Source organism: Thamnophis sirtalis, unplaced genomic scaffold (assembly GCF_051295495.1).
Source record: "Thamnophis sirtalis isolate CommonGarterSnake01/CBP01778 unplaced genomic scaffold, rThaSir2_p1.2 scaffold_2, whole genome shotgun sequence".
NCBI classification, from domain to species: Eukaryota; Metazoa; Chordata; class Lepidosauria; order Squamata; family Natricidae; genus Thamnophis; species Thamnophis sirtalis.
Genome location: NW_028261382.1, coordinates 85,192,568 through 85,318,576, shown reverse-complemented (window position 1 = coordinate 85,318,576; position 126,009 = coordinate 85,192,568). Strand labels below are relative to the sequence as shown.

At 39.6% G+C, this 126,009-nt stretch overlaps 4 protein-coding genes across 12 annotated transcripts; 3 read left to right on the top strand and 1 right to left on the bottom strand.

The window, feature by feature from the left end:
• Positions 1–4,440: 4,440 nt before the first annotated feature.
• OGDH (oxoglutarate dehydrogenase) lies at positions 4,441–52,156 on the bottom strand. Of its 3 annotated transcripts, none has more exons than XM_014076536.2 (24): positions 52,079–52,156; positions 46,435–46,686; positions 39,042–39,224; positions 35,821–35,911; positions 31,177–31,221; positions 28,207–28,322; positions 25,115–25,269; positions 23,919–24,065; positions 23,497–23,587; positions 22,441–22,620; positions 22,146–22,274; positions 20,122–20,301; positions 18,301–18,453; positions 17,235–17,337; positions 16,706–16,834; positions 15,948–16,098; positions 14,544–14,671; positions 14,245–14,423; positions 13,343–13,414; positions 12,698–12,820; positions 9,987–10,059; positions 9,143–9,306; positions 8,314–8,468; positions 4,441–7,599 (listed from the first exon to the last, which is right to left on the bottom strand). In XM_014076536.2, the coding sequence occupies exons 2-24, from the start codon at positions 46,657–46,659 to the stop codon at positions 7,479–7,481; spliced, it is 3,093 nt and encodes a 1,030-aa protein (XP_013932011.1). In that variant the 5' UTR covers positions 46,660–46,686; positions 52,079–52,156; the 3' UTR covers positions 4,441–7,478. The 3 variants fall into 3 exon arrangements, with proteins under 3 accessions (XP_013932011.1, XP_013932010.1, XP_013932012.1); XM_014076535.2 differs by lacking the exon at positions 35,821–35,911 and adding an exon at positions 35,590–35,692; XM_014076537.2 differs by lacking the exons at positions 31,177–31,221; positions 35,821–35,911 and adding an exon at positions 35,590–35,692.
• A 128-nt stretch (positions 52,157–52,284) lies between these two features.
• LOC106557323 (interleukin-36 receptor antagonist protein) lies at positions 52,285–72,683 on the top strand. 3 transcript variants are annotated; one of them, XM_014076540.2, is made up of 5 exons: positions 52,285–52,721; positions 59,965–60,131; positions 61,308–61,424; positions 64,987–65,120; positions 71,016–72,683. In XM_014076540.2, exons 2-5 carry the CDS (start codon positions 60,071–60,073, stop codon positions 71,238–71,240), a joined length of 537 nt encoding a protein of 178 aa, XP_013932015.2. In that variant the 5' UTR covers positions 52,285–52,721; positions 59,965–60,070; the 3' UTR covers positions 71,241–72,683. The 3 variants fall into 3 exon arrangements, with proteins under 3 accessions (XP_013932015.2, XP_013932017.2, XP_087562377.1); XM_014076542.2 differs by lacking the exon at positions 52,285–52,721 and adding an exon at positions 54,780–55,085 and having other exon boundaries at positions 59,978–60,131; XM_087706251.1 differs by lacking the exon at positions 52,285–52,721 and adding an exon at positions 57,034–57,283 and having other exon boundaries at positions 59,978–60,131.
• Positions 72,684–94,451: 21,768 nt separating this feature from the next.
• Positions 94,452–111,547, top strand: LOC148048973 (interleukin-36 alpha-like). 5 transcript variants are annotated; one of them, XM_087706246.1, is made up of 8 exons: positions 94,452–95,010; positions 96,582–96,720; positions 98,492–98,605; positions 101,651–101,765; positions 107,219–107,326; positions 109,227–109,340; positions 110,333–110,466; positions 111,156–111,547. In XM_087706246.1, exons 5-8 carry the CDS (start codon positions 107,257–107,259, stop codon positions 111,369–111,371), a joined length of 534 nt encoding a protein of 177 aa, XP_087562372.1. In that variant the 5' UTR covers positions 94,452–95,010; positions 96,582–96,720; positions 98,492–98,605; positions 101,651–101,765; positions 107,219–107,256; the 3' UTR covers positions 111,372–111,547. The 5 variants fall into 5 exon arrangements, 4 of the variants coding, with proteins under 4 accessions (XP_087562372.1, XP_087562375.1, XP_087562374.1 ...); XM_087706249.1 differs by lacking the exons at positions 94,452–95,010; positions 96,582–96,720; positions 98,492–98,605 and adding an exon at positions 100,957–100,978; XM_087706248.1 differs by lacking the exons at positions 94,452–95,010; positions 96,582–96,720; positions 98,492–98,605; positions 101,651–101,765 and adding an exon at positions 105,262–105,297.
• A 4,600-nt stretch (positions 111,548–116,147) lies between these two features.
• LOC148048972 (interleukin-36 alpha-like) lies at positions 116,148–119,496 on the top strand. The gene is made up of 4 exons (XM_087703506.1): positions 116,148–116,217; positions 116,928–117,047; positions 118,478–118,611; positions 119,280–119,496. The coding sequence occupies exons 1-4, from the start codon at positions 116,148–116,150 to the stop codon at positions 119,493–119,495; spliced, it is 540 nt and encodes a 179-aa protein (XP_087559632.1). The 3' UTR covers position 119,496.
• The last annotated feature ends 6,513 nt before the right edge of the window (positions 119,497–126,009 follow it).

Sequence of the window (126,009 nt, the reverse complement as noted above, 5' to 3'; positions counted from 1 at the left end):
AAGTCCTGGGATTGTCCTTTAAAAGAATGTAATGCTTCATATCTACTTAACTCAGACTACCTGTGTTACCTTTCAGAACAAACATAAGAGCACACATATTTTCAAGACTAGACTTGTTCCTTGTACTATCTGTCATTTTTAAAGTTTCTTCATCAAAAAAACAGTAATTGGTTTCTTATAGGTAGTTAATAGCCAGCAGCTATAATTTATAAAAATCCCATTTTTTTTCTGCAGTTAGCATTTGGTAGTTAAATTGTCCCCCTGTTCATAATAAATAGAAAAGTTATGTAATTTCTCCCATAGCAAATTAGTGAGAGAAATGTCAGAGTTAGCTGCAGCCTTTTCTGTCCTAGAACATTTTGATTTTTTCCATGAGAGGTAACAAGTACAACACTTGCTGCGCTCTGAGCATTTGTTTTGGTTGAAGTCCCCTGTAGAACTAAAAGTATTTGCTGCAGTACACTCTAAAGAAATGCTTGGTCTCATAAAATACAGTACATTGTCTTTCAACTGTGCTAAGAATCTGCTGCCATCTAGTGCATCATTAAAACCGAATGCATATAATTATGCGAAGATCTGGTCTGCTTCAATAAAATACTTTAGCACTTTAAATACTTTAGCTCTACATGGGGCTGCCCTTGAAGAGCATTCGGCGACTCCAGCTAGTCCAGAATGCTGCCGCGCGAGCGATTGTGGGTGCACCTCGTTTCACCCACGTAACACCTATCCTCCGCGAGCTGCACTGGCTACCTGTTGATCTCCGGGTGCGCTTCAAGGTGCTACTTATCACCTATAAAGCCCTTCATGGTAGCGGGCCTGGGTACTTGAGAGACCGCCTACTGCCAATTACCTCCACTAGACCGATACGATCGCATCAATTAGGCCTCCTCCGAATTCCATCTTCTAGCCAGTGCAGACTGTCAACTACCCGGAGGAGAGCCTTCTCGGTGGCTGCTCCGACCCTTTGGAACGAACTCCCCGTGGAGATTCGGAGCCTCACCACCCTCCAGTCCTTCCGCGCCGCTTTAAAGATCTGGCTGTCCCGGCTGGCCTGGGGTTAAGATTGTAGCCCCACTCGAATTGTGCGACTGTTGTGTTTTCTTTTTAACATGCTGTATTGTATTGTCTACTGTTTGTCTCCCCCCCCCCCCGCTTTTGAATTGTGAGCCGCCCTGAGTCCCCCCAGGGAAAAGGGCGGCATACAAATAAAGGCAAAACTAAACTAAAACTAAACTAAACTAAAGAGGCTTTGGGGCTGACAACTTGACACAGAGAAAATACCTTCCATTTTCAAAAAGTTAAGTACCCACTCTGTACTGCAACCCAAATTAATGCATTTATTCCTGCAAGGCAGGATCCAGGTTTTCCTTAAACCAAGCTGCCTTCAGAACATTTGAGACAGACTTTTCATTAGTTCCAGCTTTTGGAAAACTTGAGGATGATAGGAGACAGTGGTGGGATTCAGCCAGTTCGCACCCATTCGAGAGAACTGGTTGTTAGCTTTCTAAGCAGTTCGGAGAACCGGTTGCTGGAAGAAATCTAATTTTGTTTTTCCCCACTTTACAGGGCTAATCTTGTAAAGAAGGCAGGAAGGAAACATTCTGGTGTTGCTTCTAGCCTCATCTTTATTGCCCTGCTTACAGAAACAGCCTCTCTGGTTAACCCTTATTACATTGTAACAGCTAAGGTGATGTTGAGTGATGTTGAGTTGGCCGACCTGAGTGATGTTGAGTTGGCCACACTTACCCAGTAACATGACCACCGAGCCATGCCTATCCAGCTGGTCATTAGGGCAGAGAACCGGTTGTTAAATTATTTGGATCCCACCACTGATAGGAGGGAATATATAGCAGTGGTCCCCAACCTTTTCAGCTTTGCAGACTGAGTGGAGGTGGAGGGAGGAAATGGTTCGGTGTGAGTTGCAGGCACATGCAGCTCCATTTGTGTGAGCAGCAGAATTGAGTTTTGCATACACACATACGAGTGCCAGGCACTCACACAAAAGGAGCTGCATGCTCACCTGTTGCTTGGTTCGCTTGGCTCTGAGCAGGCTGCAGCCCAGTTGGGAACCTCTGATATAGACCTAATCATCCAAAGGTCACCATTTTAGGAAAGGCTGGACTCATGGAAACTGTAAGATGAATGGAACATGCCCACAAGCAGCTCCTTGCAATAAAACACGACTTCTTCAGAGTTAGAGGACCATTATACTGCTTTGATGCCAGATACAAAATACAAAAATGTGGGTACATTGTATTGCATAGTTATCACTAAGTTATTCTTCTTTAATCTGTGAGTTCTCCAGATGTTGATCTACAAGCTTCCAGAATTCTTAGTTGCTGACCATGCTGGCTGTCAATTCCTACATTTCCTTGAAGGCCACTGGTAGAGGAAAAATCAGAAATAATTTGGTAGCATCTTTCCAGAATAAAGGTTTGGGTTTTCCTGAATTGTAGCTTACTTCAGCAGATAGCAAACTATTTTGTTAGTCTGAAAAGTTGCTACCAGACATATGATTTTGGGGTACCATGATTCTCCTTCTGCAACAGTAAGTTGCTCCAGATCTACACTTCAAAACAGTTGTTCCAGACAAAGGAACACTGATAAAATCCATGGGGAGCTGAATGCAGTGCTTTATTCTAACCGTTACATAAGAGAACCTACTGAGATGTCATTTTAGGTCTCATCACTTACAAAGTACATACTATTTCATGGTGTGATAACCATGGCACTTCTCAAATTCTGTTCTCATAAACTATCCTGCATGCACACATCTCAGTTTGACACTGTTGTTTTGTTCTCTGTTAGGGATTAACAAGACTTAAAAATGCATTTGTAATCTTCGCAAACTCACTTGGCAGGTTGGTAGAGATGCCTTCAAATGGAGAAGGGGAAAAAAAGATGCTAAGAAAGTGACCCATATAGGAAATCTCCAAGTGAGACAAGACTTAAAAGTCCAGATTTTCCAAGCTCACTCTCAGAGAACCCAGTAGTGCAGATGCAGTATTAAATCTGGACCGGACTTAACATGAACATATTGGGATAATTAAGGGGATCATATGAAGGCAAATCCAAAGACCTTCATACAAATAAAAGGTCAAAAAACCTTTGAAGACCAATAAACAACTTACTAGTGTCTCTGCATCCGCCAAGGACAAACTGAACCATTCACTATTTGCAAAGGGAACACATTTTCAATTTTTTTCAATCTGCAAACCCTACTGGAGGCTCAAGCCCACACATTTGGTTAAACACATTTTTGTTTTAGTTAGCGCTTGTGCTGTCTCCTGAGTATCAAAACACAGATAAAGCATGCATCTTCTTCCTATGCTGCAGTCTAAACAAAAATAATCTTGCTGGAACTATCCAAGCCTTTTACCTAAGCAGTTGCAGAAATCTTTTCTCCAGCAATTTTCATCTTAACAGATTACAGTAGTGTGTTTTTCCAAAAGATTAAACAAGCTTCTGGTTTCCAGAAGCTGCAGATTATGATCTGTTTGCCGATACTTGCATATGATCACAAGAAGCACCACCTTAAATTTCCCGACATTGGAAAGGGAGAAAATGCCAATTAAACTAGTTTTGTTGTCAAAACTAGCATATTTATAAACTCTTGTTAAAATATTTCTCAATGCTGAGAGCAAGTTATCAACGGTAGCATCAATTGTTGTAGTCTTAATTTGCATCAAACTGTGTCATAATGTATTAGCGCCAATTTACACAATTATAGATGAAATTTATGCGTATTATGAGTTTTCTTTCTTAAGAAAATTTCTGTTCTTGATAGCTAGAGAGCATTACAGAAAGGCAGAATATTGGATTTGCAGTTCTATGGCAGAAACTTGAAACTCATCCCATCAAAGGCTCTGACACCTTTAAGCCTCTTTTGCAATACAAGTCTTCCCTTGATGAAATAGCTGCCTTTAAATAGTTCCTTTGCTTTATAGATACAGCTAACTACAATTCTTTTGATGACAATTCATAGGATAATTTATTGTACACTTGCTTCTATTGTTTTGGCCAATTTTTTTACAGTAGTTCTGATTAAGGATTACAGACTCTTGAGTGACACTTCTGGACTTTAAAAGAGGCACACTAGCTTTAAGGGAAGTGCAACTCAACATCCATATTGAATGGGTAACTCTGCTTCTGTGAGCAATTAAGATACAGCCCTTATGTGCAAGGACAACTTCAGAGTGCCGCGAGTGCTTTCAGTCACATTGTTTGGAGATGAGTGATTTCCGAATGTGGAGTCAAGAGGGCTCTTTACACACCAGCTGGGACATGTCACTAATCTACAATACTGCCTTTCCATGCTCGCAGCACTGAGTCTGCAAAGTTATGGCCTGAAGAGTCCCTTACCCAAGTTCATTCTACATGGCCAGAAATGTAGATCAGGCTGTCCCGATCTGAATAAATCAGACAACTAAGCCAGCTGGACACACTTTAAACCAGAAGATCAGGCTTTATTGTATAAGCCAAACACATCTCAGTTTGATTTTGTTTTAAAACCAAAATAAATAAATCAGGCTGGGAGGTTAACGTGGAGATCCAGAATGGAACTGGCCCGGAACAGACAAAACCTCCTCCCTCACCAGTCTCTTAAGTTTTGGCAAAGGTTAGGCACACCAGCATTTTTATTTTCTTTCTCCTTTTGCACAGCTAAAAGAGCACACACTGCATCATCGCTTAGGGCGATACAACCAGAGTTTTGAAAGCCTAAGTGTCTCAATAGTAGGACTTGCTTGGAATTTGCTGTTTGGGCTAGCAAAGCAACAGAGATACATATAGAGTCTTTATTAGGTAGCTCACTCTCTTAGTGTGGCTGACAGCCCACACCAGAGGTGGCATGACAGAAATTGCCCTTTTGGGCCGTGCCCGGAATTTAGCCAGATGGAACCCATGTTGGATATATAGCGCTAAAGGCAGCAACCAGGAAACTCCTGTTTTTTCTGCACTCTGCATGGTCTGAAAATGATTCAGAAGTGCCCTGGAGCTGACAAGAACACAGCTCTTCTCTGCTATTCCTTATCCTTGTCTATCTTTCTTTCAAGGATCTATGCAAGCTTGAAAAAAGAGCACTCAACTCCCTGAGGATAATCTTCCTCATAAAGAAGACACATCTTTCTCTCAAGCTGGTATGTGGAAGCGTGAAAAAGACAGGAAGATTTAACAAACAGCAGCAAGATACCGGGCTTGTGGAAGATCTGAAGCATTTCTTGCAAATGATTTTTAAGACGATCTTTGAGTATGCATGGATTGATGGAAGAATGGAACGCTGATGTAGCAGAGGACCATGTCATTTAGAAGCTCAGGAGGTCAAAACAGAACACAGATATAATGAAAAAGCAAAACTACATGTCAAGTCTGGAGGGGGCACTACTGGATACAGGAGAACATCTTTAGCCCAGAATGTTTTCTGCTGTTGCCCTGAGCCAAAGCAGTGAGGTACATTTTATTGTAGGCAGACAACAACAGTTACTCGAAAGCTACCATCAGTTACTAAATGGGTAAAAGGAGCACAACAGCAGCAGCAGTCCCTGCCACAAAGGGTATGTGTGTGTGCCTGTGTTGCCCAGGGATGCTTCTTGAGCTCTGGACTTTAGGTGGATGAGAGGGAATACTAGTACAAGTAAAGCCAATCTAAATTTCCACTGTGTGCTTCAATTAAGTAGAAATTTTCAGGTTCAAGTGGAATCTCTTCAGTGCTCTTAGAAGGCCACTACCTTAAGAAACTTGTTTTAAATAGAAAAGTACTGTATTTTTCAGAGTATAAGATGCACCTTTTTTCCTCAAAAAAGAGGCTGAAAATATGGGTGTGTCTTATACATTGCATGCATTTTTTTTGCGTCCAGAAGACCCGCCCCCTTCCCCAAAATGACCTTGCATACCCTTATGGAGGCTTTCAGAGAGCTCCTGGGGGCTGGGGAGGGCAGAAATGAGCAAAAAACGGGCCGTTTTTTACCCTCCCAGCCCCCAACAGCACTCTATAAGCCTCCATAAGGCTATGCATGCAATTTTTTTTTGACAAAAAATGGACTCGTTTTCGTGAATCAGAAATGTAAGACCATGAGGTGTTTCCCCATTCAGAAGGGCACACTATCTAACCCCTGCTTACAGTTTATGCCCATAATACTTAAAGTATCTTAAGTAAAAATATTTCAGCAAATAACATCTGTGCATGTATGTGTATTGACCCATGTATCCACATGCACAGAAAACCTTGTGCATAATAGAAACCATGGCTGAAAAATTGTTTGTCACTATATGCCAATGGCATGACACAAGTTATGATCCAACTTTGTTCAAATTAAAGAATTATACAGGCCAAAAATGGATTTTCAGACTTTTAAAATTTGTCACTCCCATATACACAGTTAAACCCCTAAATAAAAGATGTGAAAGAATTGTATCTTCTAAATTAAATGAGTGTAAAACAAAGGTTACACACTTTTGCCTAAAATTCAGGGGGAAATGGGTGCTATGAATATAAAGGGGTGGGGAGGTTTAAGAGATTTCTGCTCAAGAGACAGAACAGAATCTCTAACGAAGCAACTTTTACTGGGGTATAGAATGACAAAGCAAAGAGAGTGTTTCTTAGGAGGGACATGAGAACCCAATGAATTATCAGAATTTTTAGGTGTGTTCTTTTCTAGATACAGCCAGAGCCAAAAGCTAGGTGAAGCTGAAGGTTCATATAGCTATGGTTATGGTGACCATGTAAAAAAAGATGTGTTAGATGCCAAGATTCAAACAGGCCCTCATCCAGGATGCGATTTGAATTAGTAAATGTTAGTTTGATAAAACAAGCACCTGAGTCCATGCCTTGCCGATTATCCTGCTCCCTTCATGAAAAGAAACAAGATTTCCATAAAATATCCTCAAAGAGGTACATCTAGTGAAGACAGTGCTAATTGTTAAACAACAGCAGTAAAACAGCGTGAGCCCAGGTTTTCAGTGTCAGAGATGTGTAATATTGTTGAAAGGTGATATTGTCACTGAAATCAAGTGCAATACCAGATCACATGCACCTGGAGTAGTGCAATGGGGGATTGTGACATAATTTGTCACAAAGCAGTGCCGGCTCCATATTAATTTTGGGATTAAAGTCAAGAATCAAGCATTTAACCAGAAACCACCATACCATCCACTAGAGAGGTTCCTTTGGAAGGCCAATATTAGTCCCTTAGAAGCTCTCACCCTGGAGCAGTGGAGCAAGGTATGCCCCAGGGGTTTGTGCAGGCGTGAACCCACACTGCTCCAGAAGATCTGAGCTGCAGCAACCCTCAGAAACCTTAACACAAATATTCAGACAGGGATTGTTTTGATGGGGCACTTCTTTTAACAGCAGGAAGAGGTTAATAACAGGCTCCTTAAGTTAGTTTACAAAGTCTATAGTTAAAAGACACAGAAAGGAAATGATAGATAGAAACACCACAAACACAGGGTGTCGGGACAGAACTAAGGTCCAGATGTATCTAAGACAAGCCCTTGAAAGAGTCGAGGTTAAAGGCCGTGTCCAGCAAGCGTTGCAGTTCGGTCAAGTGATTCTTTTTGTTGCCTGTTGCTGGGGCAGCAGCAGGTTCTCGGCCAGCATACCTACAGGGAGAAAAGCAGACACACAATTGCTTATTTGCTGCTTTATTCCCCCACCCTCTCTCCCTCTCTCACATGGCATATCATACAGCAACATATTAACATTTCACCTAGATTAGTAAAACGTAATAAAACCTACATGTTAAAAAGATCTGGGTTCAAAGGCCAGTGTCTGGGCCATCTAACCATTGAAGCGTAGCATCGTTTATATTAAAAAAAAAAGATCCATGGATTGGTATATGTCTTCAGCTTACAGCTGGTCACAAATCTACAATTTGAAGCGGGACCCCGCAGTCACAGTTAGGGGAGGATGCTAGGCTTCATTTATACAGAGAGTCATGGCAGACGCCACGTGAGTTGTGAATCGTGTTTAGGACTATCACTGCTGACGTGGTAGTTCAAAGCCTGGCATCTTTTTTGTGGGATCATTTGTCTTCCTATGTCTGGGTGTTCAGAGACCCATTTGGTTTTCCATTGGGAAACAATGTTAAATCGTGCTTAAATTGTTAAATTTTACTGGCACGTATAGGATTTGAGGGACTGTTGGAGCCCAAAAATGAAGCCTGTGCTACTGAAACCTTATGTATCAGCATGTTTCTTCTTCTCCTCTTTTCCTAGAACAGACCACTCCTGAGCTCTCACTGGGATCGGACTGATACTGCCGGAGCAACTGTACAAACCTATCCCTCTATCAGAGTCGCCGAAGAAGCCCCTTACCACACTGGCTTTGCACGGTCAATGGTTGTGCGGAGTCTAGGCTTCACGTAATCATAATATCCTTGGTTTTTGTGCTCTTCTTGACACCAAGCTAGGTCTGCATTGGGGTATTTATGGAATTCCTTCAGCAGGAGGTCAAAAGGGAATGGCGACAGCTAGAAAGAAAAGGCCTTGAGTTTATTATGAATGATTTTTAGCCTTCTACCTTCATAAACAAGTTGCAGTAGGAAATTTTTTAAAAAAGGTCAGTCTATTTCACAAACTCCAGGGAAAATGGAAAAACAAGCATTTAATCTATAAGATACTTACACAGTTAAAAAGAAAAAAAAAGAGACTGAGCAATATATCAGAAATTTAAGAAGTTGTTAAGGCCAATAAAGGACTTTCATTTAGTTATAAATTGGGCCTAATCCAAATATTCTGCAGGCAAAGTCAGATCACTCATACTTTAACCTCCATCTTGGCTCACTTGCCAGGAGGAATGAAGAGAAAATTCATAAGGTCTGTTTAGCTATTTGCTGCAGAAACCTTTTAGGATTCTTTTCAGAACCAGACGTCTGTAAGAAACCTGCAAAGTGTTGCAGAAAACCTGACTCTACTTCAGAACTGTAGTCCACCAAACAAAGCTAGAGGATTAGAACATGCCTGATAGTTAAATCTTACTTTTGCCAGCGGAAGACCTATTCGTTTGGAGTACCAGTGTGGAATTCTTTAGCTTCCTGTTCATAAAATTCTATCGAGCTTCAAAATACTTATTTCTCAAAGCTCAAAAAGCACGCAGGAGTCCTACTTTTGTAAATCAACAATGCCATTCCCACAAAAGCCCTACCTGCTCTACCCTTGTGATGGCCACATCTGCTTCCATATTCCGTGTCTTCCGCTCTCGGATGAGTTCATAATAAAGTTTACCAGTGCAGAAGAGAACCCGTTTGACTTGTTCTGGATTCTGCGCTGCCAGACTAGTGTCTGGGATGACACGCTGGAAACGGGTGCCTGGAAAGCAGCGGAGGTTATTACTTTTTGTTATATATCGGTGTACATAGTAAAATCTGCTCCAAGGAGTTTATAAAATAGTTTATAAAAAAAGAGGAAGGGGACAAATATGAGGTTACAAAAGGGCAGAATTAACAGCAGGGTATCTTTTCCATAAAGACCTGCTTTTGTTGACAGAAATCACCCTATTCTTTGATGCCATGCAGTTTTTAAAAAATATCAAGATTGATTGCAATTGTTGGGGTACTACAGCTCCTACTTCAAAGCTTTTGTCAAATACAAGTAGCAACGGAGCACTATTCCCCGCTCATGTCTTTCTTCACAGGAAACTCCAAGTCAAAGCAAAGTGCTGGAAGAACAACTTCATGACCTTAAACCAATATCTCAAGGCCTGAATCCGAGACAAACGACACAGCTCCAACTATTTTGCTACATATGAGCTCTTTCCCTGGGTATAATTTAGTAAAGGTGATGATTTTTCCTAGCACAGAAGACCCAGACATCCAAAACTGACTCTGCTCCTATGAAGGTTAATAGAACTTTTGGAAGGCTGGCAGGCAGAGTTGTCTTTCTGGCCTTGTGTTGAACTTCAAGAGTTTCCTTGTCTAATTGTTCAGTCACATCTTCCCTTCTACCGAATAAGACATTCCTCCATAGCCCTGACCCCAGGTCTACTGTACCTGCCAGCATTTCATCAAAGCTGGACCGAGCTTCAGGGTGACGCAACAAGGACTTTGGAGTGAAGACTATCAGCTAAAAAAAGAGAGGGAGAGGGAGGGACAGGGGAACACAACCCAAATTAGTATTGAAGTGTAAGTACAAAAGTGTTTAGAATTTAATGAAACAACAATAATCCAAAGTTAATTGTTCAAAGGTTCTGTTTCTGAACTTCATCAGAACTGCACTCAGTGTTTCTAGGAGAACATTGACCAAAGAAAAATGCCAGACACACAACCAGATGATACCAGGATAAAGTAATTTTTCACACTTGTCAGTAAGGTATTTAGCAGGAATGCAAAACAATAAAAGTGCTCTCTTTGGTAACAATATCTTTAGAGACACTCTGAAATATTTGATTTCAATCGTTTCTTGAATATGACTCAAATGGGGGTAAGAGTGAAATCCAATATGCGCACTTGCTGGGATGCTAGAGAGATCCTAAAGTATTCGGATCTGTGGTTTAGTTTTTGGAATAGTAATATATTTGGATTAGCAAAGTAAAGAAATGCTCTGAAGTAAGAAAGCCTCAAGGAGGTAAGAATAGAAAATATGCCAGCAGATTTCATGGATTCAGTGAGTAAAGGAATCAAGCTGAGATGGCTTTAAAATGCAGTCATGGAGGATTCATCTAGTAGCAGCACTGGGGGTCTGCAGGATTCCCATCCTCAGAAGCTGTAAACCTGGAAAGGGGTAGCTATGAGGGAGGGCCATAGTCTTAACTCGGGGTTTCTTGGCTTTCCAAAAGCACTGGGTTAAAGGCTACTGGAAGCAAGATGCTGTATTGGATCCATTCTGCTAACACTGTATAGACCAGCAATGGCGAACCTGTTTTGGCTCGCGTGCCATATGTGGGGGGAGCGCAGGGGGATCATGTGTGGGCGTGCCACACCCATAATGGAATGTGCAAACCCCCAGTGTGCATGCATGCACTACAGGCGCGACCCCCCATTTTTTGCATGCTTTTTTCGCCCTCCCCAGACTCCAGAGGTTTTATAGGAGCCCGGGGAGAGTGAAAACAGCCTCCCCCGCCCCCCCCGGACGCCCTCTGGAGGCTCCAGGGACCTTCAGGAGGCTTCCCTGAAGCCTCCGGAACAGTCAAAACAACCCTCCGAGCAAACCGGAAGTCTGTTCCCGAACTTCCAGTTTGCCCATAGGGCTGGTTTTTTGGGCTCCCTGGGGGGGGGGGGGAGGCTCTTTTCGCCCTCCCCAGGCTCCTATAAAGCCTCTGGAGCCTGGGGAGGGCAAAAAATGGTTTTAAAAAGGGTGAACTCAGCTGACAGGGGAGCGCCTCGCGTGCTCTGACAAATGGCTCTGTGTGCCACCTGTGGCACGCGTGCCATAGGTTCACCATCCCTGGTATAGATCGTCCTTGTCTAACGACTATTCATTCAGTGACATTTCAAAGTTATGACAGTTCTCACCATTATGACTGTTGCAGTGCCTCTGCAGTCATGTGATCAAAATTCAACCCCTTGGCAGTCTGTCCACATTTACAATTACAAAGTGTACTTCAGCTCCACCCACTTGCTTATCCCTCCTCCAGATCTGCCCTTTTGACTGCCTGTACTTTGCCACCATTGCTGCCCTGTATGCCACCATTGCTGCCCTGTACCCCCCATTGCCCTGCACTCCTACTGCCCTTGCTGCCCACAGCTGATTTCACATCTTCTTCCTCAACGAGATGCACCCAGTTTGGCCCTTCATGAAGCAGCTGTAGGCAGCTGCTGGTACACCTCAGCAGCAGCAGGAAGAAAATGGTGAAAATCAGCTGTGGCAAAGGGAGATGCAAGTCAGGCTGGCAGGAGCAGCAGAGGGAACAGGAGAAGCAGGGCCAGTGGAGTGCAGGGGGGGAAGGACAGCAGGAGTGGTAGATGCAGGGTGGCAGAGGTGAGAAGGTGCAGGAATGGGGGGATAGATAGGTGACTGGGGAGAGTTGAAGTGAAGGTGAGTAGAGCAGGACAGGAGAAGTATGAGCTCTTGGCCTAACAACTGCAACTGGAACTATTAAAATTGTCACCCCTAGGCAAGGAAGTCTTGATGTTTCAGATAAAGACTACATCTCTTAACAACAGAAATTCTGATCCCAATTAGGGTCGTTAAGCAAGGACTACCTGTATTTGATACTTCCTTCATTATCTGCCACTAAGTTAAAGTGCTCCGAAAAAAACGTTATTTTTGTCAGTCGGAAAAACAAGAGCGCCAGGATGTATTTAAATTGTTTAAATACAATTTAAAATGATTTGCCTAAAAACTAAGATATTAATATTCAGTAGAGCATATCAGCTATGACTAACTAATCAACCTTTTCTAGGCATGAATATGTATGTGGCATAAAGTTCAATGAGGAAGTGAAAACATTTGCCCACTGGCTTTTATTGCAAAGAGAACTCCTGGGTGGTGAACAGGGTGCTGTAAAAAATGCCAAGGAACAGAACCAGCTGGATAGTCAGAATCTACCAAGCAAAAACTGGCTCTTTGCAAATTAATCTTAGTTTATAGTTCCCCCATCCACCAGAGTGTTTTTTCTTTCGCTAGTGATAAGTTCAGAATTGTTTCACAATTTGTCATGTGCCACTTTCTACTTGACTTCAGGGTCTAATTAAAGCTAGGAAGGGGGGAAGGGAGAACCCATGTCCCTCTTTGTACTAAGGAAGTCATTCTTCATACTGACTGGTTTCCGGAAGGGAAGAAGTATCTGCCTCCGCATAACATGGAAAAAGTTGGCTGGAGTGGAGCAGTTTACGACAATCCAATTGCAGTCGTACAGCTGGCGCACATCAAAGTCGTCTAGTTTCTGTAGGAAAACAAGGACGGAATTCAGAAAGGTAGAAGAATTGTCAAAGTGGTCAAAGACCCTGTGAATCAACGGCGAAATACATCTCTGGGACTAGGGAAGGGGGTTCCCTTTAAAAGGTGAGAGGAAGCAAGACAGCTGAAACAGGGTGGGGCTGAATTATGGTTAGGCCAGATATTTTGAGGAGGATTTTTTTTTCTTTGAAAGCATTATGTTTTACAATTCTTGCATTGCCCATCTCAAACTGCTAGTAATCTGTGACACTTTTTAAAGAGATTGGACGTTGGATTGGGGCGGCTCTAATTTGCATCCTTGCTATCTCAGGTTGCCTACCCTGAAGTTAAGCACTGAGGTGATTACAGAGTGTTTGGGGACACATGGAGGAGCCACTTCAGTCTACTACAAGCTGATACTGGACTTATTCCCCCCCCCCCCAACTCTTCTTAGCATTCTTAGAAATGTAGCTAAGGGATGTGTGGACAGAAGAAAGGTGTGGCCAATATGCACTCACAGCCAACTCACCGGGAAGACATCTGGATCATCATTGCACATTTGTAAGAATCGTTCTGGTCGAGCAGAAGAATGCTCAGGGCCCTGCAAACAAATACGGGACTTTCTTGAGTAATGACTTTTTCTTGGCTAAAGAGGACATTGAGGCAAAACTGAGCATTTCTTCCAGAAAGAGTGTTGCTATAGAGCAGTGTTTTTCAACCACTGGGCCGTGGCACACTAGTGTGCCGTGACATAGTGTAAGGTGTGCCGTGGGAGAATTACTTTATATATAGTCAATATAGGCACAGAGTTAATTTTTTTTAACATTTTCTAATGGTGGTGTGCCTTGTGATTTTTTTCATGAAAAAAGTGTGCCTTTGCACAAAAAAGGTTGAAAAACACTGCTATAGAGGAATGGTTAAAGTAACTGGATATGAAGCAGGGAGAACCACTTCAAGTCCTCTCTTGATAATGGAATTAGCTGGAGGACTTTGGGCCAGTTATTTTTTTCCCTTAGCTTGCTCTATCTCGCTAGAGGTAAAGGAGGAATCAGACGATGTATGATGGCGCTGAAATGCTGAACAGGTAGATGTAAAAAACAATAAACAAAGCCATAAAGAAAGAAATCTAATTTCCAACCCACAAATTTTAATATGCACTATTAGGCACTTTTCCAATGTGCTATTAGAATATGTTCTAATATCGGAACAAAAGTTAATAAGTTAATATTATTTCTCATTTTCAATTTTGTTATGCTGATACAGGCTTTAATGCTTTTAATTACTTCAACATATGCAAGAATTTTCAATGCAGGGCAAATCTATATGTAGGATCTAATTTAACAGTGTCTAAACATAGATATTAAAGTCTAAATCCACCTATCAGGCAGATAAAAGGAAAGTTATTAAAAAACAACACAAATGTTTCCTTACCATGCCCTCCATGCCATGGGGAAGAAGGAGTACAATGCCATTCTGCCTCACCCATTTGGCCTGCCCAGAGCAGATGAACTGGTCGATGATACACTGAGCAGTATTGTGGAAGTCGCCAAATTGAGCTTCCCAAACCACCAAAGCATTGGGACTGGCCATAGCAAAGCCCAGCTCAAATCCTGCATTGATGGAAATGGAAAGCTTTTTTTGGGGTGGGGAGGAAAATTATCAGGGAGGGATAGATTTAAAATTCAACAGTTTACGTAACTCCTTTAAGTTTTAGTAGGGAAAAGACATACCTAGGACTCCATATTCTGAGAGAGAACTATTGCAGACAGTGTAAGGAGCTTGATTTGGCCATAGATGATTCATGGGAATACAGGTTCGCTTGTCAACATTCTGATCATGCAAGACATGGTGCCGATGGCTGGAGAAAAATACGAGTGGAAATTTTATTTAAATCCTTGGCAGAAAAGACTCCTCCAAACCACGGACCTCACGCTATACAGCTGTCACAGACCTCAAAGCAGCTTTGAATCTGATTTCTAGGCCCAACCTGTAGTGCAGATTGTAAAACTCTTCTGCAGACAGAAGGCTGTGACTACTAACCTATACTGCAATCTCTATAATCAAAGTTAAATAAACTCCAAAGAATAACATACCAGTGAGACAGAGGAAGTAGACAAGGCAGTACTCTTACCCCATTGTTGTTTAATTATTATATTAACACACTGGTTGCCATGATCAATTACTTCTCTCATCGTTCACCAAAAAGAGTCAAGAAACATATTTCAATTGCATTATATGCAGATAATGTTGCATTAATTTCCCTGACAGGCCTATGACGGGTGCTCTACGTTTTGGCCAATTATTTCCTCTGGGAATGAACTACAATGTGGTCGTCTTTGTGAAATGCCATCATATTTGGACTCTAAGTAATCATTGTATTGAGCGGGCTAAATTGATAAAATATGTAGGCATAGTTTTCCATGCCACAATCTCAAGCACAACGCACAGAGAATACATAGTACAAAATGCCCAGTCAGCCACAGACACTTTGCAATCATTTTCTATACTAAAGGAGCCTGAAGCATCCCAGCTGCATGCCAAGTGTACTCAAGTTAAATATAAAATGCCATTAATCCTCTAAAAAGAGTTATACTCCAATTTCTTAGGAACATATTTCAAGTCCACTCCTGGGTCTCAAACAGGTTGTCTGCAGTGAAGATTGAGATTACTACTTGGTTAAACACCTTCACGTCAAAGGTCAAAGTATACTTTGCCCTTGTAGGTCTTGATATCTTGGATCCTTACTGGCAACCTTTTATCATTCCTAAAGCAATAGGAAAAAATGGTGCTTCTGGATTTTTATTAACCCAATTTTGTACATTTGGATACTGATATCCACTTAGATCCATTATGTCTCTTCAAATATATATTCCTAACCAATTTGTCACTCTCCTTAGATCTGCTGGATACCTAAATCAATGTAGGATAACATTTACATTGACTTAATCTGATGTCCCACTACAGGCCCTAGAAGGGAGATATAAAGTTACATCTCTGACTGCTCATTATTATGGCCTAAGCTGAAGATAATGCTATCTTGACCATTTTGCATTTGCTTCCAAATGTTATGGATTTTCACAAAAGTCCTGGATTGGTTAAAGAAAGACTGCCCATATACAATAAACACACGTTACCTGAATGTTCCTCTTTCAACATCTTGTCCACTCAGCCGAATATGGATTCCTTCTTTAAGAAGAGAGCCAAATGCCATATATTCTGCTAAGGCCCAGTCTACAGTCCTATTGGCAACCAACTCTCCTCGTGTTTTTAAAATCCTGCTTAAACCTTTGGAGAAAAATAATAATCATTAATCTGCTTGAAAACTTTATGATAGCATTTTCAAAAATGTGTAGATGCCTTTACAGATTTGAAAGTCTGTTGCTTTGGGTAGCAAACAGTGAAGAATATTGCATCATAGATTACTTCCATATCTGAGTACCCTTCAGATGTATGTACTACAATTCCAAAATCCTCAACAGTAACCATGCTGGCTGTGGAATTTTAGGAGCTGAAATTCACATGCCTGGAGGGTGCTCAGGTAAGGCTGCTATAAATCAAAGCACAAACTTAACATGTAGAAAGAGAGCAAAGGCTAAGACTGAAAGATTAAGCTCTGAAGCAGAATCTATTTTCATCTTAATTTGCTGACAGCTTGGATTGGCTATGAGGCAGGCCCAAATGTACTAGGATATATAATACATGGAATCTTGTTAGCCATCATTAAAACATGCAAAACAGAAACAAAGTACTGATTGCTTCCTCAATTCCAAACATCTAAGAGAGGTTTCAAGGAAACTTTGCAAAAGACTCCTCTATGCAAATAACACATTCCATTTTCTAATGAAGTCATTAAAAAGTAAAACTCAAGGGGGAAAAATATAGAAAACCATACCCCCATGAATGGTAAAATTTTCAACAGGAACTGAGCTGGCCACCTTTCCTATATGGACCAAATCTTCTTCAGTCAAGCCAGTAGAAGGACAAGTCATGCTTCGAGGTTGGCCATCCAGGGTGAAGAAACCTGGACATTTAAGAAGAGGACATAAAAAGAGGCAAGGAAGACAGTCACAGGAGGAGCAAGCTCTAGCTAGAACAATTCCTTTAAAAAGATGTTCTTCCCTGCCAAATTTCTTTTGTGAAGGTATTTGGCAAATAAACTCTGTCCAATTAAACTACTGGATCATCCTGCCAGAGCATCTGGTAGAAGAACAAAAATTCTTCATCAAGTGCCTTTTAGTTTAATGCAAGCACATTTTGTTTATTAATAATGCTGACTACTTCTTATGATCCTTATACGGAATTTTCAGAACTTGGAGTTCTAGGCAAGGACAACTCATGTTTGTGCCAGAAACTGCAAGTGCAATCTATTGGCCAAGAACTATGTTTTCTCCATGGCAATTAACAAGTAGACAGTAACTTACCAGGCCATGGAGAGTCTAACCAATGCTTGATGTGAAGGATTTTTTCATCCTTGGACCTGGCATGAGCCTCTTCACAAATTTTGTCATACTTGGAAATTTCCTCCTGGAATACAAAAGGAGCATAATGTAGAGGTGTCCCCAAGGACAAATATAATCAACACTTTACTCTTTAAAAAATGCCTTCTTATAATTATAACACATTTCTAACCAAAACTGGTAGTAGCAAAGGTTGGCAGTTTGGCGGTTCAAATCCCTAGTACTGCATAACGGAATGAGCTCCTGTTACTTGTCCCAGCTTCTGCCAATCTAGTAGTTCGAAACTATGTAAAAATACAACTAGAAAAATAGGGACTCTTGTGGTGAGAAGGTAGCAGTGTCCCGTGCGCCTTTGGCGTTTAGTCATGCAGGTCACATGACCACAGAGATGTCTTTGGACAGCGCTGGCTCTTTGGCTTTGAAACGGAGATGAGCACCAGCCCCCAGAGTCAGAAATGGCTAGCACATATGTGTGAGGGGAACCTTTACCGTGTTTGTGCGTGTATGTGTATTCTCTCTCTCTCTCTCTCCCTCCCTCCCCCCCTCTCTCTTTATCTATCTATCTATCTATCTATCTATCTATCTATCTATCTATCTATCTATCTATCTATCTATCTATCTATCTATACACACATACACAGACACAAACACAGACACACACATACATACTATACATATTGTATATACTGTATGTATACATAGATACCTTTCAGAAAGCCAACTTTTGTGTGTGTGTGTGTATAACAAGACAATTAATATACACAATGGCGTATATCAAATTAAATAAGTTTCAATAAGCTACACAATATCAGAGAAATGTTATCAATTGCCATAGGGAAAAAAAGAGGTTATTTTACTAACCTTGGCTGCGTAATGAACGTTCCTGTATGGTGTCATGTATTATAACAATTATAAAATGCCAAAAGTCTATGAAATTATGAAATGCTTGATACCACAATGGGAAGAGGAATACCAAGATATCTAAGCGTGGCTGGGCTACATTAGATTGTTAAGCCATAATTGAAAGTACCTCATATTCTGGTTGATTTACTACTGCTTGTGAAATCAGTGTCTCAGCATACTTCTGTAGCACAGGTTTCTGTTTTCGGATCTGCTTGTACATCAATGGCTGAGTGAACATTGGCTCATCCATCTCATTATGCCCATTTCGTCTGTAGCACACCTAGCATGTTTGAAAGGAATAAAAATCCCATATATTTATTCTTGACTTAAACAATCCATCTTACTAAATTAAAAGAAAGCTTTCCAACTCAGTAATTAGAGAGTAATGCTTGATTGAGAACAAGCATGGGTGTAAAGTGATGGCAAATGAACAGAAATGAACATTTCTGTGTGTGTGTTTGTGTGTGTGTGTGTATGTATAACAAGCCAATTAATACACGCAATGGCATATATCAAATTAACAGAACATCTGTTCTGTTCTTTTCTGTTATCAGAAAAGAAAAAAATGTTCCAGCTTTGGAAAATTTTATATTCTACTTAAACTTCTCTTTCCACCATTCCACAAAACCTTTGAAAATGATCCTCAAAGGACAGATGGATATGGCTGAGTAGGGCAAGCTATTATTTATTTACTAATATAAATATCATTGACTTATGCAGACTTCCAGTTCTAAACTATCCTTGCTTTCAACACGTCTATATACCATTTCAGATTCAGATTCTTGTTTTTTAAACTTAATCTCTTCCTCTTGAGGATCTAATGAATTGCAGTCACAATTTTCTTAGTGTTCCTCTCAACCCATTAATTCTTCCACTGTGTATTTGTTCTTCAGTTCAACCCTCATGAATTCTCTCTATGTGACCAAATAGGTTTAGCATATTTGTTTTTAACTGATCAGTCACTTAGCATTCATTTAGATCAGTGGTGGGTTACGACTGGTGTGCCCCGATATGGGTGTACCAGTGTCTGCTGGGAGCACCAGGTACCGTTCCGTTCCGTGCTCCGGAGGGCCCAGCCGCCCACGCTACTTACTGGTATTTGAGGCTTTCAGGTCTTCCGCGCATGGGGCATACAGCACCTGCACAATGCTCCGCTGAGCAGCTGGAGCGTCGCAGGCGGTAAGTACAGATGTGCGTGCTGCATGTGTGTGTGCGCACTGTGCATGTTCATGTGGTGGACGCCCGGCCCTGTTGCACCGGGATCCGTAATCCACCACTGATTTAGAGGTAATATATTCTAGAGTCCCTCTCTTCTGGCTTTGCCAGAGACATATCTTAGGTCCTACATTTCCACTTTTCTCAACTCACTTTCAATTTTCTCTCGACAGCCCCCATTTCTATATAATAAAGTCCACCAAAGCCCACACACAAGTAGTCCTCGACTTATGACCATAACTGAGCCCAAAAGTTCTGTTGCTAACTGAAATATTTGTTAAGGGAGTTTTGCCCCATTTTACAACCTTTCTTGCCACAGTTGTTAATTGAGTAACTGCATATATTAAGTCAGTAATACGGTTCCTCATTGATTTTGCTTGTCAGAAAGTCTCAAAAGGGAATCACATCACAGGGAGATTGAAACCATCATAAATATGAATCAGTTTCCAATCCTCTGAATTTTGATCACAATCGTGGGAATGACGCAACGGTTGTAAGTATGAAAAACGGTCACATGTCACTTTTTTCAGTGCTGTTATAACTTTGAATGGTCACTAAATGAATTATTGTAAGTTGAGGAGTACCTATATTTTTTCTGCTTTTAGGAAAATAGTACCCAGTATCTTTCTGCTATTATTCAACATCTAAAATCATTTTAAAATATTTCTTAAATAACCAATTATATATCCCCAACTAAATGTATCAGTATGTCAGAAGAATCAGTACTACCTACCAGATCCACAACGACGTCTTTGTGGAAAGTACTTCTCCATTCAGCTGCCACATTGCACACATATACCACAGCCTCTGGATCATCAGCATTGACATGGAAAATGGGTGCATTAACCACACGAGCCACATCTGTTGGGTATGGGGAAGAGCGGGCCATACGAGGATCGGTAGTGAATCCAATCTAAAATGACAACAGAGGCCATTTAAAAAAAAAAAACCATAAAGGTAGTACAGACTGTATGAAGACTTAATACATCATCACTAACTCTCAATTTTTTAGGTGATAAATGGAAAAGTTAGTTAAATATTCAAGGAATATCTTTTGTGGTATATTCTTTCCTGAGAATGATGTGTATATATGGAAATACCGAGACTTTAGTATGAGGCATGGATTTTAAAAGGTAATGTCTCCGATCCTGGTTCTGCCAAGAATAGCCAAAAGATGAAAACAGCACTCAGGGTGAGTCAGGGGAGATAAGAGATATATACTGTGAGAAGTCTAATTTTGCTGACAATTCTAAAACCCATTCTTTCTGGAAAAGGAAAAAATTAAACTAGCTTTAATTACATAATTAACATTAATAATTTCTTTCCTCACGCTATCCAGGATCCTTTTCTTTTCGGTGAGTCAAAGCTAATCCAGCAGTGTTCTATCTTTTGCTTCATTTGTTGCTAGTTCTATACTTGCAGTCTCCTAAGACTTGCAATTTGGCGTTTGCACTTCTGTTTAGACAACTTTTTTTAAAACATTTTTATTAACAAATATGTAAAATACACACACACAAAACTTAGACGAATACCACATTTGCACAATACAATACGAACAGGAGCTTCCTGTTCTTTCTAATAGCAATTATCAATCGATAGCGCTCACCTTATATTATTTCCCCTTCCATTGTGTTTCATTCAGATTTCACCATTCTTAACCCTTTTATTTTACTCATAACTATTATTTTTTTGAATATTGTTATATTTCTTCATTGATTCTTGTTTCTTTCCTCCATGCACCTATACCATTTATCCCATATCTGGTAGAATTCTGATTCTTCTTTTCCCTGGATTTCTTTAGTTAGTTTGTCCATTTCAGCACAATCCATAACCTTTCTTATTATTTCATCTTCGCTTGGAATTAATTTGTTTTTCCATTTCTGGGCAAAGGCAATCCTTGCTGCCATAATTATATGTAGTATTAAATACTGGATTTCTTTTTTGTATTTCGCAGACATTATTCCTAATAAAGTTGTCCATTTAGACAACTTCTTTCTGATTCAAACAGTAGGGAATGTCCTGGAACCCTAAAGCTGTTCTTTCCTACACTCTTCGCAAAAGGTCATAGGTTAAAAGAGAGAAGCCCAAGACCACTGCTGTCCTGTTCCAAAAGGCTTTTCACCTAGAGGAATAAACAGAGCTATCAAGATAGAACTGAAGGAAAATTTCTCAAGGACTACTATGCAAAGGCACATTATAACAATGAGGGTCTCACCAAGGAAAATTAAGAAAAGGAATAATAGCATTTTGCAGTACAAGATGTAAGACCTTTATTTATATGTAAGTCTCAGATAAGGGTGACTGTTAATTGGTACAAACAGCAGTAGTATCTCTATTCCATAAGTTTCATCCCCTCAAATTGAACTGACAACAAATCGTCCCTTTCAAGAGGTTTTTATCACCCATTAATATCATCATGATATTAATATAATTAATATCATCATGAATGTAGCATAACATACAAATCTATCCCTTAGTTTCATGATCATTGGTGTCAAATCAGAAAGCATGAAATGTTCTTGGCTAACCATCAGGAAATCAGACTTCATCTGGCAAGTTTAACATCTGAGTTGAATTTGCTTCAGTTTTTATTCTCGATCAACTCTTTGATCACTTCATAGTAAATAAACCTAACCAAAACACCTCTTCTAAAGTTCAACTAAGAGCTTGCACAATAACACAGTTCCTAATCTGTTGCTTGTTCTTGGTAAAATTTAAGTTAGAGAATCTGATATGATAACAAAAGAACTATTTTACCTGATTGTTCACCACCACATGAACTGTCCCATATGTTGTATAGGAAGGCAGGTCACTCAAATGGAAAGTCTCGTAAACAATCCCTTGGCCAGCAAAAGCAGCATCTCCATGCAGAAGGATTGACATCACCTTTTTAGACCAGAACAAATCAAAGATGTGTTAAATAATTTTGGAGAATTAGGTGTCAAAGTGGCTGAAAAACGAAGCATCCACAACATTGTCACTATAAAAACAAAAGGACAAAACAGCAGAGAAAAGCACAAAGGAGAAGGTACGTCATATATGCCCAGCTTACTTTCTTTCCTTCAGTGTCTCCACAGTAAAATTGTTCTGCCTTTGTTTTGCCCTGAACAACAGGATCAGCAGCCTCCAAATGAGAAGGATTTGCAACCAGTGAAAGAGTGATGGTCCTGTCAGTGACACGGTTAATCCTTCGGTGATACATTCCCAAATGGTACTTTACATCTCCTGAGCCCTGAGAAAAGAGAGTATTATTAGGCAGATACATTCTTTTTTTGTGTATTTTTAGAGCTTCAAAATGGCTACTTTGCAATTTAGAAGAAAATGAACACATATCCAAAATACGTTCACAAATACTTAATCGGAATTAGGACAGTAGTCGTATTTGAATTCCTGATAGAGGTATTCACTTTGTATAATATTGATAGGATTTATCAGACTAAATCTAGCTGAATTAAGATGCAAAGTAGAAGAACTGTTACTCAGTCTATGAATGGCATAGTATTTACTGCCAGGAATCACACATTTTCATATTTTTGCAACCAGCTGATTCTTTAAGTTATCTGAGATGGTTTCAGGATTCACCCCTTAAGCTCAAGCTGACATGAAAACACTTTTCCTGATCCCTGACATTCATCCCTGACCTCATCTCTGACATTCAAGAGCAATCTTGAAAACAACAGGAAAACTGAAGAACTGGAAAAGTGTTAGGGCACATTGTTGAGGTCACACTCGACTTGTTTCAGTGGCGGATACAGATGTTGTCCCTGTGTTTAAAACTAAATACAGTGGTCCCCTGGTACTCAACTGCTTTGAAACTCATCAAATTTGGTACTCAATGCATTTTGATGTGAACATTTTGTCCCAGTACTCATTATTTGTTTGGTACTCAATGCACAAGCTAGAACTTGTCGGTGTCAGCTGCCTTGTGACTCGCTATATTATTTTTTATGGGAATTTTTTTTTCGTACTCATCATTTTTGGTACTCATTGCACCTCCTGGAACCTATTAACGATGAGTACTGAGGTACAACTATACAGTTGTTATTAACTAATACGAAGAAAGTTCCTGTCAAATAAAATATATAACCCCACTAAAAGTTGAACTCACTTCATCTGCAGCTTCTAGCTTAGAATCAAACTGGCAGAAAATTTGCTCCAACTCTTTTCTGATAACATTGGCAAGAACATTCAGGCGCCCTCTAGAAAACCAAAATCATATTTAATCAGATACTACATGGAATACATTGTCTGCTGTAGGAGAAATAATAATTTTGATTAATACATTAAATCAAATTTCACTTAAATAAGGTTTCAATTACTACTTTGTATACCTCTTTATAGTAACCCTATGTCCTATCAACATTTGAAAAAAGTGGGCCTTTGGGACTAAACAAAGAGCAAAATCATAAAAATGAATGACAGGAAGAATATAGCTCAGAATGTTTTGACTGAAGGGCAGGTTGAAATTCAGCATACACTCTCTTGACAGCTTCTCTGTCTTCAAAGAGTTTCCTCCAAGGACAACTTTACCTGTGAGGCATTCCCATGATAACATAATCCACTCCTTTCTCACTTGACTTGTCAATTATTGTCTTTAAAGCAGGAATCAGAACCTCACAGCCTTCCAAACCAAACCGTTTCTCAGAAGACCACTTTCTGTGCAGGAACTCCTCAAACCTGGAAAACAGAGATGTTGTTTAAAGACACCTGTCACGTAATCTGTATGAGTGTCCGGGCTCTTCTGTAAAGCCATAGCCAATGTGCGTCCCTCCTGTCCTTGTGAGGAGAACATGTGGATGTAAATCGTACGGCTCTTATAGTCTATCTTATTGCATCTCAGGAGTGGGGCTGGGAAGTGTTGCTGCCATTACCGAATGAAATGTGTAGTAACTTGAAGACATTGATTAGTGGATACTCTGCTTTCGTTCCTCCTGCCCCTGCCCCAAGTGTCACCTATCAGGAGAAAAACTAATCACCATTTGCTCTCCTGAATGCATGTTGGTCTAGATGACTACTTCAACAAATCCTGTTACTGTCAGGTGCAGATAACTATGGTCTCTCATGAATAGCCAAAGTCAGTAACTTTATTGTTTGTTACACATTACAAGAATCTTACCAGACTGCTTCCCTTATTCTGGAATGACCAAATAGGCTTCATGGATCTTGGAAGAGGTCAAGATTTAGGCACTTGCGCCTGTACAATGACTCCAAGCTAGGCTCTCGCTTGACCCCTCTTTCCATCCTAGATGGCAGTTTCCCAACAGTTTCCCATCTTTGCTCATTATGTAAGAGAAATTTTTTATTGCCAATTGAAAGATTAGCCACTGTTTCAAGAGTGATACAATACAATACAATAGCAGAGTTGGAAGGGACCTTGGAGGTCTTCTAGTCCAACCCCCTGCCTAGGCAGGAAACCCTATACTGTTTCAGACAAATGGCTATCCAACATCTTCTTAAAGACTTCTAGTGATGGAAACTGCAGTCTAAACATATATGGAGAACGTTTTCCATGAGATACAAGCTTTCACAAATGTCACTACTGACACTTTGTGGGGTTATAAATATAGCTAGGGTGGAACATTTACATCTCAATTTACTGAAGTTGTTATGTCCTTGTGTCTATGAAATATGAACTAGGAAAGCTTAAAACTGAATCTAATTCTTCTACTACTGATACCTGTAACTCCAACCAATGGCAGTTATCCAAGTTAATGAAAAAGAAATACCTGGTTGAACGCACAAGTCTGGCCAGCAGGGTGCGCTTCTCCTCACTGGAGAATTGCATGATACCAGGCGTTTCAAATTTCTGCCTTATCCACTGACATTGCTCAAGATCATTAATAAACATAAATTCTACTCCAATGTGCTGACAGTAAGCCATCTGTTAAAGAAAGGAAAGATGCAAGTTGGAGCAGAATATCCAACCATTTCCAAGCACAAATTAAAAGCTTACTTTATATGAGCTATGTCTTAATCTTATTAGTAAGTTTTTCTCTTTCTGAAAACCAAGCTAATACTGTGATGATTAAATCAATACAAAAAGTCTAAGCCAGTTAATGGAGTTTCGGATAAACTAGGATTTCAGTCCAAGTGCTCATAAATCAAATCCAACAAATTATGCACTAGTTAGACAATATATATATATTTTTAAAATGTAAATAATCAAGATCTGGCAACCAAAGACTGTTTGAACAATTCTGTTCAATTATAAACCAGAAAGTTACATTTAGTTATAAAATGAAAAGTTAAGTTATTTCCAAGATCTTCAATTAACAGTGGACATCAGGGGATCCACTAAGTGAAAAGATCAGATGTAGCAGCCAATTTTTCCTGGGAAAATATTGTTAGCTTTGGATTTACGTATGCAAATGGTGGTCAAAAGTCAGCTGGATCCACAGCTGACTTTTGACCACCATCTGATGGCTGTGACCAGGGGGCATTTGTCCAGGTTCGCCTGGTGCGCCAGTTGCGACCCTACCTGAACCGGGAGGCCCTCACAACAGTCACTCGGGCCCTTGTGACCTCTAGGCTGGAATACTGCAATGTGCTCTACATGGGGCTGCCCTTGAAGAGCATCCGGAGACTTCAGCTAGTCCAGAACGCAGCCGCGCGAGTGATTGTGGGTGCACCTCGGTTCACCCACATAACACCTATCCTCCGCGAGCTGCGCTGGCTACCTGTTGATCTCCGGGTGCGCTTCAAGGTGCTACTTGTCACTCATAAAGCCCTTCATGGTAGTGGGTCTGCGTACTTGAGAGACTGCCTCCTGCCAATTACCTCCCTGCGACCAATTAGATCACATAGATTAGGCCTCCTCCGAGTTCCATCTGCCAGTCAGTGCCGACTGGCAACTACACGGAGGAGAGCCTTTTCAGTAGTAGCTCCGACCCTTTGGAACGATCTCCCCGTGGAGATTCGTATCCTCACCACCCTCCAGACCTTCCGCACAGCCCTTAAGACCTGGCTAGCCCGTCAGGCCTGGGGACAAAGATAACTGTCCCCACCCGAATGATGAATGAATGTTGCTTACTATTTTACTTCTATGTATTGTTTGTGTCTATTGTCTGTATACCCCCCCCCTCATTTTATGTAAGCCGCCCTGAGTCCCCTCAGGGAAAAGGGCGGCCTATAAGTATTAATAAATACTCAAATAATACTCAATATGCTGCTGCACAGAAACATTGATATGCTTTGGAAGGGGTCTGGTTTACAAGAGACACTGGCAAAAAGAAATGATTTGAAAAGTGCGGGAGATGGCTGTGGCATTTCTTTAAAAAGAGCTATGTGTTTCTTTTTCTTTAGCCTTCTAGCTAAAAATTGCCTGAAAAGAACTTGGTTGCTTTAAGGGGCTAACGTATTAAAGAAGTTGCACTTTAATGAGAACGGCCTGCTCTGTTTTCAAGCTTATGAGGAATCTGGAAAAAAGTTGTAGTTGCTTTAAAAAGGCGTAATATTTCCATATTTTCCAAAGCACCTCTTTTTAATCATTTTCAAAGCAAGCACGGTTCTGTTGTCCAGTGCACTCTATAATCTGAATACTTGCTAAAATCAAAGAAAGATAAATCTAGGTGCAAAGTGTTTCTTGAAGTCAGGAATTTGAAAACCACTGAATTTACAGTCCAGGTAATGGAAAATACTGTGCCAGGGAGGGGTGTAGTAGAGGGACAACAAACAGAGAAACAGAAAATGTTTGGCAAGAAATGGCATTTAAATAACCTTGCTGGAAATTATTTTTAGCCAGAGTCGTGACGCCAAGAACATGAGCAGGGGACAGAGAAACATTCCCTTCAACAAAAAGTACTGCTACTTAATAAAAGATAGAAATTAGAAGCTGGCTTATCGGGAAGGGGAGAACAAAAACCCAGAATAAATGGGCCAGGGAAAAGGCACTGCGAGTGAGGTAGCTGAAGTTTTGTTTCTACAGAAGGCAATTATAGCAGAATCATTAAAGGAGTTAAAAAGACCTTGAGATACTGGGTTTTCTTTCTTTTTTCTGCTTTCCAATTCCATTTCCTTTTTTTTTCAGTTTTTTTTTTTTAGTCAGCAACAGCTTTGGGTTTTTTTTTAGCAGAGTCACCCATTCTTGTCAAAGGAAATTATGTGACTGCCAGGAAACAAAGGAAGAAAAGTGCTTCCTTTGGAAACGACCATTTTAAACTTTCATATGTGAGCATTTTTCCACAATGCACCCTTTTTTAGAATAGAGAGCTCACTAGAACAGCTTTGTTCTTTCCTGATTGTTTTTGAGGGCATGGGGAAACCACGTTATAGTTTTTATTTTACAGATTTCTAAAATAGTGACTGAGCTTGCACAACATGAGGGCTAAAATGGGTCTTGGCTATTTGTATTTCAGAGCAATAGGAAAGCCAGTTAGTTCAGCCCATTTATAGTTCAGTGTTCAGGAATTCAGGCAATTGCGATCATTTGATAAACCATAGTTAATTATGCAGCAGAATGTTGTACAAACATGGCTACCTAATTTGATAATGGATATCAAGTAGCCTAAAATTTATTTCATGAAAATAGATTCATAGGTTTAAGATTATGCATGACATGATTATACATGTTTCCATAAGCTAAAATATTCTTTTGTTCATCTATCAAACTTTGCAGGTCTTCTCTATGGTAGGTCTGATGATATCCATCCTACAGACCAATCTTCCTCCTATATTATGTGTAAGATTGCAGTGCTGGCATATTCTTTTGATTTTCTAGTTACTAGAAAATTATTCCTTATTATTATTGCCCGATTCCTGGTTATTTTACTGGATGGTTTATATCCACATGATCCCAAAAATGTTTAGCTGGCTTTCTTACCTCCAAACGGCGGATGATTTCCCGAAGTGGAAGAGCGGACTCATTTCCTCCAATGAAAGTCGTAGTTGGCAAGTGAAAGACTTTGTCGAGGTCCGATTCATGTAGGCCATAAAACCCTGCAGGATTTTGTATAGGTAGCAGAAGGCAAAGGAGGATTGGGGAAGGTGTTCAGTTCAAGACAGTCGTTACACAGGAACCAGGTTTTTGGTAGAGACGGGGGAGGGGCAAGAAAAGCAGCACAAAGTAAGCATGAAGGAGGTTTGTATGAACAAAACATAAGCAGGAATTAAAATATTGGACAGGTAAAGTGAGAACAAAAGAAGTATAAAAGTCACGCAGCATATGAACGTAAGAAATATACTTGCCATGAAAAATTGGTAATTAAACCCAGGGAAATGATTAACATGAAATTTAGACCTCCACACATACATTTGTAGAACATAAGGGGTACAAGTACAGCAAACACATAGTGCCACCACATTCCACCACATATTCAAAATTAAAAAAAAAATGAAGCAGGAAATGAAGAGTTAAAGGACCAATTTCCCAGAACCAAAAGTATGAAAAGCCTCAGGATGATACAGGGTTCTGCAGAGGACTCTCCTGAATAGCTCACTACAAGGAACAAGGATTTTATATTGAAATTGTCTCTATGAAGACAAAACTTTCTGCAAGCCTCACAAACACTTCAACTTCTAGAAATCTCGAAAGTATTGAAGAGCTATTACCAAACATTCCTTCCCACACTGGCTACATATGTATTGTGTAGCTAGACCATAACAGGACTAACATTAACATATTTTTGCATCAGCTGCTGATACTTAAAAATTGTTCTGCAATTGATGATCAGAAAGATGACAAAAATGGAAATATTCAGAAGTGCCAATTCTGTATTGCAGCCTAATGAGAACAAGCAACTACCATAGACAAGTTTTAAAATTATCCCTCACCTTCCCTTCAACTAAATGCTAAGCTATGAAAGATAAATAAATCTAACAGAGTAACTAAATTATCACAAAATACAAAAGAAACTAGAAAGAAGATCCTCAGTTGTATAAAAGGCCAAAATCATATAAATGCGGAATTCCTGATAGGAGATAATTAACAACCAGAAGAAGGCTAGTAAAGCTACTGGATTGCTGGAAGTGATATATGACTCCTGGACAGCAAATTCCATAACTTGATTGTTATATCAAGAAGACTTTTCCCTCTAGATTTCTACCAACCATGCATCAGATGCAGCAGGACATAATGGACCTCAACGCCTGAGGAAATATTGTGTAGGAGGCAATTCCATTCTTCTCATTTTAACAAGATTACAAACTCTTTGAAACAGATCAAAAAGAAAAATAGGGCTATCACGTAGAAAAGACACTCCATTCTTGTTTTAATATTGTTTGACACACAATGTTCATTCAGGTATACAAATCATTGGCCATCAATGATGTTGAATGATGGCAAAGAAAATAGGAGACCAATGTAATAGCTATACTGTATAGAAGCAATGTTTGGCTGGTTAATTCAGTACCTTAAGTAGAGAATGGCTTGTTTTTACAATAGACATTTTGGGTCCAAATCTACATTCAGCTACTTAGGACTCTTGAATAAAAGCTGAGATAGATATCTACTGTAATAATTATATTGTAGATAATTGGCCTGAAAAAACCCAAAAGTCGAACAACTGGAATCCTCATGGTGAGACCGGTTGGAAAATAGCGGGCTCCGATGAACTCCGCGAAAGAAGGACCATATTAGTAGATTAAAGGGAATTGTATTAATATTGTTAATGGTATGTATTCAATTAAGACATAAGGGGATTATAGTAACATTGCTAATTGTGGTTAATTAATTAAGGTAAATGTTCTCTATGTAAAAACTGAATTTGAAGATGTATGTTGCTTATAGATGAATCCAACAGATGAAATGTGAAATGATAATTTGGTTTAACCTTGAAGGGGCAGTTAGTGATATTGTCTATGTACTAAGAAGAAAATAAGTTTAAGATAAAAAATATGGAAACACAATAATATGGCTGAAATTGGAAACAGAACTATGATATAAAATGGATTATATATGAGAAGATGTAAAAGAAAAGACCAGGGCAAGACTTTGTTTATAAAATATGTCAAAATTTGTAATAAAAAATAAAAACCTTGAATTGAAAAACAAAGCCAAAAGTCATTCTCATTCTTAAGCTAAAACACAATTATATATCTTGGGAAATGTGATTGGAAGAGTTGTTTATTGTAGGCATCAAATTTGCACAAATGATGGAGAATTTTCTCAAAACCCTTCAGCATGTCAAAACATACCATTGCAATAAGACACTCAGATAAACTGCTGAACTGCCTTTACATTATAAATCGACATTGTTCCTTTCAATCATTAGATTAAAAACTACACATTTTCAGCTAGAAGTTTGCGATTAAAGTGCTCAGCTATTCTGCAAAAAACCAGAGCAAGCTTATGAAAAGATGGCACTTCATTTTTCTTTTAGCAATGCAGATGCAGTTGTGAACAACTCACACCCTAAATTCCACTATTCACAAAGAACTTTCTGCACAAAACAACACAAAAGTCAATGAATATACCTCAACCAATATAATATGTGTTCTGATGAACATCCAATTAACAATTACATTTCAACAGAGGCCAATGTGTTAAAGCACAACAAAGCTTTCTGTACTATTCCAAACAAGCAAACAGAAAGCAAATAAAGAGAAAATAGCTACCAAATTGAACCCAATGGGAGAGAACATAATTGACGAGCGTGACTGATGAAGCGCTTTGATAACACACACGTCTCCGACTGTTAACATTGAAAGCGATTCTGACGGGAAAAGACAAAAGACCAAAAACACTGCTGTAAAATGGGGCAAGTTGTAACTTTACCTACACTGTACATGCCCAGAGTCAACTATTCAGAGAGTCCTAAACTCCAGAAGGGTTAAACGCTCATTATTTGCATACCTCCTACTGTTAGCACTCTCAGCCGCTCCTTGAATGCAGCAAGATCTGGGGAGGGAGGGAAAGGTTGGGTGCAGAAAGGAGAAGACAGAGAAACTGAGTCAAAGTTAGTTTCTTTTTAAATTCCAAAGAATTGAGAAAGTAGTTGCAAAAAGAGAAAGAAAGCTTTTAAAAACAGCATCCGCACATACACAATAAAAAAAATCACCAAAGAAAAGGGAGTTAGATGACTGTATGCCAGGAGAAAATCTGAAGAATCTTTCAGAACCAGCCATATTGACCGCAAAGAGAATAAAATAAGCACAGCAGTTACACCTGACAGATAATGGCAGTTAAGTTACATGTTTTGGACTTCATTGCTTATGCAAATAGGGAAAAAAATCCTAAACATTAAAGTTGTTAAATATCGTTAGGACAAGTTCCCGGTGAAAAATCACAAGTGAACAAGTATGACAGAATCTAATACCCCTTCTACATGAGACTGTTAGGATTTAAGATTTTGTAAATCACTGCACTGACAAGGAAAAAGACAGCATGGGATTCACACACTTTATGCTACCATATCCTGTGCTATAGAATTGAACTGAAAAGTAACAAAGATTAGGAAAAGTTACAATCTTGTTTATGTACCTGAATCTTAAGTCAACAATCTATGCAAGGACAATTCTAGTTTTCCTATTCTTATTTATAATTTGTTTATATAAGTGAGAAACAGTTCAACTGAAAACAAGTTTATACCTTTGACTCTATAAATAGACAGAATTATTACTCTCCAAATTGTTACTGCACAAGAGAGAATTCAATTCTGTCAGACAAGATCTTCAACAATAATTTTATTGCATGTAGCCCGCAAATATAATACACTTGGATGTCTTGATAATACACACAGTAGAATTCTTTTCCCCCCACAAAATGTTTTGAATTCTGCAAATCTGCATTTAAAAATTGCTGGACAAATGAATAGATGAAAAGATTCAACAGCGACTAGGTTTGTAAACTTTAATATCAGATATAGGATATATAAGTTGTTAGGATGAGCTTTTATTTTGCTCTTGGTGTCTAACTGGTCTGCAGATTAGGGCAAAAATCCTATTATATTTTTAAGAAAAGGATATGGTGTTGCATAGAACTTGCTTTTTGTCCAATGCATATCTCATCCTGCCATTGACTTTTCACCACTATGCTGGAGATATGTCATTTCAGTTCCAAATAATTCAGCTAATTATGTGGTTTTTGAATAAGTGTATATGGAATCTTAGAAGTTCTGGATGATTCGCAGTATTATGTGTTCTGCATTGTCTAACAGAACAAACAAAAAAGTTGAAGTCCTGAAACCCCTTTTAAATTAATATTATTGAGATTTTAAAAGATGGGGCAATTAGGAGTTTCCTAAGAATAACTCTCCCAAAGCATGTGTCATGGGAATAGAATAATCTTTATAAAGTGGTAAAAAGACCTGAAATTATGATTCATCAAAATGATTATATGTCACATTTAGAATCTTAGTTTTTGTGGTACGGTCCCAAAGTCTTAAATCCCCCATTTAGAAACAGAAAACTTCAGAGGCCTCTGGGTCTTCCTGCTTCCTTGGCTATGAGATGTCTGTCTTCCTCACATTCTCCCAAGTATCACTTCAATTCTCAATCCATTACATATGGTAAGAGCAGGGACGATTACATTAACCTTGTTTTAAGAGGTTCTGATTTGTTCTGAAGTTACAGACTACTTTATCCTCAGTTTGGCATTCTACATATATGTTGGAATTTGATTCATAGAATCCCGTACAATCACTACACTGCCTGGAGAATTCTGGAAGTGGAAATCCATATATCTGGAAGGTTTTCTGGCTAGACAATGCTCTTTCAGATTAAAATGAAAATAAAGTGTGAAAAGGGGTAAAAGGTGAAACACTTAATATGAACATGATTTTGTCTATTGTTTGTAGATAATACAAACTTAGCTTCATTCTAAAACTGTTGACCAGGATAATAGTTTCAAAGACATTGCGCATCTCTTCAATAAACAATAGCAGCTGTTTGAAAGTTAGAGAGACAAGAGCAACCCTTATCTAAATCTTCCTGAACTAAAGTATATATCTATCAACTACCAATTATGAATGGCATCCACCACTCATGCAGTTTTGCTGGTCTGAATGTGTGCATATGGATTCAAGCAAAGTGTCTATTGGAAACTCTGCTATTGTAAAAGCCTGCAAATTTGACAGGAGCCAAGTGCAAAGCCACGGCTATACAAGACGGCTGCAATACAGTCTAAAAACACGCGAACTCCAGTCTTTCAAAATGGAGCCCAACTGTCATGTTTTTTGCTGACAAGAAGATCAGCTCCTTCAGAAGCTTGAGCTGAAGCTGCCACCTCCAAAGGCAATCCCAGCGACTCTACCTAGGAGAGGGAGTCATCTGGATCAGTTACTCACAAATAAATGATTAATTTGATGTGCATCCAGGAATTCTCGAAGGGAGGTGGTTAGACACAACTGTCCTCGCTGAGAGACTGAGTTAAAAACTGGGAAGCCCTAGCAACAGGGGAGTGTCCTAACAGCTTTGACAGACTCAGTCCAGTCAGCGAGCAGACTTGTTCAATTTATTCTTGGATGCTATCTCCACCTAGATGGAGAATGGCTTTGAAGACAGGATGAAGAATTGCTTTCAAGGCAACAATGATGTGAGCCTGGTCAAGAAATTGAGAAAACGACTAAGAGAAGTCCTTCCCTAGTTCATATGGGGATAAAGAGATGGAGGGGGAACTATATTCAGGTTTGCAAGATTCTGTTATTATAGCTGTTATAACAAAAGCAGTGTTGATCAATATGGTGTTGAATTTATATAATACACAGGTAAAATAAATAAAATATAATCCTTACATTTTTTAAAATCATCTCCTATATTCAATTTTTATTAAGAAAAAAATTATAATTTCTACATTCTAATAAAATATTAAGGTAACAATTTGAACCATTCAGTAGATCTGACAGAAGACAAAGGTAATGCCCAGATGAAACTACTTGAAATGCCCATTACATACACACACGCACACACACACACACACACACACAATTCAGAAGCCACCATCATTCCAGTGCACTCAAAATAGTTATGCCTGCCTAAGGTGAATCTTAAATCGTTGTGAAATGTGGAAGGAATTCCACAGTATACCCCCTTCCCCCAACATTGGGGATCTGTTAAGGCCTGGTAAAACCTTCTGGATTTTGGAGTTCTGCTTAATGTACCGGGGGCAATAACTTCAGAATGGAGATTTAGTAAAGCAAACTGCGCTCAATGTGTTCTTAGATATTCACCAAAGTTATATTGCTATTTTATTTAATTGTATTTATTTAAAATATTTATATAGTACCTCATCTTTCAACCAACTCCAATTTTCTCAGATGCTTTCCATTTCACCGATACACACATACACCATCTAATCAGTACACACTGTCAATTCTGAATGAATCACATCATTTATTTTACATGCACAAATACTCTAATCAAAATTTAGTCTTGAAAGGGGTTAGTTGTCATTATTGTTACTCTATTCTAAGTTAGAAGCATGCTACTCAGAAGCATTTGCAGAGCCAGATTGATTAACCTGTGGAAAGCACCAGCAATCAGTAATGCTCAGCCACCACATCTTGCCCTATACTGAAGGAAAAAATAGTGGCCATAATTAACAAACACAGTGAGCTCCACTGGAAAACCAAATTCCAAGTATTGCTCAGCAAGTGCACCTTCACCTGAGAACCACACATGCACCTCTCCAGCCAAGGATCTGTTTCTTTTCAGTATTTTGATTAGATGTGGGAATGCATTCCAAAGCTTCCTTATCATGATCACTGATGGAGTCATTAGTCAAAGTTGAAATTGTGTCTATGTATTTCCTTAGCTATGCAGCATGCCCTAAATCATGCATTGACCTGAAGTGAGTGAGAACGACATGAGGGAAACTTGTCTCTTTCCCCACTCCTTCCTATAATAGCCATCAGTACCAAGCTCCAAGAAGTCACCAGAGCTCTAAAGAAGAGCTCTGTTGACCTTTAGAATACTTTCAGTTTAAGGGATGCTTATGTGTCCGTCACTCTAATACACTCATTTTCTTGGAGTGGCAGAATATTCACAGTTGCTAGTCACACCTTCTTATAGCTGGACTCCAAATCACAAGGACTGTAAAGAGGAGACTGCAAGCAGTCTCGAACTGGGGATGTAATTATTTGAGGCTACAGTGGTAAGTGACTAGGGACAGATAAACGCTGCCAACATTCCTTTTTTTAAAAAAAGTGATCATTAGAAAGGAAACTTAAGACTTTTCCCTTCAAATTTAGTGAAGCAATCTATCTAGAAGCTGTGAAAGTGAGAGAGGAGCCCAAGCGATGCGGCACTAGCTGCTTTTGGGAGCCCTCACCCAGTTTGTCTGCGGAAGTGATAATATCAGCTGGAACGGAAGAGTCCAGATCAGCATCCAAGATGCCCAATGGATCGAGCTGGGCTACATGATGCCCTCGAATCTATGAAATGGGCCAGAAATGAAGAGGATAGTGGAAACCAAAAGAGGGAATGGGGGAGGGGGGGAGAGATGGAAAGGAAAGGGGTATAAAAGTTAAACGTTGTATTCAACTTGCAGAATAATTCTCACCAATGTTTGGCGAATCAGTTACTGTCGAATCATCAAAATTTACACAACTAATGCCGAGAGGATCAAGCTTGGCAATGTGGTGACCCCTGACCTAGAAACAACAACAAAATTAGTCACGAAATTAGGCAACAATCATCCTCCCCATTGCAGGAATATTGAATTTATCCAAATCCACGCTGTTGTATTTCAACAGAATTATGAATTTATGAAAAACTATCTTACATTTATATACAAAAGTATTTTTTTCTTGAAGTAAGAAAATTTGATGTATTTAGTAAACATCTTGTGACAGTACTTTAAAATTTCCCTTCGTTTATTTAAACTGAAAAAAAAAGAAAAAAACAAAAAAAAAAATAAAAGGATATATACATTTACATGTACATATACAATTTTATACAAAAGTTTCATGAAATTATAACATAAATTATAATTATAACTAAATAATTGACATACAATTTATTGCTAAAAGCAACACATTTCTACGTTGCAAATAGTATCAAGTCTTCAGACCACTAAGTAATTGGGGCCATAAATTTATCTTTCCAGTGTTGAAGACCAATTCCCTTAGAAATAGGAAGGACTTGGGAAATCAATTTCTTTTGTCCAGTGGCTAATTTCTATATATAGATACATAGCCCAAATGGATGTGGACATCTGAATACAGACATGCACACACAAAAAGAGAAAGAGAGATAGACTTCTTCACAGAAAAAAAACTAAAAAGAAACACAAGGGAAAATATGTTTGAGGGAAACATTCTCATTGCATCACCAACAATACAATAAATTCCATTTTAATACAATGCAATTAAGTCCAATAAATCCAAAATATTATTCTTTATTGAATAAGCCTTAGTTTAAGATCTGTTGAAATAAGATGTTTAGACAGTATTGCAAAATGGAGATCTTTGCTCCTTATTTCATTCAATCTACTATTTGAGTATCACATTGATTTGTCCGCAACAAATATTTAAATGTTAATTATAGGGTTATTCACCATCATATTTTGTGAAATGATGCCAATCCTAATCAATATACTTGAGGTTATGAATATTATTGTTAGGCAGCAAAATATTTATTTTTTTAACATAGGAAATAGACTAATAAAAGCTCACCACAATAATGTACATTTATGGCTCATTATAACAACGCTCATTTGGAAAACAGAAAAACAATTTCTGTAGCCAATGATTACAAGTTTATTCTGAGACAGTCGTACAGAGAATGTAATTTACATTAGCTCAATTTAATTCTAATTCTCCTGTTTACTGGGTTTATTGATTCTAATGTTGGAAAATAACAACAGAGATGAAGCCACAAGTGACTGGATTTTTAACACTGTCTGTGTAACTGATAGAAATGTGAAGAAGGTGAATAGATAAAATCTTGGGTGATGTATTGTAATTTCTTCATTTGTGTACATACTTCTTAGTCTAGCAAGGGTAGAACATATCTTATTAAGACATAATGATTTCTCTGGAACTGATTCTGCTAAGGTATTTTTCTCTATATTTATGTACAATATTTTAACTAGAAATCTTTTGTATAAACTAAACTTTAAGAAAATCCTGTCACCTCTCTCTTTGTAATAATAAAAGGTCTCATGTAACTGTTCTCATAAAAACAATTTGGGCAATGCAATTTGAGTGGCAGGACCAGTATGCAGATTCAAAAATCAATGTTATATCTAGAAATATGACTAAGTATGGTAGCTAGCTTACCTGATCCACAATGAACAATTTTAACCACAACAAAATTATTATTTTCCTTTTAGTTTTATAAATAAGAATAATGTTCTTATTATTCATATATTTTTATAGAATTTCACTGAAGGTATATCTTTCAAACTGTGCTACCTCAAAGCAAAACTTAATTTTGTTATAAGGAAAAATTGTTTCTAAAAGATGCTTATGGAACAGGGCTCCATATACCTGATTCTTGACAGCAATGGAATGTCCCATCTGGGATTAAGAGACTATGCCAGATGGTCTCAAGGGCAGAAGATTTACCCAGTCAGATTATCACTACTCTATTAAGTTCCTTTTTTTTTTACTCCTGCCCATTGTAACAAGTCAATTAGGTTAATTACACAGATTAAATGCTGCATAAAGGCACTGCATAAAACTGCATATTGAAAAAGCTGTTTCATCTGACTTTTTTTTTTCTGAAGCACTGTAAGTGATAAGTCTCAAAAGTTCAGGTCCGTTCTTCTAGTCAATGAATCTTTTTATGACTAGTATTACTGTATAAAATAAAACACATATGTGTGAATAAAGCAATTTACCACAGCAGCTATTTGATTTTAAAATGTGAACAATATAATGACAGAAATCATATTCTTAAGTCGGCAATTTTCTGAAATATGAAGCTGTTACACATTTTCAATTAATGCTTTATGATCCATCTCAAGGAGAATAGAGAGTAGGAAAAATGAAGTAACAAAAACCAGTTTTAAATCAAGGGAGGAAAAAAGGCTTTGAAAAAGCTTTGAATACAATAATATGCAATTAAATAACTTTTTCAAATCTGTTCAATTTTTTAAAATATTGTAGGAATCTCCTAAGATCTTAGCAATTTTATTTGCACAACCATACTAAAAAATACCCGAAATGAAGTAAGAAATGTCAATAAGACTAAGAATTAGTCCAATGATCATATTTGACTCAACCTTACTTCCTTCTGAGGTGGGTAAAATGAGGACCCAGATTGTTGGGGACAATATGCTGACTCTAAACCGCTTAGAGAAAGCTGTAAAGCACTGTGAAGTGATATATAAGTCTAAGTGCTATTGTTATTGTTATTTTTTTTTAAAAACCACTCGAATATGAACTAAGACTAAATCCTGCTATACTGCATTTCTATAAGGATGCAAATGCCCTCCTTATTATTCTCTATTTTACAAAACAATCTGAAGCAATTCAGATTATTCTATGTACAGATGCTATTATAAGGACAGTGTGATTCAGTTTCTAGGAGTGTGCAAATTTTGCTCTACTGTTTGTAAAACAAGACACACAACCAAGCATCAGTTATCTTGCTCATGTTTTGGTTTGTTTCATTTGTTATACCTCTGGTTCAGTGATTGGAATAAAAAGTAAAGCAAGTTGACCAAAAATGCTTCATTCTATTTAAGTTTAAATCTTACATCTGAAACAATAATTAGTTACCACACATAAAATTTAAAAATAAACCATTAAAAAAAAAGAAAACCCACACCCTTACCTGATATGCCCTGATAAGTGATTGGACTGCAAGATGATCTTCCACCAGCTTATCTACATTTGGCTGTGCTTGAACCAGAGACTGTGCCAGGGTTGATAGGCTGGTATTTAATAGAGGGGGGCTTTGGTAAGCAGTACCTGGAGCAGCTCCAGCATTGGCATTGCGAAAGAATATGTCCCATGACTAAAGCAAATAAAAATAAAAGTCCATTTTATAGGGAATTACTTCTCCAAACAACTTATATCTATTTTAACAAAATCAAATTTCTATAACTTCTATAGTAGTACTACCCAAAATGTAGTTAAAAGCCAGAGTCTTACTGTCTCCCCTTAATTCATTTCATATAAGATTTGTAGAGCATATCAACGATAGTCTTTGACTTACAACTATTCCTTTAGCGATTGATTGACATTACAACAGTATTGAAAAAAGTGACTTATAACTGGTCCTCCCACTCACAACTACTGCAGCATCCCCACAGTCATGTGAGCAAAATTTAGGCCCTTGGCAATTGGCATGTACAGTATTTATGATGGATGCAGTGTCCTGCTGTCATATGATTGCAATTTGTAACCATCCCAGTCAGATTCCAACAAGCAAAGTCAATGGGGAAGTCAGATTCACTTAACTACTAGAGTTATTCCATTAATAACCATGAAAAAAGGTCATAAAATCAGTCTGAATTACTTAACAACCCCCTTGCAACAGAAATTCTGGTCCCAATAGTGGTTGTTAAGTCCAAGACAACCTGTAGAAGAAAAAAGGATATCTATCTGGAAAATAAAAATAAACAGATTGAAATAGACAAAGATCAAAATCTGAAGAGTTACATCTCTTTCTCTGTTTAGTCCAATTTGAAAGGCAGGAGTTTACAAGAATACACCAAAAACAGTTCAATGCATCTCTAGTGTTGTTGTACTGATCAAACTGTGAAGGCTAATTGAGCACAGCAAGGAAAGTAAGATTCATAGGTTCCAATAGGAACTTTAAAACACCTGCATGATTACTAAAAAAAAATTTCAGGCTTGCTTCTGACATATATATGAACGAAAGTTAAATGGAAAAGCTATGCTTAGGACCAGCATTATGTTCTTGGAAATCAACAAATAACCAAACACAAAGCAGTTACCAAATGTTGCTAATTATGTACATATAAGAAATATATTTTCCATTCTATGATACAGGATTTTGCCCTGGTTAGTGTTGGTTAGGAAACAATAGTAACAACTCATACACAGATTATTTTAATAATCTCACTTCTTTACACTAAGAGACATAGTTTATTCATATTCTCCCCCATTAAAAAAGATTAGGTTCTCAAATGAAATTTAGGTAAGAAAAAAGTTACTTTGCTTCTCAAATTTAAATATTGCCAAGTTCTATTGAATTTTTTTACCTTTAGCTGTTATACAAGTCGTATCCATGTAAAATGGGCAAAAAATAAATATAGGAATCTGATAATCATATGCACTATTGTCCCGAAGGTGCTTTTTATGGAGATCCTCAATCACCCAGGTCAGGGTTATTCCAAAGATGCTTTTTTCAAGAGACAACTGGACTTTCTGGTTTTTCTTTGAAGACGTTTCACTTCTTATCCAAGCTTCTTGGATGAAAAGCGAAAAGTCTTCAAAGAAAAAACAGAAAGTCCAGTTGCCTCTTGAAAAAAGCACCTTTGGAATAACCCTGACCTGGATGACTGAGGATCTCCATAAACATATACACAATTATTAAAAAAAGGTTCATTGGATGTCAAAAGAGAAAAAGATATCTCATGAATTCCTGCTAATTTCATACTGTAGTGGTATCATTCCCCATTTTTTCCTACTGATACTATTTTCAGCTTTATTTTTTTTATGTAAACGGTGTATCACCCAACTACTGTATTCAAGACAAAATCAGGACATACCAACATTAATCTTGGGGGAAAAAACCAGACTCTGGCTATGATTGTGCAGTGCTTCAGATGTGATTCACAAACAATAAAAAAGGTGGCAACAATCTGCAATTTTTTAAAAGAATGCTTCCTGAACTTTTCCTTCATTACCAAAAACATGTTCAGGTTCAGAAAACAGTTTCATGTTATGGTTTTTATGAAGACAAGAGTGGAAGCTCTATTTCATGCACATAGGTGCTTGAACAGGGTAATAATTGCATCAGGGTCTCCTCAGCTACCACACCACAGAATATAAATTGTGAACTGTTAACTAGAAGATCTCTGAATAGTTATTTTTCACAACATTTTGTGCTGAATCATCTACTCTGCTAAACCATTAATAGGTTTGCCTGTTTTTACCTAAAAGAAAATCACCACTATCCAATTTTGTGTAATTTAGCTGGGTTTGAGAAGCATTGGTTTAAAAGCAACTACACCTTTTCTTGGGATCAAAGTTCTCTTCCAAATGATTCCCAAGGGGCTGCATAGCTTTGGACCCAGTTAATGCATTTCTGGTATAGTGGTTAAGGTTCCAGGCTAGAAACCAGGAGACTGTGAGTTCAAGTCCTGCCTTAGGCAAGAAAGCTGGTAGGTGACTTTGGATCAGTCAAGCTCTCAACCCAATTCCCCACCCGGCATTACTGTTGTGAGGAAAATAGGAGGAAGGAATAGTATTAGGTATGTTTGCCAATTTTAGTTAAATTGTAAAGCGGGATTAAAAATAACTAATAAATAATTAGCCCATGCTTTGTCATGACATAAAAGAATTTATCTTTTCAAAACCCCAGACAAAACAGCTCTCAGTACTCCTTGTTTTGATAAGGTTGCCACTTATTGCTTTGCCAGATTCAAAGCAGTGAAACATCAAATGAACTCACAAGTCCTGATATGAAACTTTGACCCCATTGCAATAAATTACTCAATTGACCATCATAAAATGTGACAACATATGACAGGGCATTGTGCTAACCAAACATTGGTTAGGACAAAGAATACTATTTCTTCATAGCCTCTCCACTATGGTCTCTATTTAATCAATACTTCATTAACAATTTAATTTAAAAGAAAATCTTTAGGAAACATAAAATGCAGCAATATGAAAGCTTATAATTATTCTTACAATACTAGGACTAGTGGCTATAAACAGGGCAAAGGAGAGGAAGCGCACAAAATGCTTAATTATATTTTTTATTAATACTCAGCTACTATAAATAAACCATGTTTATACTGCAAACATGTAAGCGCTTCAACTGTTGGTACCTAACATGATGCAAGATATGGCATGATGAAATTCATAATATTCAGCATCACAGAATAAAGAAAACCAAAATAATTTTTTGATCCCTGAATACCTGATGCTGCTATTAGGTATTCAAAATATGAGGGAAAATTAACTTATGAAACATTTAAAAAGAAAAAAAAATGCCTAAGCTGCAAGCACAGATATAGGTTTTTTTTTCTATAAAGGAGCATTCTAAATTCTTTATTTCTCTTCAATGGCTCAAGCAGTTCTAAATTGTTGACAGAAATGATTGTAGGAATACTGTTGATTCTAAATGCTACACTTGTGCATATTAATATTGTGCATATTAGTGGAACAGAGGAAATGAAAGCAACACAAAACCTACAATATAACATATAATTCATAGTTCAGACAATTATTACATGATCACTATTCTAAAGTACATCTCAAGCCATTAAAAAAACTATTCTAGATTTTACTGTTAATCTTGTGACTGCCTTAATCCAAGAGAAAAAAATATATATTTTGCATTTGTTCAACAGCACCATCCTACTTTCCTTCGTTCTCTTTCTGTGGAGGATAGTAGCATAGTCCAACTATGAATAGAAACTGAACAGAGAATAATAAACTGCTTCTACAGACATTTCCTGGTCTTCTGAAACAAATTAAACCTACAAAAAAACCACAAGTGCAGCTGAATTATAAAACTCTTTAGGACTACTAAGTCATTTCCCTGGCCAGGCTAGTTTTTGCAACCTCCTATTCAATATTCAATGATGATAAACTCTAGCAATCTGTGGAACGCTAATTATAAAGCAATTTCAGGAATTAGCATTGGATCACATTTTACTGTTGACAGGCTTAGCAAAGAAGTGATTAGTTAAACCAGTGGTCAAGTTATATGATTCCTCCCCATGTAGATGTTATATTCTTCTTTTACTTTAGGTAAGAGTGCAATTACATAGTTCAATTCAAAGATCGAGAGGTCAGTCAGGCAGTTTCCTTTCAATGATAAAGTAGGTCTTATTTCTCCAACCACCATCCTCCTCTTGATCTCAGCAAACAACTGTTCTGAGATTAGAATACCTGGCCTCTACCTCAAAAGAGACACGTGGTGAGTTAGGGCAAGGCTAAACAACTATTAAGTAAATCTTTTGCTAAGAACCCAAATATTCACATGTAAACAATCAGAGCAAATCTAATAGCCTCCTTCTGCCCCAAGGGAGAAAAACCTGGACTAGTAAACCTTCTCTTTAGTAGCAAACAATACTCTTAAGATTTGTTGAAATTCCTCTGCCATTCTAGTTTTCATTTTACCCATTTTTTAAAGGATAGGAAACAAAGCATTTGCAAATGTTGTAAAGAAAACATGGAGTTTTGAGTTAGGTGACACAGAACGGGGAATAGCCTGTATTAAATCCCTTAGATGGTAATGAAAATTGGCCAAGCTATCTTGAGAGTAGGGAGAACTTCTGTAAGTGAAAAAAACAGGGTAGAACATAGAATGGCATTTCATTTGATTTGGAGAGCCTGTAAAAGATTTGAAAAGCAGTATCATATGCCATGAATGATGTAAGCAGCATCCTATGCCAAAGAAGAGAGCATGGGAAGCTACATGTAACTCTCTGCTTATCTAAGTCTAAAATATTACAAACACTGCCCTTTGTCAGATTTGGTTCTATCAATTGCAGCAGATGACTGGGATTATGCCATGGGTTAAAGGCCTTTCCTAGGAATAAATTTCCGTCTTCTTACCTAGAGATCATTAAGTTGCGCAGGGAAGAAGCGTAGAAAAGAAGGAAGGTGATTTTAATGAATGTATGCAGGATCTGTTGCCTAAGCAAAAGGGGCTGAAGAATTTTTAAAATTCAGAACAAGGTAACATTTTGAAGCAGTTTAGACAGACTGCTCCTTAATTTGCTGAACTAAAAGGATGAGGTGGAACAGAATAATCAGACTTGCAAGTTTCTTTTATTACAGCCAATCTCAATAAAAATAGCTTTAGTCTGCCTGTGGAATTGAATCCTGGTCTGGTCTATCTAGTGGGGCTGACAGGAAGAGACAATATTTTCCGCTAATAATTTTAGAGACTGTGATATGCTAATGTAAAAATGCAGATGATCTAAAAACATTAAAAGAAAAAATCCAGATCGGAAGGATAATTACAGGAATGTATAGATATAAAAGGTATACTATACTGAACAAAATGATTACCCAAATATAATGAACAAGGAATATATTATATATAGCATAGAAAGAAAGTAGAGAGAGATGTTTTCAAAAGAATAACAGGGGGATGGGAAGGGGTAAAATATAACAAGTCTTTTATTGCAAAGAGGTATTGGAGAAAGATTCAAATGAAATTATAGAGTAAATTGTGTTTAATTATTGGAAAAAAGTGAGAGGGAGCATTTAGAATGGAGTTACGGAATATGTTTTTAAAAGTATCTCAGCATTCCTCACTATTGGCTGCTTGAGGCAGACTGAATCAATCATATTCAGTAATGTCTTATGGCAATAGGTTTCCCAATTCTGATTTAAAGCATCCAAATTGGGTGGGGGGGGGGAAGGGTTGGTCTGCTCTTTGATGAGAAACCTAGTTAGTTGAGTGGATAATATTGTACAGTGGCTCTTTTTATCCTGGTTTGATTTTATGATTTTAAGTAATCTAGAAACTATAATTTAGGTAGCATAGAAACATGTATATCAGATTTTATTTGCAAACCATTCTATTTTTCTCATTATACAGAAAATAAAGTCCAAAAGAGAACATTTGGATCTGAACTTTTATATTTAAATATGAAACTCTAAAAAATAGAGGGAGAATCCAAGCTGTATTTTCAGAATGTTTCCCTACCGAATAGAGGAACCTTAATTTCTACAGCACTTTATGGATGTTTATAAATGGTGTATATTCTGGGGGGAAAAGTGATGCAAATTATGATGCCCAGTAAGTAGCAATATTGTTTTATGATGCTTCATTTTTCAGTGACAGTTGGTGAAGTATGGAATCAGTGAAAAAATACAGGTACATTTCAATAGACCAATACCAGTCAATGTAATCAGCCAACTGAGTTTGTGTTATTTTGCATTTCTCCTAAATAGTCTATAGTATTTAAGTGCTTCAGACCAAAAGTTATTGTAATGCTTATCCATGAACTATCTCTAACATGAATTCTATCTCTATCTCTATTTCCCTTTTGCTCTGTCATAACCTTGGAAATTGCATGTTGAATTAGCCAGTTTTACAATGGTCAGCAGACCTGATTACTATGCCATAAATCTCTGACCTTCAAACAAGTCACCAGGTTTTTATTGTCTTATCTCATGAGGAAGGGACTACTTTCTCTAAGAAACGTTGAGAGAATCTATTGGTGTTGCAACTACCTTGAGTTGCGAACAGCAACTCAAAGTTCAAATATGTGATGATCACCAATTAAATCCAATTGAGAATTATGGACTTCATATCCTATTCCAGCCCAATTCTTTCTCATGGCCACATTTAGCTGTCCAATTCAAAGGATTTCTTCCTCAAAGCAGTAACCAGTACTGAGTCCTCTATTATATAGTTTTCAAACAAAGCAGTAACCAGTAATGAGTCCTCTATTATATAGTTTTCAAACAAAGCAATAGAAAAATAGGACCAGCTATGCATCTCATAAGGTCGTTTTATCCTCTGGTATGTTGTGGCATATAAAACTGTTAGCACCAGCTACAGCTAAATAATATCAGCCCTTGTAAACTGTACCTTGCACTAGTTCTTGAATTTGGTTTGAAATAATAAAATAGTATAAACAGTATAGAGTCATTATACAACAGTACAGAATATAAAAATATAAACAGTATAAATTTTCTACAATCCATAATCCATTTCTATTACTTCAGAAGCAAAGATCCACAGATGTTTTGTGATTCCTCAGATAATAATGAAGGGAAATTGCTCTTTTTTGGTATCTTTGACAAAATTAGGAGAATAATTCTTCAGAGGAAGATGATCACAAACTTCACAAATTTGTTCCAATGTTGCCTTTCTCATCAATTCTGTGCTGTGTTGACCATGTTTCCGTAGAACTGGAATGAATTGAAAGGTTCCAGTATCATCTTCAAGGTGGAGCTTCTGCTATGGCCAACTCTACTAACCTGAGAATGTTTAGCCTTAAACCATGAGTACCAAAGGGCAGAAGAAAAAGCTTTATTCTAGGGAGGCTACGCCTTACCTTATGTACACTTTTTGGATTTTCCAACCAAGCATAGTACATTTCCTCCACATAATTTGAACTAGTCCCACTCAAAAATGGCTCAGCAGCAACAGGTGCACTGTAGCACCTGATCTGCTGAAACGTCCTTGGTGCTGGTGGTGGTTTGTTTTGAGAAACTGTCTTAATAGTCTGTGAGGCAGTCAATGGCCTTAGCTTACTAGCACAAGTCCTTAAGTGAAACATTTTTGTCCTGCAGCAACAGACAGGTTCCTGTTGGGAAAAAAAAACAAACAGAGTCAGGGATTAAACAAAAGTAAATAGATTATTAAATTAATCAAGCAGTCAACACAAAGACTATGTTGATTTATATTTAGAGTCTTTCACTATTCACATGGAGAATATAAGAGATATGGTGGATCTGATTGAGAATCCCTCTAGTTCATGCTGTTTCCTTATCCCAAAAGCTTTCACTTGTAGAACATGTACAATATTTTCCAGACAGCATTCTCTATCTACCATCTATTCACACTCGTCCAGGTTTCCCCCATGAACTCTCAATGAATCCATTCACTATTTCAATGCTGCTAAATAAATAATAACTGTTTCAATGCTAACTTTCCCTTACTAAGAGATGGCTGTCACACAATACAAGGCAGCTTGAAGAATTCCAACATGAAACAGTCCAAAATAGTAATAGTGTTTAGTTCTTCAACAAAAACAGTAACAATCTTAGGACTCCTTAAAGGATAACTTAAGTTTATTATTGTCTATATTTTAATGGCTCACAGGCCATATTATTAGAGGAAATATATTATATTACTAGCTGGATATCTGTGCTCTGCTATGAAACTATGTGATCGGGCCTATAAATTGACACTTACAGCAGAAGCCTCTCCTCTCCCCCTTCTCTCCCTCATCTGGCCCCACAGAGACCTCTCTTATCTTATCCCCTTCTCTCTCTGTAAGATTGGTCTCACAGAAGCCTCTCTTATCCCTCCCGCCTTCTCTCCCTCAGGCTTGTCCCACAGAGGCCTCTCCTATGTTATCCCCTTCTCTCCCTCAAGCTGGCCCCATTGATCCTCTCCTATCTTCTTCTCTCCCTCAGGCTTGCCCAGAAGCCTCTTCTATCCTATCCCTTCTCTCCCACAGGCTTGCCCCACAGAATCCTCTCTTATCCTATCCCCTTCTCTCCCTCAGTCTACCTCCTTAGCATCAGGGCGTGTTAATCTACATATAAAAATACTGTATAAGAAATACTAATGATCTGATGGTCATTTCAAAAAAATCTTTCTTAGCGAGCACCTAGAAGCCAAGAGGAACATACATGCCAAATTTCAAGTTTGTAGGCTTTACAGTTCTGGAGATTTCGTGATGAGTGAGTGGATTTGGCTTTTATATATATAGATTCACTCATCCTTGTAGTCAGTAATCACTACATCCTGATTTCAGTAATGTGAATTCAATTAAAAAAATCATGCTTCAGTGCATCTGGGACTATGAACATAGTACCTGTTTAAAAAATCTTTAAAACACCTGAATAGTTTTGAAGTTGTACACTAAGCTGGGAAAAGTTGCAACTATTTTAAAGAGGTATTATGTTTGTGCTCCTTCATTCTACAAAGAACACATTTTAAAACTGAATTCAAAACTCTGGTCACTACTAATAAACATACTGTGCAACTAATAAACATATGTGCAACTATCAAAAATTACTTGTTTCTAGTTACTATACAGTATTTATTAGACTTAAAATAGTTCATAGTTTATGATAGATTTTAACTTGACTTTTAAAAATTTTAAATGAAGTTCATTATAAAAATATTCTTTGAAACTCGTTGCTTTAGCTAAATCAGTTATTTTAAAATCTATTCATTTCTCAATCATCTACTTAACTTAATTGTTAAGTGTATCATGAATATAAAACTAATCAAAGATTCTATTTAAATTATTAAACTATAGAATACTGCCATGCTTTAGTTTCCCTTGAGATAATAGTTTTATGTTTATTTTAAATATTTAATTTCCTTGGGCCCCACTGATAAATATAGATATACAATATCCAAACAATACAAGTTGCTTTCAAATCATTATCTTAATTCTTAGTAGGTAAGCTACTGTTCCAGGCTCATGATTATCATGTGCCTATTTTCAATAATCATATGGAAGCCTAATTTTACTGGTTTTGCAACCCAAATCAAGCATGATTGTTCTGGAAATTAGAAAATGGAAACCTTTATTTAAAGCAGTATTTGAAAAAGAAAAAGGAGAGTTTCTTGGCAAATTAAATTGTCAAATTAATTTACCCTGCCATTACCCTTTAACAAGAGGCAATGTTATTGGCTAATTCATCTGAATGGATACAATTAATACAAAACATGATTGCTACATTTGCATCTGCTCTATCTTGATACCACTATTTTACTCCATAATTTGTCTGAAGATGAATCCTTCTAATTTCATGGAGGAAATATGTACAAACACAGTATTGATAGATGAGACCAATTGGGATAGAGGTCTTTAATAAACGTACAATAATATGCTCTTGAACATCTTGATGATACTCTTACACATGTGACAGAAAGCTGGGTGCAAGGAATCAACTCTCATTCACTAACTCAGCTGAACCATTTTCAAGATCCCTTTACAAAGAAAAGGAGCATTCTGATGACTTCCATCCCATTCAGAATTTTTGTGGCTAAGTGGGAATCACAGTCCTTTCTGTGATTACATACTATGAAGAATCCTAAGGTACTTTTAAGACAATTTATACAGTAGTATGACATTTTAGTATTAAAAAGTATGTTTGGAGGACACAAATAATACTTCCTTAAGCCTCTTGTTTCAAAGAGATCTACTTAGTTATAATACACAAACACCAATATTCATTTTGCCCTGGTTTAAATGTCATGAATAGTTAAAGAGAGAGCATACTGTCTCTAAGTGATATTCAATATTATATTCAACTGATAAAGTGAATAGTATACATCCCTGAGTAATCTGAATTACTTTACTAATAAAATGATCTGGCTCAATGGCAGTTCATTATGTATTTACACAAAAGGAAGAATGATGAGACTTGGAAAAACTACCTCAGCACAAAGCATACAGTACAATTTATTTAAGTCTATTTATTTGAAAACTACACAAGAAATCTGCAGCTCAGTCATATGGTTTGGTGGTTCCAGAACCAAGTTCTCATAAAAGGGCACTGCAAGCTTCCGTTATCATTATTGTAAAGAGATCACCGAACAACACAAGGACAAGAGAAGCAGCATTTTAAAGTAGCTCTGAATATAAAACAAGAAATACAATTGACAAGACTTCATCTAGCCTGATAAGAATCTATGCAAGTTTAATAATTAGGACCTTATACGTGGAACAACAGACACTTACAATTTTCCATACAGTAACCTATATTTTAAGTGAGATAAAATCTCATTAGTTGAGATTTCCTTCCTTATAACTAACTACACAAGGAAGGGCATCTCAACTGAACACTGTGACCTTGGCAAAGAAAACTGTATACGGAGGTAACTTTGTTTTTCCATGAGGTATAGTAACCACACTGGCTATTTCTGTCATTTCTCCTTCTTGTAACTGAACCAAATGTCCAATGCTTACCTCTTTATCTTCTTCCTGCAACATGCACCAAATACTAAGTGCCTAATATATACTGACATTAATAGTATATCTGCTATTGGCTCAGCCTTTTATTGTCTTTAACACACTTCTTATCTTCTAGGGCCCCTTACAACACTTTGACTGAGTTCATGAAACACTATAAAACTACCTTTATGAATCATAATTGCTATCTTCATATAACATATAATATCACAAGTAATATTATAGTTTTAATGCAATGGCCTGAGTCACACAACTGACAAAGACAATGGATAAGTTCCCACAGGAAGCTGAAGTACAGATTCTGCTAATTTAATTTTAGTTGAGCACAATGTGTTATGCACAAAATGACAAATACTATATGGTACAGTGGTTAGGTTCTAGCAGGAATGGCTCAATTTACAGATGTTGTGGAGTGCCTTCAAGTCGATGTTGACACCTGGTGACTGCCTGCAGTTTTCTTGGCAAGGATTTTCAGAAGAGGTTTACTATAGCCTCCTTCCTAAAGCTCAAAGAAAGTGGCTGGCCCAAAGTCACCCACAATTTGCTTTTACCATTACACCAAAGTGGTTCTCTTATATCCATCAGTAATAATCAGTAATAATATTTGGCTAGGTTCCAAAGGACTTATTTTGTTTAAAGAATTCCCTGATTCTTACTAACCTGGTCAACATTTGCCCTTCACATTTAAAAGTCTGAGACTCAAACATGTATGGGGGGTATATTCTGTTGCTATTCATTATAGAATATTCTTCACAGGAAATTACAAATAGTGCCACTTTTAGTGGTTTTTGGGTGCCAATCAAAACTTTTAAAACAACTATTTATATTATTTCATTGTTACTGTCCCCCCAAATATCTTCATTTTATATGCTTCAATGTGTTACTTGAACTTTTCTCCCTTCACTTGTATGGCAAATATGTACATTAAAAATAAGGAAGAAGGGGGAGAGAGCCAGATATCCAGTCTTTACGAGAAGGCCAAATATTTTATTTATTTTACAATATTTCAGACCTATCCCAATCTGTTAGGCTTTGATGTGTGTTTAATTTACATTTTGATTCACTCGGCCACAATTTATTGAGTAAATCACAGTTTGCTGAATCCCCACAACATCCTACACCAAAGACCAGGACTGACAATCCATAACAATTCATATCAACGACTAGATTAACCACAAACATGGATGGGTGCCTATGGTTTGTGCTTAAATGTGCGTAGAAGTACCTAGATTCATACTGCATATATTTGGATCTCTACTAGGCAGAAAACAAGACTTTCCTGTAGATCAGCGCTTCTCAAACCTGCCAAACTTTAAGAAGTGTGGGACTCCAACTTCCAGCTGGGGAATTCTGGGAGTTGAAGTATACCCTCCTTTAAAAGTTGCCAAGTTTGAAAAACACCGCTGAAGGTCCCTGCTACACATTTTGCAGCCCACACAGGGATAACTAAGTGCGTATAGTAAAACTTTTCTATCAAAAATCACTGTCAGTATTGCTGTTTCATCAAAGTGGGAACTTCAAAGAGGTTTAATTACTGGCTTGGCCGCTTCCTCCCCTCCTTCCCGTGACTTTCATTCAAAATAAAATAAAAGGACAGGGGTGGGGGGTGGGCTAACCGAGCCCTCCGCCCAGAAACTGCCACACCTGAGAGGCCCCGGGGAAAGGAGTCCGGCCCGGTTCGGGCAAAGGCGGAAGAAGCCAACTCAGCCAGGCAGCCTGCCGGCCGGCATTACTCCCAACTAAAAAAAGGTGGGGGGAGGGAGGGGGGAGAGAGCGAGAGAGAGAGGGGGGGAGAGAGGGCGCATGCGCGGGATAGTCGAGAAGGCGCGCGGGGTCTGACTGACTGCCCGCTCGCCCATCCATCCACCGTTCCATCCCGAGCGACGTCGCCTCAAGGACACGCCGGCCTGTAGGACCGCCCTGGCCTCCGGGAAGGGCGGCGTTAGCCGTCGCCGCCCCGATAGTTTCTCTGCGCCAGTGGCTTTCGGGGAGCCCGCTTAGCGCCTCAGCCCCCAGTGCCCCCCTCACGGCCCGTTACCTGGCAGCGCCTCTTCGGTGTTCTCCGCCGCCCCCCGCGCGCTCGGCTTGACAGCGCCAACAGCCGGCCCCGCCTCTGCCGCTCACTACGTCATCACGCACGCAGGCAAGCCCTAGAGTTAGAAAGGGAGGGAGAAGCCTTTTGGCCTGATCTTGCAAGGATGGGGGGGTTAGGAAGGAAGACAACCTGGAGATCTTGGCGTCAGCAGAAACTTTTCCGGCGATTGCGCTGCGGCTGAGACAGCTTAAGGGGCGTCTCCATGAAGGCATTTGGAGCTGAACTCAACTGGAAGATTTTCACTATGTGGCTCAGTGGCTAAGACGCTGATTATGTCGATCAAAAAGGTGGCAGTTCGAGTTCCTAAGTAAAGGTGTCCTGCGTGAGCAGGGGGTTGGACTAGATGACCTCCAAGCTCCCTTCCAACTCTGTAACTGTTAAGAACCGCTTGGACGCTGGATGGGACACCAACATGAAATCCTGAAAAGTGATGGTCAAATTTATCGGCTTTTGAGAGCTGTAGCTCACTTTTGTGCATCAGATAAAGTCAACTACTGCTTATGACAACGATACTTTTTAATAAAATTGGCAAGCTGGGAAAGGTGCTGCCAGACTTCTGATTATTATTATTTTTTGCAGAGATGTGGTAAGCTATTCAATATTCTCCAATATATGGATGAGAGATTTTATGAAAACCTGCATTGTCAGGTTGGAAGAAAAATTCCAGATCCGGTTCTAAGCTGTGAGAAAGGCGCTGGAAATAAAGTGGAGACTGTTTGGAAAAAGAATCCAGTTTATTGATGAAGCAGAACCAACCATATGTGATTCTGGGACAGCTGACAAAATGGAGTTGAGAGTGGGTGGGTTTTTATACCTTCTGGATTCCTATGGGGCCACGTAGGGGTCATGGCTGGCTCTATAGGCAAAAGAGGAAGTGCAAATCCTAAGTGTTTGAGCTAATTTTGTTAACCTTTTGTTTGTTGCTTATTTGAGTTTCTGTTTTCACCCAGTCTTTCTGAGTGGATTACCAAATCAGCATTTCTAAAAGCTAGCTTCCTCAATTTCTGCTTGGGGTAGGGCTGGTTTTTGCCTTCCTTAAGATTTTTCTCATTTGCGGGAAATATTCTATCCTGCCTTTTAAAATATTTCCCAAAATATTTCATTGGGGGGATGGGGTGTTCCCACAGTCAGAATTATATTTCATAATGTAAGTATTAAATATTACATCTACAAATCAATCTCTGCCCCCTCTCATACAAGCCCTTGCAATTTCCAGGTTTGCTAAATTCCACAGCTGCAGAGGCAGTTTGTAAGAACAAATCTTTTCCCTAATTTACAAAGGAAAACCATGTATATTTATCTTGACTTATCCAGGGAGTCTCGCTGTGCATCACTGAGCTAGCTCCTCTGAAAATATATTCCTGCCAGGTTTTTACTCTGCTTCTGTGTGCACTCCAGGAACATTTTATGATCCCAACAATGTCCCTTCAAGGTAGGTCAGGTGAAACACTAGCAACCAGAAGACTCCTTAGTAAAACATTGCCATGAAAAGTAGAGAGAGATTTGTCCTTATATTGTGTATCTCTTAATTTTTCTTGCAGGGGCAAATGATGGCTGGAGTTTAAACCAGGGGTAGAATATAGATCTCCCAAAAGTGGGGGGATTTGAGTAGTGGAACTGGGTGCTCTCATGAATCCAGGGTTTTATAGTGGAGGATGATGGAGCCCCAAATCTGGATGAGCTGATTTCCAACTATCGCAATCCCCAGTCTATGAATGGGAATTCTGGAATCTGGGAAAGGCTGGAATACGGGATACATTGTACATTACAACAGAGTGCACATGATTACAGTAGATGCAACAGATGGTGCATCTACTTAACCTGGTAACTGAATTAACCCGAGTTCACACAATACCTTTAATCCGGTCATTTAGAAACCTAGTGGCTTTGCGCACCCATTACAGAGCTTCAGTAATTCCAATTTTGATTATTTTGGGGTGGTGGCGATTTGGTGTACAATAACAGGGGGACGTACTGACGCCCACTAGGATCAAAACAATATGGCGTATTGTTTCGTGCAAACGTAAAAACATGGTAATATTCAGCCTTCGGATTCAACCCAACGCAGCCATCTCGGTTTATCCCGCATGCTGAATCATAGCCCAACCGGGCTGCCTCCGCAGTTCGCAGGGCAGGTGACGCCCCAGAAGCCACCCACCAACCAGACTCGGCCAAACTAAATTCTGCGGACTTCGGAGAAGCCCGGAGCGCCGGCGCTCCCTCCGGCCAGTTCGTGGGGCTTGGCATTTCCTCGTTTGCCTTGTCCTGGGCAAAAACAATCGCAACTTCAGGAAGTGTTTGCCAGATGGGTTGTCCGGTTTCGGAGTAGGAAACGCCCTTGGCAAGCCTAGCCCGCTCTTGTTGGCTCCGTGGCCGCGCCCCAAAGTTAGGCTGGCCCGGTTCCACATCGCACAGCGAGCCACTTTTCCGTCTTCGGCGGCGCTAGAGATGCACCCGCTAGCCGAACTTTGCTCAGCCTTGGGCGCGGATTTTATTTGACTTGATTTCCAAGAAACGGAAAGGACTCGTGAAAATTTAGTGGCTCTTGTGTGCGGAGGTTTATTGGTTATATAAATATATGTATTACGTATATTTGCAGTTAATGGTATCACCTTTAAATCGCTACTCTTACCAGAAGGAAAAAAGATGAAACATACCCCATGCAGTCAAAATCCCTAAATAAACTTCCTCTTAGTCCTTCTGGTAATTTATAGGTGTGTCCCAATATAGAAAGAGGAAACTCTGTTAGCCTTTTTAGACAGTTGAAGGATAGCAGATGCTATACATTGCATCTGACCTAACTGAAATGTCTGAGTAGTTGGACTAATGAGCCGAGGTGGCACAGTGGTTACGGTGCAGTACTGCAGGCCACTTCAGTTGACTGTTATCTGCAGTTCAACGGTTCAAATCTCACCTGCTCAAGGTTGACTCAGCCGTCCATCCTTCCGAGGTGGGTGAAATGAGGACTCAGACTGTGGGGGCGATATGCTGACTTTGTAAACAGCTTAGAGAGGGCTGAAAGACCTATGAAGCGGTATATAAGTGTAATTGCTATTGCTAAATGTCTGCAAGAAAACAATTTAGCTCAAGAGAGCACCAACGACTCTACACCACAGCTCTGAACTACAAATATTTTCACCCATTTTAAAAAACCTATAATTTGTGACTAACATATCGACAGAACAAAGCCAATTGCTGCTTTATTCAAAGCAACGGTGATTTTTTTAAAGGCCAGCAGACCTAGGCTTTATAATCTTGGTGACCTGTTCATGGCATCAGTTTTCTTTATCTCTCTTCACTGCGGCGTTTGCAAACCTGAGTTTTGCAACCCACATCTGATAGTCTGGTGTAGTTGCTACAATCTCTTGAAAAGAGTGAATCAAAAGTGAAAATAAAATCAATCTTTTGTAAAGATTTGGTTCATGAGGGGGAGCCAGAGGACAATCTCTTCACAAATCACAATGACTCAACCCCCCCCCCCAATAGTTCTAAGAAGACTATTTCTTCATAATATGAAAACCAAGAGAGGTTTTACTTGGCACCAGGCTTTGTGGTTTTATTTCAAAATGATTCATGGGTTACCCCTAAGTCTACTTAGGTCAGGAATGAGAAGATGGCTTGTCTACTTGGTTCTGTGACCTTATCGTGTTTTCTTTCCATTAATGGCCATGAATATTTGAGAAAAAAGAAAAAAAAATGTTTTGCATGGAAATTCAAGCCTTTAAACAGTAATCTGATGAAAAGATCAAGATTGTCAAAACCAAAAGAAAGGAATATAAGGTTGACTTATTCAACCAGGGTTACAGTAAATATATCTATAAAATTCTGAAAACCCTTTATGAACTTTCTGCCAGTACTTGGGACAGAAATGGGTAATTTTTGGATTTGTGAATTGATAAAGAGTGGGGATATTGTGGGAAAAGTGAATTGTGTATATAATCTTATGGGTATGGGGAAATATTATAATTGCCTGAACTTGTTGCAAGGAATATTGGGTGGGAATCAGTTCTTGAATATTCCTTTTCCCCCAAATATTTTTCTTTCTTTTGCTTTTTTCTTTCTGTTTTTGCACTTTGCATTTGGTTTCTATTTTTTTCTCTTTCTGATTTTAGTGTCAATTTTCGAAACAACTCTAGTTGAAGCCATAATTTTCTTGCTTCATTTGTTCATGAGGTGACCACGCTCACTGCCTCCTGCACCTCAAAAATAATAAGACCTCCTCAAAAATAAGGCCAAGTGCTTATTTTTTTTGGGGGGGGGAGAAAATAAGACCCTGTTTTATTTTTGGGGAAACACAGCATAAGCTGCCAATGTCCGCAGTTTACAAAGAAAAAATATATAAAATGTTTTACCGCTGGCATTTGCCTCCAGCAAGATTGGAGAAAATGTTCCCAAACAGAACAGCGGAATGCTGGAAATGTAAAAAGAGGCTAGGAACATACTACCACATGTGGTGGTCATGCCCAGTTGCAAAGAAATATTAGACAAGGATAAGAAAATGGCTGGAGGAAATGACTAAACAACAAATAGACCCAAAACCGGAACTATTCATATTAGGTATATTAATAAAAAAACTACAGTAAAAAATTTCAATATATCATATTACACATAATAACAGCAGATAGAATTGTTCATGCGCAAAACTAGAAAAACGATAGTACCCCCTCTGTCGAAATGGTGATTAAAAAGTGCTAGAATGTGTGGAGATGGATAGGCTAATAATGGAGTTATTAGGAGAAACAGAATATTATCTGATTTGGGCCACATGGTATAACTGGTTAGAGAACAGAAGCAAAGAATAAATATGTACACAACAGGAAAGGAGGAACAAGGAAGACAATTTGTATGTACTTAAGAGATATACTGATATCAGAGCGCTATAAAGATAGAAACGGTGATATAAAATGAGGAAAACTGTTTAATAAAAACCATTTTGAAAAAATAGTAAAAGTATCCAGAAAGTACATTGAATTTTTATTTTATAGTAAGAAAGCTTCCTGCTAAGTTTATATTGTGCCTAATCTTGAAACTGTAACTTATTAAGGAAGTTTAACTACTAGGAAGCTGTTAAAACCTTATCCCAAACCATTGCAACCTCCAAATCGAAAGAAAGCACAGTGTGGAGCAGGATTCATTCGATCAGCTGAGGTACTATCTTCTTTAGTTCCTATTATCTTTCTTTATTATCTTTCTTTTTAATATTCAGATCGCTCTCTTCAGGTATTATTATTTTATAGTTCCCATTATCTTTCCTATTACCTTTTTCTTTTTTAATGTTCAGATTTCTCTCTTCCATTTATGCAATTATTTTGGCTGTGAGAGAGAAAATCAAGACTCCTCTAATTTCCCCCTGTCTAAATCTCTACTTTAATTGTAAATGCAGAGGAAATTCAAATAACTTTTGACCTTCATATTTTCAAGAGAAGGACTGAAAACGATTATGCTAACTTAAGTTCCCCTTTTATATGACATGAGTAGATTTGTCTTCTTGGTTATGTAGGCAAGCAATGGTCCTATTTTGGAATTTATCTCCAAACAAAACTGCCTACTATCATCTCTAACCCAGCATTTCCTGTAGCAATGAGTGGGAAATTAGAACTATGCACCTTGAAACTGAACAGCAAACATCAAAATTTGATAGGCATTTGGTTCCCCCCCTGCTTTTTATTGAAATAAGAAACAAAATGGGTAAACTCAATCTTAATGTCCTTGATTGTTTTGTTTTTAAAAATTCCATTTAAACATTCCCCAACAGGTCAAACAAAACTGCTATTTTTCCTGGGGGTTAGAAGCTGAGGGGCAGGGACATTTGCCTGGTTTACAACTGAATCTCTTGTAAAGTCAGAATCAAAAAGTTAACTTTTCCAGTATCTCCCCTTGAATTTTCCTTTCAAGTGCATCTTTTAAAAGAAAGTGGCCTAATGCTTATATACGGCTTTGCGTGGGACCCCAGAAAAAGTCACTCTTTAGTGGCATTTTTTTTAGTAGAGTTCTGAAACTCTAATAAAATTTCCTAAAACCTTACACTTTCAGGTGAATTCTCCTGCTTTAAAGCCATAGGAGAGTGGGCTAGCAATTTCATAATCTTTTGCAAGGCTCATCTGCAGAAACAGTGGTCATTCATAATATTTCTGGAACCAAGCAGGTCTCTTTCATTTGTGTGGATTTTAAAAACACACAGAGAAATGTATTGGGTGAAGCCTTTTGCAATTGTTGTCAAAGCACTATTTTCAAAGACAGCTAAATTGGTAGGAGGTATGCCAATCTGCTGCAAAAATACCCCACCTTCATCACTGGAGAATAGAATGAGCGTTCTTTTCAAACACCTGCACAGGTGACAGCTTTGTTTATGCGTTCATATAAGATATTTTTAGTCTAGTAATATATTTTATGATATGATGTGTTGTGTCATATTATATTATATTGATATATTGATATTATATTGATATTATATTATATTGATATTATATTATATTGATATTATATTATATTGATATTATATTATATTGATATTATATTGATATTATATTATAAAGATTATAAGGGCTGGAGCAAACCCAGGAAGTTTAGTGGGTGAATATAAGGAAGGGTGGTTATCTCTCATCTAACATATCTTCAAATATAGTTAACAGGATGAAATGGAGGGGCTATGCACTTTAATCATTTCCTACTAATAGCTAATACTATAGCCTTAATATCTAAGAATCATACTGCCAAAATATGAGATATATAATATAAAATAAAATGCGGTCACTGTATCTTCAGTCATAGCAGGGTGATGCTATGAAGCTAAGAAGATGTTGTAATGGGGAACTATCCTTTATTAAGAAATCCATTCCAACAACCACATTGGTTTCAAAATAAAAATCAAAAGACATCGTCAAATAAGGAACTGCCTAGATAGTCAAGTTTCCATTTTGCCTTTCAAATGTTTCCCAAACTTTGCAAAATATAGTTCACCCAATTTGGCTGTCCCACATGAGATCCTTAGAAGCATCAAGGTGGGCTAGAGAGAGAGATCGATTGGAAAGTGGTGCCTGTCAGGGAAAGAGACTTAGAAAGTTCTTCCTATTTTACCCCCCCCCCTCCAGTTCTATGGCATCCTTGTAAAAGAGAGCCGGGGTCAAGGCATTGAATTAGAAACCACAAGACCGTGAGTTCAATTCCTGCTTTAGGCACAGAAGTTAAGTTGGATGACCAGTCCCTCTGTCTCATAGCCTTAGGAAGAAGCCAGTGGCAAACCACTTCTGAAATCTTGCCAAGGAAACTCTTGTCAGGAATCAAAACCTATTCAAAAGCACACTCACAGCATCCTTTAATCTTGCTTGAGTTATTTGCTCCAGAGGACAGGGTGGTGAATCCCCTCTCTGACCTTCCCTCTAAATTAAACGGCAGAAGTTTGTGTTTCTAGTTTTATGGAAGGCAAGTCTATTTCAGTTGACTATGGGCATGTCCACAAATCTAGATACTAAGCTACTATTTTGTCCTGCAGCTTTTGTCCTGCAGGCTCTTTTCTCTTTTCCCTCCCCCCCTTCCCTTCCCCTTCCCCTTCCCCTTCCCCTTTCTTTCTTTATATAAAGCATTTTATTTCCCTACTCTTCTTTCAGCAAAAAGTCTGCAAAGCCAAAGTAAGAAATACAAATCCAAACAATCCTAGGACAACAATAAAGCAGTCCATTGCCTTCATTCTCTTGTTAAAAACCAGTCTTCTTGGCTCTGGTTTCTCTCCATATGCAGCAAAGCGCTTGATCCCTTGTCATTTTTTTGCTTAGAATGATTGTGGACTCTAATTCTCTTCTTATCATGAATGTAATGCTAAACTCTTTCAGTTGCTTCTTCTAGGATTGTAACTATAACTGCAAAAGAGGCATCACCTGAAAGGTGATCACAGTGACAGAAAGCAGTAATTGAATAAGTTACTCAGTAACTATTGAGATGGAACCGCAGAAGAGAACCGTGGAGGAAGAATTGAAAGATTTATTCCATGCATTTAAAGGTGAATAGCAACTTTAGGATTGCAATCTAAAACCTTATTTGGCATGGCCCAGTTTCATTGCAAGATGAACATATTAGAACTGGGAACTTGATAAATTGCTACCTTTCAGCTTCTTAACAATGGAGAGATTTAGACTCATCTCAAGAATTGAACGAAATGGGTCAAGGGAAATAGCAATATGCATATTTGTAATTATATTCAATGTCTTTGCAATTTGCAACCTTGATTTGAGCCATGAATGTGAAAAATGTTTGCAAGGTGGTGCATAATAAAAGCCATTGGAATAGACAAAATCACTACCAGTCAATTGCCAAAGGCAGCTTTCCTTAGAACAGGTTATATCCTGCAAGAATACCTTTAACACCATCGGACAATAATACCTGCTTATCCCAGCTCCTCGGGAGGGACTTCACAGGTAGATAAAAATGCCAAACCCAGTCTAAACATCTGGCTGATTATGCAAATAACAATAACAATAACAACAACAACAACAATAATAGTCCTTGGAAAGAATGTGACAAGTAAACAACAATGCCAAATCCAGCCTAAACATCTGGTTGATTGTGTGACCAACCATAATTTATTAAACTTGCATGCTGCTGAATCCCAATGACTGGGTGGCTCACAACAATCCAATCAATTACTCTACGTTCAATTCAATAAAACATAAAAAATAAAGATAAAGGATGGCAAGCATGATGACATGTTGGGTCTCTCTCTTCTGATCAAAGGCCTGGATGAAGAGCAGGTTTTCCTGGCTCCCTTATACCACAACAGAGTGGTGAGCATGCAGAAGTGGGAAAGGGAAAACTCATTAAATTATATACTGGTAGATCTCGACTTCTGGCCACAATTGAGTCCAAAATTTATGTTGCTAAGTGAGACAGTTTTTAAGTGAGTTTTTGGACTTTTATCACTAAATAAGGCAGTTGCCAAGTATCTAATATTTTGATCATATGAGCGTGGGGATACTGCAGTGGTCATAAGTGTGAAAAGCGGTCATAAGCCATTTTTTTCTGTGCTGTTGTAACTTCAAACAGTCACCAAACGAACTGTTGTACTGTATGTCAAGGACTTACCTGCATTTTCTTCTACTGACACCTGCTTTGTATGCTAATATCTTACGTATTTTCATCATTTTAAAGATCTCTATTCACTCATACCCATGTCTTCCAGATAAAGAAGTTGTGAATGAACCGTGGAACTACAAAATGTGGGATATCGAACAGAAATATTTCTTTTTTGAGAACGATAACCTGATAGCAGGCCCGCTGTCATCTAGGACACCACCAGGTATTAAAAAGCAACAATATTTAGTAATCTTCAGCCTTTTCTTTATGCTGCTTGCAAGAAGATAATGGCCAACTCTGATCACAATAATAAATTCTGGGTGTTCCAACGGTACCTTTTTTTCAACTGGACTGCCTTAGTTTTTTTTTCTTTGAAAAACATTCTTGCTTCTCACCAAGAAGCTTCTTCAGTGCAGTTGCAAAGAAAAAAACAAAAAGATCCAGTTACCTTTTGGAAAAGCACTTTTCGGACCACCATGATCTGGACAACTGAGAACCTCCATAAATATGTAAATTCTGGGGTTGCATAGCCAAGGGCTTATGATTTCCTCTTGTTATGGAGAACCATGGAGCTGGTGATCATTTCAGTTGCTTCTGCACAGTGGTGGGTTTCAAATTTTTTTACTACCGGTTCTGTGGGTGTGGCTAATTTTGTGGGCGTGGCTTGGCACTGGGTGGGCATGGCTTGGCACTGGGTGGGCATGGCTTGGCACTGGGTGGGCGTGCCCAATTTAGCCATCCATTTTGCCAATTTAGCAGTCCATTAAACAATACACAGCAGCCCCCTTTTCTATTCTTTTTAATACTGCATGAAGTTTTTGCTCTAGGCTTTTTTTCCCCTCCTGGGGGGATAAATTGGCAATGCCTGAGGATTTCTGTGTTAAGAGGCACCAAAATAATCAAGAGGATATAAGGTCTCCTGCTGGAGCAGGGGGTTGGACTAGATGTCCTCTGAGGTCCCTTCCAGCCCTGGATTGCTGTGCTGTTTCAAAGCATCCTCTGCAGCTGCAACCAGGTTTGTGGTTCTTCCTTCCCCTCCTTTTTCTCTCCATCTATCCATCCATCCATCCATCCCTCATTCACTTTCTCTCCCCTCTTTCTCCTTTCCTTCTCTCTCTCTCACTCCCTCTTTCTTTCTTTCTTTCTTTCTTTCTTTCTTTCTTTCTTTCTTTCTTTCTTTCTTTCTTTCTTTCTTTCTGTCTGTCTGTCTGTCTGTCTTTCTTTCTTTCTTTCTTTCTTTCTTTCTTTCTTTCTTTCTTTCTTTCTTTCTTTCTTTCTTTCTTTCTTCTCTCCCTCCCTCCCTCCCACCCTCCCTTTCTTATTTTCTCCGTTCCCTCCCTCCCTCCCTCCCTCCCTCCCTCCCTGTGAAGAACCCCAGAAGATCATCCGGCATTCTTAGAACTCCGCTATTGATTAGCTTAGCCTGAGGAAGGATAGATAGCAGAGGTCCATGCTAGACCTCTGCTCACTGGAGAATTCTGGGAGTTGAAGTCCACAAGTCCTAAAGTTGCCAAGTGGCTCCCCAAACGGTGAGGATTTCTTTTTTCTTTCTGCCTTGAAGCCCTCCTCCCCCCCCGCAGTCCAATTTTGCTCCCAGGGGGCTGCAGGAAGGCTTGCTAAAATGGGGGGGGGGCATGCCCTATTTTGGGCCTAGCAGGCCTCTCTGAAGCCCCCTGGGAGCCAAAATGGTGTGGAGGGGGCCTCCTCCCACCCTTATTTGGGCCTAACAGGCCTTCCTGGGTTTCAGCGAACCAGGCCACCAAGTTACTACCTATTAAGCCAAACCGGTCCGAATCGGTAGGAACCCACCTCTGCTTCTGCATACATCTCTTCTAAAAGAGATTTGCCCAGATTGGTCATCTAGACCAGTGTTTCTCAACCTGGGAGACTTGAAGTCCTGTGGACTTCAACTCCCAGAATCCCCCAGCCAGCATAGCTGGCTGGGGGAATTCTGGGAGTTGAAGTCCACAGGACTTCAAGTCTCCCAGGTTGAGAAACACTGATCTAGACGCTCTTGTTTATTCCTCTCCTAACATTTCCACACAAAGTTGCATCGGCTTTAGAAGTTACTTGGGTGCATGCATTCCCCAATCAAGGAAAAAAAAAACGAGGGAAATGGAAGCGTGGGTATGGTGTTGGCATAATAAGTGAAATAATTGGAAGTCAACTTGAAATTTTGATAAGGCTTGAGAAGAGCCTAAGTGGCGCAGTGGTTAAAGTGCAGTATTACAGGCAAACTGCCCACAGCCTGGAGTTTGATCCTGATGGGGCTCAAGGCTGACTCATTCTTCCATTCTTCCAAGGTTGGTAAAATGAGGACTCACATTGGGAGCAATATGCAGATAATGCTTCTACCTTGCAAACCACCCAGGGAATGCTGTAAAGTACTGTGGGCAGGTATATAAACCTAAATGCTATTGCTTGTCAAGTGCCAGGGAAATTAAGAGATTCAGGCAGTTCAACCAGTTTCGTTGCCTTTAAGTACAATGACAATAAGGATTATACTTATACTTCAAATGACTACCCTGTTTCCCTGAAAATAAGACCTCCCCAGATAATAAGCCCAATCGGGCTTTTGAGCGCATGTGCTAAATTAAGCCCTCCCCTGAAAATAAGCCCTTCCTGAAAATATTGCAATGCAGCAGCAGCCATGAGGTGACCACACTCACCGCCTCCTGCACCTCAAAAATAATAAGGCCAAGCGCTTATTTCGGGGGTCAAAAGAAAATAAGGCCCTGTCTTATTTTCGGGGAAACAATGTATAAAGATTTATTGCAAGCTTAAGCTCTCTATAAGAATCTGATCTACTACTGGTTAAGGGAAATAAGCAAGAATAAGAAAGCATTGAAGGTGGGTTGGACTTAGATGTCTTTTGGGTATGCCAGGACTCATGACTTGTGATGCATTTGACCCATCCTTTGGGCTCAGCCTACAACACTATTGCTAAAGGCTAAAGGATAATACAACGGTGGACAAGAAGGGTGATATTTCAAATTGTTTTCCAGTGACTTCTTCCAAAACCAGGAGATAAGATAAAGAACGATTTATCTCCATGGTTTTATGGAAGACTTATTATGAAAACAGTCAACTAACTAAACAAAGTGCAAAATAATATTTCTGATATATATTGCAAGAAATTCTGAATCCAGAACTATAAGGAGCAATCTTGCAATTAAAATATGGGCAAGTATTCCAACATTGGAAACTAGATGAGATTTTAAAATCTAATCTAAATAGTCTTGCTGGAAATCTCACTGTGCAAAAGAAAAGAAAACAAAAGAAATAAAAACACCAAAAACTCCCAAAACCTCTTGGTTGACTGTTTAGGGAAATAGCAATTATATCAAATAACTGGTGAAACATATTACTTTATCTTCATATTAACTATAATCTGAGACCCACATCTCTTGTGGGAGGGGAATTATATAGTCCAGATGGATGATCCAAAGAAAAAGATCCCCAGTGCAGAATAATCAATTCTTCTTATGATCATTAAAGATCTTGTTACAGTATTTACATGTTATTAATATTGTAGATGTAGTAATGGGTGCAAACTGCAAACTACCATATGATCTGAACATTTATCAGCGTGGGCAGTGGGCATAGAATAACTCAGGAGCTAATTAATACCTTAAAACTAATATTTGCTTTATGGTTTATTTGATAGCTTAAAAAAGTTTTATTGACATTTTTCCTCCAACAGCTTGTCATTCAAAACTCCACTTCCAAATAAAGATGCTTTTCTCTATTTTTGTTGACTCATCTATATTATTATTGTCCTGCAGTGCAGTTGATGGCTGTGATCTCCAATAACAACTTAAATTCTCTAAAGTGGCCCATCTTTATGGGACTCACTGATAAAACCAAGACCTTGAAATGTCTGAAGTCAACTACTGGTGACCCTCAGCTAGAGATAGAGGTGAGTTTCATATTTTAATTCCTGAAGAATTGCATACTTATTCTCTATTAGTATAATTAACATTAGCTATATAGTGCCTTAAAAACTACCACAGCAGGGATGCTGCCAAAGCATATATTAGGGGATTAGCTATAACCTATATAGTGAGAAAAAAACAGAAAAAAAGGACAACAGCAAAAGCAGTGATGTGCAGTGAGGATTACAGTTGGTGAGGCAAGAGTGCGGTGGCGGCGAGAAGCAACGTTCCCGCCGCTGTCCCCGACAGGCATCTCATGTTTATGTCCGCCATAGATGCGAGATGCCTGTCGGACACAATGGCGAGGACGGAGGAGGCGGGGGGGCGAGGTGGCAGAGTGCGGCAGCAGCGAGAAACAATGTCCCTGCCGCTGTGTCCGACAGTCGTCTCACGTCTATGGCGGACATAAACGTGAGATGCCTGTCGGGGACAGCAGCGGGGATGGAGGAGGCGGGGGGTGAGGCGGCGGAGCGCAGTAGTGGTGAGAAGTAACGCCCCTGCTGCTGTGTCCGACAGGCGTCTCGCGTCTATGGCGGACATAAATGCGAGATGCCTGTCGGGGACAGTGGCCAGGATGGAGGAGGCAGGGGGGCAAGGCGCAAGAGCCTGGCAGTGGTGAGCAGCAATGTCCCCGCCACTGTGTCCGACAGGCGTCTCGTGTCTATGGCGGACATAAACACGAGATGCCTGTTGGGGAGAGTGGCGGGGACGGAGGAGGCAGGGGGCGAGGCGGCAGCCGGAGAAGAAAGGGGAGAGGAGGAGGAGAAAAGGGAGAGGGGAGCAGGACAGGGCTCCCGGTGGGGGGGAGAGGAGAAAGGGAAGACGGGCACAGCAGGCAAAAGAAAGAAAGCGCCAGCCCACCAGCAGAGGCGGGTAAAAGACCCGCTTCTGCTAGCGGGCTGCCCCTCTCTTCTCAAACAAGGCTGCCCTCCCTGCCTCTCCCCCTTCCCTATCTTCTCAAACAAACACTCTCTCAAATAGAGAGAGAGAGTTTGTTTGAGTGAAGTGAAGAAACAAACACACACACACAAATTACTCACAATAAAAAATTACTTACAAATTAAATTACAATATTTTTGAATTCGTCTCTCCTCCCTCCGTCCGACCCACATACCTTTTCCAGCTTTGTCATAGAGGATTTCAACTCTCCTCTTGTCCACCATGATGAAAATGTAAAAAATGTAAAAAGAAAAAGGCAAGAGCTGCTGCTCCCAGAGCAGGCAGAGGCGAGAGAAGCCCGTGCCTCCTTTGCATAAGGAATTTTTCACCTTTTAACCCTTGCTTAACTCTGCTCAAGTGATCATAAAGATAGTTTAAAGGAGGCATGTGGTTCTCCCTCCTCCCCCTGCAGTTAAGCACTAAGCAGTCATCCACTGTGACTCCGGCAGCAACTACCTCTGCCTTTTTCCTTTTAATTTTTTTTCTTTTCGTCATGACAGTGGTGAGGCCCTGCCTCCCCTGCCTCCTGACTGTACGTCCCTGAGCAAAAGATACTAAAAGAAGAACATAGAAAACTTGAATTAGACCTACAAAAAGACCCGCAAAAGGAAAAATAAAAAAAAAACCAAATGGAAATAATAAAACATAAGCTGAATCTAATGGAAAAAGAAGAATTGGCACAACAAATTAAAAGAGCAAAACAAAACTTTTTTGAAAATGCCAATAAACCAGGAAGATGACTTAGCATATAAGCTGAAAAAGGAGAAAGAGAAGAAACTGATAAGTAAATTACAAGATGAGGGGGAGTCCTATAACACCAAAATTAAATTAAAAAGAAAATAATTCAGAAGTTTTATAGGAAATTATAGGACTAAGAAAAAATTCAATGAAGAAGATAAAGCAATACCTAGAAAAAGCTAAATAACCAAAAATGTCTGAAAATATGAAAGAATAACGATGATAGAATTAACAGAGTTGATAAATAGACAACAGAACAATAAAACACCAGGACCAGATAGCTTACGTGCAGAAGTTTATAAATATTTACAGGACTCATTAAATTGAAGAACAATGAAGTTCTGTTAGAAGCTAAGATACCAAATTTGTGGATAGAAGTAGACATAACATTAATTCCAAAAGAAGATTCAGATTGAACACAGGTAAAGAATTAAAGGCTTATATCAGTACTAAACGCAGACTGCACAATATTTGCATCAATAATAGCAGAAAGATTAAAAATATTATTGAATGAATTTATTCACTCAGATCAAAATGGATTCCTACCCAAAAGAAAAATTAAGAATAATGTAAGATTTATTTTAGATATATTGGAGTACACTCTGAAAAAGAAATGGCATTGATTATCTTAGATGTACAGAAAGCATTTGATAATGTAAATTGGCAATTTATATTCCAACAATTAGAGTGTATGGACTGTGGCGAGAAGTTTATAAACATGATTAAGACAATATACTCCAGACAAATGGCAACAGTGATAGTGCATGGGGATTTGATGGCAAATTTTAATATTAAAAAAAGGCACAAGACAAGAATGTCTGTTGTCCCAATTGCTATTCATATTAACCCTGGAAGTGTTAAATAGAGGCATTATACAAGATCTAGAAATAAAAGGTCTGAAAATAAAAAGAGAAAAATACAAACTACAAGCATTTGCAGATATTTGCATTTGGTATTTGTGCTAGAAAAACCATTGGAAACTGGCCCCTAAGCTAATGGGAAAAATAAGGGAATATGTCAGGATTGAGAATAAATAAAGACAAAACAAAAATACTAGTCAAAAATGTTACAGATAAACAGAAAAACTTGACAAAGAAAGCCAGACTTTCAGGTAGTCAAGAAAGTAAAGTACTTCGGAATCTACTTAATAGCTAGATGTGTAACAATTAAAGAAGATAATTATACATGGTTAATACAACAAATAAAAGTGGACTTGGAGAACTGGAAAAATCGGCAGTTGTCAATGGTAGGAAGAATAGCAACCATAAAAATTAATGTACTGCAGAAGCTATTTTTCTTGTTTCAAACAATTCTTATAAAAGTAGAGAAATAATATTTTGATGAACTGAACACAATAATCTTGAAATATGTTTGGCAAGGAGAAAGAGTGAGGTTAAAACTGTTGCAAGAATCCAAAAACAGTGGAGTCTTTGGTTTGCCGGATTGGGCCTTAACTTGGGTGAAAGAATGGATAAATCTTAGAAATAGAAGATTGTTATTGCTGGGAGGACATGATTTCCAGCTGGGATGACATGCCTTTCTGTAGTATGACAAAAATAAAATACGTAGATACTTTCAAAGACATTATGCAAGGAACACTCTACTTCTAGTATGGGAAAAAGTTAAAGCAAAAAATTACATGCAAATACTAGTCTGGCTTTCAACAATGGAAGCACTGAAACATCCAAATGTGGCAAACCTGGGAAAATTGTAATGTATAAAGATTTTATTTTTATTTTTTTGAGAATTTTTTTTATTGTTTTAGTTAAACAGAAAAAAAAAAGAAAAAAATATTTTGTTACATCTTGTTGAAAGCGTATCGATTGGTTATGAATATATTCCATGCATTTCTTCCACAGTCCTTACATATACTTCATTCAAATCATGTTGTACATTTTAAATCAAGAAAGAAAAGTTATATATTTTACTATCCCTGTACCATAATTCTCATTTGGTTACCATTGTTTAAACATGTTTTCATCTAGAATCATTTATATTAGAAGGCACAACCACCTACTGGCGTTCATTTGCAATTTCAATAGATCTCCAATACCATTACACCTTTATGACATGTTCTAAAATTAATTCGGTTAAGTAAGATATCTGAGCATCCACCCCCCCCCCCCCAGTAACACACCTGTATGTATCATTAAATATTGTCCATTAACATTTCATTGTTATTATTGTAGTTAACTAAAGGTTATTTACTGATTATCTCACCTCTCCTCTCCAGGCCCACACAATATTATAACTTTATAACCGTCTTTAAACAATGATTTATTAATAAGATTTATAGGACTTTTCCCTCAATCCCAAATTAATTACATGCTAAGAAAATAAATATTAGACATCTAAGACAATCTAAGAAATATTAACATTTCTACTTGACAATCACCCAGAATGTATATTAGCATTTCTATGGTTAATTATCTTAACTAGGGTTATTATTTCTCTATTAGTATCATAGTAAATTTATGTTAATGGATAAACATTCAGTGGTAATTTAAAACAGTCTATAAGGTACTATAATCTCTACTTAATAATCATCAAAAATTAACTAGCTTTTTTCCATCAATTGGCATTATTAACCAGCATCTTTCCAGTAACAAAATAGTCTTTCATCTCTTTCTAGTTGTTGTGTCAATTCTATATCCAGAACCTTTCCAGGGTTTAAGACTTCTCTCCGCACATTGAAGCTTAAACTATCTCTCATGTAGTTTTGTTGCCCTTGAGTTGTTATTAATGTAAGCTTAACTCTAGTTCTCAGGTTTGTTTCTGAATAGATTTGTCTTATTACCTCCATCTTTTTCGCTCTTTCTTTTTCTCCTACATCTTGAAGTTTGGGGTGGAGCACCAAATTATCAAAGTTACTTTTCCAACTTCCCTTCTTTCCACTTTCACTCACGTTTACTCTTCTAAAAGAAAAGAAAAAAGAAAGGTAGAAACACTTTCATTCTCTGTTCTTGGAGCCATCTCCAACTATGTCATCCGGGGGGGGGGGCTGCCTGTTTGCCGCCGGTTGGAAGCACTCCCCTTGGGTCAATCAGGGACTTTGCAATGTCCCTGCGACCAGTAAGGTCTTGTCTTCCAAGTCACTGTCTCTTCGGGATGGTTTAGGATGGTTTAGGTCCTGCCGGACTGTCCAGGGGCAAAAGTGTCATCGGCGGATTCAGACAGCCGAATCCACACAATGTAACGTTGCGACGTTGGCTCCTCCTCTCTATAAAGATATTTTAAATGAAAAAGGGGAACTTAAAACTAAACAGAAATTGCCAAATCATTTGCAAATACAATCCAGATATGAAAAAGATGTAAAGATATTGGTTTCTATAAAGAGCCAATAATACTTGATCAGATACTATTAGGTATGGATGAAAAGTTAGTAAAGAAAATATATAGCTATTTATTAAGCCTTAAAATGGAGAATGAACAAGTGAAAGAAACAATGATAACATGGGCAAATTTTTGGGGGTATATTATAGAATTACGTAGATAAATGGCAAAAACTTGGGAAAGAAACTATAAATTGGCAATGGCAACTAAGTACAAGGAAAACCTGTATAAATGTTCTACAGGTGACACTTGTCATTGGCAAGGCTAGGAAAGATTTTTTAAAAACATGTCCGAAATTTTGGAAATGCAACCAGATGCCAAGTTCGTATTGTCATATGCGGTGGACCTGCCCAAAGGCAAAAAAAAAATAGTGGATCAAAATACATACATGACTGGAGAAAATGTTAAAGCAACATATAGATTTAAAGCCAGAAACATTCTTTTTCTCCATCCCCTGCCGTTGCCCTTACTTTCTCAGGCCAGGAAGGAGTGCCTGGGAGGGGAGGGAGAGGGATGGATGGGGCCAGCCAGTGGTGGGAATCACCCGACAGGGAGCCACAGCAGGGGGCCCAAAGAGCCGCATGTGGCTCCGGAGCAGCAGGTTGCAGACACCCATCCTATCCCATGTCCTTAGGAAAGACACAATAGGTGGACAAAAATGATAAATCCAGTCTAAACATCTGGCTGACCATGCGAGATGTATCACTAAAAATGTACTTGTTCTTTTTTACAATGCTGTTTTAAAACTGAAATGTAGCTGTCTTTTGTTTGCTTGTTTTACCATGCTTTAAAAAATGTCTCTGTATTTCAATATTTTTAACAATTAACATATGGATTAAAACAGAAACCAAGCCTTGTATTTTTTTCAGGAATGCAACATCATGGATCTTTACAATGACACTAAGGAACTGAGGGAATTTACTTTCCATGGTGTCATTCAGAGTAAAACAACTTGCTCCTTTGAATCTGCAGAATTCCCTGGTTGGTTCTTAAGTACCTCAATTCACCCAAACATGCCTGTTGGTCTTTGTAAACTAGGAGGTACTAGGATAATTTTATTTCATTTTGTAAGAATTCCTTCCCCTCCAAAATAATTTTTTTGAATAAAGAGGAAGGCAGTAGCGCAGGGCTGTCACCAGCGTATTTTGTATGTAGTAGAATGAAGCTTTAGTCATGATAAAGTAAGCAATAATAATGATTTGATTAAAAATGAAATATCTGAATGTGAGTAAATTCAGGATTGCCCTCTTAGTGTTGTTTTATTTCTGGCCTCCAAGGAGAATGGAAGATGTAACATGGCAGTGCTGATGGAAGAGGTGAAGCTAAAGTTGATCTCTTGTCTGTAACACAACCTGGATGCATTTAGTTTTGATTCAATAAGAACGGGGGGGCGGGGGGAACCTGAAATAAAAACCAGTATTTTATTGCCATTTCAGCATTTTGTTGCCAAGTTTCAATAATGTCACTTGAGGAAACTCCAGGGGCTGGGATCTATCCTTAGATCTTCTTTTAGATTCAGGTAGAAAACGTGTAAGGAGCAGAAGGCTGCATGGAGGCTGTTCTTCTCACAGTTAATTGGCACTTGGTAGGAAGGAAATATTTTGAGCAAGACAATAAGGAATGTTATACCCTTGAATACCGTTATCATGGTAAAGCGCCTGACTGATATTTTTCTTTCTTGGAGAACAAGAAAATGGAGAAATCCTTCAATTTTAAAGTTTGTCTCTCCAGCTCCCAAATGAGCTAATTCTTTTCATACAATAAGGTTAAAGCAAACTTGCTACCAACCAAGTGAGATTACGAGCAGAGATGGTCTCCAGGAAAGGTGGTTGATCCATTTTCCCTTTTGTCATGCACAGAGAGATAGACTTAGCTGTCTATGTCAGAAACCACACAATTTGTGAAATCTGACCATTGTAAGACCAGTTTGTCCACAACTAGTTTAAATGCATGCACACGTGAAATGCTTCTAACGACAATTCTTCTCCAAAATGATAAGGGGAAAATACAACTAAGCATTCTTTAATGCTTTCAGATGAGGAAATTCTTGCAAAATAAATGTTTTGTGTTGTCTAAATCATTCCTTAAAGAAGAAAAAGCTTAACACAAAACCGTTTATGAGATCATTTCCCATTCACTTAGAAGGCACACCCACCAGTGTCACTGAGTGGCTATAAATGGTGTAAAATCTCAGTGGTGGACACAGAGAAGGATTCTTCAGTCAAAGAAAAATTGTTACCCCAGGACAGGTACAGTCTTCTTAATTATACTTTTGGACATTTTTTCCATGTCTGTTTCCAAGGCTAAGAAATTCCATAGTGCTAAATTCTTTCTTGGCCAATTTTGCCATCTATTGTTGTGGTCATCTGAGGACCAGATCAGAATATGAATTAATTTTCTGGAGTTTTTAATAATTAGGTTCCTGAGGCTTTTCTGAATTGCTGTTGTTGTTTTAAATCTTCACCCTGCTGCTTGATTTTAATCAGTTTGATCTTGAGGTGCTATTGCTGGATTTGCTATTAAACTTCTTTGTGTGCAGGTTTCTCTGTCTCTGTGTCCTTTGTAGAGAAAACTCATTTATTAAGCAGATTTGACAAAACCTGATGCCATGATATGTTACAGGAAATCACTTTTCCCACTTTTCATTACAAAATAGACATGTAAATCTTGAATGGGTGATGGCAAAATTTTGGGGAAATGGATTAAACCCTTTTTGCAATATAAACTCTTACACTCTCCCAAATAATATGGAAATTCTTATACATCATCCAAATGATAGAAGAAGGAGAATGAGGAGAACAAAGGAGAAGGGGAAGAAGAAAGAGGGAAAGAGGAGGAAGAAAAGGAGACCTTGATTGCATCTAGACTTGAAAGAGTTAAATATTTTATCTCCCTCTGAACAAAATAAGAATGCAATCTCAGATGCTTTATCTTTTCAAGAACTGAGTAATGCATCTTTGCTCTACTTTTTACCATTTGCTTTCATAGCTAGTTTCTGATCTTCAGTTCCTTTTTAGAACAAGCCAATCTTGATATAGGGTTTCTGGTCTCTGTTCAAATTATAAAAACTGTGCATCTCCTTATGTTGCTGAACTTTATCTTCCTTTGAAGCAGGAAAAATCCAGAAGCAACATTAAAAGTTGTGCAAGAGATTTACCATGTCTAAATAACTACCACATTTTTCAGAGTATAAGACACACCGGAGTATGTATAAGACGCACCTTACTTTGGGCGGAGTAAAACAAGAAAAAAACTTTCTTCCTCTGCCTACCAGCATCCATTGTGTCCTTGCAGCAAACAGCAAATGGCCTGTCAGCTTCAGCACATTACTGCAGCCTGATTCAGCAGCAGCAGTTGATTGGCAGGTGGAATACCCCCAATCAGTTGTTCCAGGCTGCAGGGATTGCCACAGACCATTGCCACCTCTGTGCCCCGCATTTCCGGGTGGTTCCAGGCAGTGGAGATTCTCACTTTCACTCGGATTTTGATAATGAGCTCTTTATCCATTTAAAACAAACCCTATCACCCTACGCATATTTAACTGGAGGGGGTGGGGTTGTGGGTGATTTTCGTGGGGGAAGAAGAGGGACTTGGCACTGAAGGCTGCACTCCCAAGACACCCCAGTCTTCCTACCTATAACCGTAGGCATTGAAAGCCTGACTTTCTCGCAACAAGCCCCGATAAAGACACAGCACTTCAGTCCTCCTGGACGCTGTCATCTCATAAACACTTTGCCCTGCACTTTTGCTGCCTCGGTTGGAGCCTGATTCCTGAAGCGGCTCTGGGAAGTGGGAGGTCGGGACTTGTTTGGCGAAGGGGGCGCTGTGCGAGAGATGTAAGGCAGTTGCTACTGTCTCCGCCACCTGGAACACCTTCATTTCAGATCCTCCGCCTTCTGCACCCCTGGTTGAAGATGCACCACCCTCTTCCCTACATATTCATACAACAGTACAGCTTTATCATGGCAGCCATTTGAGCTGATGGTGAACTATCTCTGCTTCCGATTGGGCTCCACCTGGATGGGGAAGCTGCTGCCACCAGGCTCCAGCAGGTTGAACGGAGCTGCCTGGGCCATGGAGGAACTCCCCACCCCATGCCTTTCCTCCCATCTGCCACCACTGGCTGCTTTGCCTTTGTCTGCACGTGATGTGGGGAAGGGCTTGGAGGGGAGCCCTGGGCGGCGGCGGGGGGGAGAGTGTGGAATGGGTTTTTTTTTTCCACAAATGGCATATGCAGAAAGGGGCAGATCAGAAGCAAAGGAGTTTCAGGCGGTGGAAATGGCCAGGAGGAAAGAGAAGGTGAGTCTGCAGTGCCCACCAAATGGGCCGTTTGTGGAATTGGAGAGGGAATTTTGGTGTTGCTACCCAAAAACACTTTCCTTCCCGATTCAAATAACCTGGTGTGCGGAAGGCTGCTTCAGCTCCTGTCACCGAGTGCGGGCTTTGCGGCCGGAGGGGTTTCCCCCCCCCTACTCATCCCATTGCAAAGTTTCCTGCCCAGAGAACCACATGGCTCACTTCCCTGGCAGCTGGCCTGCAAGGACTGCTTGATTAGGATTGAGGGGGGGGACCCCATTCCACACTCTCTTTCCTCCCCCCACCTGGGCTCCCCTCTGAGCCCTTCTCTACTACGCATGGACAAAGGCGAAGCAGCCGGCAGTGACGGAGGTGGTGGTGGGGAAAGGCATGGGATGGGAGATTCCTCCATGGCCTAGGAGGCTCCAGGCTTCTGGAGCCTGGTGGTGGCAGCTTCCCCATCCAGGTGGAGCATGATCGGAAGCAGAGGCAGTTCACCATCCACTTGAATGTCTGCCATGATAAAAGCTGTCCTGTTGTATGAATATGCAAGGAAGAGGGTGGTGGATCTTCAACCAGGCATGCAGAAGGCGGAGGATCTGAAATGAAGGCGTTCCAGGTGGTGGAGATAGCGGATGGGTGGGGCTACATTTAGCGTATAAGACACACCCATATTTTCATCCTCTTTTTTTGGGGGGGAAGGTGTGTCTTATACTCCGAAAAATACGGTAAATTCCCAAATGTCTTCTTGCCCCCCACCCCCATAAAATAATCCCCGCCTTTGGTTGGAGAGTCCCATCCCACCAATCCATAGTGCATGATACTAACTATCATGCTACATTGTTGCTTCACCTATCAGTGATTCTTGAATCCACCTTTAAAGTCTTCCCTATTTTAGAACAAAAGAGAGATAGATACTGGTATAGATAATTTCAGTTTCTGAGAAGTAGGGAATATGGCGTCCAAATTCTTCCCCAACAAACCCTCCTACCAAAGGATAGATTAATCAAACCAAATAAGGTTCTTAGAGAGAAATACATTTGTTAAACGATATATTTATTTAGTAAAACAATACATTTCATCAGGAAAGGAACTGTTATTTAAGTATGAGGAAAAAAGCGAGATGAGATAGGAATGAATCTGTGGAGATTATAGAATAATCTATAATACAATAGATAATAGAAGATTTAGAAGTACTATAATATGAATGATGAGAATAGAAAAAAAATATGAGTGTAAGAGATTCAAAGAGAGTAAAGTTGATGTGAAGGAAGCCAAAGGTTTTCATGACACTTGGCAACAGAGATTTTATCAGAAGTGGGGAGAGATTCATGATACACAAATGTAAAAAAAAATAGGGTCTAGAAACACCAACAGATCTCTTTCCAGCAGAAGAAATCTCTCCATTTGGTGTCCCAAAGATGCTTTTTTCAAGAGGCAACTGGACTTCCTTTGTTTTTCTTTAAAGATGCTTCCCTTCTCGTCCCAAAAGCTCTAGAACTGAGAAAGCTTCTTGGATGAGAAGTGAAATATTTTCAAGGAAAAAGAAAGAAAGTCCAGTTGCCTTTTGAAAAAGCACTTTTGGGATAACCATGACCTGGATGATTGAAAATTCCCATAGACATTTCTACTTGGTGAGTGTTGAGAATAGGCTGTGTGGTGTCTCTATTCTCTATCTCTCTGCAATCAGACCTTATGATGCCAACTCCCTTTAACACATTCTGTTAGGACAGTAGTATCAAGTGTGGAAAAATTCTCCAAGAACCTGAAGTAGCAACCAACCTGGAGTAACCGGGACAAATAGTAGAAATGGAGATCCAGAAGACTAGAAGCAATAAGAAGAGCTGGGATGAGGAAATGAAAGAATTATTCCAACAGTTGAGAAAACAGCAGGGTAAACATTACTTATTTTCTGCTTATTTTTTTCTAAAGATAGTCCCAATTTAATAATGTAAAATATATTTATCATAGAATACTTATGAAATTAATATTGATTCATAAACTAAAACCTAAAGAGAATAAATTTATGAATCTAAATCTATACGTCACCATAAGATTAAGAGAGTTGATGTACTGATGTTGAGCTTTAACAACTTAAGAGTGATCACATACTTTTCCTCCTGATAGTATCAGAACTGAATATATCAGATGTAATAATAGGAAAGATGGAACAGACATTTTTTTCTTCTGTTCAGTCATGTCTCATTGGATGTCCCTGAAGTTTTATTGGCAAGTTTTTCAGAAGTTGTTTGCCATTGCCTTCTTCTTAGAGTTGAGAGAGTGTGACTGGTTCAAGATCACCCTTCTGGCTTTGTGCCTAAGGCAGGACTAGAATTTACAGTCTCCATGTTTCCAGACTGATGTCTTAGCTGCTAGGACAAACTAAAATAACCCCCAGTAAATTCAGGGGTAGATACGCACCTAGCTGAACTTGGCTGATCTGGAAATGCTAAGTAGGATTACACCCAGTTAGTATTTGGATGGGAACCACCAGGAAATAGCAGTGCTGTTGGTTAGATTGGGAAATCCAAAGCCAGTTTGATCTACTGCTGAAGGCACTAGAAACTAGAAACTGCAAGACTGTGAGTTCTAGTCCCGCCTTAGGCTGGTGACTTTGGACCAGTCACTCTCTCTCAGCCCAATCCAACTCACCTCACAGGGTTGTTAATGTTGAAATAGAAAGAAAAAGAACAATTAGGAATTTGTGTGTGTGTGTGTGTGTGTGTGTGTGTGTGTGTGTGTGTGTAAAATAAAGATGAGCTCAATCAATCAATTGAAATCTCAGCAGTTGCAGATCACTTCTATACCATTGCCAAGAAAACTACAATAACATGCCTTAAATCACCAGGAATCAAACTTGACTCAAGCAAATTTTTACCTGTATGCATGAACAAGATTATTACTGTAAAACAGTTGCTTCTCTTCAGGGGTGGGTTTCTGGCCCCGTTCCAACCGGTTCGGTTGGAACGAGGCCGCCGGCGTCCTCGCACACGCACGCGGCGCGCGCGTGCGTACTAGCGTCTGCGCGATGCTCCAGCTGCTCCTGGAGGATCGCACAGGCGCTGTATGCGTTCTGCGCATGCGTGGAAGCGCAGAATTCGTAAAAACCGGGTAAGGAGCGGGTGCGGGTGTGCGGGCGCGCGCGGGCGCGGGGGGGAGCTTCGCCGTTCCAGGAACTTACTTACTTCCGGGTTCGGCGACCAACCGGATCGCAGGGACCGGTGCGAACCGGTCGAAACCCACCCCTGCTTCTCTTCTCTCATTGCCTTCAGGACAGGTAATGAGAGAAGTGACCTCCTACTGTGGCTGCTAGAAAAACCAGTTTTGCAAGCTGGGTTAATTTGACTGAAACAAAACAAATTTAATAGCAGTAGAGCTCAGGAACAATTTGGTCTTGTCAGTTTCCCTACCTAGGGCAGGGCAGGAAATTGTGGGAAGCAAGAAGCAGAAGAAAGGGAGAGGATGAAAGTGTGTGTATGAGAGAGGGGGGGGGAGGGAGGGAAGGATGGAGAGAAAGAGACGGGGGGGGGGGGAGAGACAGGGGAAGAGAGAGAGATAGATCCCAAATAAGAGTCTTGAAAGCCTCCTTCAAGTCCTTGGATATCAACACCACCTCCTGGGAAACCCTGGCACAAGATCGATTGACATGGCGCACGCTGATCCACCAAGGCTGCCAGACATCTGAGGACAGAAGAACAACCACAGCACAAGAGACGCCAGCACTCTGCAAAGCCAGAGCTGCAAATGCTGCAACAATGGTGCCCGCACATGTCTGCCCGACATGTGGCAGAACATTTCATGCCCGTATAGTCCTTACCAGCCAGCTGTGGAGACATCGTGGACAGCCCACAACCCATTAGATGTCAAGGTCCTCTTTGAACACGATGGACAAACATCATGTAGGTGTTAAACAGCAGCAGAGAAAGAAGCAAACCCCTGATGCTGACTGAGAATTGCCCAGAAGGAAAAAATGAACCAGGACAACACAGTGATCTCCATTCCCCGATTGCTGAAGCCATTCTGGAGGATGTCATAATTGATGGTATCAAAAGCCAATGAGAGATCAAGTAGAGTGAGATTGGATACCTCACCCTCCCATCTCATCTCCACCATATTACTGCCATTAGGATTTTTCCTCACTTCATCATCTTCTGGTCCGATTCCCAAGTGGCATCAATAGATCCCTGTAATCGTCCAGTATTAGACATGTGTTTGTGTGAAACAAGGAGAAAACAAACCAGCCTTTGGCGAAAAGAAAAGTGTGGTTTGTCTATCTGGTTGACGTTGCATCCCTTCCACTTTCTCTTCTGCAAAGTGAGAAGCAGGATCTGGGGAGGAGAAGGAAGAAGGTGTGGTTGGCTAACACTCTGAAAGACACATGACATCGATGGCTGCAATGCCAGGAAAAATGGGTGTCTCCAATTGTGACCTCGATTTGCATGTCTCAGCTGCTTTCAACATCTAATTGCTAGATTGTCAATGGAAGCATGAAAGAAGGGCAAGAATTTCCCAGAGTAGGTGCAGCATTTCCCATGAGTATCACGAAACTTTAGCTTGGAAAAACATCTGGCAGAATTTGTAGGATGATGCTTGAACAGATATGAAGCATCTATTTCCTATTTGTATAGGAGATATTCACCATTAAGGAGAATCTCAGTCCAATAAACTCAGTCAATTAATGAATGGGGTTGGAAGACTTCTACCTATTTGTGTCCATTTCATTTTAGGTAATATCATGTCCGGTTCATGTGGAACTTGCAGTGCCCCATGTTTAAAGCCCTTTTTTTCATGTGCTAAGGAGAAATTTAACGTTTCCCATCAAATCACTCCTAAACATGGAAATATTGTTGGTATCCATCCGGCTGTGTGTGTGTGCAGGGCGGGGTTTGCCTGCCTGAAACACACACAAACAGGGATGGAGAAACATTGTACCAGAAACATCTTTCCGGCCTAACGGCCAGGACTCACTATGCAGCCTCATGTAACATGAACTATGTGAGCCAGCTACTCCCACACCTGCCCCTTCTCCCCCCTATGCAGCTTGTAACTTTCTATTCCTCCTTTCCCCTCCCAATGCTATGCAGCTTGTAACTTTCTAATCCCCCTCTCCCCACCCTTTGCCATGATGTGATTTTCTATTGCTTTATTTGTAGAATGCTGTGACTTTTCATTAGTTTACTTGTACCATGTGTGATTATATATGCCTTCTGATACGCTCCTTTTGATGACGCTGTAACTAACTTTTCTAATAAAAGAGGTCTTCGAAGTACATTCGAAGCTCGCTCATCCCGAGGATTTCTGCCTGGTGTTTTCTTTTCAATTCGGCCAAGGACACATGAGCGGCTCTCCAGTGTGGCAACAACGCCGCAAAATATGAACTACAGTTTGAAATGCAGTGCAGCAGACCCTGAGTTGTTTGCTCAACTTTTGTGAGTAATTTGAGCAGGACAGATGTGATGTCATGCATTAGTTGAAACAAGATCAGGGTGTTAACCTTGATTAGGCATTGGGGTTAAGCAAAACTGCAGAGACAGTAGATTTTGGACAGCCGGATGTATTGATAGATGATCTCTTACAGTAGTCATGAGGGCAATTCCCAAATCATTGATGGCACATCAGGTAACACCCTCTCTGATAGATATAAAATCTTATGTCAGATCCAGAGAGGATCAAACAGAAGGAATATCCAGCCCAAGAAGGAACATCTCTACAGGTATTGTCACCTGATTTACGGGGTTAGACTATCTCCTCCTAAGACCTGCTCCTAGTTGCATAGAGATGAGGACTTTTTATTTTCTGTCTAAGAGTCACTGATCTTTTGATACTTTGGGACTAGATGATAACACCTAGATCTCCTTTAAGAAAATTACTTTGGAGAAGCCCTGGTATTTACTGGTTTAACTATATTTAGCTCACTTTTCTATTTAGCACTTTGTAAAAACATCTGTACAGCTAGTTTATATTTGTTCTGATTCCATTTTCCTTTCTTAAATTTGAATAGTCATTTTTTAAAAATTAAAGCAGGGATGCAACTTACTAAAACCATGAATGAAGGTGAATGTACAGGTCCCAAGATAATGTTGTAGCACCCAATCTGGGTCGGTCAATGGGACTAGAGATTTTCCAAGTCATGCTTGGAAGACAAAAACCATGCCCGGTAAGTTTGAAGAAAAAGAGAATAACTTTAAAAAATGCAGCTCACAACAGATTTATAGTAAGTCAACACACACTGTCTTCTTGAAATCATAAGAAAAATTAAAAACTTTATGACCCCAAATAATAATCAAAGAGCTTGAGTTTCCAAATGTATTAGACTGGTGCTGAAATCTGAAGTCTCTTCCCACCAAGCAATATTCAAAGAAGTTTGGATATTCTGGAATGGCAGGATTCAAAATGTCTTAATAAACCCTCATTCAGTACTCTGAAAAAATTTGCTTTTAATGAATAATTCTAGTCTGGATGGTTTTTACAGATATTTGCTGTAAGTACACTATAAAGAAAAATAATGAGCAATAATTAATAATCCTAATTCTGATAGTGGCGATGGTTTTATTTGGTTTGGGTTTTGTCCTTTCAGAAGAGGGAAAATTGTAGCCCTAGATTTGGAATTTGGAAAGTTGAGGGGAAAGTAGGTCTTTTTCAGCAGGTTTGGAATACAAGGATGTTATACAGTTTTCTAAATTTCTATGTCTCCATCCTGATCACTGATATCTACCTTCTGTTCCACTGGTGGGTTTCAAATTTTTTTGGAACCTCTTCTGTAGGTGTGGCCTGCTTTGTGGGAGTGGCTTGCCAGCCATGTGACTGGGTGGGAGTGGCTTGCCAGCCATGTGACTGGGTGGGCGTGGTCAACTTGTAAAATGTGGTGAAACTCACTTAACAATGCTCTTGCTTAGCAACCAAAATATTGGCTCAGAAACTCTGGAATTTGAAACATGCAGGTTTTAAAGCTGTCAGGTTACAAGACCCTCGCACCCCTAACCCTTTAGGAAAAAAAAAACCAGGGGTGTTCAAACTTGACAGCTTTAAGACTTGTGGATTTCAACTTCCAGAAGTCCTCCTCTCGCTCTTCATCTTGATGATGTCCGGACGGGCAGGGGGAGGGAGCTGGAAACGGTTCTAAATGGCACTGTAGATTTGTGGAACCTCTTCTATAGAAGAGGTTAGAACTGGCAGGAACCCACCCCTGTTCTGTTCCCTAATCAATGGAATGACTGTCATGCGCGCATGTGCATGGGTGTGTGTTTCGCGTATTGCATTATGGGTGCGGCACGACCCCCCTGTTTTTGGCATGCGAGCCAAAAAGGGTTTGCCATAGCTTTTATAGCTTATGTGATTTTTCCCTGTATCTATGGCTGGTCTTCCATCTGGTCTTTTCCTCAAGTCTTCAGGGATGAGGATGGGTTCTCATTTTTAAAAGTCCTCTCATACAAAACTGTTTCTTTGGTTTTTTATTTTATTTTGTTTGCCATTTGTGGGTACTTTATTTGCTCTCTTACATTGTATTTGAGAAAATCAATAGCAATAGCAATAGCAGTAGACTTATATACCGCTTCATAGGGCTTTCAGCCCTCTCTAAGCGGTTTACAGAGAGTCAGCATATTGCCCCCAACAATCTGGGTCCTCATTTTACCCACCTCGGAAGGATGGAAGGCTGAGTCAACCCTGAGCCAGTGAGATTTGAACCGCTGAACTGCTGATCTAGCAGTAGCTGCATTTAACCACTGCGCCACCTCGGCTCTATCAACCAACATTGTTTGATATCCTTCATCTTTTGTTTGCAAGGAATTTTAACTTAAAATATTCTCTTCTTCTGAAGAACGTAGAGAAACCTGAAAAAGTAGAAAGGTTGGGGAGATGGCAAGTAAGCCTCATAAGAAGACTTGGAATGAAGAAATGGCAGATTTATTTCCTATTCCTGGACCAGGTGAGGAAAATGTAGTCCTGTTCATTTGCTGCTTTGGAAACATTGCCCAGTCATGCATATATCCCTAATTATTTGACCATTGTAAAAATGAGCTTCATTTGTTCAATCCTGCACAAATACAATCTTCAGGTTTTTTACAGTAAAAAAATTATTACTACAGTACTTTCAGTGGTGAGTTGCAGGAAGTACGCCCCAGTATGGGCATACTTGAGCCAGCCCAGAGCACCAGATACCGTTCCAGTATGGTGCTCCGGAGGGCCCATCCGCCCGAGGTTCCTACCTGTGTTTTAAAGCTGCCGTGCTGCGCAACACACCCTAACTCTAACCCTAACCCTAACCCCAACCCTAACCCTAACCCCAACCCCAACCCCAACCCCAACCCCAACCCTAACCCTAACCCTAACCCGTATCGATTGGAACGGGATTTGAAACCCACCACTGAGTTCTACCCTCTGGAGGAAGCTTCCCTATACCTGAACAAATGTACATATGAATACAGAAAATGTTCACTTTATTCATTAGTTCACTGTGTAAGTATATCAAGTACAGATAGCCCTCGACTTACAACAGTTCATTTAGTGACTCTTCAAAGTTACAACAGCACTGAATAAAGTGACTTATGAACATTTTTTCCACACAACCACTAAAGCATCCCTATGATCACGTGATCAAAATTGGGATACTCCGGCCATTGCGTCATACTTTATGGTGGTTGCAATGTCCTGGGGTCATGTGATCCTCTTTTGGGACCTATGGACAAGCAAAGTTCATGGGGAATCTAGATTCACTTAACAACCATGTTACTAACTTAACAAATTCAATGATTTATTTAGGAACGGTGGCAAGGAAAGTAATAAAATGGGACTCACTTAACAAATGCTTTATTTAGTAACCTAAATTTTAGGCTCAATTGTGCTCGTAACTTGAGGACTACCTGTAAGATGGTCCATGGATTATTTCACTCATGTACTGTGGTCAAATTTGGGTTCTAATCTCCTCCCTCCACCCTCTCTCATACACCCACACCCACACCCACACCTTTATTTTTCAAAAAAATCCCTGTACACCTATTAGATTTTTTAATGCTTGCATTGATGATGTTCTTCTCAAATGTTATGTTGGTTTATGATTTACAGTACAGATTTCATTGGCTGATTGATTGACTGAATATCACCAAGGTGAAGATAAAATGGGAAGGAGGGAAGGAGAGAGAAAGAAAGGGGGTGGGGAGGACAATGCGGAAGAAGAAAGATAGAAAAAAGGATGAAGATAGAACATATTGAATTGATGGTGACTGTAGGCTATGCCATAACTACAAACAATCCTATGATTTCTTGTTAAACATATTTTAGAGTCTGTTTCTACTCTATAGCTAGTACTATCCAGATCTCTCCCAATCATAACTCTCCACACTGTTTCTTCCTAAGTCACTTGATATTTTCTCAGTTGCTTTCATGTTTACATTCCATAAGGCTATATCCAAGGATTCTCACCTGCCTCTTGGTATGATATCCACCAAGACCAAACAGCTTTTGATAGACTTGTGCAAATCATTTGAAAAAGGCGGAAATCATTTGCAATTCATTTTTCAGTGAGATATACATAATTCTAACTTTCTCCGATTGTTCTTTAGAATGTTTCCTTTGTTTGCACATATAGTATGTGTAATGCATATCTATATTCTTTCCACAGAGGATTATAAATTGCCTGAACCCCACTTGTTTAAATTTTGGGATCTTAATCACAAATACTTCTTTTTGGTGGAGAACAAGTTAGTGGCAAAGGCGAAAACTTCTGATTCACCAGGTATAAACTAAGCTTCTTATCTTGTGCTTGAAAATTGCAGTCTTCTCTTGGCCAAAATTATTGATGGGATGCCTTGAATGGTGAAAAGCTGATGGCAGATATTATCAGGACCAGTGGTGGGTTGCCGGCAGTTTGCCCCGGTACGGGTGTACCAATGCCTGCCGGGAGGACTGGGTACCGTTCTGGTACGGTGCTCTGGAGGGTCCACCTGCTCGCCCCCCCTCCTTACCTGTATTTGAGCTCTTCAGCGCTTCTGTACACGCGCAAGGAATGTACGGCTCCTGTGCGATGCTCTGCTGAGCAGCTGGCACGTCGAGGAGGCGTCGCAGAGGTGGTAAGGATGCTTGCGTGCGCTGTGCGCATTCATGTGGCGGACGATGGGCCCCATTGCACTGTACCGGTTGCAACGGGATCTGGAACCCACCACTGATCAGGAGTCACTAGGCTGATGGCCACGTTTAACATTGTTGTATTATTAAAGTTGGTTTTTTAAAAATGACTTACTGCATATTCCATTCACTAATCTTGGGTCCTTAACATTTTTGCCTTGAGCATCAATGTAGCGACAGACATAATACCTTGCCTTCTGTGATGTTTTAGAGAAGAATGATTTAATTTAGAAACAATAATATCAAACTAGGAAGCTATCCCGTATGAATTTCACAATATCAGTGTTTACTAATATCTAAGCTTAATTAAGTGGAATTCTCACTGCTGGCTTCTGGATCACTGTCCCTTGTCTCCTTCCCACTGGTCCAAGGCTCAGGCGCTACCTGGTGGCCAACCAGTCTCTCTGTGCTTTGCTCGGAGTCGGAACCCTGTCCAGGGTCCTCCACATTCTCCATAGCCGACTCATAGGGCCCCTTGCTGTCGGAGTCTGGTGGCAGCTCCAACTGGGCCACAACAGTTTCCTGAGTGCAAGAATGGATGGCATCTTTTTCCTCCCATGCCCAGCCTATTGCAAATGCCTCCCATGCCAGTGTTTCTCAGCTCAAATTCAAAACTGATGCTTTCTGGCCTGAACTGCCTTGGTCTTTATGGGCAGATGGTCTCCAGGCTTTTTCTCTTGCCTGGCAGCAGCCACAATCTCTGATTGATAGCAAGGTCCACACAGACTCTCTCTATATTGTTCCTGTCCTGTGCAGCCATTTCATCCTGGGCTGCCAGGCTACTATGGACTCTGCTGGGTGGCAGCTGCTATTTTTTGCTACAGCAATTTTGCAGTTGATCCACTTATGGCCACTTATGTTAAATCAATGACACTTTCTGATGATGTATCCCTTTCTGTTTCTGTTCAAGATGGGTAAAGCATGCTCCCTATTGCTTCCTAGCTTAACCAGAGTCCTGTAAAGATTTCTTCCCCTTGTCTCATCCTGAGACAACCTTGAGCTTGTCAGGATCAAACTCCTGGCTTGGGACAGAGTTACAGTACTAGTTACAGTACAGTAACATGTTATTCCAGGAGTGCCCAAACTTGGCAACTTTAACATTGTGGATGTCAGCTCCCAAAATTCCTCAGCTAATCAGGCTGACAAGTCTTAAAGTTTTCAAGGTTGGGCACATCTGTGTTATTTCATACTGTTATTCAAATCAGTTTTCTCCACTACCATCTGGTTCATTGTTTAAGAAGAACAACTTCTTAACAGGGAATGGAAGATTTTGCAGAGGATCCAGACTTTCACAATGTGAAAGGATACTTTAAAAATTGTATAATGAGCATTATTTAGCTACTTCAGATATTGCAAATGGATCCTTAGGAAGCTAATTCAGTGTCGACATTCGTAATATCATCCAGAATTAAATCAGAGTTCAAGACATAACTTTCATCAAGGTTCCAATTTAATAAGACAGACATGTTGGCATATCTGTGGAAACCTGAATCTGAAGGTTTCCTGGGTTTCCACCTAGTTGAAAGTTCATGAACTTGTCCCCACACCCACAAGTCCATCACATGGTCCAATCGTCCTCTGCCATGTTGGCATTTCCACCCATCTAGTTCCAGTCAGATGTAAAGGTGAAGAGACAACGAATGACCTTGATTTCTAGAAAGGATTTTTTTATTTTGAAAACAAACACATTCTATTCCCACGCCCTCCCAATTCCCCACTAATGAAACAGCATAGTAAAGAAAGAGAGAGAGTGTGTGGCAGGCCAAAGATCCTAAAAGTAATATGATTGCAGGCCTGACAGTTTAATAAGAGAACCAACCACAGATGCTGCAGTACAAAGTGAGAGGAAGGTTAATCAGCTTCCAGGCTGTCAGTCTTGGGCAATGTACCCCCCTTTAGGATCAAATATTATAATTCTCCAAGAGCCAAAGAGCCCCTAATTCAGAGCCACTCCATATTGCTAGGGTTCAGTTTTAGACTAATGCTCCCCCTCCATAATACCTGAATAGCCTCCAGGAACAGGGAAAAGGCAAAACAATGGATTGCTTAATTCATCAAGGGCAGAGATGTACAGCTGAGTAGCATCAACATAGCATCACACCGCTCCCTCCTGATCAGAGGAAGAAATGAACCAGCCCAACAAAGTGCCCTCCACTTCCAATCCCTGCAGCCATTCCAGAGGATGGTATAATCAATAGTATCAAAAGTCACTGGGAAATCAAGTAGAGTGAGATTGAACGAACTACCCTCCCATCTCATTTCCATCATATCACTGCCATTAGGATTTTTCCTCACTTCATCATCTTCTGGTCCGATTCCCAAATGGCATCAATAGATCCCTGTAATCTCCCACTACTAGAGATATCTTTGTATGAAACAAGGAGAAAACAAACCAGCCTGTGGGGGAAAGAAAGGTGTGGTTTGTCTATCTGGTTAGGTTGCATCCCTTCCACTTTCTCTTCTGCAAAGTGAGAAGCAGGAGAAGGAAGAGAGTGTGGTTGGCTAACACTCTGAAAGACACATGACATCGATGGCTGCAATGCCAGGAAAAAATGGGCGTCTCTAATTGTGACCTCGATTTGCATGTCCTGGTTGCTTTCAACATCCAATTGCTAGATTGTCAGTGGAAGCATGAAAGGAGGGCAAGAATTTCCCAGAATTGGTACAGCATTTGTCACGAGTATCACAAAATTTGCATAGGAAATATTCACCATTAAGGAGAATCTTAGGCCAGTAAACTGAGTGAATTAAGGAATGAGGTTGGAAGACTTCTACCTATTTGTGTCCATTTTATTTTAGGTAATATGTCCGGTTCATGTGGAACTTGCGGTGCCCCATGTTTAAAGCCCTTTATTTCATGTGTTAAGGAGAAATTTAACCTTTCCCCTCAAATCTCTTCTAAATATGGAAATATGAATTACAGTTTGAAATACAGTGCAGCAGATTCTGAGTTGTTTGCTCAACTCTTGTGAGTAATTTGAGCAGGACACATGTGATGTCATGCATTAGTTGAAACAAGATCAGGGTGTTAACCTTGATTAGCCATTGGGGTTAAGCAAAACTGGAGACAGGAGATTTTGGACAGCCGGATGTAGTGATAGATGGTCTCTTACAGTAGTCATGAGGGCAGTCCCCAGATCATTGATGGACACATCAGGTAACACCCTCTGATATATATAAAATCTTATGTCAGATCCAGAGAGGATCAAACAGAAGGAATCTCCAGCCCAAGAAGGAACATCTCCACAGGTATTGTCACCTGATTTATTGGGTTAGACTATCTCCTCCTATGACCTGCTCCTACTTGCATAGAGACGAGGACTTTTTATTTTCTGTCTAAGAGTCATTGATATTTTGGTACATTGGGACTAGATGATAACAGCTAGATCTCCTTTTAAGAAAATTACTTTGGAGAAGCCCTGGTATTTACTGGTTTAACTATATTTAGCTCACTTTTCTATTTAGCAGTTTTTAAAAACATCTGTACAGCTTGTTTATATTTGTTCTGATTCCATTTTCCTTTCTTAAATTTGAATATTTTTTAAAAAAAATTAAAGCAGGGATGCAACTTATTAAAACCATGAATGAAGGTGAATGTACAGGTCCCAAGATAATGTTGCAGCACCCAATCTGGGTTGGTCAATGGGACTAGAAGTTTTTCGAGTCATGCTTGGAAGACAAAAATTCTGGTCTTGGTGACCAACCCAGATTGGATCCTTATTAAAATCATGCACGGTATGTTTGAAGAAAAAGAGTTTTTTACAGATATTTGCTGTAAGTATATTATAAAGAAAAATAATGAGCAATAATTAAAAATCCTAATTCTGATGGTGGCGATAATTTAATTTGTTTTGGGTCTTGTCCATTCAGAAGAGGGAAAATTGTAGCCCTAGATTTGGAATTTGGAATTTTGAGGGGAAAGTAGGTCTTTTTCAGCAGGTTTGGAATACTAGGATGCTTTACAGTTTTCTAAATTTCTATGTCTCCATCCTGTTCACTGATATCTACCTTCTGTTCCAGTGGTGGGTTTCAAAATATTTTAGAACCTCTTCTGTAGGTGTGGCCTGCTTTGTGGGAGTGGCTTGCTGACCATGTGACTGGGTGGGCATTGCCAACTTGTAAAATATGATGAAACTCACTTAATAATGCTCTTGCTTAGCAACCAAAATGTTGGCTCAGAAACTCTGGAATATGAAGCACACAAGTCTTAAAGCTGTCAAGTTACAAGACCCTTGCACCCCTAACCCTTTAGAACCCCCCCCCCCCGGGGTATTAAAACTTGACAGCTTTAAGACTTGTGGATTTCGACTCCCAGAATTCCTCCTCTGGCTCTTCATCTTGATGATGTGCGGACGGGCGGGGGGAGGGAGCTGGAAACGGTTCTAAATGGCACTGTAGATTTGTGGAACCTCTTCTATAGAAGAGGTTAGAACTGGCAGGAACCCACCCCTGTTCTGTTCCCTAATCAATGGAATGACTGTCATGCGTGCATGTGCGCAGGTGTGTGTTTTGCACATTGCATTATGGGTGCAGTACGACCCCCCCTGTTTTTGGCATGCGAGCCAAAAAAGGTTTGCCATAGCTTTTATAGCTTATGTGAGTTTTCCCTGTATCTATGGCTGGTCTTCCATATTGTCTTTTCCTCAAGTCTTCAGGGATGAGGAAGGGTTCTCATTTTTAAAAGTCCTCTCATACAAAACTGTTTCTTTGGTTTTTTTTTAAATTTTGTTTGCCATTTGTGGGTACTTTATTTGCTCTCTTACATTGTATTTGAGAAAATCAATCAGCCAACATTGTTTGATATCCTTCATCTTTTGTTTCCAAGGAATTTTAATTTAAAATATTCCCTTCTTCTGAAGAACGTAGAGAAACCTGAAAAAGTAGAAAGGTTGGGGAGATGGCAAGTAAGACTCATAAGAAGACTTGGGATGAAGAAATGGCAGGTTCATTTCATATTCCTGCAGGAGGTGAGAAAAATGTAGTTCTGTTCATTTGCTGCTTTGGAAACATTGCCCTTTTCATGCATATATCCCTAATTATTTGACCATTGTAAAAATGAGCTTCATTTGTTCAATCCTACACAAATACAATCTTCAGGTTTTTTACAGTAAAAAAATTATTACTACAGTACTTTCAGTGGTGAGTTGCAGGAAGTACGCCCCAGTATGGGCATACTTGAGCCAGCCCAGAGCACCAGATACCGTTCCAGTATGGTGCTCCGGAGGGCCCATCCGCCCGAGGTTCCTACCTGTGTTTTAAAGCTGCCGTGCTGCGCAACACACCCTAACCCTAACCCTAACCCCAACCCCAACCCCAACCCTAACCCTAACCCTAACCCTAACCCTAACCCCAACCCCAACCCCAACCCCAACCCTAACCCTAACCCGTATCGATTGGAACGGGATTTGAAACCCACCACTGAGTTCTACCCTCTGGAGGAAGCTTCCCTATACCTGAACAAATGTACATATGTATACAGAAAATGTTCACTTTATTCATTAGTTCACTGTGTAAGTATATCAAGTACAGATAGCCCTCGACTTACAACAGTTCATTTAGTGACTCTTCAAAGTTACAACAGCACTGAATAAAGTGACTTATGAACATTTTTTCCACACAACCACTAAAGCATCCCTATGATCACGTGATCAAAATTGGGATACTCCGGCCATTGCGTCATACTTTATGGTGGTTGCAATGTCCTGGGGTCATGTGATCCTATTTTGGGACCTTTGGACAAGCAAAGTTCATGGGGAATCTAGATTCACTTAACAACCATGTTACTAACTTAACAAATTCAATGATTTATTTAGGAACGGTGGCAAGGAAAGTAATAAAATGGGACTCACTTAACAAATGCTTTATTTAGTAACCTAAATTTTAGGCTCAATTGTGCTCGTAACTTGAGGACTACCTGTAAGATGGTCCATGGATTATTTCACTCATGTACTGTGGTCAAATTTGGGTTCTAATCTCCTCCCTCCACCCTCTCTCATACACCCACACCCACACCCACACCTTTATTTTTCAAAAAAATCCCTGTACACCAATTAGATTTTTTAATGCTTGCATTGATGATGTTCTTCTCAAATGTTATGTTGGTTTATGATTTACAGTACAGATTTCATTGGCTGATTGATTGACTGAATATCACCAAGGTGAAGATAAAATGGGAAGGAGGGAAGGAGAGAGAAAGAAAGGGGGTGGGGAGGACAATGCGGAAGAAGAAAGATAGAAAAAAGGATGAAGATAGAACATATTGAATTGATGGTGACTGTAGGCTATGCCATAACTACAAACAATCCTATGATTTCTTGTTAAACATATTTTAGAGTCTGTTTCTACTCTATAGCTAGTACTATCCAGATCTCTCCCAATCATAACTCTCCACACTGTTTCTTCCTAAGTCACTTGATATTTTCTCAGTTGCTTTCATGTTTACATTCCATAAGGCTATATCCAAGGATTCTCACCTGCCTCTTGGTATGATATCCACCAAGACCAAACAGTTTTGGATAGACTTGTGCAAATCATTTGAAAAAGGCGGAAATCATTTGCAATTCATTTTTCAGTGAGATATACATAATTCTAACTTTCTCCGATTGTTCTTTAGAATGTTTCCTTTGTTTGCACATATAGTATGTGTAATGCATATCTATATTCTTTCCACAGAGGATTATAAATTGCCTGAACCCCACTTGTTTAAATTTTGGGATCTTAATCACAAATACTTCTTTTTGGTGGAGAACAAGTTAGTGGCAAAGGCGAAAACTTCTGATTCACCAGGTATAAACTAAGCTTCTTATCTTGTGCTTGAAAATTGCAGTCTTCTCTTGGCCAAAATTATTGATGGGATGCCTTGAATGGTGAAAAGCTGATGGCAGATATTATCAGGACCAGTGGTGGGTTGCCGGCAGTTTGCCCTGGTACGGGTGTACCAATGCCTGCCGGGAGGACTGGGTACCGTTCTGGTACGGTGCTCTGGAGGGTCCACCTGCTCGCCCGCCCTCCTTACCTGTATTTGAGCTCTTCAGCGCTTCTGTACACGCGCAAGGAATGTACGGCTCCTGTGCGATGCTCTGCTGAGCAGCTGGCACGTCGAGGAGGCGTCGCAGAGGTGGTAAGGATGCATGCGTGCGCTGCGCGCGTTCATGTGGCGGACGATGGGCCCCATTGCACTGTACCGGTTTCAACGGGATCTGGAACCCACCACTGATCAGGAGTCACTAGGCTGATGGCCACGTTTAACATTGTTGTATTATTAAAGTTGGTTTTTTAAAAATGACTTACTGCATATTCCATTCACTAATCTTGGGTCCTTAACATTTTTGCCTTGAGCATCAATGTAGCGACAGACATAATACCTTGCCTTCTGTGATGTTTTAGAGAAGAATGATTTAATTTAGAAACAATAATATCAAACTAGGAAGCTATCCCGTATGAATTTCACAATATCAGTGTTTACTAATATCTAAGCTTAATTAAGTGGAATTCTCACTGCTGGCTTCTGGATCACTGTCCCTTGTCTCCTTCCCACTGGTCCAAGGCTCAGGCGCTACCTGGTGGCCAACCAGTCTCTCTGTGCTTTGCTCGGAGTCGGAACCCTGTCCAGGGTCCTCCACATTCTCCATAGCCGACTCATAGGGCCCCTTGCTGTCGGAGTCTGGTGGCAGCTCCAACTGGGCCACAACAGTTTCCTGAGTGCAAGAATGGATGGCATCTTTTTCCTCCCATGCCCAGCCTATTGCAAATGCCTCCCATGCCAGTGTTTCCCAGCTCAAATTCAAAACTGATGCTTTCTGGCCTGAACTGCCTTGGTCTTTATGGGCAGATGGTCTCCAGGCTTTTTCTCTTGCCTGGCAGCAGCCACAATCTCTGATTGATAGCAAGGTCCACACAGACTCTCTCTATATTGTTCCTGTCCTGTGCAGCCATTTCATCCTTGGCTGCCAGGCTACTATGGACTCTGCTGGGTGGCAGCTGCTATTTTTTGCTACAGCAATTTTGCAGTTGATCCACTTATGGCCACTTATGTTAAATCAATGACACTTTCTGATGATGTATCCCTTTCTGTTTCTGTTCAAGATGGGTAAAGCATGCTCCCTATTGCTTCCTAGCTTAACCAGAGTCCTGTAAAAATTTCTTCCCCTTGTCTCATCCTGAGACAACCTTGAGCTTGTCAGGATCAAACTCCTGGCTTGGGACAGAGTTACAGTACTAGTTACAGTACAGTAACATGTTATTCCAGGAGTGCCCAAACTTGGCAACTTTAACATTGTGGATGTCAGCTCCCAAAATTCCTCAGCTAATCAGGCTGACAAGTCTTAAAGTTTTCAAGGTTGGGCACATCTGTGTTATTTCATACTGTTATTCAAATCAGTTTTCTCCACTACCATCTGGTTCATTGTTTAAGAAGAACAACTTCTTAACAGGGAATGGAAGATTTTGCAGAGGATCCAGACTTTCACAATGTGAAAGGATACTTTAAAAATTGTATAATGAGCATTATTTAGCTACTTCAGATATTGCAAATGGATCCTTACGAAGCTAATTCAGTGTCGACATTCGTAATATCATCCAGAATTAAATCAGAGTTCAAGACATAACTTTCATCAAGGTTCCAATTTAATAAGACAGACATGTTGGCATATCTGTGGAAACCTGAATCTGAAGGTTTCCTGGGTTTCCACCTAGTTGAAAGTTCATGAACTTGTCCCCATACCCACAAGTCCATCACATGGTCCAATCGTCCTCTGCCATGTTGGCATTTCCACCCATCTAGTTCCAGTCAGATGTAAAGGTGAAGAGACAACGAATGACCTTGATTTCTAGAAAGGATTTTTTTATTTTGAAAACAAACACATTCTATTCCCACGCCCTCCCAATTCCCCACTAATGAAACAGCATAGTAAAGAAAGAGAGAGAGTGTGTGGTAAAGGCCAAAGATCCTAAAAGGAATATGATTGCAGGCCTGACACTCAGTTTAATAAGAGAACCAACCACAGATGCTGCAGTACAAAGTGAGAGGAAGGTTAATCAGCTTCCAGGCTGTCAGTCTTGGTCAATGTAGCCCCCTCTAGGATCAAATATTATAATTCTCCAAGAGCCAAAGAGCCCCTAATTCAGAGCCACTCCATATTGCCATATTGGTTCAGCTTTAGACTAATGCTCCCCCTCCATAATACCTGAATAGCCTCCAGGAACAGGGAAAAGGCAAAACAAAGCATTGCTTAATTCATCAAGGGCAGAGATGTACAGCTGAGTAGCATCAACATAGCATCACACCGCTCCCTCCTGATCAGAGGAAGAAATGAACCAGCCCAACAAAGTGCCCTCCACTTCCAATCCCTGCAGCCATTCCAGAGGATGGTATAATCAATAGTATCAAAAGTCGCTGGGAAATCAAGTAGAGTGAGATTGAACGAACTACCCTCCCATCTCATTTCCATCATATCACTGCCATTAGGATTTTTCCTCACTTCATCATCTTCTGGTCCGATTCCCAAGTGGCATCAATAGATCCCTGTAATCTCCCACTACTAGAGATATCTTTGTATGAAACAAGGAGAAAACAAACCAGCCTGTGGGGGAAAGAAAGGTGTGGTTTGTCTATCTGGTTAGGTTGCATCCCTTCCACTTTCTCTTCTGCAAAGTGAGAAGCAGGATCTGGGGAGGAGAAGGAAGAGAGTGTGGTTGGCTAACACTCTGAAAGACACATGACATCGATGGCTGCAATGCCAGGAAAAAATGGGCGTCTCTAATTGTGACCTCGATTTGCATGTCCTGGTTGCTTTCAACATCTAATTGCTAGATTGTAAGTGGAAGCATGAAAGGAGGGCAAGAATTTCCCAGAATTGTTGCAGCATTTGTCACGAGTGTCACAAAATTTGTATAGGAGATATTCACCATTAAGGAGAATCTTAGGCCAATAAACTGAGTGAATTAAGGAATGAGGTTGGAAGACTTCTACCTATTTGTGTCCATTTTATTTTAGGTAATATGTCGGGTTCATGTGGAACTTGCAGTGCCCCATGTTTAAAGCCCTTTATTTCATGTGTTAAGGAGAAATTTAACCTTTCCCCTCAAATCTCTTCTAAATATGGAAATATGAATTACAGTTTGAAATGCATTGCAGCAGATTCTGAGTTGTTTGCTCAACTCTTGTGAGTAATTTGAGCAGGACAGATGTGATGTCATGCATTAGTTGAAACAAGATCAGGGTGTTAACTTTGATTAGGCATTGAGGTTAAGCGAAACTGCACAGACAGGAGATTTTGGACAGCCGGATGTAGTGATAGATGATCTCTTAGAGTAGTCATGAGGCCAATCCCCAGATCATTGATGGACACATCAGGTAACACCCTCTGATATATATAAAATCTTATGTCAGATCCAGAGAGGATCAAACAGAAGGAATCTCCAGCCCAAGAAGGAACATCTCCACAGGTATTGTCACCTGATTTATTGGGTTAGATTATCTCCTCCTAGGACCTGCTCCTAGTTGCATAGAGACGAGGACTTTTTATTTTCTGTCTAAGAGTCATTGATATTTTGGTACATTGGGACTAGATGATAACAGCTATATCTCCTTTAAGAAAATTACTTTGGAGAAGCCCTGGTATTCACTGGTTTAACTATATTTAGCTCACTTTTCTATTTAGCAGTTTTTAAAAACATCTGTACAGCTTGTTTATATTTGTTCTGATTCCATTTTCCTTTCTTAAATTTGAATAATATTTTTAGAAATTAAAGCAGGGATGCAACTTATTAAAACCATGAATGAAGGTGAATGTACATGTCCCAAGATAATGTTGCAGCACCCAATCTGGGTTGGTCAATGGGACTAGAGGTTTTCCGAGTCACGCTTGGAAGACAAAAATTCTGGTCTTGGTGACCAACCCAGATTGGATCCTTATTAAAACCATGCCTAGTAAGTTGGAAGAAAAATAGTTTTTTACAGATATTTGCTGTAAGTATATTATAAAGAAAAATAATGAGCAATAATTAATAATCCTAATTCTGATGGTGGCGATGGTTTAATTTGGTTTGGGTTTTGTCCATTCAGAAGAGGGAAAATTGTAGCCTAGATTTGGAATTTGGAATTTTGAGGGGAAAGTAGGTCTTTTTCAGCAGGTTTGGAATACTAGGATGCTTTACAGTTTTCTAAATTTCTATGTCTCCATCCTCTTCACTGATATCTACCTTCTGTTCCAGTGGTAGGTTTCAAAAATTTTTAGAACCTCTTCTGTAGGTTTGGCCTGCTTTGTGGGAGTGGCTTGCCAGCCATGTGACTGGGTGGGCGTGGTGAACTTGTAAAATGTGGTGAAACTTACTTAACAATGCTCTTGCTTAGCAACCAAAATATTGGCTCAGAAACTCTGGAATATGAAGCAAACAAGTCTTAAAGCTGTCAAGTTACAAGACCCTCGCACCCCTAACCCTTTAGAACCCCCCCCCCCCCGGGTATTCAAACTTGATAGCTTTAAGACTTGTGGATTTTGACTCCCAGAATTCCTCCTCTGGCTCTTCATCTTGATGATGTGCGGACGGCCGGGGGGAAAGAGCTGGAAGCGGTTTCTAAATGGCACTGTAGATTTGTGGAACCTCTACTATAGAAGAGGTTAGAACTGACAGGAACCCACCCCTGTTCTGTTCCCTAATCAATGGAATGACTGTCATGCATGCATGTGCGCGGGTGTGTGTTTCACGCATTGCATTATGGGTGCAGCACGACCCCCCCTGTTTTTGGCACGCGAGCCAAAAAAGGTTTGCCATAGCTTTTATAGCTTATGTGACTTTTCCTTGTATCTATGGCTGGTCTTCCATATTGTCTTTTCCTCAGGTTTTCAGTGATGAGGAAGGGTTCTCATTTTTAAAAGTCCTCTCATACAAAACTGTTTCTTTGGTTTTTTTTATTTTGTTTGCCATTTGTGGGTACTTTATTTGCTCTTTTACATTGTATTTGAGAAAATCAATCAGCCAACATTGTTTGATATCCTTCATCTTTTGTTTGCAAGATATTTTAACTTAAAATATTCCCTTCTTCTGAAGAACGTAGAGAAACCTGAAAAAGTAGAGAGGTTGGGGAGATGGCAAGTAAGCCTCATAAGAAGACTTGGAATGAAGAAATAGCAGGTTCATTTCGTACTCCAGGAGGTGAGAAAAATGCAATTCTGTTCATTTGGAAACATTGCCCAGTCATGCATATGTCCCTAATTATTTGACCATTGTAAAAATGAGCTTCATTTGTTCAATCCTACACAAATACAATCTTCAGGTTTTTTACAGTAAAAAAACTATTAGTACAGTACTTCCAGTGTTGAGTTGCAGGAAGTACGCCCCGGTATGGGCATACCTGAGCCAGCCCAGAGCATCAGATACCGTTCCAGTACGGTGCTCCGGAGGGCCCACCCACCCAAGCTTCCTACCTGTTTTTTAAAGCTGCTGTGCTGTGTGACACACCACAACCCTAACCCTAACCCTAGCCCTAGCCCTAACCCTAACCCTAACCCTAACCCTAACCCTAACCCTAACCCTAACCCTAACCCTAACCCTAACCCGTACCGATTGGAACAGGATTTGAAACCCACCACTGAGTGCTACCTTCTGGAGGAAGCTTCCCTATACCTGAACAAATGCAATATATTGTGTACATACGTATACAGAAAATGTTCACTTTATTCATTAGTTCACTGTGTAAGTATATCAAGTACAGATAGCCCTCGACTTACGACAGTTCATTTAGTGACTCTTCAAAGTTACAACAGCACTGAATAAAGTGACTTATGAACATATTTTCCACACAACCACTAAAGCATCCCTAAGACACGTGATCAAAATTGGGATACTCCGGCCATTGCATCATACTTTATGGTGGTTGCAATGTCCTGGGGTCATGTGATCCTCTTTTGGGACCTTTGGGCAAGCAAAGTTCATGGGGAATCTAGATTCACTTAACAACCATGTTACTAATTTAACAAATGCAATGATTTATTTAAGAACGGTGGCAAGGAAAGTAATATAATGGGGCAAACTCACTTAACAAATGCTTTATTTAGTAACCTAAATTTTAGGGTCAGTTGTGCTCGTAACTCGAGGATTACCTGTAAGATGGTCCATGGATTATTTCACTCATGTACTGTGGTCATATTTGGGTTCTAATCTCCTCCCTCCACCCTCTCTCATTCACCCACACCCACACCTTTATTTTTTAAAAAAATCCCTGTACAGCAATTAGATTTTTTAAAGCTTCCATTGATGATGTTCTTCTTAAAAGTCCAATTATGGCACACATTTTTAAAGTCCTCTCTAAAAAAGAAAGACCTTTCTTATTTCAAAACTGAATTGCAAAGTTATGTTGGTTTATGATTTACAGTACAGATTTCATTGGCTGATTGATTGACTGAATATCAGCAAGGTGAAGATAAAATGGGAATGAGGGAAGGAGAGAGAAAGAAAGGGGGGAGGACAATGTGGAAGAAGAAACATAGAAAAAAGGATGAAGATAGAACAGATTCAACTGATGGTGACTGTAGACTATGCAATAACTACAGACAGTCCTATGATTTCTTGCTAAACATATATTAGAGTCTGTTTCTACTCTATAGTTAGTACTATCCAGATCTCTTCCAATCATAACTCTCCACACTGTTTCTTCCTAAGTCACTTGATATTTTCTCAGTTGCTTTCATGTTTACATTCCATAAGGCTATATCCAAGGATTCTCACCTGCCTCTTGGTATGATATCCACCAAGACCAAACAGTTTTGGATAGACTTGTGCAAATCATTTGAAAAAGGCGGAAATCATTTGTAATTCATTTTTCAGTGAGATATACATAATTCTAACTTTCTCTGATTGTTCTTTAGAATGTTTCCTTTGTTTGTACATATAGCATGTGTAATGCATATCTATATTCTTTCCACAGCGGGTCATAAATTGCCTGAACCCCACTTGTTTAAATTTTGGGATCTTAATCACAAATACTTCGTTTTGTTGGAAGACAAGTTAGTGGCAGATGTGAAAACTACTGGTTCACCAGGTATAAACTAAGCTTCTTATCTTGTGCTTGAAAATTGCAGTCTTCTCTTGGCCAAAATTATTGATGGGATGCCTTGAATGGTGAAAAGCTGATGGCAGATATTATCAGGACCAGTGGTGGGTTGCCGGCAGTTTGCCCCGGTACGGGTGTACCGATGCCTGCCGGGAGGACTGGGTACCGTTCTGGTATGGTGCTCTGGAGGGTCCACCCGCCTGCCCACCCTCCTTACCTGTATTTGAGCTCTTCAGCGCTTCTGTACACGCGCAAGGAATGTACGGCGCCTGTGCAATGCTCTGCTGAGCAGCTGGCGTGTCAAGGAGGCGTCGCAGAGGTGGTAAGGATGCATGCGCGTGCTGCGCGCGTTCATGTGGCGAACGATGGGCCCCGTTGCACTGTATCGGTTGCAACGGGATCCGGAACCCACCACTGATCAGGAGTCACTAGGCTGATGGCCACGTTTAACATTGTTGTATTATTAAAGTTGGTTTTTAAAAAATGACTTACTGCATATTCCATTCACTAATCTTGGGTTCTTAACATTTTTGCCTTGAGCATCAATGTACCGACAGACATAACACCTTGCCTTCTGTGATGTTTTAGAGAAGAATGATTTAATTTAGAAACAATAACAAAATAAAGGGAAAATATTACATGCAGAATTCAAAAGGTCCTCTGTTTTTCATATACACGTAGTCCTTACAACCATTTGTTTAGTTCAAAATTACTACGGCACTGGAAAAAGGGACTTGCACCTGTGCTCACATTAGCAATCATTGCAGCATCCCCTCGGTCACCTGCCAAAAACAGTCATTTCGCAATTGACATACATTTATGACTGTTGCAGCATCCCAGGCTCATGTGATCATCATTTGCCGCTTTTCCAGCCAGCTTCCAACAAGAAAAATCAATAGGGGAAGCCAGATTTGCTAAACAACTGTGTTATAAACTTAACAACTGTCCATGATTTGCTTAATAACCATGGCAAAAAGGTGGTAAAATTGGATGTAACTTACTTTACGACTGTCATGCTTACCAACAGAAATTCTGGTTTCAATTGTTCTCACAAAGACGACCTGTATGACATAGATATTAGGGGTCCTTGGTGCTTTTTGAGCTTGCTTATTATCTTGAAGGTTTCATTACCCAGATTAAATAATACCATCAGTGCGAGAGTGGAATGAGTTCCCCTCTAGCATTCCCCTCTAGCACTGATGATGTTACCTATAGAAATGCAGACGACAGACTCAATAATTCCTTTGTAGAAATTATTGTGATTGACTTTTGCTCAATGCTTTGTTTGTAAAACTGACCACCAGCCTAGAAAAAAGATGAGGTTAAATTACTATGACAGATATCAAACTAGGAAGCTATCCCGTATGAATTCCACAATATCAGTGTTTACTAATATCTAAGCTTAATTAAGTGGAAATGTGAACTATTTGGGGGTTTTCTTTATTGATGTACACAGGATTAGCACAATTTCGTCCTGTTTTCAATATGACACAACTTGCAGTGGTGGGTTCCTACTGGTTTGGACCGGTTTGGATGAACCGGTAGTGGTTTAACAGCCTGGATCGCTGGAACCGGCAGTGACCTAGGCCTGCAATGCCCAGAACCGGTTCTCCGGGCAGCGCCATAGATTCTACCATCTTGTTTTTTGCTTCTGCACATGTGCAGAAATTTTTTTGCACTGCATGTTCTAGCTGGGAGAACGCGGTCAGACAAACTTCAAGTAAGCTAACAGTTTATTTCTAACAGGTTGCCAAACGCGGCACTTCACATTTCGCGCGTTTTAGCTAACTGGCAACAGCTGAGCCCTGTTTCACAGCTCTTTATATAACCCAGTTGTCAAACAGGTAACCAGTCAGAAACAGGGACACGGCCCACTAGCCAAACGGACCAGAGACAAAACTGTAGCACACAACACAGAACAAATTTTTTTGCACTGCACATGCGCATACAGTACACATCAAGCCTGCGTGCGCACGAAGCACCCATGAGTGAACCGGCAGTAGCGTCTGCTGGAACCCACCCCTGACAACTAGCCAAAATAGGTTGAAGACCACTAAATCACCTTCTGACAAGCTTCAGTCGCTCCCATTGCAAATCACTCTTCTTATATGAGGGCTGATATTTTTCCCCAGGGGCATTTTGTTTCATAAATCAACTTTTTATTAATATAAATTATATTTATATAAATATAAATCAAGCTTGTTTCTTGTTTTTTACTCTTCTCCAGAGCAGTTAATTGCCGTGCTTCCAAATAAATCTCTAGATTCAGCACAATATCCGATGTTTATGGCCCCTGAAAAAAAGAACAGCTGCCTGTTCTGCGTGAAGTCTGGGACTGGCCAATATCAGATAGAGTTAAAAGTGAGTGATTGATTTGCATTACAAACATATTTTTCTTTCTCTGGGGAAATGGTCCTTTTTATTTATCCCTTTATTCTCAGCGATATACTCTGAACTATCATTGTATACTAGGAAAACTTCTAGAAGCTTTAGATGATGGAGTGCAATAACAAACCTAAGATGGGGCCATAATTTACCTGGTAATGATCCCCTTCCATTGGCTCACTTGTTATAGAACACTTACTGATTGATTATATTTTATATATTTCCTGATATGTGGTTTCTTTTGACAAGATTGGTGAAAGGGTTTCTCATTTTTGAGAAAGATATGAGAATTATATTTTTGAGAATGTAACTTTGTGGGGGTCCTTGGTTCTCTCTGAGCTTGTTTGTTTTCTAGTAGACATTTCATTACCTTAGATTAGCACTGATGAAGTGACCTAGTTTGGGCAATGAAACATCTGCAAGAAAGCAAGCAAGCTCACAGAGCACCAAGAATCTCTTTCTGGACACTTAGACATTAAATAAAGTTTAATGGTGGACTTGTGTTACTTTAGAAGTAAAAACGGAAAACATGAATTCCATCTCGATAGACTGTGAAAATCTTCTCGGGGCTGCTAACGATCCTTTATGCAACCTGCAACCAGGTTGACCTGTTCTTACGTAACTTCTTTCTCCCTTTTTTTTTCCTAGGAGAAAGATATTAAGGAACTTGAGAAAGATCCCCAAAATGCCAAAGCTTTCACTTTTTATAGTAAGCAGGAAGGCAACGGTGATAAATGCACTTTTGAATCTGCAGAGTTCCCAGGTTGGTTCATCAGCACTTCTTCAGAAGCAAAAAAGCCTATTGGATTGAGTCAAAAAGGAGGAACTCAGAACATCCTGTTTTACTTTGAAAAAAAATCATGAGTCAGAAACACTGTTCTGCATCGATGTGTCTAATAGACCTTGTGCATACAAATTGGAATGGAGCCAGAATGTATGATTAGGCCAAAGAGTAGATTTAGATAGTAGCCTTCAAAAAACTTTGGAAAAATTGTCTCATATTCTGGGGAAGGTGAAATATATCTTATGGATAAAATGGACTTGGTTGCATGGTCTTTATTTCTATAGAACAATATGCTTTCAAACAGTAGATTTATTTGCCCAGGGGAATTAAGTTGGTTGGCTGAGAGTAAGAAGACTGATCTTTTGGTAACGAGATAGTAATAGAAGATTTATGTACCACTTCATAGTGCTTTACAGCCCTCTCTAAGCTGTTTACACAGTCAACATATTTCCACCAACAATCTGGTTCCTCATTTTACTGACCACAGCAGGATGGAAGGCTGAGTCAACCTTTAGCCTGTCAGGATCAAACTCCTGGCTGTGGGCAAAGTTATACTACTTTACAATGTTATTGTGGGGGTGTCCAAACTTGGCAACTTTAAGACCTGTGGACTTCAACTCCAGAATTCCTCAGCCAGTCAGCCAAACAAGTCTTAAAGTTGCCAAGATTGGGCAGACCTGTACGATTCCATGTTGTTATTCGAATCGGTTTTCTCCACTACCATCTGGTTCATTGTTTAAGAACAACAATTTAATGGGAAAGAGTGCTGAATAAATTGTATAATGAGCAATATTCAGCTACTTCAGATGTTGCAAATGGATCCTTAGAAAGCTAACTCAGTTTAATAAGAGAACCAACCACAGATGCTGCAGTAGAAAGTGAGAGGAAGGTTAATCTGCTCCATACTCTTGTCAAATCCTGAAAAAGTTATTCAGTAGGACTCCCATTAACTTTTGGCTTGATGCACTCCTAATGAAAAAGTCTCCATCATCATCACTATAGCAATAGCAATAGCAGTTAGACTTATATACCGCTTCATAGGGCTTTCAGCCCTCTCTAAGCGGTTTACAGAGTCAGCATATTTCCCCCAACAGTCTGGGTGCTCATTTTACCCACCTCGGAAGGATGGAAGGCTGAGTCAACCTTGAGCCTGGTGAGATGTGAACCGCCGAACTGCAGATAACAGTCAGCTGAAGTAACCTGCAGTGCTGCACTCTACCCACTGCGCCACCTCGGCTATCACTTTCATCATCATCATTATCAAATTACCTTCTAGTTATTCTTCCATTATGGTGTGATGAAATAGAGGGCTTATCTACATTTTCACTTTGACCTATGACAGAGAGGGTGATAGTTTCCTGAGTGGAAGAATGGATGGCATCTTTTTCCTCCCATGCCCAGCCCGTTGCAAATGCCTCCCATGCCAGTGTTTCCCAGCTCAAATTCAAAACAGATGCTTTCTGGCAAATTGTATAATGAGCAGTATTTAGCTACTTCAGATATTGCAAATGGTTCCTTAGGAAGCTAACTCAGTGTCAGCATTCCAAATATCATCCAGAATTAAATCAGAGTTCAAGACATAACTTTCATCAAAGTTCCAATTTAATAAGACAGACATGTTGGCACATCTGTGGAAAGCCGAATCTGAAGGCTTCTTGGGTTTCCACTTAGTTGAAAGTTCTTGAACTTGGCCCCACACCCACAAGTCCATCACATGGTCCAATCTTCCTCTACTATGTTGGCATTTCCACCCATCTAGTTCCAGTCAGATGTAGAGGTGCAGAGACAAAGAATGACCTTGATTTCTAGAAAGGAATTTTTTTTATTTTGAAAACAAACACATTCTATTCCCACGCCCTCCCAATTCCCCACTAATGAAACAGCATAGTAAAGAAAGAGAGAGAATGTGTGGCAGGCCAAAGATCCTAAAAGGAATATGATTGCAGGCCTGACACTCAGTTTAATAAGAGAACAAACCACAGATGCTGCAGTACAAAGTGAGAGGAAGGTTAATCAGCTTCCAGGCTGTCAGTCTTGGGCAATGTACCCCCCCTCTAGGATCAAATATTATAATTCTCCAAGAGCCAAAGAGCCCCTAATTCAGAGCCACTCCATATTGCCATATTGGTTCAGCTTTAGACTAATGCTCCCCCTCCATAATACCTGAATAGCCTCCAGGTACAGGGAAAAGGCAAAACAAAGCATTGCTTAATTCATCAAGGGCAGAGATGTACAGCTGAGTATCATCAACCTACTGATGATATCTGATTCCATGGTGAAATGGGACCTCCCACAATACTTTCATGTAGGTGTTAAACAATAGCAGAGAAAGAAGTGAAAACCAAGGATTACACCACTCCCTCCTGGTCAGAGGAAGAAATGAACCAGCCCAACAAAGTGCCCTCCACTTCCAATCCCTGCAGCCATTCCAGAGGATGGTATAATCAATAGTATCAAAAGTCACTGGGAAATCAAGTAGAGTGAGATTGAATGCACTACCCTCCCATCTCATTTCCATTACATCACTGCCATTAGGATTTTTCCTCACTTCATCATCTTCTGGTCTGATTCCCAAGTGGCATCAATAGATCCTTGTAACCTCCCACTACTAGAGATGTGTTTGTGTGAAACAAGGAGAAAACAAACCAGCCTTTGGAGGAAAGAAAGGTGTGGTTTGTATATCTGGTTAGATTGCATCCCTTCCACTTTCTCTTCTGCAAAGTGAGAAGCAGGATCTGGGGAGGAGAAGGAAGAGAGTGTGGTTGGCTAACACTCTGAAAGACACATGACATCGATGGCTGCAATGCCAGGAAAAATGGGAGTCTCCAATTGTGACCTCAATTTGCATGTCCTGGTTGCTTTCAACATCTAATTGCTCAATTGTCAGTGGAAGCATGAAAGGAGGGCAAGATTTTCCCACAGTAGGTGCAGCATTTCTCACGAGTATCACGAAATTTGCATAGGAGATATTCATCATTAAGGAGAATCTCAGGCCAATAAACTGAGTGAATTAAGGAATGAGGTTGGAAGACTTCTACCTATTTGTGTCCATTTTATTTTAGGTAATATGTCGGGTTCATGTGGAACTTGCAGTGCCCCATGTTTAAAGCCCTTTATTTCATGTGTTAAGGAGAAATTTAACCTTTCCCCTCAAATCACTCCTAAATATGGAAATATGAATTACAGTTTGAAATGCAGTGCAGCAGACCCTGAGTTGTTTGCTCAAGTTTTGTGAGTAATTTGAGCAGGACAGATATCATGCATTAGTTGAAACAACATCAGGGTGTTAACCTTGATTAGGCATTGGGGTTAAGCAAAACTGCAGAGGCAGGAGATTTTGGACAGCTGGATGTAGTGATAGATGATCTCTTACAGTAGTCATGAGGGCAATCCCCAAATCATTGATGGACACATCAGGCAACACCCTCTCTGATAGATATAAAATCTTATGACAGATCCAGAGAGGATCAAACAGAAGGAATCTCCAGCCCAAGAAGGAACATCTCCACAGGTATTGTCACCTGATTTATTGGGTTAGATTATCTCCTCCTAGGACCTGCTCCTACTTGCATAGAGACAAGGACTTTTTATTTTCTGTCTAAGAATCATTAATCTTTTGATACATTGGGACTAGATGATAACAGCTATATCTCCTTTAAGAAAATTACTTTGGAGAAACCCTGATATTTACTGGTTTAATTATATTTAGCTCACTTTTCTATTTAGCAGTGTTTAAAAACATCTGTACAGCTTGTTTATATTTGTTCTGATTCCATTTTCCTTTCTTAAATTTGAATAGTCATTTTTTTAAAATTAAAGCAGGGATGCAACTTATTAAAATCATGAATGAAGGTGAATGTACTGTACAGGTCCCAAGATAATGTTGCAGCACCCAATCTGGGTTGGTCAATGGGACTAGAGGTTTTCCGAGTCACGCTTGGAAGAAAAAAACTCTGGTCTTGCTGATCAACCCAGATTGGATCCTTATTAAAACCATGCCCGGTAAGTTTGAAGAAAAAGAGAATAACTTTAAAAAAATGCAGCTCACAATAGATTTATAGTAAGTCAACACACACTGTCTTCTTGAAATCATAAGAAAATTTAAAAACTTTATGACCCCAAATAATAATCAAAGAGCTTGAGTTTTGAAATGTATTAGACTGGTGCTGAAATCTGAAATCTCTTCCCACCAAGCAATATTTAAAGAATTTTGCATATTTCTATTCTGGAATGGCAGGATTCAAAATGTCTTAATAAACCCTCATTCACTACTGTCAAAAAATTGCTGTAATGAATAAATCTAGCCTGGATGGTTTTTACAGATATTTGCTGTAAGTATACTATAGAGAAAAATAATGAGCAATAATTAATAATCCTAATTTTGATGCTGGCGGTTTGCGTTTTGTCCTTTCAGAAGAGGGAAAATTGTAGCCCTAGATTTGGAATTTGGAATTTTGTGGGAAAAGTAGGTCTTTTTCAGCAGGTTTGGAATACTAGGATGTTATACAGTTTTCTAAATTTCTATGTCTCCATCCTGATCACTGATATCTACCTTCTGCTCCAGTGGTGGGTTTCAAATTTTTTTAGAACCTCTTCTGTAGGTGTGGCCTCCTTTGTGGAAGTGGCTTGCCGACCATGTGACTGTGTGGGAGTGGCTTGCCAGCCATGTGACTGGGTGGGCGTGGTGAACTTGTAAAATGTGGTGAAACTCACTTAACAATGCTCTTGCTTAGCAACCAAAATATTGGCTCAGAAACTCTGGAATATGAAGCACACAAGTCTTAAAGCTGTCAAGTTACAAGACCCTTGCACCCCTAACCCTTTAGAACCCCCCCCCCGGGGTATTCAAACTTGACAGCTTTAAGACTTGTGGATTTCGACTCCCAGAATTCCTCCTCTGGCTCTTCATCTTGATGATGTGCGGACGGGCGGGGGGAGGGAGCTGGAAACGGTTCTAAACGACACTGTAGATTTGTGGAACCTCTTCTATAGAAGAGGTTAGAACTGGCAGGAACCCACCCCTGTTCTGTTCCCTAATCAATGGAATGACTGTCATGCGTGCATGTGCGCTGGTGTGTGTTTTGCACATTGCATTATGGGTGCAGTACGACCCCCCCTGTTTTTGGTACGCGAGCCAAAAAAGGTTTGCCATAGCTTTTCTAGCTTATGTGATTTTTCCCTGTATCTATGGCTGGTCTTCCATATTGTCTTTTCCTCAAGTCTTCAGGGATGAGGATGGGTTCTCATTTTTAAAAGTCCTCTCATACAAAACTGTTTCTTTGGTTTTTTAATTTTATTTTGTTTGCCATTTGTGGGTACTTTATTTGCTCTTTTACATTGTATTTGAGAAAATCAATCAGCCAACATTGTTTGATATCCCTCATCTTTTGTTTGCAAGGGATTTTAACTTAAAATATTCCCTTCTTCTGAAGAACGTAGAGAAACCTGAAAAAGTAGAAAGGTTGGGGAGATGGCAAGTAAGCCTCATAAGAAGACTTGGAATGAAGAAATGGCAGATTTATTTCGTACTTCTGAAGCAGGTGAGGAAAATGTAGTTCTGTTCATTTGCTGCTTTGGAAACATTGCCCAGTCATGCATATATCCTTAATTATTTGACCATTGTAAAATGAACTTCATTTGTTCAATCCTACACAAATACAATCTTCAGGTTTTTTACAGTAAAAAAAAAATTACTACAGTACTTCCAGTGGTGGGTTGCAGGAATTACGCCCCTGTATGGGCGGACCTGAGCCAGCCCAGAGCACCAGATAGCGTTCCAGTACGGTGCTCCGGAGGGCCCACCCGCCCGAGGTTCCTACCTGTGTTTTAAAGCTGCCATGCTGCGCGACACACCCCAACCCCAACCCTAACCCTAACCCTAACCCTAACCCTCACCCTCACCCTCACCCTCACACTAACCCTAACCCTAACCCCAACCCCAACCCCAACCCCAACCCCAACCCCAACCCCAACCCCAACCCTAACCCTCACCCTCACCCTCACCCTCACCCTAACCCCAACCCCAACCCCAACCCCAACCCTAACCCTAACCCTAACCCGTATTGATTGGAACGGAATTTGAAACCCACCACTGAGTGCTACCTTCTGGAGGAAGCTTCCGTATACTAGAACAAATGCAATATATTGTGTACATATGTATACAGAAAATGTTCACTTTATTCATTAGTTCACTGTATAAGTATATCAAGTATAGATAGCCCTCGACTTACGACAGTTCATTTAGTGACTCTTCAAAGTTACAACAGCACTGAATAAAGTGACTTATGAACATTTTTTCCACACAACCACTAAAGCATCCCTATGATCACGTGATCAAAATTGGGATACTCCGGCCATTGTGTCATACTTTATGGTGGTTGCAGTGTCTGGGGGTCATGTGATCCTCTTTTGGGACCTATGGACAAGGAAAGTTCATGGGGAATCTAGATTCACTTAACAACCATGTTACTAACTTAACAAATTCAATGATTTATTTAAGAACGGTGGCAAGGAAAGTAATAAAATGGGGCAAACTCACTTAACAAATGCTTTATTTAGTAACCTAAATTTTAGGCTCAATTGTCCTTGTAACTTGAGGATTACCTGTAAGATGGTCCATGGATTATTTCACTCATGTACTGTGGTCAAATTTGGGTTCTAATCTCCTCCCTCCACCCTCTCTCATACACCCACACCCACACCCACACCCACATCTTTATTTTTTGAAAAAGTCCCTGTACAGCAATTAGATTTTTTAAAGCTTCCATTGATGATGCTCTTCTTAAAAGTCCAATTACAGCACACGTTTTTAAAGTCCTCTTTAAAAAAGAAAGACCTTTCTTATTTCAAAACTGAATTGCAAAGTTATGTGGGTTTATGATTTACGGTACAGATTTCATTGGCTGATTGATTGACTGAATATCAGCAAGGTGAAGATAAAATGGGAATGAGGGAAGGAGAGAGAAAGAAAGGGGGGGAAGACAATGTGGAAGAAGAAACATAGAAAAAAGGATGAAGATAGAACAGATTGAATTGTTGGTGACTATAGGTTATGCAATAACTACAAACAATCCTATGATTTCTTGCTAAACATATTTTAGAGTCTGTTTCTACTCTATAGCTAGTACTATCCAGATCTCTTCCAATCATAACTCTCCACACTGTCTCTTTCTAAGTCACTTGATATTTTCTCAGTTGCTTTCATGTTTACATTCCATAAGGCTATATCCAAGGATTCTCACCTGCCTCTTGGTATGATATCCACCAAGACCAAACAGCTTTTGATAGACTTGTGCAAATCATTTGAAAAAGGCGGAAATCATTTGCAATTCATTTTTCAGTGAGATATACATAATTCTAACTTTCTCCGATTGTTCTTTAGAATGTTTCCTTTGTTGGCACATATAGTATGTGTAATGCATATCTATATTCTTTCCACAGCGGCCACTGCATTGCCTGAACCTTATTTGTTTAAATTTTGGGATCTTGATAAAAAATACTTCTTTTTGGTGGAGAACAAGTTAGTGGCAGATGTGAAAACTTCTAATTCACCAGGTATAAACTAAGCTACTTATCTTGTGCTTGAAAATTGCAGTCTTCTCTTGGCCAAAATTATAGATGGGATGCCTTGAATGGTGAAAAGCTGATGGCGGATATTATCAGGACCAGTGGTGGGTTGCAGGCAGTGTACGGGTGTACCGATGCCTGCCGGGAGGACTGGGTACCATTCCGGTACGGTGCTCCGGAGGGTACACCCCGCCCGCCGCCCTCCTTACCTGTATTTGAGCTCTTCAGCGCTCCCGTTCACGCACATGGAGTGTACAGCGCCTGCGCGATGCTTTGCTGAGCAGCTGGAGCGTCGAGGAGGTGACGCAGAGGCGGTAAGATTGCATGCGTGCACTGCATGCATTCATGTGGTGGATGCCAGGCCGCTTTGCACTGTACCGGTTGCAACGGGATCCGGAACCCACCACTGATCAGGACTCACTAGGCTGATGGTCACGTTTAACATTGTTGTATTATTAAAGTTGTTTTTTTAAAAATGACTTACTGCATATTCCATTCACTAATCTTGGGTCCTTAACATTTTTGCCTTGAGCATCAATGTACCGACAGACATAACACCTTGCCTTCTGTGATGTTTTAGAGAAGAACGATTTAATTTAGAAACAATAACAAAATAAAGGGAAAATATTACATGCAGGATTCAAAAGGTCCTCTGTTTTTCATATACAGGTACTCCTTACAACCATTTGTTTAGTTCAAAATTACAATGGCACTGGAAAAAGGGACTTGCACCTGTGCTCACATTAGCAATCATTGCAGCATCCCCTCGGTCACCTGCCAAAAACAGTCATTTCACAATTGACATACATTTATGACCGTTGCAGCATCCCAGGCTCATGTGATCATCATTTGCCGCTTTTCCAGCCAGCTTCCAACAAGAAAAATCAATAGGGGAAGCCAGATTTGCTAAACAACTGTGTTATAAACACAAGCTTCTATTAACTCCTTGATCTTGTTTATTGTTTTTTATTCTTCTCCAGAGCAGTTAATGGCCGTCCTTCCAAATAAAGCTCTAGATTCAGCACAATATCCCATGTTTATGGCCCCTGAAAAGAAGAAGAGCTGCCTGTACTGCGTGAAGGCTGGGACTGGCCAATATCAGATAGAGTTGAAAGTGAGTGCTTGACTTGCATTACAAACATATTTTTCTTTCTCTAGGGAAATGGTCCTTTTTTATTTGTCCCTTTATTCTCAGTGATATACTCTGAACTGTCATTGTATATTAGGAAGACTTCTAGAAGCTTTAGATGATGGAATGCAATAACAAACCTAAGATGGGGCCATAATTTACCTGGCAATGATCCCCTTCCATTGGCTCACTTGTTATAGAACACTTACTGATTGATTATATTTTATATATTTCCTGGTATGTGGTTTCTTTTGACAAGATTGGTGAAAGGGTTTCTCATTTTTGAGAAAGGTATGAGAATTACATTTTTGAGAATGTAACTTTGTGGGGGTCCTTGGTGTTCTCTCAGCTTGTTTGTTCTCTAGTAGACATTTCATTACCCTAGATTAGCACTGATGAAGTGACCTAGTTTGGGCAATGAAACATCTGCAAGAAAGCAAGCAAGCTCACAGAGCACCAAGGACCCCTCATGGATAGAATCTCTTTCTGGACACTTAGACATTCAATAAAGTTTAATGGTTGACTTGTGTTAATTTAGAAGTAAGAAAGGAAAACATGAATTCCATGTCGATAGACTGTAAAAATCTTCTCGGGGCTGCTAACGATCCTTTATGCAACCTGCAACCAGGTTGACCTGTTCTTACATAACTTCTTTTTCCCTTTTTTTTCCCTAGGAGAAAGATATTAAGGAACTTGATAAAGATCCCCAAAATGCCAAAGCTTTCACTTTTTATAGTAAGCAGGAAGGCAACGGTGATAAATGCACTTTTGAATCTGCAGAGTTCCCAGATTGGTTCATCAGCACTTCTTCAGAAGCAGGAAAGCCTATTGGACTGAGTCAAAAAGGAGGAACTCAGAATATCCTGTTTCACTTTGAAAAAAAATCATGAGTCAGAAACACTGTTCTGCATCTATGTGTCTAATAGACCTTGTGCATACAAATTGGAATGGAGCCAGAATGTATGATTAGGCCAATGAATAGATTTAGATAGTATCCTTCAAAAAACTTTGGAAGAATTGTCTCATATTCTGGGGAAGGTGAAATATATCTTATGGATAAAATGGACTTGGTTGCATGGTCTTTATTTGTATAGAACAATATGCTTTCAAACAATAGATTTGTTTGAACAGTAGATTTTTTGGTAACAAGATAGTAATAGCAGATTTATGTACCACTTCATAGTGCTTTACAGCCCTCTCTAACCTGTTTACACAGTCAACATATTTCCACCAAGAATCTGGTTCCTCATTTTACTGACCTCAGCAGGATGGAAGGCTGAGTCAACCTTTAGCCTGTCAGGATCACACTCCTGGCTGTGGGCAAAGTTATAGTACTTTACGATGTTATTGTGGGGGTGTCCAAACTTGGCAACTTGAAGACCTGTGGACTTCAACTCCAGAATTCCTCAGCCAGTCAGCCAGACAAGTCTTAAAGTTGCCAAGATTGGGCAGACCTGTACGATTCCCTGTTGTTATTCGAATCAGTTTTCTCCACTACCATCTGGTTCATTGTTTAAGAAGAACAACTCATTTTATCCAGGGAGTGGAAGATTTTGCAGATCATCCAAACTTTCCCAATGGGAAAGAGTGCTTAATAAATTGTATAATGAGCATTATTTAGCTACTTCAGATGTTGCAAATGGATCCTTAGAAAGCTAACTCAGTTTAATGAGAGAACCAACCACAGATGCTGCAGTAGAAAATGAGAGGAAGGTTAATCTGCTCCATACACTTGTCAAATCCTGAAAAAGTTATTCGGTAGGACTCCCATTAACTTTTGGCTTGATGCACTCCTGATGAAAAAGTCTCCATCATCATCACTATCACTTTCATCATCATCATTATCAAATTACCTTCTAGTTATTCTTCCATTATAGTGTGATGAAATAGAGGCCATATCTACATTTTCACTTTGACCTATGATAGAGAGGGTGATAGTTTCCTGAGTGGAAGTGGCATCTTTTTCCTCCCATGCCCAGCCCATTGCAAATGCCTCCCATGCCAGTGTTTCCCAGCTCAAATTCAAAACAGATGCTTTCTGGCAAATTGTATAATGAGCATTATTTAGCTACTTCAGATATTGCAAATGGATCCTTAGGAAGCTAACTCAGTATCAAATATCATCCAGAATTAAATCAGAGTTCAAGACATAACTTTCATCAAAGTTCCAATTTAATAAGACAGACATGTTGGCACATCTGTGGAAACCCGAATCTGAAGGCTTCTTGGGTTTCCACTTAGTTGAAAGTTCATGAACTTGGCCCTACACCCACAAGTCCATCACATGGTCCAATCTTCCTCTGCCACGTTGGCATTTCCACCCATCTAGTTCCAGTCAGATGTAGAGGTGCAGAGACAAAGAGTGACCTTGATTTCTAGAAAGGATTTTTTTTATTCTGAAAACAAACACATTCTATTCCCACGCCCTCCCAATTCCCCAAAGATCCTAAAAGGAATATGATTGCAGGCCCGCCACTCAGTTTAATAAGAGAACCAACCACAGATGCTGCAGTACAAAGTGAGAGGAAGGTTAATCAGCTTCCAGGCTGTTGGTTTTGGGCAATGTACCCCCCTCTAGGATCAAATATTATAATTCTCCAAGAGCCAAAGAGCCCCTAATTCAAAGCCACTCCATATTGCTAGGGTTCAGTTTTAGACTAATGCTCCCCTCCATAATACCTGAATAGCCTCCAGGAACAGGGAAAAGGCAAAACAAAGCATTGCTTAATTCATCAAGGGCAGAGATGTACAGCTGAGTATCATCAACCTACTGATGATATCTGATTCCATGGTGACATAGGACCTCCCACAATACTTTCATGTAGGTGTTAAACAATAGCAGAGAAAGAAGTGAAAACCAAGGATTACACCGCTCCCTCCTGATCAGAGGAAGAAATGAACCAGCTGAACAAAGTGCCCTCCACTTCCAATCCCTGCAGCCATTCCAGAGGATGGTATAATCAATAGTATCAAAAGTCACTGGGAAATCAAGTAGAGTGAGATTGAATGCACTACCCTCCCATCTCATTTCCATCCTATCACTGCCATTAGGATTTTTCCTCACTTCATCATCTTCTGGTCTGATTCCCAAGTGGCATCAAGAGATCCTTGTAATCTCCCACTATTAGAGATGCGTTTGTGTGAAACAAGGAGAAAACAAACCAGCCTTTGGAGAAAAGAAAGGTGCGGTTTGTCTATCTGGTTAGGTTGCATTCCACCCACTTTCTCTTCTGCAAAGTGAGAAGCAGGATCTGGGGAGGAGAAGGAAGAGAGTGTGGTTGACTAACACTCTGAAAGACACATGACATCAATGGCTGCAATGCCAGGAAAAAAAAATGGGCGTCTCCAATTTTGACCTCGATTTGCATGTCCTGGTTGCTTTCAACATCTAATTGCTAGATTGTCAGTGGAAGCATGAAAGGAGGGCAAGAATTTCCCACAGTAGGTGCAGCATTTCCTATAAGTATCATGAACCTTTAGCTTGGAAAAAAATCTGTGACAATTTCTAGGCTGATGCTCGAACAGATATGAAGGATCTATTTCCTATTTGTATGGGAGATATTAGCCGTTAAGGAGAATCAAGAGGAATAGCATCTCCTGGTGGCAACATTTTATGGCTCTTTGATCAGAAAGATATATTTCACTTGGTTGATAGTTTAACTTCTCTTTGATCAATAAAATTTCATTTGAGAGAAAAAGCCTCATTTCTAATTCAACACCAATTTCTTTAAATTCTTGCATTGACAGGTTTTGCTCCAGTATACTTGAAGTGTTTGATTTATGGAAGCAAAAAGCACTCAGGAAAAATGAGTGGTTTGCTAGTAACTGAAGGGAAGGGGAAAATTTAGGAACATTTATGAACAAGAAAGTTAAGATGAAGATCTCATGCACCATGAAGAGGATCTGCATGACACAAACTAAATTCAAGAAAACAAATCTCGGGCCAATAAACACAAAGTCAGTGAATTAAGGAATACAGTTGGAAGACTTCTATCTATTTGTGTCCATTTTATTTTAGGTAATATCATGTCCGGTTCATGTGGAACTTGCAATGCCCCATGTTTAAAGCCCTTTATTTCATGTGTTAAGGAGAAATTTAACCTTTCCCCACAAATCACTCCTAAATATGGAAATATGAATTACAGTTTGAAATGCATTGCAGCAGACCCTGAGTTGTTTGCTCAACTCTTGTGAGTAATTTGAGCAGGACAGATGTGATGCCATGCATTAGATGAAGCAAGGTCAGGGTGTTAACCTTGATTAGGAGGCATCAGATGTTGGGGCTAAGCAAGACTGCAGAGACAGGAAATTTTGGATAGCGGATGTAGTGATAGATGATCTCTTACAGTAGTCATGAGGGTAATTCCTAAATCAACCATGGGCCCATCAGGCAACACCCTCTGATAGATATAAAATCTTATGTCAGTTCCAGAGAGGATCAAACAGAAGGAATTTCCAGCCCAGGAAGGACATTTCCACAGGTATTGTCAACTGATTTATTGGGTTAGACTATCTGTTCCTAGGACCTGCTCCTAGTTGCATAGAGACAAGGACTTTTTATTTTCTGTCTAAGAGTCATTGATCTTTTGGTACATTGGGACTAGATGATAACAGCTAGATCTCCTTTTAAGAAAATTACTTTGGAGAAGCCCTGGTATTTTACTGGTTTAATCATATTTAGCTTCTTTTCTATGTAGCACTTTTTAAATACATCTGTACGGCTTCTTTATATTTGTTCTGATTCTTCCTTTCTTACATTTCAATAGTTAATTTTTAAAATTAAAGCAGGGATGCAACTTACTAAAACCATGAATGAAGGTGAATATACTGTACAGGTCCCAAGATAATGTTGCAGCACCCAATCTGGGTCGGTCAATGGGACTAGAGGTTTTCCAAGTCATGCTTGGAAGACGAAAACTCTGGTCTTGGTGACCAACCCAGATTGGATCCTTATTAAAACCATCCCTGGTAAGTTTGAAGAAAAAGAGAATAACTTAAAAAAAATCGCAAGAGATTTATAGTAAGTCAACACACACTGTCTTCTTGAAATCATAAGAAAAATTAAAAACTTCATGACTCCAAATAATAATCAAAGAGCTTGAATTTTGAAATGTATTAGACTGGTGCTGGTCTCAAGTCTCTTGCCACCAAGCAATATTCAAAGAATTTTGAATATTTCTATTCTGGAATGGCAGGATTCAAAATGTCTTAATAAATCCTCATTCACTACTCTCAAAAGATTTGCTGTAATAAACCTAGTTTGGATGGTTGTGATGGTTTTATTTGGTTTTGGTTTTGTCCTTTCAGAAGAGGGGAAATTGTAGCCCTAGATAATTTGGAATTTTGAGGAAAATGTAGGTGCTTTACAGCAGGCTTGGAATACCATAAGGAAGCTATACATTTCTCGTGAATTCTTATATATTTCTATCTTGAACACTGATAGCAACCTTCTGTTCCCTAATCAGTGGAATGACTTGTCTCCAGAAGTTATGGACCTCCAACGCTGGATACATTACATTGTATTTGAGAAAACCAACCAACCAACCAACATTGTTCAGAAGATGTTTGATATTTTCCATCTTTTGTTTGCCAGGAATTCTAAGTTTTAACTATTCCCGTCTTCTGAAGAACCTAGAGACACTTGAAAAAGTAGAAAGGTTGGAGAGATGGCAAGTAAGCCTCATAAGAAGTCTTGGGATGAAGAAACGGCAGATTTATTTCATGATTCTAAATCAGGTGAGAAAAATGTAGTTCTCTTTATTTTCTCTTTAGGAAACATTGCCCAATCATGCATATGTCCTTAAGGGATGCAATGGATGGATGCAATGGATGAAACCAATCAAGTATAGAACCAACTTAGAACTAAAGGGAAATTTGTTGTTAGTGAGAACTATAAACAGTGGAATGGCTTGCTTCCAGAAGTTGTGAGTGCTCCAACACTGGAGTTTTTAAAGAAGTGATTGGACTATCTTTTTCTGAAATGGTATAGGGTTCCCTGCCTGAGTAGGGTGTTGGACTAGAAGACCTCCAAGGTCTCTTCCAACTCTGTTATTCATTTAATTAAAAGTCCTATGACATTTTTCTAATCATATTTTAGGGCCTTTTCCTACTCTATAGCTAGAACAATCCAGACACCTTCCCCTTATAACTCCATGCTGTCTCTTCCCAGATCTCTTAGTATCTTCTCAGTTGCTTTACATTGCATAAGGCTATATCCAATGATTCTCCTGTGCCTCTTGGTGTGATATCCACCAAGACCAAACAGCTTTTGATAGACACTTGTTTAGTAGACTTGTGCAAATCATTTGCAAAAAGAGCAAATCATTTGTAATTCATTTTTCATGTATCTTTCTAACATTCTTGGATTGTTCCTTCTTAGAATGTTCCTTTTATCTGCGTATATAATATGTGTTTGATGCATATCTCTATTGTTTCCTCAAATCCAGAACAGGTACCCCTCAGCGAAAGCAATCCCCGATTGTATAAATTTTGGGATATTAATCAGAAATACTTATTTTTGGTGGAGAACACATTAGTGGCAGATGTGAAAACTTCTAATTCACCAGGTACAAATTAAGCTTCTTGTTTTGTGCTTGAAAATTGCAGCTCTTCTCTTGGTCAAAATTATTGATGGGACACCTTGAATGGTGAAAAGCTGATGACGGATGTAACAATAGCTATAACACTTAGACTTAGCGTATTTTTCAGAGTATAAGACACTCCGAAGTATAAGACGCACCTAGCTTTTTGGGAGGAAAACAAGGGGAAAAAATCTGCCTCTGCCTCCCAGCAATTTGCCTCCTTGCAACAAACAGCAAACAGTACAGACAATATACACAGATTGTGGTGTATTTCTGTTCATGTGTGCCTGACCCATAGAAATAGCAAAGAATTGGAGAAATGTACATTATGGCAGTATATTAATGCCAGAAAGTTTTCTTAAATATAGTCACACTAACTCCTCCTAATTATTTAAATAGATCTACTCCAAACATGACTAAGTCAGGGTCTAATTAGACAACAGGACACTGTTACATTTCTGACTATACTTGTACAGAAGCTGTTAAAATTGATGTTGCTTTCTGGAAGTATATATTATTCTCTGCTATTTAAAAGAAGATACAGCAGCACTGGGCCTCTTTAGATCAATCATTTATTTTAAAAAGCTTCTTCATTTTGTTAAATTGACTAGAACAATAATAAAACAGTCTTTAAAAAATAAGTCTAATAATTTGAACATTCTGTAGGCATTTGCAGCAAACAGCCTGATTAGCACATGAAAAAACTGCCTCCCAGCAATTTGCCTCCTAGTAACTTTCACTTTCAATTTCAGCATGGGCCTCCAAATCATCAGCTGTTTCAGGTTGCAGTGATTGCCATAGCCTATTGCCACCCCAGCAAGCCCCATTTTTCCCTTTGCTGCAAGGAGGTACATTTCTGGGAGGCAGAGGCCAAAGGGTGGGGGCTGACGGTTGGGTGAGGTTACATTCAGTGTATAAGACGCACCCAAATTTTCACCCTCTTTTAGGGAGGAAAAGATGTGTCTTATACTCTGAAAAATACAGTATATACCACTTTACAGTGCTTTACACCCTTTTCAAAGCAGTTTACATAATCAGGATATTGCCCCCAACAATTTGGGTTCTCATTTTACGAACAGGGGAAGGATGGAAAGTGAAGTCAACCTTGAGCCAGTCAGTATTGAAATCCTGGACTGAGCAGTGAGTCAGCATTCTAACCAGCGTACCACCATATACCAGGACTTACTGTTATGGTGTAGGACTAGGCAATTGGCCACATAGAAAAAGAAAATAAATAATAATAATAAACAATTATCCTCTTAAATTCCCCCCCCCAGGAGCCTTTTGTTTTTGTAAATCATGTCCTTAATCAGATACCTGTGATTCCTCATCCCAAACATCTCCTTCAAAAGAAAAAACCCTCTTTTTCATTCTTAACTCCTTGTTCTTGTTTCTTGTTTTTTATTCTTCTCCAGAGCAGTTAATGGCCGTGCTTCCAAATATTTCTCTAGATTCAGCACAAAAACCCATATTTATGGGCCCTGAAAAGAAGAAGAGCTGCCTGTCTTGTGTGAAGTCTGGGACTGGCCAATATCAGATAGAGTTGAAAGTGAGTGCTTGACTTGCATTACAAACATATTTTTCTTTCTCTAAGGAAATGGTCCTTTTTTATTTGTCCCTTTATTCTCAGTGATATACTCTGAACTATCATTGTATATTAGGAAGACTTCTAGAAGCTTTAGATGATGGAATGCAATAACAAAGATGGGGCCATAATTTACCTGGTAATGATCCCCTTCCATTGGCTCACTTACTGATTGATTGTATTTTACATATTTCTTGATATATGGTTTCTTTTGACAAGATTGGTGAAAGGGCTTCTCATTTTTGAGAAAGGTATGGGAATTACATTTTTGAGAATGTAACTTTGTGGGGGTCCTTGGTTCTTTCTGAGCTTGTTTGTTTTCTAGTAGACATTTCATTACCCTAGATAAGCACTGATGAAGTGACCTAGTTTGGGCAATGAAACATCTGCAAGAAAGCAAGCAAGCTCACAGAGCACCAAGGACCCCTCATGGATAGAATCTCTTTCTGGACACTTAGACATTCAATAAAGTTTAATGGTTGACTTGTGTTAATTTAGAAATAAAAACGGAAAACATGAATTTCATGTCGATAGACTGTAAAAATCTTCTCGGGGCTGCTAACGATCCTTTATGCAACCTGCAACCAGGTTGACCGGTTCTTACATAACTTCTTTCTCCCTTTTTTCCGTAGGAGAAAGATATTAAGGAACTTTATGGAGATCCCAAAAATGCCAAAGCTTTCACTTTTTATAGTAAGGAGGAAGGCAACGGTGATAAATGCACTTTTGAATCTGCAGAGTTCCCAGGTTGGTTCATCAGCACTTCTTCAGAAGCCAAAAAGCCTATTGGTCTGAGTCAAAAAGGAGGAACTCAGAACATCCTGTTTCACTTTAAAAGAAAATCATGAGTCAGAAACACTGTTCTGCATCTATGTGTCTAATAGACCTTGTGCATACAAATTGGAATGGAGCCAGAATGTATGATTAGGCCAATGAGTAGAGTTAGATAGTAGCCTTCAAAAAACTTTGGAAGAATTGTCTCATATTCTGGGGAAGGTGAAATACATCTTATGGATAAAATGGACTTGGTTGCATGGTCTTTATTTCTATAGAACTCTTGTCAAATCCTGAAAAAGTTATTCAGTAGGACTCCCATTAACTTTTGGCTTGATGCACTCCTGACGAAAAAGTCTCCATCGTCATCACTATCACTTTCGTCATCATTATTATCAAATGACCTTCTAGTTATTCTTCCATTATAGTGTGATGAAATAGAGGGCATATCTACACTTTCACTTTGACCTATGACAGAGAGGGTGATAGTTTCCTGAGTGCAGAATGCATGGCATCTTTTTCCTCCCATGCCCAGCCCATTGCAAATGCCTCCCATGCCAGTGTTTCCCAGCTCAAATTCAAAACTGATGCTTTCTGGGCTGAACTGCCTTGGTCTTTATGGGCAGATGGTCTCTTGCCTGGCAGCAGCCACAATCTCTGATTGATAGCAAGGTCCACACACTCTCTCTCTATATTGGAGGGTTCCTGTCCTGTGCAGCCATTTCATCTGCTACGGTCTCTGCTGGGTGGCAGCTGCTATTTTTTGCTACAGCAATTTTGCAGTTGATCCACTTATGGCCTGTTAAATTAATGACCGTTTCTGATGACGTATCCCTTTCCGTTTCTGTCCAAGATGGGTAAAGCATGCTCCCTATCCATCCATCCATCCATCCATCCATCCATCCATCCATCCATCCATCCATCCATATATATCATCTATCTATCTATCTATCTATCTATCTATCTATCTATCTATCTATCTATCTATCTATCTATCTATCTATCTATCTATCTATCTATCCATCTCTACCTACCTACCTACCTACCTACCTACCTACCTACCTACATACATACATACATACATACATACATACATACTCTATCTAGCTATCATCCATCCATCCATCCATCCAGCCAGCCAGCCAGCCATCCGTATCTATCTATCTATCTATCTATCTATCTATCTATCTATCTATCTATCTATCTATCTATCTATCTATCTATCTATCCATCCATCCATCCATCCATCCATCCATCCATCCATCCATCCATCCATCCATCCATCCATCCATCCATCCATCCATCCATCCATCCATCTATCTATCTATCTATCTATCTATCTATCTATCTATGATCAATTGCAAGGTAGAGACATGGCTACTTTATAAAAGCTGAGCTATTAATTTTCCCTGCTATAGACTTTCCCTGGACTCACAGAGGATTTCCTAGTCCTTTGATTATTATAGCATCAGAACAATGGGGCGGTGGGTGCGGTGGGGAGAGAAAGGATCAATGTCAAAGGAGAAGATGACAGTGGAAAAGAGACAAAACTCCCCAAGCCTTCCTAAAATAGATGAATAAAAATCACTACAGTATCCCCTATGTTTGATACAAGAAAATATATTTTACACATTACACATATCGGAAGCTCCTCTGTTGCTGTTATTTTAAACACAGACTTCATTCAAACCATGGAAGCAGAAGAGCACCATCTCAGGCCCTTGAGGGGTGTGGCACAACAACTTCAGTGCAAATCCAGGCAAACCTCCAAAAGGGTTTTGCAAATTGCAATACAATGGAGAAATTAGGAAACAGATAGCTGGAAAGTGCCATACTTCCTTCCTCATAATCGGAATTGTAAACAGTTAATCCAAGGAATAAGAATCAAAGAGATTCGGTGTTGAGTATTTATTATGAACGAATGTTACATAAGAATTCCGGCAAGCACCCTAGTTTCAGATGAGACACTTATACATCTCACAGACCTATAAGGAGAAAATGTAGGTCAGCCATACTCTTTCCAATTTCCATATTTGATGAGTTCCCCATTTATTCCCTCATTCAAATCATTGATGAAGATGTTGAAGAGTACTGGGCCCAAAACAGAGCCTTGGGGTACCCCACTACATACTTCCCTCCATGAAGATGCAGTTCCACTGAGGGCTACACGTTGAGTGTGGTTGGTCAGCCAGTTACGAATCTGTCTGGTGATGATGCTTACTCACAGATGTCTTCAACATTCATTTTATTGTAGTTTCGTGTTTCGTGTTTGTAGTTTCGTGTTTGTGTTTCATGTTTGTGTGGGGATCCCTAAGAAACACAAGAGGTGTGATTGCCAAACTCTTGTCACATCATAACACTTGACATCATTTTGAGCTGTTGCTGTTATTTTTTGATGTGATGTGGAAAGAAAATAAGCGGCAGGAAACCAACCAATGACAAAACTCTATGAAAATGTGTCTTAATTAAGACTTCCTCAGCTGCTACAAAACGTAGCATCTTCTGAGGAGATGACAGGAAATGAATCTTCAGACCAAGGCAGTGACATCTCCAGAGGTACTGTTTTCTGATGTATCTTTGTTGACTGGTTGCGACAAATTATTTTCTTCCAGGGCCAGATTACTGAGATGACATCTGGGTTTGTCCTATGTGTAGTTGATTTCTTCCTGGTGGTATAGGGAGCATTAAGAAAGCCATTTACATCTGTGGCTTTGTTCTCCAAGCTGAAGAATCGATAATCTCACCAGAAAAGAAACAGGTAGGTTTTTATCCCTGAAGGGATCTAATTTATTTTAAAATAAATTCCCTTCCCCATTCCCTGAAGGCTGGTGTGAACTTCTTGGAAGAGAAAAATGTTCAAGAAACTATATAGTATTCCCTTCCATGTATTTCTTTTTTAAAAAATCAAGGTTCCCCCCCTTTCATCATGGAATAGCACAGGGGTGTCAAACTCGCATTGTCATGGCGTCATCACCTGATGTGTCAGGATTTCCCCCCCTTCACTAAACTGGATGTGGTTGTGGCCAGTGGGTGTTGCCTCTGGCCCATAGTCCATGAGGTTGACACCAATGCAATAGTACTTCAGGATTCAGAATTTGATTCAAGAAATTGAATTTTTTTTAAAAAAATGTGTGGATCCTAAATTAAATGTATTAATTAAAATATACTGTATGCTTCGATTTTAATTTTAATTTCATATTAGGATGTCTTTCAAAATACCTTTCCTTCTCTTTCCAACTTGTCTTTGAAGTGTGATCTGCCTGGGTCCTTTTTCACCTGTCCTTATAGCAAGAGATAGCTAAGCAGCAGAAATAGGGACAGTAGGAATAATTGCACTTGCTGTTGAATGACTAATTCACGGTGGGTTCCTGCCAGTTCTAACCTCTTCTATAGAAGAAGTTTCACAAATCTACAGTGCCGTTTAGAACGGGTTCCAGCTCCCTCCTCCCGCCCGTCCACACATCATCAAGATGAAGAGCGAGAGGAAGAATTCTGGGAGTTGAAGTCCACAAGTCTTAAAGCTGTCAAGTTTGAACACCCCTGGGGGGGGGTTCTAAAGGGTTAGGGGTTCAAGGGTCTTGTAACTTGACAGCTTTAAGACTTGTGTGCTTCAAATTCCAGAGTTTCTGAGCCAACATTTTGGTTGCTAAGCAAGAGCATTGTTAAGTGAGTTTCACCACATTTTACAAGTTGACCACGCCCACCCAACCACATGACTGCCAAGCCACTCCCACTCAGTCACATGGTTGGCAAGCCACTCCCACAAAACAGGCCACATCTACAGAAGAGGTTCTAAAAAAATTTGAAACCCACCACTGGACTTGCCACTCATACCGAATGGAAAAATGTTTTGATCTCTTTTGCTGGAAAATACTTCTGGTCAATCGGCTTTTAAAATTGCAGACTACACCCATTGTGGTAGCATTTGATCAAATGATAAGAGGAAGACTTATAAGTAAACAAATTGGGTGGGAGAACTTTGACAAGTGGATATTTTTCTATAATGTCTCTGCAGCCATTTCCACATTTTGAGTGAAGATGGCCTATAATGGAAAGGAACTTCTTCATTTCACCTTGTCAGAGGCACAAAACTCTTCATGATTAAAACTCCCAAAGCATGTAAGTGAGCTTCAGCAAATGTTGCTGACTCCTAGAGAAAAGTGATGGTATCACCTCAGAGGTTTAGAATTTACCATGTTGACTATTTCTTTGGGTGGATATCAGTGGTGGGATTCAAATAATTTAACAACCGGTTCTCTGCCCCAATGACTATCTGGGTAGGTGGGGCTCAGGGGTCATGTGACTAGGTGGACTTGGCCAACTCAAGGTCACTCAGGTCGATGGACGCTTCGCCTTAGCTGTTACAATGTAATAAGGGTTAACCAGAGAGGCAGTTTCTGTAAGCAGGGCAATAAAGATGAGGCTAGAAGCAACACCAGAGTGCTTCCTTCCTGCCTTCCTTACAGGATTAGCCCTTTAAAGTGGAAAAAAAACAAAAGGAGTTTCTTCCAACAACCGGTTCTCTGAACTACTTAGAAAGTTACCAACCGGTTCTCCCGAATAGGTGCGAACTGGCTGAATTCCACCACTGATGTGTATGCATGTGTGTGTATGAAAGGAAGAGCAAAAGGAAGAAGAAAGGAAAGAGGAAGTTACAATAATAACATATACAGGTAGTCCCACTGGTGGATATTCAAGCTCACCAGTCCTTAGCAACAAATACATTCTGGAGAAAAAAAAGACAATGTAAAAAGCCAATCAAAAAGTCTAAAGGAGAAAAGCCAGAACATGAAGGGTTTTTTTAAAATCATATTTTGGGCAAAAATCCAAAGAGCATTCTGTGCTACTTTTCATCACTTCTTTATCTCCTACAGTACATCTACATCTCTAACGAAACTTGGGCTTGTAGTTCACCGCTTGTCTAACACAAACTTGCATTTATGGTAACTTGCCTGAACTTTGCTGGATGAAATTATTTCTCTGCAGGTTCTTCAATTTGTTGTTTGTGGACAAAATTCAGTTCATTTTACCAGTGCAATTCGTTTTCTTGCTGTCTAGTAAATGCAAAATAAAGTTTATTTGGCTTTTTACTTTTGCTGGCCATTCTGCCAGAAAAGGGAAGTGAAGGATAGGAGATTTTGAAATACCTGCAACTTGTGTTGTTTGGTTTGCAGCAGCGAAAATGTTTAAAGAATAGGTTTTTAAAAAAAAGTTATAGGCCAAAAAGTGACTTAAATTGACATTAGTCTCACTAATGACATTAGATTGGCTGAGTGTACCTCTAAGTTTAATGGTAAAATATATGCTGGTGTTGTGGCCCAGCAGGAGCCGTTGAAGCTGCCACCAGACTCCAACAGCAAGGGGCCCTGGACAGGGTTCTGACTCCGAGCAGGGCGCAGAGAGGCTGGTTGGCCACCAGGAGGCGCCTGAGCCTTGGACCAGTGGGGAGAAGACAAGGGAGTGTGATCAGGACAGTGGGGAGGAGCCAAGGGAGTTGTTCCTAGATGCCTGGCACCGGAGAGCTAATAGGCGTAAAGAACAGTTATGCAGTTACAGGAGGTAATTGCACTCAGCTGGTGGTAATTAGGCTCCTCTCCAGACTATAAAAGGAATGCCTGTGCACACGCCCCTTTTGCAGAAGTCAGTGCATTAACTAATGTTGGAGAACTGTGCTGTTAGCTTGCCAGGCTGGATTGCTGCCAAGGCTTATCTGTGCTGGTTTGCTGCCAAGGACCTATCTGTCGGTGAATAAATTCCGTAAAGTATCTTTGGCTCGGAGTGCTTTGGAGTGGGCCGAGCGGGGGGTCAGGGGGGTCAGAACATGCTGGTAAGTCAAGTTGGAAGTACCCATCAGCTGTCAGGGTTCCAATACCCATAGCAAACAAAACTCCAAGGCAGGTAGATTCCTCAAAGAATAAGTTTATTGGATATTTATTGGACAGGCTGGTGAAAATCAACTCTGAATATTCCCGTGGGTTTCACCTAATTAAAAGCAAAAGTTTTTCACTTTCCCAAAACAACCAGTCCTATGGCCCAATCAGGATACAGTCCAGTTGCTAGGTGACATCAGTGCAGGATGTCCTTGGATCCCAAAAGAAAATATTTTGTTTTAACTATACTTCCCCAACTATCTATTCCACCCACCCTGTCCCTCGGCTCCAGTGTGTCAACACTGAAGTCCCAAAATGGCTTCAGACAAGCCAGATTCAAGGTTGACATCAACTGCCTTACAAACACAAAACACACACACACACACACACACACACACACACAAACACACACTTCTTGTAATCTTCTGTTTCTGAATGTGAAAGCAACTGACTAAGATTTAAGAAATTGGAATAATTTGTAATTTTTTAAAAATGTAGGTCCTTTACAGCAGGCTTGGAATACCATAAGGAAGCTATACATTTCTCATGAATTCTTATATATTTCTATCTTGAACACTGATAGCAACCTTCTGTTCCCTAATCAGTGGAATGACTTGTCTCCAGAAGTTATGGATCTCCAACGCTGGATACATTACATTGTATTTGAGAAAACCAACCAACCAACCAACATTGTTCAGAAGATGTTTGATATTTTCCA

What these genes read in the sequence shown, in the direction of transcription:
- LOC106557323 (XM_014076540.2), top strand. Translation starts at nt 60,071, where the DNA reads ATGGAACCGCAGAAGAGAACCGTGGAGGAAGAATTGAAAGATTTATTC. An exon ending in TTTATTCCATGCATTTAAAG is followed by an intron (nt 60,132 to 61,307) that starts GTGAATAGCAAC and finishes CATGTCTTCCAG; the next exon opens with ATAAAGAAGTTGTGAATGAA. An exon ending in GTCATCTAGGACACCACCAG is followed by an intron (nt 61,425 to 64,986) that starts GTATTAAAAAGC and finishes ATTGTCCTGCAG; the next exon opens with TGCAGTTGATGGCTGTGATC.
- LOC148048972 (XM_087703506.1), top strand. Translation starts at nt 116,148, where the DNA reads ATGGCAAGTAAGCCTCATAAGAAGTCTTGGGATGAAGAAACGGCAGAT. An exon ending in GAAAACTTCTAATTCACCAG is followed by an intron (nt 117,048 to 118,477) that starts GTACAAATTAAG and finishes ATTCTTCTCCAG; the next exon opens with AGCAGTTAATGGCCGTGCTT. An exon ending in AATATCAGATAGAGTTGAAA is followed by an intron (nt 118,612 to 119,279) that starts GTGAGTGCTTGA and finishes TTTTTTCCGTAG; the next exon opens with GAGAAAGATATTAAGGAACT.
- OGDH (XM_014076535.2), bottom strand. Translation starts at nt 46,659, where the DNA reads ATGTTTCACTTAAGGACTTGTGCTAGTAAGCTAAGGCCATTGACTGCC. An exon ending in GAGACACTGAAGGAAAGAAA is followed by an intron (nt 22,275 to 22,440) that starts GTAAGCTGGGCA and finishes TGGTCTAAAAAG; the next exon opens with GTGATGTCAATCCTTCTGCA. An exon ending in AAGACGTCGTTGTGGATCTG is followed by an intron (nt 18,454 to 20,121) that starts GTAGGTAGTACT and finishes CAAACATGCTAG; the next exon opens with GTGTGCTACAGACGAAATGG.
- LOC148048973 (XM_087706246.1), top strand. Translation starts at nt 107,257, where the DNA reads ATGGCAAGTAAGCCTCATAAGAAGACTTGGAATGAAGAAATGGCAGAT. An exon ending in ATTTCGTACTTCTGAAGCAG is followed by an intron (nt 107,327 to 109,226) that starts GTGAGGAAAATG and finishes TTCTTTCCACAG; the next exon opens with CGGCCACTGCATTGCCTGAA. An exon ending in AATATCAGATAGAGTTGAAA is followed by an intron (nt 110,467 to 111,155) that starts GTGAGTGCTTGA and finishes TTTTTTCCCTAG; the next exon opens with GAGAAAGATATTAAGGAACT.